Source organism: Ctenopharyngodon idella, chromosome 24 (genome assembly GCF_019924925.1).
Source record: "Ctenopharyngodon idella isolate HZGC_01 chromosome 24, HZGC01, whole genome shotgun sequence".
NCBI classification, from domain to species: domain Eukaryota; kingdom Metazoa; phylum Chordata; class Actinopteri; order Cypriniformes; family Xenocyprididae; genus Ctenopharyngodon; species Ctenopharyngodon idella.
The window spans coordinates 27,006,541-27,150,719 of NC_067243.1; the positions used below are offsets into that span (position 1 = coordinate 27,006,541).

At 38.0% G+C, this 144,179-nt stretch overlaps 5 protein-coding genes and 1 long non-coding RNA gene across 12 annotated transcripts in view; 3 read left to right on the plus strand and 3 right to left on the minus strand.

Annotated features, from left to right (window-relative positions):
• LOC127506966 (uncharacterized) overlaps positions 1-1,592 on the plus strand; it is a 3,168-nt gene extending 1,576 nt beyond the window's left edge. Inside the window, exon 2 of the long non-coding RNA XR_007928201.1 lies at positions 1-1,592. This exon is cut by the window's left edge and continues 303 nt beyond it. This is a non-coding gene — a long non-coding RNA (uncharacterized LOC127506966).
• On the minus strand, positions 1,485-25,743 carry nfat5a (nuclear factor of activated T cells 5a). 4 transcript variants are annotated; one of them, XM_051883527.1, is made up of 13 exons: positions 25,704-25,743; positions 18,273-18,398; positions 12,201-12,786; positions 11,892-12,075; positions 11,606-11,796; positions 11,336-11,508; positions 11,101-11,235; positions 10,793-10,845; positions 10,560-10,692; positions 9,459-9,533; positions 9,253-9,362; positions 6,837-9,108; positions 1,485-6,005 (listed from the first exon to the last, which is right to left on the minus strand). In XM_051883527.1, exons 2-13 carry the CDS (start codon positions 18,328-18,330, stop codon positions 5,785-5,787), a joined length of 4,191 nt encoding a protein of 1,396 aa, XP_051739487.1. In that variant the 5' UTR covers positions 18,331-18,398; positions 25,704-25,743; the 3' UTR covers positions 1,485-5,784. The 4 variants fall into 4 exon arrangements, with proteins under 4 accessions (XP_051739487.1, XP_051739486.1, XP_051739488.1 ...); XM_051883526.1 differs by having other exon boundaries at positions 25,420-25,731; XM_051883528.1 differs by lacking the exon at positions 25,704-25,743 and adding an exon at positions 13,352-13,414.
• A 7,787-nt stretch (positions 25,744-33,530) lies between these two features.
• dbndd1 (dysbindin domain containing 1) lies at positions 33,531-45,024 on the plus strand. Of its 2 annotated transcripts, none has more exons than XM_051883654.1 (4): positions 33,531-33,821; positions 37,932-38,078; positions 38,357-38,494; positions 42,851-45,024. In XM_051883654.1, the coding sequence occupies exons 1-4, from the start codon at positions 33,791-33,793 to the stop codon at positions 43,033-43,035; spliced, it is 501 nt and encodes a 166-aa protein (XP_051739614.1). In that variant the 5' UTR covers positions 33,531-33,790; the 3' UTR covers positions 43,036-45,024. The 2 variants fall into 2 exon arrangements, with proteins under 2 accessions (XP_051739614.1, XP_051739615.1); XM_051883655.1 differs by having other exon boundaries at positions 42,863-45,024.
• Positions 45,025-45,785: 761 nt separating this feature from the next.
• On the minus strand, positions 45,786-60,660 carry afg3l1 (AFG3-like AAA ATPase 1). Of its 2 annotated transcripts, none has more exons than XM_051883568.1 (16): positions 60,410-60,660; positions 59,874-59,964; positions 59,708-59,799; positions 55,083-55,235; positions 54,857-54,931; positions 54,656-54,780; positions 50,004-50,274; positions 49,788-49,925; positions 49,552-49,705; positions 49,280-49,387; positions 48,614-48,739; positions 48,282-48,392; positions 47,740-47,855; positions 47,422-47,622; positions 46,873-47,067; positions 45,786-46,469 (listed from the first exon to the last, which is right to left on the minus strand). In XM_051883568.1, exons 1-16 carry the CDS (start codon positions 60,518-60,520, stop codon positions 46,245-46,247), a joined length of 2,292 nt encoding a protein of 763 aa, XP_051739528.1. In that variant the 5' UTR covers positions 60,521-60,660; the 3' UTR covers positions 45,786-46,244. The 2 variants fall into 2 exon arrangements, with proteins under 2 accessions (XP_051739528.1, XP_051739529.1); XM_051883569.1 differs by having other exon boundaries at positions 55,083-55,232; positions 59,705-59,799.
• A 1,840-nt stretch (positions 60,661-62,500) lies between these two features.
• Positions 62,501-111,202, minus strand: tdrd12 (tudor domain containing 12). Of its 2 annotated transcripts, none has more exons than XM_051883530.1 (38): positions 110,787-111,202; positions 109,276-109,348; positions 109,074-109,158; positions 104,672-104,772; positions 104,155-104,201; positions 102,935-103,099; positions 97,799-97,935; positions 95,177-95,296; positions 95,035-95,090; positions 94,865-94,950; positions 94,540-94,771; positions 87,266-87,360; positions 87,068-87,153; positions 84,473-84,512; positions 84,326-84,387; positions 84,065-84,145; positions 83,877-83,937; positions 83,679-83,786; positions 83,366-83,551; positions 82,433-82,586; positions 82,209-82,336; positions 80,852-81,043; positions 78,670-78,798; positions 76,850-76,967; positions 76,224-76,363; positions 75,927-76,144; positions 75,760-75,841; positions 70,954-71,135; positions 70,341-70,548; positions 70,169-70,261; positions 69,922-70,097; positions 68,594-68,779; positions 68,232-68,281; positions 68,035-68,128; positions 67,843-67,968; positions 67,509-67,662; positions 67,338-67,398; positions 62,501-62,981 (listed from the first exon to the last, which is right to left on the minus strand). In XM_051883530.1, exons 5-38 carry the CDS (start codon positions 104,176-104,178, stop codon positions 62,908-62,910), a joined length of 4,104 nt encoding a protein of 1,367 aa, XP_051739490.1. In that variant the 5' UTR covers positions 104,179-104,201; positions 104,672-104,772; positions 109,074-109,158; positions 109,276-109,348; positions 110,787-111,202; the 3' UTR covers positions 62,501-62,907. The 2 variants fall into 2 exon arrangements, with proteins under 2 accessions (XP_051739490.1, XP_051739491.1); XM_051883531.1 differs by having other exon boundaries at positions 67,843-67,956; positions 110,787-111,199.
• A 6,092-nt stretch (positions 111,203-117,294) lies between these two features.
• On the plus strand, positions 117,295-132,161 carry LOC127507744 (uncharacterized). Its single transcript, XM_051885037.1, has 6 exons — positions 117,295-117,402; positions 117,748-117,948; positions 121,454-121,587; positions 122,764-122,863; positions 122,969-123,589; positions 132,082-132,161. The coding sequence occupies exons 2-6, from the start codon at positions 117,927-117,929 to the stop codon at positions 132,159-132,161; spliced, it is 957 nt and encodes a 318-aa protein (XP_051740997.1). The 5' UTR covers positions 117,295-117,402; positions 117,748-117,926.
• Positions 132,162-144,179: the final 12,018 nt, after the last annotated feature.

Sequence of the window (144,179 nt, forward strand, 5' to 3'; positions counted from 1 at the left end):
TTAGGATATTGCTCATGTGCTGGATGTGAATGGTCCCAATGTCCGCAGAATGACTTCAAAACACAGTGAGAGCACTGTCATGCAGAATGGAAAGTGTTGTGGCTGGTCAAGGAAGATTAGTGAGCAGTTTGACAGGAGGATGAAAATACCACCTCAAAACAGCTTCTAAAGACCTGGATGAGACCTCCAACTTTTGAATTGTAAGCCAACGACTATAAGAGTCTGGATTGAGAGGTTGTGTACCAGTAAAGAAACCATTTATCAGTTGTATCTACTGCAAAAAACACCTTGCATTTGCAAAGAACATAAGGATGATTGGAGCCACATTCTGCAGCCCAACAAGTCAAAATTTAACAATCAAGCAATTGATGGTATCAGGTATGTTCATAGGAGACAACTGGAGTGTTTTAATACCAAATGCATGTGTGGTGCCATTAAGTACTGCGAAGGAAGCAGTGGTATTGGGGACACATGTCTGCAGCAGGTGTTACAAAGTTGTTGGCACTGCGAAAATGGACCAATGCTTAGGAATCCTGCTGAATACAATGGGGCCAAGTTTGGAGGATCTGTTTGGAGATCAAATGTGTATTTTCCAACATGATAATGATCTCAAACACCACTCATGCAATGAAAGTGTTCATGCTCAGCATTTTGAAGGCTTCAAGCGGCCTCCTCAGTCCCCTGACCTTAAAGCCATTTAAAAACCTTTGGGAAATTATAAATCTGAATTGTGAGAAGTCATGCAGTTCTTCCAATGAAGCTCTAACATTGGGAAGAACTCGAGGAGGATTGGAAAGAAGTTAAGCATGACACATGCACAAAGTTTAGTGGGTCAATGCCCTGCTGTAATCAAAACCCAGCAAACAGTGGTCTGACGGCAACGTATTGTCCCTGGCCAAAAAATAGTCGCGGTAGGACGGCATAATTCGGTAAAAATGCGTCACAGAATAGTTCCTAAAAATGCATTCAGATACGTTTGTACATGTCTGCAGTTCTCTGGGGTTGCATGTATAACTGTTACTATGACTTTTATCTATGTGTAGTATATATTAATTAATTTAGTAAGATAACGTCAAAGATGTCCATTTAAATTTCATTTTGGAACTATTTTTTCAATCATGACAGGACGTGTCGGAGGGACATTAAACGTCCAAATGTTTGCTAGGGAGAACCAACAAATCATTAATAACTGTAGTCAAAGTGTGCTTTATTTCCAGTGAGCTTTTTGTTTTTCTATGCCTTTTTTGAATACTACAACAAAACTCATATTTAATTATATGCTGGAGTTTGCCTTTCTTGCCAAATAATTTTGTCATTTTAATACCTTAACCAAGTTTAGTGTATTTCTCTTCCCAATATAACATACTCCTCATATTTTAATTGTTTAATAGAACCTGAAGTGTCATTAAAAGCAAACAGTGTGCAAATATTCACTTTTGGCACACAAAATTATGTATAATTTACAACATACAAGACACAAGGGAAAGAACTTCATATTTATCTTTATTCATATAGCAGCACATCTTACAGAAATATAACTGCAGGAGTATACAAATGTACTGATTAAAGCAAAAAAAAAAAAAAAAAAAAAACGGCAAATGTCATTAGTTGACGTTTCTTCACGATACTGAACGCCATTCTTACACAGTCATGAGTGAGCTAGTGAATCTATATAACAGTGGTTCTGAACCAGGAGGCCAGTAGGGGGCATCAGCCAACTTACACAGAGGCAGAAAGATGGCTTATTTAAAATAAGTTATAATAAATGTCATTTCAATCTGAAAATAGGATGTGCAATGTGCTAATTGACAACCCTATTTGTCACTCTGGTGAAAGTGCACCATTTGAACACCAAACAACAATGTAGAAATTTGGTCCAAGCTTACCACTGTGCCGGTGACACTCTGGCAAACAGAACTCACCAATTGTTGTTAATATGTACAGTTCTTAAATTCTGAAATCACACAATTAAACAGAATTATTGATTTTAATCTACCAACACTCCTAGTGTAAGGGAGAGGGTTGAGAACCACTGTCCTATTACAACTTTAAAAGCAATGGACGTTAATCACATCAAAACAAAAGCAACCAAAGTTCAAAACTGTGTAAAAAGAGTGCATTTAAAATGCGCCCCTCTCTCACACACATACACACACACGCACAGCTGGTGATTGGGGTAAGCGCTCTTCAAACCTCTTTTAATTTAACATTTACTAACAGAAATTCTTCAAACACCTGCTGCCCAAGCAAACAGAACATCTGTAATCGTTGAGATCAATAACACTCTTTAACCTTGATCTTACAAATTTCAAGAGGCAATAACCACCAGTGGATGAGAATGTCAACATTTTAAATAAAATAAAAATAAAAGTGTGTTGAGGCTGCATAGCAGTTTCATGATATAAATGTTCAGATGTATTTGAGACTACACTTACAGACTGGTTAAAGACAATTTGACCAGACATAATTTAAAAACAAAACAAAAAAAACTGTAGTCTTTTACTTGTGGATTAAGAACTAGTAATCACTACATCTAAGTATTTAATTATATACAAAGGTCCTTTAGAAGTACGAGGAAAGGCTTGCAAAGGCACAAAGTACTTTCAATCAAAAAGCACAATATGATGGAAAATAAAGAAAAGAAATCAACCTCTTAAAATGTTAATGATGGATTTGTGCAGAAATATGATTTTGACATAAGCTGGAGCAGATGAATGGATTACTTTAATCAAAAGACGTTGATTTTGCTGCCTTGTTTTGAGAAAATATTCTTCTTAATTGGTCCTCAGGTTAGATGTAGAGTGAATCTATATGTCCTACACCATGAGGTAAAACACACACATTCTTCCAGTCCCAGTTTTCTTGTTTTATGGCTTTGCATGGAACCCAAGTTCCACAACATTAGCCTATATATCTAACAAAGAAATATCCACGTCATATTTCACCCCAAAATCAAAACTCTATTTTCATAACTAAATTTAAAAAATCCAATAACACTGTAACAGCCATGAAAATCAGCATAAATTTGATTCAGTACAACAAATAGTACCTATAATTGTCTATATATAATTGTACTTTACGATTAAAGATTTTTCAGATTCAGTATGCTAAAGAGAATTAAATGTGCTCAACTATCAACTGTCTTTCTAGGTGTTTTTTTTTATTTTCTTTTGATTTTGGGGTGGAATATGACAAAAGAATTACAGTCTGTGTGAGATTCACCCACAACCAAAACCAGTCTTTTTTAATTGTTTACAAATTGACAATATTTCAATTTCACTTACAAAACAAATAACAATCTCCATTTTGTAACACAGTGATGGGGACAAAAACCATCATTTCCACCGCTCTGAATATTGACATATGAAGTACAGTACTGCAGAAGGGACAATTCACTTTTAAATGTTTAAAATGTACATAGTACATTTGGAAATTGAATCTTACAAAAATACTGTATGTATGCCTCACCTGCAGGCGAGATATTATGTTTTACTACAAAGAGAGCACGCTTTTAACAAACTGCTACCTCACAAAGGAACAGCACACGTGAAACAGCCAAACTACTATTTACAATTCATTATGCAAGTCTTACATAAAGCATATTTAAAAAAAAAATAAAATAAAATAAAAAAAAAAAGAAAGAAAATTCAAGAATATAAAGACAAGGTATGATGTAAAAATCAAAATAAAAAGGTGTTTATGAAGATTTTAAATAGAACTGCCTCACATTATGTTTGCATGAGAATATTGTCAATGCAAAAGCTGCTTAGATAGAGTACATTGAAAATATGTAAGTCTTAAAAAGGCTTTTAAAAAGGCTGCATGTCTATGAACAAGTAAAATGTCAAATAAATGTGATTTCATAAAACATCTGAGCAATGTCCTACCACTAAAAGATCTCCTCAGTGAGAGTGTGACAAGGAAACTACAATGCTCCAAAATGTAATTAGAGCAACTCAAACCATTTAAAAGACTGATGTAAACAACCCATTAGTATTAGTCATGACAAAATGTAGCAGCATTCTGTCAATATTAAACCCTGTATGAGTTCATTAACTAGCGTACACTATGCCTTCCTCACTCTCATGACTGCATGTGTAGACAAATCTTCCAGTTAGCATGAAATAAATGATTTCAAAAGTTCATTTTTAAAACCTGTATGATGAGATTGTCGTGCAGTGATGGTATGAAGCAGTCTTCATCATAGCTTGTTTTAAAACTTGGGATTTTATCTGAGTTTCTCCTCTAAGATCTGGGCATCTATCTGATCATAGATGGGGTTTATTGTAACTTTGGGAGGTTGAATACAATCCAATCCCTTCTGAAACCCTCAAGGAAATATGGACCTAACTGCCATTTTAAGCTGCCCGAAAACTCTCATAGCTGTGATAATTCACATCAACAATAAATATCCCGTCATTATTTTCTCACACTCATGTCTTTCAAAATCGGTATGATCTTTCTTCTGTGGAACACAAAAGGAGGAGTTCTGAAAAAAATGCTCTTTCAGAACCGTCAAACTCAAAAGAGCATGAGCGAAAAAAACATCCAAGTCTTCAGAGACTGTGAGAAACAGACCAAAATTTCCATGGTAACTCTCAAATCTCATTCACGCATTCCTCATAAAGCAAAATACCTTCAATTTATGTTTTTTTTTTGTTGTTGCTGTTGTTTGTTTTTTTGAGTACCACAGATGAAAGAAGGTCATACGAGTTCGGAACGACATTATGCACCACCACAACAAATCCTCTTCCAAGCTTGTGCTTATTTGAATAATCTCCATGAACCACATATAATTCAAAATCAAGAACGTAGCTGCATCTTATAGAGTACAAACAGCAATGTGCTCCATGTCTTTCTGCTGAGCACACAAACAAACACACATTGTAGACCCTCTGCTGGATGATAATACAATCAGTTCACATATCTCAATGGCAATGTTGCACATTTTCACATCCCTGATAGGAATTCATGTCTACAAGTTGGACCTTTTGTTCATTTAAATAAAATAAAATTAAATAAAACTAAAACAGAGGAGAAGAGTAGGAGTGATTTACATAGAGCATCTTGACTTTAAATGTCATGTGAAAACGGAGAGATTAGATGGACATGTCAAACATTCAAACACAAAAAAAAAAACATTGGCTCATAAAATAGGCTATATTCAGAAAAGAGACACTGAAGAGTAATGAAACAAACACATTTTTTTTAGAAAAGCATTATGACTATCAAAACATGAAAAGCTTTGACAGCCAAGTAGACACGTATGGGTTACAAAGCTAAAAGGGAGAATCTCCAATAGAAACTCCCTAAAGTGCTAAATATATTTCAAATTCATTCACAATGTATTAGTATCTCAACGGCAACAGAGTTTTTGATTTTATATTGTACTAGGTTGATTTCTACTGGAAAACAGATTAATGATGGCAATTAATGGAGAAGATTCAACTGGAAGTCAAGAACACAATACAAAGTGGCAAAGTGCCAATATACTTAATGGCTTAATGGGTCACATGATATGTTGACATGCCAAACAGTGGCTTCAATAAAGTGGACCCTTATATGTCCATCAAGAAAAGGAGCTGTGACAAGATCCATAGCTAACATGTCCCGCCAAAACAACACATTACAAGCTTTCAGAAACATAGATATAAGTGAAGACCCCCAACTGAGACAACCCTTAGATAAGTTTAGATAACACTGACATAAAACACAAGATGTAAAGGAACACGACAAGCTGTGTGGACGGTGGTCTACTGAAGTGAGGCTTCAAACTACTTATCTTTAATGGTCCAAGAAATCCCTAGGAAGCGTCTTTCCCTGCTCCTGAAAACTTTCCAGAAGTTCGTCTATCTTGTCGTCAAGGTTGTTGGACTGGTCCAGTAAGGTCTGAATCTGCGCATTAGTCTGAAGCTGGGTCTGATTCTGATCCGAACCAGGATGACCCATGGTGACAAGCTGATCTGACAACGCCGGACCAGGAGAATTTATTAGCTGTCCACATTCTAATAAAAGAGAGAAAGATTAAGCTTTTTAAGGCCCTGAAAGGCACATTCTGCAATAAAGCCAATTTAGAAAGTTAATGCAAAATCTGAAGGCCTGCACATTGATTCATGAGAAATAAACGTAGGACAGATTCAGATCAGGAATTTACTGGATCATTATATGTGGGCATTTCACAGTGGAGGACTACTCCAATGCCAGAACCACCTTTTTGGTAGGGAATAGGTCAGGGGTGTCCACTTTTGCTCCTGGAGGGCCACTGTCCTGCAGAGTTTAGCTCCAACCCCAATTAAACACACCCAAACCAGCTAATCAAGGTCATACTTGAAACTACCAGGCAGGTATGTTGAGGCAAGTTGAGCTAAACTCCTATGGACAGTGGCCCAACAGGAGCAGATCTGGACTCCGCTGGACTGGGTCAAGGACAGAATCACCTTCCAGAACATCTCAACATGACCCAATGGCATTTTTATTCTGCAGTCATTTGCTAAGATTTCAACTCTGATTTAATGTTTACTTAATAGCATTGGCCATTGTGAATCTCAAAAAAAGAAAAACTTCTGAAGAGGGTTTTTGACCGCCAGAGTTGTGATCCCTCACAACTGCATATTTTGGATGTCTCCCTCATCTAACACACCTAATTCAACTCACTTAATAGAGACCGCAAGACTTAAATTAGGTGTGTCCGATGAGGGAGACATACAAAATGTGCAGTGGTGGGGGGTCCCCCAGGACAAGACAGGGAAGAACTGATCAAGAGCATGTCCCAATGGTATCCACTTTTTTCCCCATCAAATCTATTGTTATTTGCTATGACTGCAACTCCCACTTACCACTGGGAATCTCAAAGAGAAAAAGGCCTGCTTGCCCTGGCTGTCCGGGCTGGCTGAGAGTTCCCCCAATAGCTGTCTGAAAGAGTTGGCTGGGAGGTTGCTGAGGGGTGGTAGGTGTGGAGTTCTGTAGACCGCTCACTGTCACACCACTCTGTCCACTAAATATGGTGGCCGCTGTGGCAGTTGGAGGCAAGTCTTGAGTACTTACACCACCTTGCAGGGCTAAAATTGCTGACTGAGGCAAAAAATTGTTGACAGAAGGTTGGTCCGTAGGAGAGACAGGGGTTACGCTGGTGGCGCTGGGGACAACCTGCATAGGTTGCTGGTCCTGAAAAAGTTCTGTCCGTGTTGAAGGCATACTGGCAGACGAGTCACTCACAACGGTGCTCTGGTCTTGAAAAGACATGGGCTCTGCCGAGTCTTGTTGAGCAACACTCACGACAGTGGCTTGTGGAAAAATAATCGATGGATTTTGAGTTGGCTGGGCTGCTGGGACTGTGGGTTGGTTTGAAGGGTTGTTCACAGTAACATTTTCAGAGCTGGGAACAACTTGCATGGGTTGCTGCTCCTGAAAGATATTTTCTGGGAGGCGGTCACTTCCTAGTGAAGCTTGGTTCTGGCCACTGAATAACAGAGCCTGGGGCAGATCATGGGGATTAATGGTTGTGGTACAGAACAATATGCCGGTCTGTGTTTGCTGCTGATTTGGGGATATTGTGGCAATATTTGGGAAAAGAGGGGCTTGTTGGGGTGTTGCCATCTGTTGTTGTTGGGGAGACTGTTGTTCCATTGGGGTGGACAACTGTGTTTGTCCCTGAAAAAGTGAGACAGTCTGGGCATCTGTTCCAGAGGTCTGCATGGGTGTGAGAAAAGTTATCTGTTGCTGCTGCTGGTTCTGGTTATTATCTGATGGCAGTTGGCTAGGCAACACACTTTGAGTAATAAACAGACTAGCTGAAGGAGCCTGCTGTTCTGTGGGTAGATTGGTGCTTGTTAGCATTGTCATGGTACTAGGAAATAAGGCTGCTTGAACCTGTGGTGACTTTGTGGATCCAAAGAGTACTGCCTGCGAGTCTTGGGTTTCAGTCAAGGGGTTATGACTCTGAAAAAGCGGCTGAGGTGGTGAGGGTTGAGAGGATGGCTGCTGCAGGAAGCTAGATGTCTGAATGGTCATAAGACCTCCAGTCTGTTGGAAAAGTGCAGTCTGCTGCTGTAACTGCTGCTGGGGTGAGTTCTGGAGGAAGCCTTCAGAGGGCTGCGATAGATTATTAGTCTGTGTGGAGCTTTGCTGTTCGCTAGTGAAGCTAGGTGTGCACTGCATTGGAATCTGGGTCTGCAAGAGCTCTGACTGCAATTGTTGCTTTAGGCTCTCTAATACTTCCTGATGCTGAAGAGTTTCTAAATTTATCTGATGCTGTTGCTGCTGTTGAAGATTATCAATGACTTTTTGATGCTGCAGAGTCACTATAGAACTTTGTTGCTGAATGTTCTCAAGAACTTTCTGGTGCTGTTGTTGATGCTGGAGATTCTCCAAAACTTTGTGTGTTTGCTGCTGCTGCTGAATGTTGCCAAGAGCCTGTTGCTGGAGGTTTTCCAAGACCTTCTGATGTTGCTGTAAATTTTCAAGGACTGTTTGTTGATGTTGTAGATCCACAAGTGCCTTCTGTTGCTGTTGATGCAGATTCTCTAATATATTCTGCTCTTGCTGCTGCTGTTGCTGGTTGGTTAGAGTTGTCTCATTTCCACCCAACCTTAAACTGTTCATGTTTTCCTGGACGTGTTGCTGAAGGCTCTCTGCAGACGGAGCTGGGCTATAAAGTACAGAATTTAGCTGTTGTTGTGCTTGCAGCTCTCTTACTGCTCTCTCTAGCTGTGCAACCCCATCCTGGGGCAAAAGCGCCTGAACCTGTGGCTGCTGGGATGGAGGATTCCGAGAGTCTATGCCCACCAATACCATTCCACTTCCATCTGCACTGTTATCTTCTGGAGACAAAGTTTCTGGGGTTTCCCGCAAGAACTGCTGAGGGACCTGAGGGGGAACAGGCTGGAGAACTGTTGTGTCTTCTGACAAGGACACTTGGAACGATGCAGGTGAAGGAATGTCCTGCTTCTGAATCGTGGACAAGGTTTCTTGAGTCGTAAATATTTGCGCCGATGACTGTTGTGAGTCAACGGGTTGGAGAGCCACAGGGCTTGGAAAAGACTTGGTGGCAGAGGGAAGGACAGTACTTATCTCCAAGATTTGTTGGGTTGAACTAAGGGCCTCTACAGGCTGCATTGTGAAAATAAGAAAAAAAAGTGTGTTAATTTTCATGCCCCACTCATAAAAACAATACTTTGATTCTTAATCTAAAGGATTCCATGGTTAAAACTGGAACATTAACTCAAAATGGATGGGCTTTAAAAATTATAGTACCTTGAAAATGTCTGAAGGTGTTGCATTGCAGGAGACTTCCATAGGTTCTTCTCGTTTGACCATAGGTAACATTAAGACATTGTTTAGACAACTGGTCTCAGTTTGCATTGCTGTAAACAAAGTCATGAAACATTTGAGCTTAAAATTTAAAGCTGTTTGGCAGCAAAACATGATTTTTTTTTTTTTTTTTTTTGATAATGCCACACCTTTTATCTGCTCTTCAAAGGTACAAGTCTTGACTGTGGCTGGCAGTTCTGACTTCACTGGTATTTCAACTTTCTCTGTATGAAAAGGGTTAAAATAATTTATGATAACATCATTTACTAGTGCAGAAGTGCAATCTTATACTTAAAATTTTTTTGAAAATTGACAGTACTTTATAGCAATATTGACAAAAATAATAGCCTGTAATCTTTATCCAAATATACTTAGACATTCTTGATGTTTTTCTTTTCAACTAGCAGCTGCAGCACTATCCTACATTCCTGTTGCCTGCTCCGTCAGATAGCATTTAGATGCAAATGTACCAATACTATGCAACTGGACACTCCGGGAGAGTTACAAAGCACCATCAGCATGACCAAATTAATATTTGTGAGCTAAGTCTCAACTATACAAAGATTCACAATTCCATAAATGTTTTACCAAAGTAACTTGATTTACCCAAGTATACTTTACCCAATTTACCCAAGTAGGATATGCATGGCTCATGATCCTTTGTTGGTCCTGCAAAACATTCCTTTCAAAGACCAAACAGTATCCCTACCACCAAAACTGTAACTCCACCCACAAAATTACCTGTAGACACAAATGATTGGTTGTTTAAGTGCCTAATATTTGATATTCAACAATTCTATGCGAATTGAACTGAGCTTGACGATGACATGACTGTTTTCTCCAGAGCTGCTGTATAGATAAATTAGCTAAATTAATAACTAATGATTTTTACAATTGAATGAATCAATACTGAACTTACTTAAGCTCAACAATGACAATTTTCTTCTAGAGATGCTGTGCAGCCAAAATTATTTTCCTGTTATCACTGTAAAGCTGCTTTGACACAATCTGCATTGTAAAAAGCACTATATAAATAAAGGTGACTTGACTTGACCTAACTTCAGCCATTTTATCTAAAATATGACCGGTTCCAAATCTAAAATATAACAGGTTCCAACTGTATGTCTGGGACTTTCCAAAGAAGAAGATGACACCCCTTGCTTACAGTCAACACATCTTTACCATTTTTCCTCATGAACTTCTGAGCTGGATACCTGTTGTTATTATAAATGCATCCTCTCTTCACCAACCTGTTAGAGGAGTGTAGGTAAAAGGCTGTAGATCATGTGTTCTCCCTGCGTTTGTCACTACGGCAATCCCAACAGACACTGGGGAGGCCACTGTCTGGTCATGATATGGGGGAACCTTCACCACTAGATGATTCTGGATCGAATTATGTTGAGAAGATGCTTCAGACAAGATATTTTTGAATGATAAGCATTATCACTTGAAATTAAAACTGTAATGTATGTCTTGCACTTGCCTGATGAAAAAGTTCCATGTCAATTTCTGCTTCAGCTTGCCAGCCACTCTCATCTGAAAAGAAAAATAAAAACATGAAGGAATAAGATGTTTATTAAGTGCAAAACATTTCGACACACATTAGACAGAGTATGTTCATCATACTAGCTATGCAAGTTTTCATGTGTCATTGCATTCTGAAAGGTGACAGTGCAAGTATGCAATGCTATGCCATCATGGCCATGTGAGGCATCATGCTGATACCCAGTATAAAGTTATTGTTTTTTTTTGTTTTTGTTTTGTTTTGTTTTTTTATGGTATAAGATGTACCTGTAGAATTTTCCTGAAAAAGAACTTTAGTTCCTTTGAGAAAGTTCTTGCCAATGATAAAGACCTCCTCTCCTCCTGCGACTGTACAACTGTGAAGACTCTTCTTAAGGATTTCTGGCACTCCAGCAGGTTGAGCTGAAAATGTGACACAAAGAGTACAGTTAAAAACACTGACAGATGTGGAAAATAAAATCCTTTTATATCAAATCTATACCCTGCTACCCTTTACACTTACTACATAAGATAGGAGAGGAGAGAGCCTGGAGGGTAAGAACAGATCCATCAGGTCTTGGGATGTTGACTCTGAAGGCCAAACGAGCTCGAGTGCTCTTCTTTTTGGAGCCAGCAACCCCTATACGAGCTTCAACATCGGCATTCCTCAGCTTCAAGATTCCCACACAGTCCACGCTGTCAAGACACATCGCATTACACATTAACAATACATAGCACAGTAACTAAAGGAGATGTAATTTCCATCAGAAACAACAGATGGAATGATCCTTACGCTAGGGTCATAGAGTTGTTTGGCTCAAGGTTCACTTCAATAACCGTGGTCCCCTCGATATCCACTTCCTTACATGCCGTTGTGTTGCGCCCCGTCACTCTGCAGGCTTGATAAAACCCATGAGGCTTCACACGTCCAGCGTCATTAGCCACAAATACTTGGAGCACCACTGGTTCACTGACTCCCTCTAACTGATGTACCATATTTAGAAACATTACCATATAAACTGTATTACTTCCATAAATGCACATTTGTCCCGATAATATAATGTTTATTAAATTCTTACTTTGATTGTAGGGAATCCTTGCTGGGTACGGTCTTTGACGGATCCTCTACTTCCCTCTGTGAGGTATCGTGCTCTATGCTGTGTCTCTGGCTGAATCAAAATCTTCAGCTCCTTCCCTTCGCTCTTCTGCGGGTACTGAATGGAAAGAATCCCCCCTTTCTGATTGTTTGAAACTTCCAGGGAGCTAAAGGTAAAATAAAAGAAAGCAATTTAAAAAAAAAAATCCTTGATACATCTCTTCTATAAAGTTTTTAAAATTTATATTGAATTATTTTAAAGTGCAAAATGAGAAAACATAAGGACACCAACCTCACTTTGGGTGTGACTTTGGTGTCTGAACCCAGTTGTGAAAGAACAAAGTGCGGCGCTTTAGCGCTGTCCGCATCAAACACATCCATGCCGGCTTCCTCCCGGGCCGCAGGTTTCGGCCCCGGCCGCTGGCGAGGAGTTCTCTTTCGAGATTTTCTGGGCACTTCAGTATTGTCGTTGTACGAACTGCTGCTGCCCATGCTAAAGTTGGACACAGAGTCGTCCATCCACATGCTGCTGCTCTGCTCCGAGTCCGGGTTGGGAAGCAGATCATCTTGGCAGGACATACGGCTGTCATCCAGCAAATCCTCTGGAGGCGGAGAGATGCTCAGGACGGTCCGTCGCTTCGAGGGGGTCGCCTGGCTCTGTGTGGCTCCGACGGCATCGCCCACAGCTGCCGCACTGATAGCCACCACTGAACCAGGCTCCACGCCCATTCTCTCTGGTATCCCCTCTGTGGTGGGACCGCTGTGGAGCCTGGAAGCCTGCTCTTGGGCTGAGGTAGCAGAGAGCATGCTGGGACAGGAAGGAAGCGTACTGCTGAGTCCTCCAGGGGAGGAGGCAGCGGCGCAAGTGGCAGCAGCATCTGTAGTGTGCACAATGCAGAATGTTTAAAAAACTGGTCCCTTTAAATCTGGCTAGCAGTCCCGATCAAGCAGTGAAACTCGACATGGTATCTGGTCAATGCCCTTCATCTGTTTTGAATGTCTTGTTGATAATAAATTGCTAATTAAAGTAGGCCTAATTAAGCTGATACATTGTCCAATGCCTTTCTTTCATATTATTTTGTATAATCTCAATAATGGCCCAATAACTATCATAAAAAAGCAAAAAATAAACATGCATAAGGGGTATACAGAGCATTTGTTGACACTTCTGCATAACCCAGTGCTGATCTATTCAATCTATCTATTCAAGACTTTCACAGACAAATTGTATTGGCTAATGATAACTCTGAGACTAATGCATGCCAATTGGGCGAACTGGTTTGGTACTGGTTGATAACTCAGAGCTTATCTATTCAAAACAGCCTCTCATAGACACATAATATTGGACAATGAAAATTCTGAGGTGTTGACTAATGCATGCCAATTGGACAATTTGGTTGGGACTGAACGTAGCCATGGAGACAGAATAAACAAGCTTCTGACCTACGAAGCAGAGAACTGCAGACCATTTTATATGCAGACTCTCCCTGATTCAGAGGGAACTCCCTGGAATAAAAACGACAAATGACAGCGAATAAACAATAAGTGCTGGTCATCCAATGTAGATATCTGCAAATTTTGGTCAGAATCATTTGAGCAAAAATCATCATTTTCATAAAAACATGTTTTTGTTTTAAGTTACAAATTTATTGGGCCAGTTTTTGAACAAAATAAAAAATTGGTTTTCTCACTGTCCTAGTTTGGTGCTAGATTTGGTTTTGGTTGATTGTTTTACCTCAAATTTATTGCTGCAAAAACACTGATATTTGTCTGGGCTGCTTCACTTCAGCTTCCTGTCAAAACAGGAGGTAGTGTAACATTAACCTGGCTACTTGCAAACATATTTGCAGTCAGAGTATTGCCTTTTAATTAGGACTGGGCGATATATTTGGTATTATATTGATATTGATGAAGCCAAAGTTGTGAATATCAAAATGATTTTAAACATCTATCAATTAAAAAAAAAAGATGAGTACCAGACATTTGATTAATTTCTGCAAATGTATTAAATTAACCAAAAGTATTTGTTTACATCATCAGTCTAGAACAGGGGTGTCCAACCCTGGCCCTAGAGGGCTACCGCCCTGCAGATTTTAGCTCCAACCCGAATCAAACACACACTCAAAAAAATGATACATTAGATTTACTTAATTTTTTTATGTCAACAGGTTCCACGTAATTTGGTTATGTTGCATTTAATTAACATTATTTATTTCAGTTAACTTTATTACATTTATTACATAAGGTTAACTCAATGCCATTTAGTTGAATCAGGTTAACATTCTTAATTTTGTAAAAAACCATTAAGTTTAATTATCCTAAAATTAAAACAAGTAATCCAGTTTAATTGAATAGTTTATTTAGTGGATGCGTTCAAGAACAATTTTCACAATTTTTACAAAATCTTTACTCTGTAAAGACTCTTGTTAGGTGTTAGCCAGAAGATGGTTTTATTCCATCTATGGCATGCCCAAAATAGTTGTTTTTATTATTAAAACAATTTTAATTGTTGTTAGCAGGTCCTCAACCCAAGCACATGTTCTACACTTCACCACAATGGTAACCCCAAAACTATTAACATAACAGAAACTTTTAAATACCAACATAATAGAACAGTAAACATTAAAAAGTCCCTCCATTTTCTCATGTTGCTAAAAACTGCTTAAAATAACACTATTTCAACATTTACTCTCCCAGATCAGCCCCTTTGCAAAGCATGATGGGAAGTGAAAGTCCTGTTTGACAGAGTCCTGGTTGAGTTTACTTGATTGAAACATGTTATTTTAATATGAAAACATTAAGTCAAAAAGTAATCGTTTCAAGTCAATTTAACATGAAGCAATTAAATTTGAACCAGAAACCTAATACAATGGTGTCGAATCAAAATAAGTTGTTTAAATAAAGTGAACAGCATCAAAAAATCATTTTTTTGAGTGCACCTGAACCAGCTAATCATGGTGTTCAGGGCAAAGAATATGCACTAACAAGAAGCGACACTCAATAGAATGTTTCATTGAAACACCGGCGCCCAGCAGCGACCCTGCGTTTCCGCCATTTTGGGGTTTAAGCGACTTGGCAGTCCACTAGTTTCTATGGCAATATCAGCTGCTTTGTTTAAAAACTATCATAAAAATACTATCACTAGTGATCATCAAATCCTTTTTACAGTTTATTTTACACACTTTGTGTTTAAGTCTTCCACTTTTTTCACAAAACCTTTTTGCTCTCTAGAAACCCAGTCAGTCTGGGTTAAAATTCTTTAAAAGATCTAGTATTAGCATTATAAACACTGAATTAATACCAACATATGAACGTACAATATATATTTCAATTCAGACCTAGATACTATTACTATTACTCCACTAAATATATTGTTTACTGCAAACATGATGATCTTAAATGTATTAATTATTAATTTACTATTAATAAATGTGTAAATTTGCATAAAATGTAAATACTCAATAAAGTAGGCTAACTACGTTACCTCAGACAGTTGGATTCCACAACTAGTAAAATAAAACATATATAAGACAATACAACATTTACTGTAGGTGCCATAAAATTTACTGATAATTTCATTTGAAAAATGTTCTTTTGCGCTTCTGATTTGGCAGTGAAATTCGCCGATTTTGGGTGCGTAAGATGTGAAGGATTCTACGGTGCAGTTAGTATTTTCACCCCATAATGGCGACCACGCTACCGGAGTGCCATCTAGTGGCTGTTGCCCAAAAAGTATCAGAGTGTCGCCTCTTGGGTTCTATACTCTTTGTTCAGGGCTGCTTGATAATTACAGACAGGTGTGTTGGAGCAGGGTTGGAACAGGGTTGGAACAGAAATCTGCAGGACAGTAGCCCTACAGGAGCAGGGTTGGACACCCCTGGTCTAGAAGGTTCACAGACATCCTTGTGTGGCATTGGATTTTTCATGTGCCAAATTATTTAAAGGGGACCTTTAATGCCCCTTTTACAAGATGTAATATAAGTCTCTGGTGTCCCCAGAATGTGAAGTTTCAGCTCAAAATACCCCACAGATCTACTGCGTCAGCATCATACACGTGTCGTGCTGCTCACATAAACAGCGTCAGATAATACTGAGCCGACGTTCTGACGTAGAACCAGGAAGCTCTGCACTGTGTTTACAACGTGAACAGCGTAGGAGAATTACAGAGAAGAAATTGTTGAATAAAGTCATTATTTTTGTTTCGTTTTTACGCACAAAATGTATTCTCATCGCTTCATAAAATTAAGGTTGAACCACTGTAGTCACATGGACTATTTTAACGATGTCTTTAGTACCTTTCTGGACCTTGAAAGTGGTAATTAAATTGTTGTCTATGGAGGAGACAGAGAGCTCTCAGATTTCATCAAAAATATCTTAATTTGTGTTCTGAAGATGAACGAAGGTCTTACGAGTTTGGAGTGACATGAGGGTGAGTAATTAATGACAGAATTTTAATTTTTGGGTGAACTAACCCTTTAAATGCAAATGAGAAGGCGGAGCCTTTACAGCTCATGCCTAGGATACACAGGCAACAACAAAACAGAAGTAGTAGTATGAGCCAATCTCCACAGAACGTTTTTTGTATTCCACTGTACAGCTTTTCCATTATTTTTTTATGTAAACGCACTAGACAGACCTTGCGTTTTTATTCCCATTCGGGGCCATTCAGTGGAAAAGGCAGTGAAAAACGCAAGGTGCCGAAACGCATTTTTTTTTTTTACGTTCTTTTAACTTGAGCGCTGCGTTTTTAGAACACCATTTCCTGCATGCATTTACATTGAAAAGCAATGGAAAAGTAGCGCAGTGGAATGGAAAAACGTGCTCTGTGCTCATTGATACAGCCAACAACAGAATATTTAGATTGTCTCAGCTACGAGATAAACATTCTGGTGTTTCCACAAGCTGCTCTAGCAAGGAGATAAACATGGCAGACTCAGGGGAGGAGCTAAGCTAACAGGGCAGATTCCGTCACCAGTTGTGGGCGGGGCCTGTTACATTGTGACGTCATCACGTATAGAAAATGAACGACTCATTTTGAGACACTGTTAATGATTTACCATTATTTTTACCATTGTGTCCACACTACCGACACATTTATGTTCAAAAGTGAATTTTGAAAAATAGGTCCCCTTTAATACAAATGTGTATGTCCGAGTGAAATGGCTATTGAACAAGACAAAATATGTAGGACAAGACTTAATTTTATCCATTTGTATTTGACTGAAAAAAATCTGAATTTGACTGAATTTTAAAAAATAATTGGCTTAACTGCAGCACAGTATTCATTTGTCAGCAAAGAGAAGTGAGCATATCACAAGAAGAACAAGTGAGTGAATCAATAAGAAATAAAACAATCAATTTTGATTTCATCCAGGCTATTTAATATTGTATTAAACATTATGCTGTTAATAGGTATTGTTATATTGGTGCATTTTACTGTATTTTGTTTCTTGCATTAAAAAGATTTTAATTGACTTAAAAATGGCTTTTTCAGAGCAAATGCATGATTGTAAATATCAGAATATAGTCATCTTAAATATTGGGTTTCTTTTTTATGCTATATTGCCCAGCCATACTCTGATCACAATGCATTTTATCATTAGTTGAAAGAAGGCCTTTCAAAAAAGAAGTGAAAAGATAAGCCCCAAATTAGGCCTAATGCCAAAATATTTGTAGACAAAGATGAAAAATGACTTCTAATGAAGTATTTTAGGTGTCAGCTAATGCGCTAAGGACCACTGTCAGCCAGTAAGTGCTGTTTATATTCCATTGGCTGGCTTCAACCATAACATGCCCTCAACAGGCAGAGACTCCAGAACAGGGTCTAGGGAAAATAAAGAAATCACTCAACCTCACTGACAGCAATAACAGGAAGCTCTTTTTAACAGGTTTAATGGGACAGGTCAAGAAAAACACTCGAAATGAGTTGAAATGATCTAAACAGCCAAAAAGGAGAGAAAAAAAAAAAAAGTGAAATGAAAAGAAAAAAAAAAAAAAAAAAAGGTCAGGATGTGCAGATGGGTTGTAAAAAAGTGAAACAAGTGTGACATCGAGTGAACCAGGAAGCACAGGTCAGAAGCACTAGAAAGTAATGTGCACAAACCCATATGCTGAGACAAAAAATAAACAAATAAAAATAATAAAAAAAAGATAACATCACAACACCAAAGAGAAAAATATAGTAAAGATCCAAAGACACCAAAGAATCAGAGGATGTTTAGCTTCACAGGAAGTCACTTCAACATCACGCACACAGGCCGAGCAGAAGTGAGCCAAACCGATTAGGAGAGTCTTTCAGCTTGAACAAAAAGATGGCTAAAACACAACAGGGAGGGTAAAAGCAGCGATGTGAAAAGTGTGCTACCTGAGGCCAGGGCAGCAGCAGGAGGAGGTCCGGCCTCTCCACCGCTCTTCTGGCTCATGGTGGGGTTGTCCTGCTGTACGGCCGAGGGCAACTGCAGCTCTTTAGGGAGCAGGTCATACACTGACTCTGAAACAGAGAGAAAGTCAAGTACTGTGTGAGAGAGAGAGAGAGAGAGAGACAAAGAGTCAGAGTGAGGAGTAGATGTTACAACTAGCTGTCAAAGGAAAAGAACAATCAAATGTTGAGCAATAATGAATAATCTTGCATCATGCAGTGCTACACATTTTAAGCAGCACTGAAAATTTTATTTTTTATTAATTGGTCCCAATCTGTTTCACTAAGGGTGTGTCCACACCTGGGTTGGCAGGTTTGGTTCGATGTAAAACGAGCTGTGGTGTGATCGCTCTAGTAATGCGGTCCATTTGAATAAGTGTGTCATCCGTGTGTCATCCGCCTGGTTCTTCTCGTCATAACAGCTATGTTGGCCATTACAGTTCAGTACAGGCGTCAGAACAGCGTCTCCTCGCAGCAGATCTTCGTTTGTGTGTGATGGAGGAATTCCTGCCGCTGTCTTAACTCCTTTACACATTTTATGAGTCCTCAGCTGGTGAAAATACCATCATATGTACGCACATACAACGAGCTCATTTAGACACAGCAAATTTTTGGATGTTCGGTAAATTCTGTCGCAAAATATACGTCATTTTTTATCTTTAAGTTCAGTGTTAAAAATGACAGCGTAACCACTAAGTGAACCAGGACTACATGTATCATTTCCAGACCAAAAGTGAACCAAACTACAAGTGTGAACAGTGAGCACACCCTAAATTAAGGTATAATAAATATGCATGATAAGACAACTGCACCAAAAATATTGGTTTGTGTGCCTACTAAATTACAGCCTGTGAAACATGTAGGCGAGTTTATAAACCGTAAACAAGTTATGTTCCTTTACCACACGCATTGTTTATTAGCAGCCCGTAACGGACTTTGAACAACTACTGTCACAGACATTTACAAAGATCCCAAAAAGAGCAAATTATGGAAATATTTTACAATAAACAAAATGCAGAATATTATGTGCAATACATAACATGATCCAATAATGATACTGATGTACTGAATCATAACATATGCATGACGACATTTACTACAAGGCCATCTGTAACTGGTAAGCATTTGCTTTTGGTGACAACAGGTGTCAGTATAGAGTCCAAGAGCAATGCCATATTATCCAGCCAAATATTTTACATTTCACAAAAATTACAAAGAGAAATTTGCCTTATCTCATATGCTTCATAATAAGATAAATGGAACGCTCACTATACATAGTTGCATCATCACGTATTAATGCTGGGCACCGCTTCTTTGATGAGCAGCAGATATTTAATAAGCAGAGGAGGAGGTGTTTATGATTCCCAGAGCTCCATCTCAGGACACTATGTCCCATGGTGCCCTTGTGCTTCGTTCAGCATGTTGATGATTACAGCGCTGTTGATAGGGAAGCACTGAAGCAATATTACCATGAAAGCTTCTCTCACATTACCTGTAAACCCTTGCTAAACATAACAACAGAGTTACTTCCTATAACTAAACAATACTTGTTTTTTACTGCCAATGGCTTATTTCTGTTCGAGTACACTGTACTCTGACCATTTATGAATGTTTTTTTAAATAATAATTATCAAGCTTTGTTAAATTAAGAAGTTTTTCTTACACACTTCATAAAAGAAAATTAATGTGTATTTGCTTCATGGGGTACAAATTGGTGTCCCATTACATTACATCTCACTTTTTAAGTTAATGAATAATTATGAATCAAACTTTTGTCCCAAAGCAGATCCTAAAGTGTTAAAGGGGACCTATAATGCAAGGTCCCCCTTGATGTGATATAAGATGTGATATATGTCTCTGGTGTCCCCAGAATGTGTATGTGAAGTTTCAGCTCAAAATACTCCACAGATCATTTATTATAATTTGCTTGTTAAATCTGCTCCTATTTGGGTGTGAGCAAAAACACGCAGTTTTTGTGTGTGTCCCTTTAAATGCAAATGAGCTGCTGCTCCTGGCCCCCTTTCCAAAAGAGGGCGGAGCTTTAACAGCTCGCGCTTCGGTTGCTCAACAACAACAAAGCTGGAGAATCTCACGCAGCCAAAATGAGGATTGTTAGTAACGGTGTTCAGCCTTACATTGTTCAAACCGGAGTCGACACTGATGGAGAGACTCAGGAAGAAGTTACAACTTTTAGAATGAAACTGGACGTTTCTGAACGGTTAGTGGATAAATTTATGTAGTTGCTGTGGAGTTGATTCAACTCATCGACTAGCATGTGTCGTCATGTTAATCTTTTGTGCAAATCCAGTGTTGAATTGACCCTCGTTTGTGAAGCAGTCTGGCGTAAAATGACATCACATTAGTAGTATAAGCTGTTTTGTGGGCAAGTCATAAATAACACGATACATTTCTGTCAAACACAACCTCTGTTTGTGCTAGCATAAAGTAATAGAGCGTATGAAGGCTAAAAGAAAGCATGCGGAAAGTGGAGCTGCCTGAGCCGAAGAAACACATTGCATTACTTAAAATTCTTACATTTTCATCATCTGCAGCTTTGCCTCGCTTGCAAAAACAAAATGGCGGCGGCATGGGTGGAAATGTGCAGATTAAGGGGCGGTAATATTATAATAAGATCCCCTTCCTACATCACTAGAGGAGCGAAATCTGAGCGGCTCGTTTTTTCACATGCTTGCAGAGAAAGGCTTACCAAAACAAAGTTACTGGGTTGTCCTTTTTCAAGTTTTCTAGGTTTGTAGATGCACCAGGGACCCGATTATAGCACTTAAACATGGAAAGAGTCAGATTTTCAAGATATGTTCATGATTAAATCTGCAATCCTGTTACTTGTTCTGTCATTGTGATTTATTTAATGATTTATATGTTCCTATGTTTAGAAATGTTGCTAGAACACATCAACGTCAAGGTTTTAAAATGTGTTTACCGATTTTGTTGGGGTAAAAAAAAAAAAAAAAAAAAAACACTACCCGACAAATAAAACCAGCTCACATAAAGCCTAGGCTAGTTTATGGAAGCTATAACTGACCCGGCAGTGTCTGTTACAAAGCCTAAGTAAAAAAAAAAAAAGGAATTGTGAACTAAAGTTTTTAATAAAAATAGTCACATTGATAGATAAAGTGAAAAGTCAAACTGTGAGATATAAATTCACATTTGTGATGAAGCCAAAATCACATGTGCCTCGTTTTAGGTGGAAGAACAACATTTTTTGACTTTGTTGAAAATCGAAAGTTTGAACTTTTTAAGCGTTTCAAGCGCTATTTTGTAGCCTATTCATAAAAGGTGCCGTCGCACAATGGCAGCACAATTTGAGGATCAGCATAGCATTCTGGCACAGAGAAACAAAAAGGACAAGCACAGAGATGGAAATGGGACCCTGAATCAACACTCCCCTACAGAAATGCTTTGTAAATAAAAGCCCTGGTGCCTGTAGTGAAGCTGAAGCCACGGTCAGCAGGTCTGAATACCACATGTTCTGCATTCCTGCTATTTTAACACTATGCATCCCTGGACAACAAAGAGATAATGGGATCGTCCGATTCTCCTCGGCCAAGGCAACGTTTTATATTGTAGGGATTAAATCTGTTCAAAGGAATCCGAAAGGACAGAAAAACTGCTCTTGAAGCTAGAAAGGAGGCCAAAGTGTCACAATAATTACACAGTTCATCTTTGTGAACGCTGGCTTTGTAAAACCTCCACTGAACGCAGGTGGCACCCACATAATGAAAACAATCATCTGCAAAGCAATTCTTAGTAGGAACTGTTAAACATGTCTGTCACTACAAAGCTGGGTCAAGTGAATCGAACACAAAAAGCCAAGCATAACCCAGTGTGACCCAGATCAAACAGCTTGAGAGCCATAAATATACTAGATTTTGTCATTTTCTGAAGAAATGTGCGTGTGCTAAAGACGTTGTGGGTGGTTTCCAGGGTGCTGCTATGCAATTCGAGCGATAAATAATTTAACTGAAATTAACGGCTGTTAATAGGTCTGTTAAAACTCGACATGAACATTCATGTGCTGTCAATTTCATTTACGCAGAGGGGGTCTAAACTCTTTCCCATCAAACTGTGAAGAAATCTGACCGTGCAAAAAAAAAAAGATGAAGAAATGTGCGAGTTGAACTGAATGCTAGAATATAAAAGTGCACTAGGTAGTACGGTTGTCACAATACTATAAAAATGTATTATTCATAATTCAAATCTAGAAAATGAAACAAATATGTATGTTCTGAATAACTGGCAATAGTTACCCATCAAATTAAATCAGTGTAAACAAAATCCATCATAAAATCAATACTACGCATTCTACGGAGCCCCTAAAGGGACATGATGATGGGGAAAAAATATGAGATGGGAGGAATGCTTCCTCAGTGCTTTTAGTACAGTATAATTTTATTTAATACTATGTCAGCATCTGAGGCTATTTTCATGGCAAAAACTCAATTACAAAAATACAAATATCACATAAATACAATAAAAACCAAGCAAACAAACAAACACAGTAATATTAATAAGATTTTTTTCTAAATTAACATGATAAAAATTCTAAAACCTTTTTTCAATGATTTTATGTACTCTCACAATAATGTGCAGGCATCAGGGAGCCGCTATCAATATGCAGGGTATTGAAATCGCTTTTGAATGTGCGCTCGCATTTCACTTTTACTTCTGAATTCACGTTCACGTGTACTCTGTGTATAGGGAGCGGCGGTACTGATCAGATCCTCCGCCATCATCTTGTCAGTCATCTCTCCTTACTTCCTTCACGAGATAAGTGAAATCTGATGCACTGTAATGTAACCGACTGCTGCAGCAAGCCTAACCATGTCCCTTTAGGGGCTCCGTAGAATGTATTATTAATTTTACGTGCCTTTACGAATTCGGATTTAGGCTTCGAACACATCCCTACTCTGAATATATAAATATGAAATGTTGGAAAAAATAAATAGGCGTACTTTTAAATGGGAAACTAAATCCGCCAGTAGGTGGCAGCAAGTCTTAACGATTGAGTCTCTGAATCATTTATTCAATGATTCGTTCAAAACACCTGTTTTTATGAATAGCTCAGAGAATCAGTGATTTGAACATTTGAAATAACGTATCTGTCGCACGTACAACATTACTTACGGTACTACCATATTGACGATAGTACCGTTTAAAAAATACAGTGGCATTGCCAGTATTTTGAAGCTTTAGTATCACAATACTAAAGGTAGTACTGTTACACTGTGCAACTCTACTAGGTAGCGCACATGTGCCGAACGTATCCATCTGTATTTGTGGTCAATGGAGTATACTTGGAAAGGCTTGCACGTTTAACTGTGTGCGAGCCAGAACAGAAAGTGCAAAATGATGTATACTCATGCCTATTACTGCTTTAAACGCCACCTACTGTCAGACACTGAATTTGAATTTTCCTTTTCATTCAGCCCGTGTGGCTTCTGCCATTTTTTCCACATTAATCTGGACAGACAAATTGCATGGGTATGTCGAATTTTTGTGATGAACATTCGTCTTGGTGTGAACGGGCCTGTACCAAGAACGATAACGATAAAGTTTTAATAATCATTATAAGTCTATGAGAACAATAAAATCCACACCACAACTACAATGCTAAAGACACAGAGGAAAGATATTGGTCTTTTCCAGCTGATGAACGATAAAAATAAAAACATTGACAGCTAATCAGAATCCACAACTTTAAAGAGCTTAAGCATTTAATATGACAGACAGAATAAGCAGGACATTATCATCCGTTGGTGTGGATGCTAATATAGTTATTGTTAAAATTATCATTCTTGGTGTGAACAGGTCTTAAAGCTGTTTTAGCATGTTGCTTTGCCGCTGCAAAGGTGTTCTGCTAAGAGTCAATGCGACTTATTCATCTGCTTTGTCACCCACAGGCCAAAAATCCAGTCGCATGATTTAAAGTCGGCACGAAAGGGAAGTTGAGATAGTCTTTTCTGAAACGACTTCTGGAACAAGAACAAATGTAGGGCGGGGCTTGATTTTGCCCACGGGGAATTGATTGGATCGTTGTGGTTTGCTATTCATCGTTCTTAGTCATGTGACTGGTGCAGAGACTTGACGGGCAAAACATCCGTAGAACTGCAGCACAGACCTGTCAATTTTCCATCTCCAAAGAAAGACTAAAAAACAAATTCAAGTATTGGGCACTTGTGATACATATGAATTTCATTCATGTCGGTAGCACAAGCTGTGGTGGACGAGAAACAATAGTGATGCTTTACAAAGTCATTGTAATGTGCTGAGTTAATTGGTGAATCTATATAAAGAAAAACATTCAGTTTACATTTAAATCAGCATCATTACCGGCACATAAACCCTAAAAAGGGATGTTTTTCACTTCCCATTGGCTTACCACAGAATAAGTATGTATCGCTCTTCAACCACATTACAAATGACTGAAAGTTAGAGGCTCATGTACAATAAGCCAGTGTATTCTCATCATATGAACATCATATGTTTAAGTCAGGTATGTTATGTGCTTACATTCTAACATGACAAACACTGCCAGCTATATTCAGCAACATGTTAGCTGTCAAGCTGAATGTGTTGCTATTGGCAGATGAAATATTAATTATGATGAGAGAGGATCATCTACCATGCTGGCACTAGTCCAACTTTTATAGTACTTCAAAGTCAATGTACATAAAACACCACAACAACAGTGTGTGTCTAAAAATTCTTGGTTGTTTCGACAACAAACCATGGTTGTCTCGGAGCCACGAGTCATTTAAAATGTGTGTAAAGGTAAACAAACACACACCCACTCTATCTCACACTCACACACACACACACACACACACACACACACATACATACGCACACGCATTTATATATAGACTCTCACACACACGAATACATATAGACTCACATTCACTCATACATATACACACATTTATAAATACACACAGCTAGCGCGTGCTCTCCTCTCGTGCTAAGTAACGTTAGCGATTCTTCATATTTATGCACAGCTAAACGTCTCCGTTAAGACGAATGCAAAACTAAATGAATGAAGAAAGGACCTAGTATCATAAAAACGCGTTCTTACCTTTGGAATAGAGTGATTTAGGAGAACTGGGGTCGATATCGGCGCTCAGGAGAGATATAAAATCAGAGGGCATGCTAGCATGCTAAAGCCTCATGAGATCAGAGGAAACGACTCTATCACTCTCGGCTTAAAGAGCAATGTGTACAGAAAGAGAGATGCTTTCAATCATAAAATCCTTATAAAGGGTTTACAGCACATGTACAGTAGTGAAATTCACACTCAGGAACATTTTAATGTGCTTTTTTCTCCATCTGATTAGCTAGCCAGCCATAAGAGCCATTCACCTTTTTTTCAGCGACTCCTCCCCCCTTTCTGCGCATGCGCACGGTTTCCGACTATAACTGACAGATTATTATTGTTCGACTGTAACTATGTGATAAGCATTAGACTGGGTCTATCATATCACTGAGTGTATCTGCCTTACTATTTGGTGGTTAGTTACAGTGATTACTTCTTCTATAACATCTGTATTTACTTTTTTACCAATTCACTACAGTTTAATACAATACACTTTAATTAATGCAAAGAAATGTTCAAGTGTGTATCTCATAAAATGTATAAAACATTTCCTTTGAGAAATTAAGTGAAGTGACTAATGTCAGTTTTATGAATCCTGTTTTGGGCTCTTTATTGCTGATGATGTCACGCGGTCAGTAATGAGGTCAGCTGTCGTCCGTCATTCCTGCCTGCAGCTGTAATCGAGCGAAATACCAAACAGATGAAACACAAATATTCTCTTGAATGTCTCAGAAAAAGCTCACACAAGGAGACACAGTTAGAGAAAGTCGTGGGAGGTCTTTCAGAAAACTTTAAAGCAGTGGCTGCGACAGCTGAATAACGAGCTGCTCTGGGAATAGTCATTTCAACGGTGAAGACAAGAAAGTAGGAGTATGAAAGTGTCTACAGGAAATGTAGGGTTTAGGTCAAAGATTAAATTGTTTTAATTCCCCTATAGCAGTGGTATGTTGATTTTAAACAGCTGTTTTTAAAATTTATCATACATTTTTGAATAAATTATTTTTATGAATAATTATTTATCTATAAGTCCTCCAAAAACAAATGGTATTATCCTTGTGTTTTTAGTAAAACCACAGTGATGTTCTGACCAGATTTAACTGTCCTCTCCACCTTATTTTGCGATGCGGAAATAAGCTACTTTCTGTGAATTGAGCGAGACTTCCGATTCATTAGCCGCTAAATACCTAGAAGAATAACAAAGTGCAGTAAACGGTAAATCTGTTTGCACTTCAAAGTGTAGCAGTTTTGTACAGCTAAAAATAGCTGGAATCGAATGGAGCCTTGCACATTCAAGAAAATGGCTGCACCCGCTCTTACGTTAAAAATGTGTTGATTTAGGAAATGTATGATTTGCACTGAATTGCATTTTCTTTTCTTTTTTTCTTTTTTTTTGGCATGGCTTTAAAGTCATCGTGAAATTAAAATATAATATTGCAGTATTTGTTATAAATGATTTATACATGCACATTATTTTGTTAAATTCAAGTCCTGTAATCTTGAATAAAAATAACTTCCCCTCCCTCTTGCAGCGACATCTCTTCTCTTCTCTGATGATGAGGGCAGGGCAACCTGTCACTCACATGAGATCCACCAATAGCAAACCACAACCATCCAATCAATTCTCCATGAACAAAATCAAGCCCCGCCCTACATTTGTTCAAAAGCTGTTTCACTCGCTATATGTAACAATAGCGAAGGAAAGACAATCACACATTCTGTTTCATGCCGACTTTAGCTTAACCAGCGTTGGCACTGGAGCTACTTGAGGCACTTAAATTAACCATCAACCAGTCGTTTGATATTCCTGGAATTCTTCTTTTAATGATGGAAGATGATGATATGCAGGATTTTCTTGTTGTCATAGCTTAAAGGCACAATATGTCATTTTCGTCGCTAAAGGTCAATTATTCGAAACAAATTCGTAGGTTGATGATGCCGTGAACGAGTGAGGAATCATGGGAGTTGTCGTATTCACCTCTACAGCCGATGGAAAGGAATGCAACGGACTTGGGCAGAAATCATGTTCATGGATGAGCTAATGTAATAAAGTTTTATTAACGTTACGCTATGAAGCAGGATGGGTCGGAATGTGGCCGCTGGAGCAAATGCTAATGAAAGACATCTGCAATACACACCGATCTCGAGTCCAGCAGAGCTTTGATTATTATAGTGCAGTCGGCCGTTTCCGCTCTTTACGTTGTGTATGTGGGGTAACGCAGCACTGTTTTACATGGTTAAATCATACTAAATACATCTGAGTGTGTTGAAAGTGTTATAATGTTACTCTGTGTGTTCGCTCGGTGGCTGCTATGAGAGACTTGTCGCACTTCGCAGTAAACTAGATCAATATTAGTAAAACTGGAAATCGAGGGTAGATTTCCCTCGATTTTAAAACAGACTTTTAAAAAAGGTGAAATAAAATGCTGCGTGAACTCAACCAAAGCGCCCAAGTCCCACCCCCGAAAGTTCCTGAACTTTAAAAAAGTACTACCTCGCGGGCAGGGACTTTTGCAGGGACGTGGGAAATTTTTACTCAGAACTTTGTTTAGATTCTGGTCCCTGCGGTTGAAACACACAGAGTACCACCTCAAAGTCCATAGTTCCTGCGGAAAGTTCCTGTGGTGGAAACGCAGCTATTGACATGCAATGCAATGACACGGTCCGTGTCCTGGTTAAAATTGCTGATTTCTCTGGATTTAACCATTGTTGGAAATGTTTGGGATAATGTAAGTAAACAAGTCAACAAAATATATAACACTGTTCCAGTGGTTTTCGGATATTTTACTCTAAAAATCTTACATATTGTGCCTTTAAGCACACAACAACAATGTGAGAGAACATCATAAAACCTCCTTTTAAGTCCAGAAGAATACAGATTTTTAATTCCTGGCAATATTATGCAATAACAGCAAACTTTTTGGAAGGACATGGAAGGGAAGTGTCTCAAGCACAGTCATGGTCTTGGACTCTTATTTTGATATTCTGTTGTGTTTTTATTAGTTCCCGTTTCCCGGCTCTGTTTAATTTGGTTTCCTTGGTTTCTGATTATGTCCCTGTTTATTTCTATGGTTAATTATTATCAGCTGTTTCGTATTTAGTTCCTGTTTAGTTCTTATTTAGTATCCCCTGCATATACATACTGCATATACATACTGTACATACTGCATATGTACAGTTTGCAGTTTGCGGCATATGCTCTGCCTCTGCCGCCAACTCCGTGCGACTCTTCGGTTCCGTCTCGGGCTTCCTGACCATCAGTTTGGCATGAAGTTGAGTCCCCGGCTTCACTTCGGGCCTCCAGGCCCATGTCTCCACCTCGACCTGTTAGCTCTTTGGCTCCACCCTGGCTCTGCATTCCCTTGTCTCCACATGCACCCTCAGCCCTGGGACTAATCTGGGCTCCCTCATCCCTCCGGCTCAACCTCTGTCAGTCGTTGCTCTGCCTCGACCATGAACTTCCAGGTCTCTGGCTGCACCTCAACTCTCTGCCCCTTCAGCTCCAGTGGGCTTCTCCTTCCCTCCGGCTTCCCCGTCGTCCTTACTCCCGCCGTCGTCGCCCCGGTCTGCTGAAACCCTGTCTCCACCTCGGTCCCACGAGCCAGCAGCTCCAGGCTTCTGGCCCGTGGATGTCACCCTGGTCCGTCGGCCTCTCTGCTCCCCCGGTTTCTCTATGCATCGTGGTTCCGCCTCTGTCAGTCAGTCCCCGGGTTCCACCTGGCTCCACCGTGGTGTCTCTCTCCACCGACTCCTCCTCATCCCTGTCCATCACCAGCTCCGCACCCTCCTCCAAAGCCCCCTCCCTCCCTCCACAGTTGGATGTTCAGTTATGGCATGAGGACATGCCTTCCGGGAGGGGGGACTACTCATGGTCTTGGACTCTTATTTTTATATTCTTTTGTGTTTTCCTTAGTTCTTGTTTCCCTGCTCTGTTTAGTTTTTGTTTCCTTGGTTTATGATTATGTCCCTGTTTGTTTGTTTGTTTCTATGGTTAATTATTATTATCTGTTTCTTATTTAGTTCCTTGTTATCCCCTGTCTATATACTCTGTGTTCAGTTTAGTCCTTTGTCAGTTATTGTCTTTGCGTATTGTGTTGTTTATTCCTGTGTTGTTCTAAAGATCTCCTGCGATTATAAAGACTGTAGTATTCCTCATTTGTGCGTGTTGCTTACTAACTCGTTACAGTTATTATTTAAAACCTGTAATTTAAATGCAAGTAGCCTACAAATCAGTTAGTTTTAACCTTTAATATTATAGTGATGTACCAAGTGGGGTCCCCTGTATAGTTTATTGCATTATATTAGCCTTTGGGCTAACTTGGGTATATTTACATCTATCTGAATGTTGATTAATGTACACTGTCACTTTTGAAATAATTAATAAATAAATAAAAATACATTTTCCTTGAGAAAATCTGCCATGTACTGTAACTGGCCCCAATTAATCAATATCGAATCGAATTGCAAGCTTGTGAAATTCATCAATGCCCAGCCCTAATTTTCAAACACAATAAAAGTATTGCAAACAAACTTAAAACATTTTTGTTTTTAGTTTCCCTGTCATGTAAAGATCTAATCAATTTCTGATTTACATAATCAAGTTCTGCCCTAATTTTTTTTTTCTCATTGAATATCCTGTCCCACTATATAATGTCATATTACATTAGTAAAATGGTTTTTAAATTCGGTTTTATGTTGACTTGAAAAGATTTGAATGAACTTGAGTGGGCAGATTTTTTTTTTTACTGGTATAAGTGATTTTACAGGTCCTATGCACAAATTAGAGCCCTGTGTAAAACTAACATGTTGTATTCTGTACAGGGAGTCTTTGGTCAGCAAAGCTTTACAGCCTAACCAATGGTTTTTGGTTCAGGCATAGTGAAAACAACTGAAACTAGGATGTTCAGAGAGCTATGACACGTCATGAAGGTGCCCATGAGGCTCTTAATGCAGTCTGTAAGACACCAGCAGGGGTTTTATAGCAGAACAAGGTTTTCTAACACTCACTTAAAGTTTAAGTTTTTTCAATATTAACAGGACTGCACAGATTTTACTCTGATGTGACATTCTCACACATTTTTCTCACACATTTGGCAATGTGAGAAAATAAGGGGTAACATTATGTAGAGTACTTGGCTTTAATGACAGTGTATGCTATTAATGGTAACATGTTTTTTGAGGCAAACATGGTGACCATTCTGGATTGCCCATCAACAGATGGAAGAGTTTCCCTGCTCAGATGTGGAATCTGCTGATGTTAATCCAATTTGGCACCACATACCTGTGAGAATCAGCCTTGGCGTACCTTAAAAACAAGTACAGTATCTGACCTGATGTCCCAAAACTTAGCTCAGAATAGATCTGTCTCAATCAACTAACATTAATTCCTGTTTAAATTGGATATCTTTAATTGAATTATAGCCACAGTAAGTCCAACACTGACCTTCACATTCATTAGACGGCATCCATTTATTTGTGTATGAACGTGTTCAATCATTAAACACTAGTCATCCAACATTGAAACATAAGCCCATACCATACACTATATTGCCAAAAGCCAAAACTGCCTTTGCGTGCACATGAACTTTAATGACATCCCATTCTTAATCCGTAGGGTTTAATATGGAGTTGGCCCACCCTTTGCAGCTATAACAGCTTCAACTCTTCTGGGAAGGCTTTCCACAAGGTTTAGGAGTGTGTTTATCGGAATATTTGACCATTCTTCTAGAAGCGCATTTGTGAGGTCAGGCAGTGATGATGGCGAGAAGGCCTGGCTCACAGTCTCCGCTCTAATTCATCCCAAAGGTGTTCTATCGGATTGAGGTCAGGACTCTGTGCAGGACAGTCAAGTTCCTCCACACCAAACTCGCTCATCCATGTGTTTATGGACCTTGCTTTGTGCACTGGTGCACAGTCATGTTGGAACAGGAAGGGGCCATCCCCAAACTGTTCCCACAAAGTTGGGAGCATGAAATTGTCCAAAATGTCTTGGTATGCAGAAGCATTAAGAGTTCCTTTCACTGGAACTAAGGGGCCAAGCCCAACCCCTGAAAAACAACCCCACACCATAATCCCCCCCTCCACCAAACTTTACACTTGGCACAATGCAGTCAGGCAAGTACCGTTCTCCTGGCAACCGCCAAACCCAGACTCGTCCATCAGATAGATGCCAGACAGAGAAGCGTGATTCATCACTCCAGAGAACACGTCTCCACTGCTCTAGAGTCCAGTGGCGGCGTGCTTTACACCACTGTATCCGACGATTTGCATTGCACTTGGTGATGTAAGGCTTGGATGCAGCTGCTCGGCCATGGAAACCCATTCCATGAAGCTCTCTATGCACTGTTCTTGAGCTAATCTGAAGGCCACAGGAAGTTTGGAGGTCTGTAGCTATTGACTCTGCAAAAAGTTGGCGACTTCTGCGCACTGTGAGCCTTAGCACGCGCTGACTCCGCTCTGTGATTTTACGTGGCCTACCACTTCATGGCTGAGTTGCTGTTGTTCCCAATTACTTCCACTTTGTTATGATACCACTAACAGTTGACCATGGAATATTTAGTAGTGAGGAAATTTCAGGAATGGACTTATTGCACAGGTGGCAACCTATCACGATACCACGCTTGAATTCACTGAGCTCCTGAGAGCGACCCATGTTTGTAGAATCAGCCTGCATTCCTATGTGCTTGATTTTAAACACTTGTGGCCATGGAAGTGATTGGAACGTCTCAATTCAATGATTTGGAGGGGTGTCCCAATACTTTTGGCAATATATTGTATCTACAAAAATATGCATATGATAACATGTATATCTAGACTAGCTCAATGTTTTTGCATTGTTCCATTCCGAAATGTGTCAGAGCACATTTCACAATGCGACACAAGTACACGTTGCATTCTCAGCATTGCCACAAGGGGGCAATTGTTGTCGTAAACCGTCCTTAATGGTCAGATTTCTCTTTTAGGCCAACTACCATCATGGTGGAGTGACCATTTAAAAAGAAGGCGAGTCAGTTAATTTGGTGGCCATCTTGGGAGTGCACTCGATTGCTTCAATCAGGTAAGTCCAACAGCAGCTGCATGATGCTGTCATCAAACAAATCAAATTTTACTGAAGCCGCCATATTGGGCATTGCAATTTCTCCTGTTGAAAACCAATGGTCTGCTGACCTTCTCAGATACAGTCTCTGATCTTGCCAAGAAAATTAAGCAGGAAGTATACATCCCTTGTCCACATTCCTCTCTAGCTTGCATAGTGTGACATGTAATTTTCATCATCAACAGTGTGCAGTTGATAAGGTCACATGATTAAAGTAAACGAGGCTTCGTTACATCGTAACTGTTTTAAGATTTTTTTTCGAAATTTCAATGCTTCACCGCTAGGGGGCGATGATGCCCTACAAATTTATTAAAATGACATTACAAAAACACTTTATATTTAATGGTATTAGATGGTTTGTTAATTGCATTCAATAGACTACACCTTCAATAAAACATTTGCAACTGGTTTGTAAAAAGTGTTTTTTTTTTTTTTTTGCATGTTTTAGCTGAGTTTTCACCGCATTCACACAGGCATTACCAGTGTATGGCGTATCGAGTGCTTCGAAACAGTGAATTATTTTGTGAAGAAACTGGTTCAATTGATTCAAAGCTTCAAAAAGCTTAGTTTCTCCCATCTCTAAGGAACGGGACGTGGAAAATTTTAGATGAAGTCGATGTTTATAGGACTAGCTTCCTGAATTGTGGCACAGACATTTGAAAGTAACATTATCGCCCTCTTTAGTACTGGGGTTGTTACTACCTGACCGAACTTTAATAGGACCATGTGCTAACAATGTGTTGGCTAAGCATCTGTACTCCGCCTATTTTTCTGGCCTTCAACTACTACGACTATTAGCCAGTGACTGTTTAATGCATAAAATCTTTCTAAATTATTTTGTTTTTATTAAATGAACAAAAATGAACATAGATTTTTCCTCACTTCATCTTATTTCCAAACCTGTGCTGGATCAGTAGACCTCTGCCTCTCTATCTAAATCCTTTTTATTGTCTATGGGCACCACCCTCCCTCGCTCTCTTCCCCGTTTTGGTGTGTCATGCAGTGTGGCAGTTGTGTAGTGGCTGACTGCGTTTCTCTCTAGTGGGACTCTTTCTGTGTCACTGTTATGTGCGCTGCAGTGACAATAGGAGTGAATGTGTGACTGTGCATGAAGGGGTGGGGAAGAGAGAGGGAGAAAGAGAGAGAGAGAGAAAGCGAGGAGCTAGAAAGAGATAGAGAGCGTACACGAGACAAGAGGCGCTCCCTCTAATCCTGGCTGCGACGCCTAACAGCATTGCACCGGCTGCTACAATAGACTTAATGGAGGCTCAGGCAGACTCTAGTGCTGCAGGTAAGAGCAAACATTTCTTCAGCCGGCTAGCTGCGACGCATTTAAACACGCACACCCATTGCATTCAATAGCCCACTGTAAGAGCTGCCACCATGTCTTTTTTTTCTTGAGTGCACAGACAAAGCAGGCAGTCAAAGAAGCCGGTAGTGCTTGGCGCGGGCAGCTTGCATTTATGCACATGGGAAAAGGCACAGCAACTTGGATGCATTTAGGGTGGTGGCTTATGAATTATAGCAGAATTGTCAAACGATTACTACAGATGAAATCTGAATGAACGGCAAAGGTGATGAGCGAGAGGGATTTTTGGATGCGACCCTTTTTGAAAATTTGACATTGAGTTGCATCTTTGCAGCGGATACTTAGAGACAATGGGACTTGGGTACCACTGGGTGATGCTAAAAATATAGTTCATTTCGGCATGTATGGTTTAGAGTGATAGCCTTTTGGAATACACCAATGTATAGCAATCCCTGCACCAATATTTGCATGACTGGCACACACAAAAAGAGAACAAGCCAGTGGAATCTGCTGTGTGTGGGCTAATGAGAGGTGTGCGGTAGGGAGGGATGACCCGCAGACTGCGGAGAACAGCCGCAGCTGGAAAAGTCTGTATCATCACATAATAGATTCTTGAGATGTGGGATAAAACATGCTATGGAACTGATAAAAAAAGTTTACGTACTGAGAAATTGGATGAATCTGTTAAATATGTTCTGAGATATCCACCTATGGTTGGATGTAATCTTCTGCCGCTTCTGTCTTCTCACAAAGAGGAGAGTTTTTTAGGTCTGTCAATTTAATGTTAATTTAGTGTGATTCATTATTTTAAAAAATAATGTGAAATAATTAATACAATTAGTCATGCATTCTGACCTGTATGCAAATTTTTTAATGTCATTTCCTTTTTTCACCCTTGTGTTTTTGTGAGTCCACAGTCAGCACAGCCCCAGCTGCTACTACAGGAAAAGAGCCTCGCCAAACCACACAAAATACCACGTTCTTGTAGCACAGACAGAATACAAGAAGAACACATGCTTTGTGATAGCCTTTAAGGTTTATCTTTTATTAAATGATAAATATTTATATTTCTGTTCTCCCTAAAGTGCCCTCATTATGCCATTTTAAAGGTTCATGTTTTGGAATCTTCTACTATAGGCTTACATGCATTCAAGGTTTAAAAAACACTACACATTGCAGCATCCTCTTTTCTCACAGTGTCTGAAATGGTTCGATCAAAGATTCAGTCTCCCTAAACCAGTGGTTGCCACTCGCCAACCCGTCGATTGCGATCGAATGGTAGATCTTTATCACTGTCCCAGTAGCTAGCAGAAATGAGTACAAAAATACATTACATTTCTCCAGTCTTTGTACTGTATTTTTGTATTTATTTTTCTATTTTCAGGAGCTACTGGGACAGTGATAAAAGTAAATAGCCCACATCATACCTGAGTCTGTAAATGGCTGTTAACAGAGGCCAGAGACGGATGTGAAGAGGAGAAAATTCTGTAGCAGGCAGAGCAGCTCACTGTTCATGATGCTCGAAATATAAGAAGAAAATATAAATATTGAATTGGGGGTGAGGGGTTATATGAATGAATCTCTGAAGGAAACTTACTGTCTTCAGAAAAGTTTTGATGGCAGTGACATTTTATTTTCCTCTTACCTCCGAATAAAGTAGCTATTTATAAGCGCGGTGCTGCTTTGTTTACAGCGGTAACTAAGGAAACGCTGTATCACTGCTGCTCCATAAGCGCCACCTGCTGTCAGAGAGTGAATTTGCCTCTCATTCAGCCTGTCTGTTGTTTTTGTTTCATGCTTTTTTGTGTGTAGCATATCATTTCAAAAAAATAAAGTGTTTTTGCTTTAACTCTTGAAATTAAACAACTGCTCATGCAATGTGTGTAGCATCTTTGTTTGGAACGTGATTAAAATGTAGTGATTACCTCTAAATTGAAAAGGCTAGATATTTTTGTTTAAGGCCAGTTTGCTTGTTATATAGCAAATAAACAATATAAAATAATAATAATAATAAAAATATCTGCAACCAGTACCGGAATCTGCCAATTTGCTTGTAAAAAATAAATCTGACTCTGAATATATCAGAAACTGAACTGGCCAAAAAATATTGAATACAATCTGGGCTGTCTTTTTCTATCAAATCTTCAATAGGTAGATCTTGTCTTTCATAAAGGTCGAGGTCAGGGATCTTGGGCTTAAAAAGGTTGGTGACCACTGCTCTAAACCCTCCTTTCCGAGATCCTACCAAAGTCCCTTTAAGACAAGTCATTTCACTCGACGGCCATCTTTGAAACGCCTCTCGGGCATCCAAGTGCAACTCCTATCTCTTTGAATGGGGAAACATCAAATTCTCTAAAGCTGTTTGCCAAGCTTTCAATTAAATTTCATGTTTGAAATCACCAATGAAATCTGACAACAACTGTCTCATAAATGTTGTTTCTAAACGCTCGAATCATGACAAAAAAACGGTATTTTTCAGGCTGGATCAACCTAATGCGCATGCGCAGTCCTAAATGCGCGTCTCTTGTGCCTCATTTCGGAGGCGCGTGTCTGACTGCTTCTATAGAAACCGGAGCTTCTAACGGCCGCTGCAGTGACACGATGACTTTACCAATCGGCGATTGGCTATTATTTAGAAGGCGGGACTTATTCCGCAATATTGTGCATAGCAGTTTCTCCCATTCATAATAATACGAGTGACGCGTCTACTCTGCTCTGATTGGTCAGATGATTCAACCTGTTGTGATTGGTGTTTGGCTTACAGCGTTCGTCAGAAACCAAATGCCATTTAACCAAATTACCATATCTGAATTTCAGCACTGGATCTTCCTCAGCACTTGATAAACAGTGATACGAACGATGGTGTCATTTTATTCAATTCTAGTGTGAGTCCTCATCCTTTTGAAGTGCGTTCAAATTGGATTCGCAGCACAGGAAACAGCATCTTCTCGACATGAACAACACGAACCAAACTCTTCCAGTCTCAGATACAACTACAGTGTTTGAGGGCGGGGCAAACGAGACTTTGTTTACAAGCAGCCAATTAAGACCATATGCTGGCATTATGCAAATTTGTTACAAACCTATGTAGGTTTGAGCAGGAAGTGAGACTGGGATTACTGGCAACTCATTTCAGCAGTTCAGAATCGCTTCCCTTTTTTTTTTTTTTTTTTTTTTTACAGACAGTAACTCCATTTATCTGCACTTTGATCTTTAAAACTTTGCAGACCTTTTACTTTCACAGCTATATTATACTGCATGAAAGGTAATATTCAAAAAAGCATAATCTAGAGGAACTTTAAATATTTATCTACATTACGCATTGAGATATAGACAATTTTGGAGTAATGAGTTCTATAATTTTTTTTATAAAAATACACAATCAAATAAAATGTTATTAAGAGCAAAAATAATTCATGCAAATTTAATAAATAATTAATTCAAAAATAAAAATATTTAACCAAAAATAATTTGCTTAATTTTTTTTTTTCATTAAAAAATAATGGAGGGTAAAATGTTTGTGTTCCAAAAATACAGAGGTAGATCATGTTGTCCACTTGTTTTCATGTCCCATGTGTGTAATTGAACTGCCTTCAACCATAAAATGCTTGTCTGCTTTGACTACTGCGGCAAGAAATCAATAGATGGCTGCAAGCTCTTTAAACAGTCAGTGAAACACAAGCATCTTCTGTTTCACTTCTTTGGCAACCACTGGCAAACCCCATTAGAGAACGAGACTTGGAGAACACCCTAACAACCGCATAGCAATGCTCAGACTACCACAAAGCAGAACACCCTAGCAAATATTGTGTTCACAAGTACCCAGAACCCCCTGCAACTCCATAGCAGTGCACTAACAACCACTCAGAACACCCTAGCAGCTGCATAGCAACGACCTGGTTACCGCCTAGAATACACTAATATTGTGGCAATGGGCAAACAAACACTACTACATTTTTTTCTCAGCAAAAAAGATACATTATAAATTTCTTTTTCTTTTATATATTTCTCTGTGTATATTTACTGTACATTGGATATTCATTGTACACAGGTTATAAAACCTTTCTGTTCTATATTTTTTATTTTTTTCAGAGCCACTTCGAGACCGAGAGTTCCAGAAGCTTCTGAAATCCTCCAGCTCTGCCAGTCTCACCAGTGAGGCATCCCACAATGCCTCAGGAGAGCATGTTGGTACCCCGGCCCATCATGGCAGCCAGGTGCTGATCACAGAGAAACGACGTGAGTAAAATGGTGACCTCTCATATTCTACTCCTTATCAAAAGAATTAGATTTTGTGCAACAGAAATATAAGACCATTATGATTTTTTTTTTGTAAGTCACAGCATTTTTACTACAATTGACCTTAACATTAACATTGACCTAGATATATAAGCCAGACATTTTTGCATAAGATTCACCCAATAGTACACCCTTTAGTACACGTCGATTTATAATGGTAAAAGTCTCATTGCTCTTAGTGATGTAGTTACATTCTGATGTCCTCTGCCTGATCTCAGAGCCTCTCAGCAGTGTGTCCTCTCTGGAGGTACACTTTGACCTCCTGGATCTGACGGAGCTCACAGACATGTCTGACCAGGAGCTGGGGGAGGTGTTTGCTGACTCAGATGAGGAGAATCATACAGAATCCCCAGCGAGTGAGTCAGCTCACAGATTTTTTACCATATCAGGAGGTTTAAAATTAAATAATTATTTAGTAATTCGATGCTAAATCATTCCAGTCCTCAAAAGAGAAATAGAGTGCTGCAGGGATAACACCAACCTGGATGTTAACATCACCCTAGTCTCGCATAGCCATAACTTCAGACTGACGGCAGAAGGTCTGGACTCTGTTGCAGCTTTCGTTGCCCAGACGACTTGATCGACATGTAAAACAACCAATCATAGTCCATTTTGTTCAGCGTCATGTTTAGGGGCATGAAAATGTAAAGTCGATGTCCCTGCTAGTGTTTCGCCACCAAGTCGGTACTGAAATTTTAAAAATGTGACACTTTGAGCGCTGTTGAGTGGATTTGTAAACAACTCTGATTGGCCATTGTGTTGACGCGCTCATCGGATATGTCTGTGATTGGCTACAATGATCAACGCATGGGAGCGTTTGAAAGCACACTGAAGTGTTTGAATTTGAAAGTGTTTTGAAAGCGGGAGCGTTTGAAAACAGGCGTCTATCAGCTGACAGTCTGCTGATAGATGCGTGCTTTCAAACGCTCCCATGTGTATCTGTATAAGCGCTCGGTGAAGACCGTCATTGATGTGTATTTACAACATGTTTTTAAAGCGTTGATCATTGTAGCCAATCAGAGACATATCAGATGAGCGTGTCAACACAGTGGCCAATCAGAGGTGTTAAGAATCCATTCAACAGCACTCAAAGCCTAACATTTTTAAAATTTCAGTACTGTCGATTCTTTTCACAACACTAGTCCCTGCAATAACAGACCGCCGTGTAAAACTCTTGGACGCATTTTAAAAAGTCTATGCCACTGGTGCAAAACTCAGTTCCTGGAGGGCCACAGCCTTGCAGAGTTTAGCTTGAACCCTAATTGAAAATGCCAGGGCTGTGTCCGAAATCGCCCCATACCCTAAATAGGGCACTATTTGAGGGGACAGCCATTTGTAGTGGTGTCCGAAACTTAGTGGACGTTATCGATTACACTCTTTCAATCCCATAATTCACTGCAACAATGAGTATACAGCTGATGTACACTCAATGGCTAAAGAATACCCATAATGCCCTGTGAGAGTCGCATGCCGAATGAATTCCAGCATCTGACCAGAAGATGGCGCCCGCAGCTGAATCATCCATCCATCCATTTTCCAAACCGCTGGTCCAATGTGGGTACAGCGTAATATCATGCAGGTATACATTCCTTTTTAATTGATTTCTAAATTGTTTAAATATGGTTTATACAAAGTTTCCATGACAGGGTTCAAGATAAATCTTTTAATTTCTACTGGAGCTGCCAGTTTGTTCAGATTCAAATGTTTATTAAACAGAAAACACAAACTATACAAAAGTGGCTGCCCTTCCAGCACACTCAGTGTCTGAATTCACTCACTGGTATATTAATGGAATAATGTAGGGAATAGTGAATAGGAATAGGCCCATGTATGTGTGTTGAAGCAGGGTTAAAACTCTGCAGGGCTATGGCCCTCCAGTTTTGCACCCTTGATCTATGCTGTGAACTTCACGTACTTTTGAAAACAAAGCATTTAGTTGATCCTGATAAGCGCTTATTGTCACAGTTGTAAACACAACGGCTTCCATGAGGGGGTTTGGTGTCATGACGACTTTGTTTCCAGGGGGATCATTAAAGATCGCAACACACACGTCTCCCAGAAATCCTGAAGGATTCAACCAAAGGCTGATTTATACTTCTGTGTTGAACCTACGCCGTAGTTATATCGCAGGCTGTATGTAGCACGTGTAGCCTATGGTGTAGTCTGACGTGCACCTCTCCAAAAAGGTACAACGCGTCAATTCTACACGGATCGCAAGCGCTGTGATTGGTCTGCTAGAACCCCTCCCTCAGGATAAAAAGAAATTGACAATGATGCAGAAGTATAAATGAAAACCAATGCGTATGGTGTAGAGGCTACAGCGTAGGTCCAATGCAGAAGTATAAATCAGCCTTTATACATAAGATGTTCAGCCAACTGTCCATGGGCAACTCCAATAGGAGTTTTTGATTTGCTATTATTATTATTTATTATCATTTCATTTTTGTTCTTTAAGATAATCTTCACATATAAACAGAACGTTTATGATTTTTGAAGCCTAAATACAATCGGCAGAAGTAAAAAGCTAAAGTTACACCATGGGTGCATTATTTAAACGCTATGAAATACAAGTCAGAAATTACCCAATCTTTATTTAAAATCTACAAGTTGGAACAGTTTGCAAGAGAGCAAGTATAAACATAATGAGGCTGTAAAATCACACTGGTGAGCAGATGAGTTTTCCTGTTCAGCGTGACGACGTTTAATGTCCCAATAGTCAATAATAGTCAACAATAGTCCCATTTAGCCACTTGTTAACAACTTTTTCTAGAGCGGGGTATTACTGAGGTGTTTTATTTCATAGAACAAAACGTGAAAATATCTTGAGCTTGTATTAACCACAGACCTCATCTCAGGCATGTAACCAAAAAACCCATTTGAAAAAATCCATTGGGACAAGGGAACCGGATGTGCAAAAATGCTAGCTAATTTCTGTGTTTTAGGACTCATTCCGGCAGCACTCTATTGTCTATGACAGAATGTTCACTGGATGTTCACAAGACAAAAAACAGATGGATAATATTTTCAGTAGAGCATGTTGGATACTTGGCTACTTGTACAGTCGGTTCCATGGAATTCTACAGTGAGCACATTATTATTTGATTAAGTTCTGAGCTGAAGTGCGCAAATGTGTACATTTTAAATATTTAAACTATGAGGCAATGTCAGTGCCACTCTCCTCTCTGAGCAATTCATATTAGCATTACCTAGAACCCTTAAATTTTATGCTGTCTGGTCTCCAAGTTAACATTTGTCTTGGCCCAATTCAGTGCTTAAAATGGACGCTGAGAGTTGTTCACAATGACAGCGAATAAACCAAAGGTCACCTAATATTTTTTCATTTGGTTGTTAGTTGGCATTCCGAATTAACTGTTGTATCCAACTATATTAGTAGTCGCCTCATCGTATCATTATGCATTTGCATGGAACTGAACTTTAAATGAACACCAACAGAATCTGTTGCTCATGTTGCCTCAGATTGACAGCTCTCATTGAAAATGGTTGCTTTGTTACTGCAAATCCCTTTTGGTGAGAAGTCAAACAGACATGAATCATATGAACTCTATTCCAAAACCTAGTGAGCTGCTTTGCTGTCTACTGCCTAAAGCAGCAGCCTAACCATCATGTAACCTCATAAGTGACTGGTTTACAGATCTCTTCATAGGCAGCAACTCTGTGACTAATCACTGATCCTGCTACTCCTGACACCACTGTCAACAGGTCAAACAGTTTAAATGTTGCCATTAACCTTTCAAGTTGTACACAACAAAACAAAGACATTTGATGAAATTAAAACGGAAATGTTATGTATGCCCTTTCCCTAAAATCAGGGGTGTTCAATCCTGCTACTGTAAGGTCAACGTCTTGCAAAGTTCAGCTTCGACCTGCCCTGAACATACTTCCTTGGGAGTTTCTAGTGATCCTGATTAGCTGGTTCAGGTGTGTAATTGGGTCTGGAATTAAACTGGACTGTGGCGTTCCAAGAAAGGGTGCCTTAAACCACCATTTTATGAGGTTACCCACTAATGCAGGGGTAGCCAACCCTGCTTCTGGAGGACTACCTTCTTGCAGACTTCAGTTCCAAACCTGCTCGACACGCCTGCCTGTAATTCTCAAGTAATCCTGAAAACCATGATTAGCTTGTTCAGATGTGTTTGCTTAAGGTTGGAGCTAAACTTTGCAGGATGGTAGACCTACAGAAGCAGGGTTGCTAGCCCCGTACTAATGCTTTTCATATGGAGGTAAAATCAGTGCAAGACACTTGTGTCAAAGGGTGGGTTGAAATGCTTATGTGAATGTGTAAAGTACCTTAGTATTAGGCCAAAACAAGGCAACTTAGAAGACAACTTCTAAACCAGTGGTGCCCAATCCTTTTGCTGGAGATCAAACTTACTGCAAAGTTCAGCACCAACCCTTATCAAACACAACTGAACCAGCTAATTAAGATCTTCAGAAGCACTTGATAATTACAGACAGGTGTGTTGGATCAGGGTTAAGCCCTGCAGTTAGGCAGATCTACAGGAACAGGATTGGTCACCCCTGTTATAAACCTTGCTGCCTACCAGTTGGAACAGCCTCCATGTCATGAGTGGACATATGGTGCATTAAAATGCCACCTAGGTAAGCAGCATACTAGGTTTTGGAGCAGAATTATAGCCACATCATTATTGTGAGTGGTTATGAAGTTGTTTTTCATTGGTTGGTTTTGTAAGTTCACCCCACAGATCGCCAGCAGCCACCGTTACCTAGATTTCCACACACCGGTTATGTCCGTTCGCCCTCCTGGACCCGCGGTGGAAAAGGGGAACAGCAGCCGAGAGATCGAAAGCACCACAGCGACTCCGAAAACACAGAGCCAATGCTGAAGATAGAACGTTCTCAATCCCAGCAGCCTTGAGCCAGGGGCAGCTACAGGGGCTTAGGGAGAGAACAAAGCCCTTGTCTGGAGAGTGGAGGTTCCTTCTCAAGCAAGGAGACGGGGAACCTTTGGGATCAAAGGACATGGTGATCCCAATTAAAGATAATGCAATCCCCTTGTCCATTATGGGCAAGAAGACAGCTCCAATAAGCTGGGATAAGTGTAGGCTCTTCCTCAAGATGGAACAGACTTCATAAAACCAGGATTTTGGGATGCCTCTTTGGGACCTAGTCACTTTCAATCTTCTCCATGTGACTACTGCATATGGAGAACTTGAAGCAAGATGTAGCATTTATGGACCACACCAGCTCCAGCAATGTGAATCTAAGGAGCAACTGAGTGATTTGAATCATCAAGGAACTGTTTAAGGAACAAAGCAATGTGTTGAGGAAGCAACTGTGATGAGACACATTCAGAGAACCTACAGCGTAGTTCAGGACATGTCTGTGTGAAGGAACAGAGAGCAGTTACAAGAATTTCCAACAAAAGTGTCCTTTGAGGAGATTCTGCATGAAAGTAGGAGACCCAGAAACAAAGGCCTAAAACATACTCTACGCAAGTACATGAACACAGACACTCCAAGCTTCGTCAACTCAATTTCATGCATCATTCAGTTTTAAAATTTGTCAGAATGCAAATTATATTGCAGTACAATTATGTGTTGCATTCTCAACATTGACGCAAGGTGGTGTGGGATGGGTATTAACATAAACCAAAAGTGTCCAGTCCTGCTTCTGGAGGGACACCTTCTAGCGGAGTTTAGCTCCAACCTGCTCCACACCTAAACAATTGTAGGTGGATCCTATCGCATAGAAGAGATCAAGTCCCACATCCAGGCACTCACATTGATTTTTTTCCTCTTAAAAAGCCTATATTAAAAATATCCACACCTACCTGGAGTTTTCTAGTAATCCTGAAGACTTCAGTTAGGGCAGTGGTTCTCAATTCCGGTCCTGGCACTCATAAATGTCTGTTGTTCAATGTGAAAACAAACACTATAATTTGGTTATATTAGATGTGTACTTTACCAGGAAAAAATACACATCTAATATAACCACATTACTTTCATTTACGTATGTTATCCTATGCTCACGCTCCCAATAGGAAGCATTAAAGACAGCTTATGGAGCCTGTGAATTGGATCACAGCTCAGTTCGTGGAGCTCTCTTCCAACGAGATGATGAGAGGCATACAAAATGTACACCAGGACTAAGAAAACCTACAACTCTTCAGATCATTAGTACACTCCAAGACATCAAATGAATAGGTCAGATAAGGGAGATGTGAATGTGAATAGGGTTGAAAATCATTAACTACATCATGGTGCAGCGGTTTAAGAGAATACTGCTGAACATGTTATTTTAATTTTGACCAACTTTCTGAAAGTAACCTTCACCCCATTGAGTACTGAGGTTTGTCACAGCCACAGTAACAAGAACACACATTATGCACAGAACCACACAAGTTTGCATACTTGCGTAGAATGTTTCTGGCCTAACTTATCGAGTATAGCAATTGCAAAAGTTACATTTGAATGAATGTAAGGGATAATAATCTTTTAGCAATATGTTTTTAACAGCTCTGTATCGTTAAATGTCATTAATTTAACAATTTTACATCAATACATCATCAAAGGCCTCATTTGTGATCACCGGTGCACAGCAAGAAATTGTGTCTTAAAATATACCTGATTCACATATAATCCTAAAAGAGAAGAAAGCCATTGGGTGGGCAGTTCAAATGAAAATCATCAAGAGTAAAAGTTTGTTGGAAACGGCTGGACTCATGCACCTATCAAAAAGCTGTACTGTATATGTTACCAGGGTTATTACAGGGTTCAATGATGTCAAGCATGATCTATACACAGGGTCACATTGGAGAAGAAATGTACAAACTACCAGAATCATTAACAGTTCGACAATTTGAAGACAAAAATCTAACAGGAATAAATGTGAAAAATGTCAAAGATCAGGCTGTTTTTCTTCCCTTTCTTTCCCCGATCTACTTTACTGTATCTATTACTGTAAAAAGCAGGTCTTGTGACACAACAACCTGCCAATTAGCTCTAAATGGAGGCACCGTGGTACAATTTACTTTAACGGACATTATATGGACAGCACTGGTCATGCAGACACCAAAGCAGGATACAGAAGGCTGCACGTGGTCTGCAGCTTAAGAGGTTCGCCTTTCGGTCTAAAGAATGGTGCAACAAATAGTGCTTTTGTCTGAGCAGAAGCCTGTCATAAAGAATATCCACAAACTAAAAATGGGCTTTTATTCTCTTTCATACTTTAACAACCTCAAATAGTGATAAGATTTGTAGCTCAAAAATATTTTAGATAGCACTGATTCTGGGCTAAGAATCTTGGCTAAATCTCAACCATCTAAAATGGGAGTGTCCCTGATGAACAGAATGCTTGGAAGGGGAAGTGTGATAAATCATCCAGCTATGCCCTACTTCTGCTGATGTCAGTATAGGGCCTAGAAATACAATATAACAAAACACTTTTAAGTGCTGAAACCTTTCTGTAGATTAGATGCTGTAAATATAGACATGATGATGTGGTGAATTCATAAATATGTATACAAGGATGCACCAAGATACTAGCTGCATAAATTACCTAAATAATTCTAAGGGTCAGAAAAAAGGTGGAAATTGGTCATGAGAAAAATAAGGACTGTTGTTGGTGAGAAACCTTGACTAACATGGACCCCAAGGGAAAAACAAATGTATGAAAGGAATCCTTTAATTTAATTAAATAATTTCTTTTTCAAAACATTTTTTTCTTAGACCACACAAATGAAAATTGTACAAATATACAGTTTCTTCCACTTCTATTAAGAGGAAGAGTACATAAAAGGATAGAATTTAGTTTATGATATAATGGCAGAAATCGAAGGATAAAAGAAATAACTAATACAATTCTGAGTTGCAGATGTGCCATAAAGAGTTCATGGTGTTGCGTGTTAAAGTTTACCCGGCATAGTTTATGCCAACATAACGCAAAGATTAAGGAATTTCAAATAAAATAATATCCCCCCTGCTTTGAATTAACAAGGGAAGTGAAAATACCAACAAAATTCACAAATCTTTTATAAAGCCAAGAAGACTCTCCTTTCCCACCAATTTTCTATAGTAAGGCAAGTATCAGAGGCAGGTGGAAAGTATTTTGAGGCCTGTGTTCATTTTAAGCAGCCTGTTTTTCCTGTGAAGCTGGAGGCTCCTCCTGGTTTTCTTCTCTCTCTTGGTTCCAGTCCTTCAACCCTTCCGGAAGACTTGTATCTTCCTCAAAGCTGCCAGTGCCTTCCACAAACTCCTCATATGTGGACTTCTCCTCAAATGGCCTGGGTCCCAGCAACTCTATCATATCAGCTTTGTCTAGAACTTCTTTTTCCAGCAAACGCTTACCAACCTATTCACATAAACAAACGCATATTTGTATTCAATTAATACAATTTTAAACAGAATGTCACTTAGAAAGCTTAGCTTCACTCAAATGACCGCTATAAATCTCTTCGTATGAACTAAAAACTCTGCTTTGTGGTACAGCTAAGTGACCTCAACTTAACTGTTGAAGATTATACTGCCAGGTTGCATTATTTGAAGGAAGAAAGCAAGCAAATGAGAAAAATAGTAGGACCAAGGACTGAACCCTGAGGCACTCCGCAGGTCAGTAGTTGTGATATCTCTGATATTACTTTAAAAGCTTTTGTAATGGCCACTAGATATGCTTTCCCTCCATTTAAATTCAAGCGTGGGTTGAAGCACAACTGTTTTCCAGGATAAAATAACATCAGGCGGCAAGTTGTTCTCACCATATCCACCTGCTCTCGTTTCTCAGTGACGAGTTCCAGTGTTCTGTTAAAGGCCCGGTCGACCAGATCTCTGACCTCCTTATCAATGAGTTCTGCCGTAGCCTCGCTGTAAGGCTTCTCCAGAACCATCTCACCCTGCCGGGGCAGGTCAAATGACACCTGCCCTACTTTCTCACTCATGCCAAACTGCACAATCTATGAGAAAAGTAGTGGAAAAAATTGTCAAATAAAGGTAGTGTGATCTGGCTAGTAACCAAAAAGTTATAGGTTGAAACCAGCAAGAAGCAATCAATGAGCTATCACCACTGTGTTGTTTAATCATTAACAATTAATTTGTTAATCTGGTAACAATTTTAATGATTGTTAAAGTGATTCATCGACTATTCTGGCAGTTACTTTCAGCTCTACTCAAAATTGACTGTTCCTGTAAGTGTTTTGTAAATTGCTTTGGATGAAAGCTTCTGCTAAATGGAAAACATATTAGAAAATCTGTGCATAATGACTCTATAGCAAATTCTGTAGCACACAAAGCAAGCACAATCTCTCTACCTGAGCATACGCTGACTGCGTGATCTTCTTAAGGTCATCTTGAGCCCCAGTCGTGATCTTGCCAAAAAACACCTGCTCGGCCACGCGCCCACCCAGCATCATACACATCCTGTCGAATAGCTGCTCCCGTGTATATAAAAACTGCTCTTTTGGAAGGTATTGTGCATAGCCCAGGCCTTTACCTCTTGGAATTATGGAAACCTGGAACACACATTTAGGGGATAACAAGTGAATGAATCCAATACATTTCGATAAAACAATTTACAGACGAATGACTCAATTTAAACTGAACTATAAAACTACATTTAGGGTCCTCACCTTGAGCAATGGGTCAGCATGTTGGAGAAACCAGCCCACTACAGCATGTCCTGCTTCATGATAGGCTACTGTCTTTTTCTCAGTGGGTTGTAATACCTGAGTCTTCTTCTCCAGCCCTGAAAGATGAGAGCACAAAATATCAATGACTAAAAATGTATTTGATTTGAAACTCAGGATAGTTCATTCCGACTCAAGAAATCACATACGCAAAGCTTCAGCTACAGCTCCACTAAAGAGGAGAGTATTATTTAAGTAAGTTCATATCCCTACTTTGCGTTGTCTGATGGAAGGAAGCATGTAGATTAGAAAATGAATGGGACCCAGGACTGAACCCTGAGGTACACCACTGCTGACGTCACTAATCTGTCTAAGGAATTATATGACTGCAGTTAGAAGACAAGAAGAGAAGGTCCTACCAATAAACTTGTGTCTCACAATTATTCTTTTTTTTACTTCCTGCGTTATTTTGGCAACAAATCTGAACATGTAGATCACAAGTATCAGTTAGTAGGATGTATGTAGGATATTCTGCATTTCTTTACCTCCGATGACTCTGTCGATGGCCTGCTCAAAATGCTTAACATTGATGAATTCATTCAGATGTCTAGCAGCAATGAGAGCTGCTTCATTACAGACATTTGCAATATCAGCACCTGGAGGAGAGAAAATTTGGGGTCTTTATATAGCAATAACACAGCAATATTATGGCAACACTTAGGATTACTTAATTATCATATCAACTACATCAGCCTACTCCTAAACATGAATTTCAAATATATAATTATCATACAACATATAATTTTCCTGCTTTGGCATGCACAGTTATTCTTTTCAATAGGAAAATTAGCATCTAATTAAATCGTCACTCACTCACCAGTGAACCCAGGAGTGGCAGCTGCCATCTTCCTTGCAATTGCATCACGGTCCAGATTGGGGTCCAGCTTGAGGGGCCGCAGGTGCACTCTGAATATGGATGCTCTGCCCTTAATATCAGGAGGTCCTGAAGGATTGAGAGAACACAAGCCTTAGACACTCTTCAGTGGAACTTATTTGTTCTAAGCCCACTGCACAAGAATTTTATTAGCAGTCATTTCAAAGGATCCAACAGCTGGATTTGCTAAAGTTTGTGAGGTTCACAGAAGTAAATATTTATTAGAAACTCAAAGACTTGTTTAAAATGGTATAAATACGTTTGCTGAATGCAGACAGTTTGAACGCTAATGGTTAGAGCAATTTATAAAATACTTTTTTTAATGTACTGTTTACTTTCTTTGTTTAACAGCTCTAATGATGTATTAGACAGAACTATTAAACAAACACTGTAATATAATGGAGAATGAGAGGTCAGACGCCAGCTTTCTCTGCGCTGTCAAAATAAAGGTTTTAAGTGCTGTGAAAATAAAAGACCAACACTTAAACAGAAAAACATAATAAAAAATGCAGAAAAACAGCCGAGGCGATATACAAGTTGACCGCCAATTGTTATATTAAACTTTTTATTCTGTGGCACTGAACAAAATGTAAATGGAAAAGTTCTTACCCAAGTAAATCTGTCTGTCAAACCTCCCTGGCCGCATTAATGCAGGGTCAAGCACATCAGGTCTGTTCGTACCAGCCAGAACTACAACATTTGTACTTGTATTGAAACCTGTAAAAACAAATAAGTTACACTGCTGATTTGGCATCTTTAAAGGATTTTTCAGGTTAAAGACAAGTCAAGATCTCAAAAGAATTTATACAAACCAAACTATGAGATATATCCAATATTTCAAAATGAGCTCTTATTACAGTTCTTAACGTTGGACCGCTTACCATCCATTTCCACCAAAAGCTGATTGAGTGTGTTCTCCTGTTCACTCTGCCCGCCGAAATTCCCACCTCCTCTCTTCCTCCCCACCGCATCAATCTCATCGATGAAGAGGATGCATGGGGCGTTCTTCCTTGCCATCGCAAACATGTCTCTCACCTAGAGAAAAACAAAAATGAAAGTAAGTACTGTACCGGAATTTACAATAATTTGAAATCAATAGTTCACTGCTCAGACTTACTCTGGCTGGACCGACGCCAACGAACATCTCGAGAAACTCTGAGCCATTGACTGTAATGAAGGGAACGTTTGCTTCTCCAGCAGTAGCTTTAGCCAGCAGCGTTTTACCTGTTCCTGGAGGACCGGACAACACAGCACCCTGAAGAAACACAGAGGAGGATCAATAATGAAGGTCTGCCAAAAACAATCGGCTTGTTTTCCTCCGGTCAGGTCATACCTTAGGGATCTTAGCACCCAAATCCAAGTATTGTTTTGGGTTCTTTAGGAAATTGACAAACTCCATGATCTCCACCTTGGCTTCTTCACATCCAGCCACATCCTTAAATTTGATGTCTATACTGTCCTTCATCATCTTGGCGGTGGATTCACTCATGCTGAAGGGCCCGCCCCTTCCTCCACCCATCCCTCCTCCCATTGGCCCACGTCGCAGAGTGAAAAGCAAGAAGCCAATTAAAAGCAAGGTGGGAATGAAACTCATTAGAAAAGACCTGGAGAAAGAGGAAGGCATATTACCATTAATATAACTATATTAGCCAAGTTTAATATTATTGATTTATTACTGCTCTAGACTGCTGAAAGCCTTCACCATCTTGGAATGATCAACATTTTCAGACTCCGCTCATTACTCACAATAACAAATAAAATTTCCAAAACGCCACAACATTGTAAAAACTGCGTGAGAGGGGCCACGCTTTAAATGCAGCAAACATGTCAGCAGTGTGGAAGCGTTTAAAAGTGTCAGAGAAAGACACGCGTTTAGCACTGCATCTCGTGTCATTGATGAGAAAAGGAAGGAGTGGTTGTTGCTGGTTACTGTATGATGACTGAAATCACGAAATGGCCTTAAACAATTGCTAAATAAATGGCAGAATGTTATATTTCCTAATACACGCGCTGCATGAGCTTGCGGTGGCATCTGCTGGACACCCTTAGCAAGGGTACAAAGTTTGAAGTGCGAGGAAAATTAATCGATGAAATGGTGTTACTTGTCAGTTGCCCGGTACCCTTTTCATGAAATTTTACAAGGCATGGATGTGAGAATGTGATCAAATCGCAACAGTTGTGATGTAATTATAGAAATATAGGCCTATTATCTGATGTGCTGCACGTTTTGGACAGCTTTCCATTTCTATTCACAGTAAATTCTTCTCTGCAGGTGCTTTATAATTTTTACCAAAAATTATTCAGACATTTTTGATATATTTTTACTAGTGGGTGCAGGACACTATAGTTCATTTATGTAAATGAGGATAGCAAAATAAACTAACATATTATACCCAAAAATCATTCAGACACTTTGACCTGACCATGTTTGCTTAAGTGTTATCTGACATAATTAAGATACATTTTTTCTGACAGTTTAACTCTGAAATCTATAAGTTTATCTTAAGTTTAACTTAAACTATAGTGAATAAACTGTATTAAAGGGTTAGTTCACCCAAAAATGAAAATTCTGTCATTTATTACTCACCCTCATGCCGTTCCACACCCGTAAGACCTTCGTTCATCTTCAGAACACAAATTAAGATATTCTTAATAAAATTCGATGGTTCAGTGAGGCCTGCATCACCAGCAATGACATTTCCTCTCTCAAGATCCAGAAAGGTACTAAAAACATATTTAAATCAGTTCATGTGAGTAAAGTAGTTCAATATTAATATTATAAAGCGACAAGAATACTTTTTGTGCGCCAAAAAAAAATAAAAATAACGACTTTTCAACAATATAGTGATGGCCGATTTCAAAACACTGCTTCGGAGCTTTGCGAATCGAATCAGTGACTTGGAGCGCCAAAGTCAAAGTGATTTCAGCAGTTTAGCCGTTTGATAGGAGATCCGACTCACTGATTCGAAACAAAAGATTCGTAAAGCTTCGAAGCTTCATGAAGCAGTGTTTTGAAATCGGCCATCACTATATTGTTGAAAAGTCGTTATTTTGTTTTTTTGGCGCACAAAAAAATATTCTCGGCGCTTTATAATATTAAGGTTGAACCACTGTACTCACATGAACTGATTTAAATATGTTTTTAGTACATTAATGGATCTTGAGAGAGGAAGTGTCATTGCTGGCGATGCAGGCCTCACTGAGCCACTGGATTTCAACAAAAATATCTTAATTTGTGTTCTGAAGATGAACGAAGGTCTTACGGGTGTGGAACGGCATGAGGGTGAGTAATTAATGACATTATTTTCATTTTTGGGTGAACTAGCCCTTTAATGAATGAAATGTTCAAGGTGCCTGAATAAATTTTGGTTTGACTGTATATGCAATGAAAAAAAACTGGCACAATAAATGGGAAAAAATGGGAAAAATGCATTCAATATTCAGCATTTGGCCAAGTGTATCATATTCAGCTTCGGCTAAGAATATTCATTTCAGTGCATCACTATTTTCTTAATTATAATAAAAACATAAAAAAGAAAAGAAAAGGCAATTAAAAAAGTATTACTTTTTATAAACGTATGACTATATACTGCTGTTCAAAAGTTTGAGCTGCTTTACAGCAGAGCTTGAATTTGTCTCATATGATGACGTTTGCATCATTGATTCTGTTATTTTCCTGTTTATCACTGTGAAGCTGCTTTAAAACAATCTGTATTGTATAAAGAGCTATGAGAATAAAGCTGACTTGACTTTCAAAGACATTACAAAATCTTACAGTCGCCAAACCTTTGAACGGTAGTTGTGTGTGTGTATATATAAAGTGATCACAATTCTCCCACGATACTAAACAGACAACTAAACAAAACAATATGTAATTTACTAGAGGTTCTGACAAAATGTTAATTGCTGCAGCCGATTTAAAAATGTTTAATTAATTTGAATTATTTAGGGGAAAAAAAAAAAAAATCCACTCACTCATAAAGACTTCACTTGTTTCATTACTGGATGAATCAGCGTTTTTATATGAATCTCCTGAATGAATGAACAGTCATTTGTCGCCACCTACAAATGACTGTGTCAGTAAAATATTTTTTTAAAGAAATTAAAGAAATTATTACTTTTATTCAGCAAGGATGCATTAAATTGATCAAGAGAGACTGTGTAACGATGTACTTGATACAATCTTTATTTAAAAGGCTCAAGTTTCTTTCACAAGGTGATTTACTCTATTTTGATCACTACTGTAGACATCAGTGTTTATATCCGAACTATAAACTTTTATTCCAGTACTTCAGTGATAATATGAATTAATGTAACAGGAATAATGATACTGTGTGGTTGAAAAGACTGTTCAGGGCTCCAGACTGCGCCTAAAACGGTTGCATTTGTGACTAAAAATATTAATTTGCGAGTGATATTTTTGCTGAGGTCGCTACTGGCGACCATACAGATTCACACGTTATGACTGTAAAATTTGCATGTTATTTGCGTGTTCTGTGACCAGTAGCCTATCACATCATTTGCTGTGTTGACGTAATTAAATGAGATTGTGTGAAAGTTTCTCTGAGTTACAGCGCCGAAATATGAACAGGTATGGAAAAATATCACACACCAAACAGACGCCAAAGAACTAGAGCTGATGAAAGCCGACTGTGTTGTCGCCGACTTCTACTGTAAAGGAGACTGCCTATTTCTTCATGTAAATTCGTCTAATAGGCTATTTGTCATTCAAAAGCGGAAACCGGCTCTACAGACTGCAGATACACACACAATGCATTGCGTGTTTACCGTTTTGAATATCAATCATGCTGATCACTTTCATTATTCCACTCCGCTCTCATCAGATAAATTTAAGGTCATTAAAAGTCTTCAGTGCCTTAAACAGTATAACAAGAGTATAAACGATCATTTTAAGGCGTCTTATATTTTGTGGATGGAAAAACAAATCGTGATACCCTAATGTGATTATTAACATTAATTTCATTAAATGAATGTGAGCGCTGCATGTTTTAAAGTCAAAAGTTGGCGCTGCTGCGCATGATTCAGGCTCTCGCAACAGTGCTTCAGAGCAGCTCGCAATCAATGATTAGCGCACATTTGTCAACAGATTGCTTATGAACTAATGCTAATCAATTATGACAAAGTTCACTTTATATTATTAATATTATAATGTGTAAAAACATTTTTTTCCTCATCTTCCTCATCTGAACTTGAATTAGCAGCAAAAGTAAAGCACATACATTTCAAAGTAAGAGTCCCGCTGTATTTCGGCCTGTTTATTTAATCAAAGTCAAGTGGTATGTATAGCAATTCCCCCTGTTATTTGGTTACACCAAATTTAATATTTATTTATACATTTATTTCCATATATTTATATTTATTTTCATTTGATTCAAAGTAAACTATTGTAGCTTCAGGAAGGAAAGACTAAGAACATTATTTGACACATATTATTCAATATAATGAAAGCAGAAAATATAAAAATCTAATCGGATTCAAAATATTAACAAAAACTATAATAGTATTAAGTGAAAATAGTGACATTCATTTCCCAGAAATGTCACAAGATGAAAATGCCGAAAATGTAAAGGGGAGATATATAAACAACAGGATGACTAAAAGTAAGTGATTTAAAATTTTAAGTTCATTGTTGTGTGGCTCTTAAAAAAATTATTTGGCACCTGTTTTTTCCCCTGTAGGAGCCAATGGCTCCTTAATGAATTTTTTTTTGTATGGAGCCCTGCAGTTTGTGAAGCTGTTTCATATCTATACATGACAACGGCTCTCTCTGGATCAGAAAACAGATCTGAACGTTCACTGTGATCGTACTTGTCAAAGGTTTAATAGTCAGAGCCGAATTGCTGTCATTTAGGAATAAGATCACGTGAGAGTTTGAATCGAGATCGCCATCTTTTAACAATCGAGCATCCCTGACAGACACACACACAGAGAGATAACCGTAGGCAGGAGCGGTCGGTGACTCACCCGTCACTCTCAGAGGTGTAGATGACCGCTGCTCTGTGCGACGGCTCCAGGCCCAACTCATAGTGAGCGGCTTCCAGATTCCTCTCAAACGTGTCCACGCTGCCAATGTTAAACCACACGTAGCTCTGAAGGCAAACAAGTGCATATCAGTGCCAGACCACAAATACACAGGCTACTGTACAGCAAATCATCATCACTTACTGCTTCAGAGGAGTCGGCCCCGGGGACCAGGATGACCCTGACAAACTGCTTGTTCACGACCTCTAAACGCTCAACCTGTGCAGAGCAAAGAGTTTCAGAGCAGACAATGCCACTTCACTGTGTGTGCTGTCAAATGTGTTTATTATCGAGAAAAACACACAATATCCTGCCAACGTTCTTCACAAATCTATCAGTTATTGAGAACGGACTCTTAAATCATTCTCACCAGTCCTCTGTCCAGGTACCGATGGACAAAATCCTTCCAGGTAATCTCTCTGCCCGGATCTCTGAGGTAGAGGTACAGCAGGATGGACGCAACGCCTCCCATCGTGATCAAAATATAGCGGAAGTCCTTGTCGTCCCATGGCACATCTCCCTGAATGATGGAGCAGAAACATGTTCAACTCATACGCTTCCAGTCAGCTCATGTGTCTTCTGTGCAATTCTACTGTTTTCACGTGATAGATTTTGTCAATATATTCACCCCCTCAAAAACAAATACATAAGAATACTTTGTATATAGAAACCAAATACTATTTCAAGAGGTTGATAAATTTAATTCTCATTACTGTAATGACAAAACATCAATATTACTTCACATAATACAATGCATAATGATACACACAAGTTTATTTATATATATATATATATATATATATATATATATAAAAATCAGTAAAATATTTTTTTTTAAAGAAATTAAAGAAATTATTACTTTTATTCAGCAAGGATGCATTAAATTGATCAAGAGAAACAGTAAAGAATTTTGTATTTTTACAAAAGATTCCAAAAATCAGCTTTGTATATTCAAATAGAAGTTATTTTAATTTACTAATAATATTTCACATTCTTACTTTTTTTTATAAAATAAATGCAGCTTTGATGAGCAGAAGAGACTTCTTTCAAAAACATTAAAAATCTTACTGATCCAAACTTTTGAACAGCTGTGTGCATTAACGCATGTGATTCATTCTTTCAGTTTAAAGGCCCGTTCACACCAATAACGATAACTATAACAAAAACTGTATTTGCGTCCACACCAACGAACGATAGCGGTCTGTTTATTCGAAGTTCAAATGCTGCGGTTTCAAAGTGTGTACAACATGTTTTTGCTGTTCTTGTTGCATTTACACGGCTTTAACCAGCAGATGTCCTCAGCATGCTATGTTTTGAGTGAATAGCTAGTGTAATCGATCTAATCTAACAGTGAATTTGGGTGACGAAGTCAATGTAGTGGAATAAAAACAACACCTAGACTTTTTCACTGCAACTTCAAATGAAGCAAGACAATGCTGTCGAAACTAGCGCTGGATACCTATGGTAATTTTATGTTACACTGTTTTCTTGCCTAGCATAATGATATCATCGTTAATACTTCCACCATTTATTCCAAGGGTATGACCGATTGTTTTCCATATATACATTTTCTTTAAAGTATCCTTAAAAAGGGGGTTTGACTTGTCAAACAGTGGTGGCTTTTTCTCAGGGTTCCCACTCTTTCATGAACACCAGATTCAAGGACTTTCAAGGACTTTTTAAAGCACCGTTTATTTTTATATCAAGCACCTATCAAATTCACATCCCAGCATATGAAGCGTCATGAAAGACCTCTTACAGTACTTAGTATTTTAATCCTCCTATTGCATTTGCATCCATTTTAACCCAGAAGAGGTACAGAATCATTTGCACATTAATTTTGGAAATATATTAAAACCGTTTGCAGCTTTCTTATCCCTAATGTTAACAATTATTCCATACTAGTTTTCGTTTGCATTTTTTTATGAATCATTACTTGAGTGAAAACATTATAATATAGAGAAAATATTATAAAAATACATTTTGCAATTGAGTGAAAAAAAAAAAAGGATTATATGGATCGTAATTGTGGCTTAAAGTCAGAATATATACAATATATTATAGATATAACCATGCACTTCTGAGAAAAGAAAGTCAGAATTCAGAGATATAAATAGGCACTTCTGAGAAAAAAAAAAAAAAAATTGCAATTTATATATCACAATTCTGACTTTATCAGACACAATTGTGGCTTTATAATCACGCAATTCTGACTTTTTAACTCACAATTGTGAATTTAGGGTAGAGTGGGGGAAAACAGCCCCTTGGGGGAAAACTAAATCTACATAGTATGCATAATATTCTAATTAATAAGTAGGGGTGGGCGATATGGCAAAAATATCATGATTCATGATTTGATCACAAATCTTTTTCATGTTGGTTTTACTATTTTGCCAGTGACTGAGTAGTACAGTCAAACTAATTTCCCTATATATTAAAAAAGTAGCCTTACAAGGTAACAAATTATAAAAGAAAAAAGAATGACAGACTTTCAGATAAAGTGGATGAAGATAAAAATACTAATTTATGAGTTTCTTGTTAAAGCTACTGTATTAAAGAAATTGAAGAAAAAAAAAAAAAAAAAAGGAAATTCTGTCATTATTTTCTCACCCTAGGAGTTGGTTTAAACCCGAATAAATTTCTTCTGTTGAACATACAAGTTTTTTTTGAAGAATGTGGGTAACCAAACAGTTGCTGGTCCCCAGTGAATTCATAGGAAAGAAAATACTATGGATGTCAATGGGTACCAGCAAATGTTTGGTTACCCACGTTCTTCAAAATATGTTCTTTTGTGTTCAGCACAAGACAGAAATTAATACAGGTTTGGAACAACTTTAGAGTGAGTAAATAAAGACAGAATTTTAATTTTTGGTTGATCTATCCCTTCAAGGACAAGTCGCAGCATGTGTTGTCTGTCCCTTTAAGGCTCTTGCGCGCATCTAATATATTGACACGCATTCGATTTTCTCTCAGCTGTTTACTTTAACTTTACACTTAACCGATGGTGTAAACCTTGTGTGTATTGACAGTATTAGCAGAATAAGATGCGAATGATAACTTTGTCCAGCAAATGCAGCGTTTGACAGGATTTTTGGGTGTGCGCGCTTCGGGTGTATTGCTCAGAAAAGCAGGTGTCAGACCAGCACGCTGATAAAATGTTTAACCGGCAAAGCTTTAAAAGGCATGTAAATAATACACTTTTGTGATTGTGAATAACTGCAGTGTTCCGTGAGTCTACCGCTGTGTTAACATGTGATGTGAATGTATGTTGCTCTGTACTACACTGTATGTTGAGACAGAGGCGGAGAAAGCACTATAGCACGATATTTCTTCAAAAGCAGATCGTGGAGACCTTTTAATCGTCCATGATCAAAATCGCACATCCCTACAAGAATGTTCATTTCAGACACAGCATGTGTCACAGCTCAAATGTCCAATCCCCGCCTAATAATAAGCAAGGGGAAGTACCGCAATGGAAAACACTTGGAAACTGACTGTAAAATAATATCACAAAGACTAAGAGGGGCATGTTATAATTTTCACAAAATTGATTTCAAATTTAATTCAAGCACTTTCAAGGACCGATATTTGTTTTCAAGTACTTTCCAGGCCTTGAATTCATGCGTCTGAAATCCAAGTACTTTCAAGGCGCGTGGGAACCCTGTTTTCTAGACTTTGGCGATTAACTTCTCCGCAATGACGTCTGCCATTTTAAATGTGCGAGCCCTTAAATTAGAATGGATTCTGATTGGCTGGCAGTGTTTTATCATTCAACAGTTGGAAAAAAATCATTCTGGAAGTGATCATAATGATATTGTTTCTCTATATCGTTATCGATATAGATGTGGTGTGGACAGTGCTATTTTTGATAGATAAAATATATATATATATATATATAACATTTTTTTTTATGATTTTTAGAACTGTATCTTTATCGTTATCTTTATAGTTATCATTCTTGGTGTGTACGGGCCTTAACGCGTTAAAAATATTTAATGCAATAAAAGCAGCATCCATTTTTTCCATCATAATCTAGCGTTGCATTATATAATCACACTTTTATTAATGCAAATGCTTTTACACCATTCAAGTGCCACAAGACAAACGAGAATGTGCTGTCTGTGAATGTTGTGTCATGTGACACACATGACTCGTGACAGAAAGACATGCGCCAGTATCGAGTTCAGTTTTGCGCTTGAACAAACAATAACACACAGAATTATGCCAAAATGCCTGTTTTGTCGAGTATCCTCATAAGAGCAGTCTTAAATGAGTTAAATAACGTCTTAAATTAACTTAGAGAGTTGTGAGAAAATGAGATGCGCGTCATGTTCGGCAGTGACAGCAGCCTAATAAACCAGTTGCTGTGATGTCTGTCATTAATGTTCATCGAAGAACAAAGATAACTGAATGCTGTAGCTTTAATAAGGATTAATCTACATTTCATTTATAACTTATGCAGTGAAGACTGTAAAGTGTTTGATAACTTTATTCAATTTCTGTATATTTCCACAGGTAATTATAACATTATTATGGGTTTATGTGAGGACTGTTTTAAGTTCACTTAAATTAAAAGTTTTTTTTTTTTTTTAAAGCCTAATAAATGTTGAAATTAATAACTTTCAGTTATACTGTAATGTTGAATGTCTATAATTAATGTTTTTTAAAATATCAATTTCACTGAGACATCAGTACAGCATTAGTATCAGTGATACTGGCCTTCTTTTATAAAAATATGCCAAACAAATATTTAAAATATACTGTCTTTAAGTTGTTTCTACATTAATTTGGAGAGTAACTGTGAAATTATTATAATATAAAAATATTAAAAACTCCAATGTTTTTAATTACAGAAAAAATGTGCAGTTTTTTTAACCGATTGACAACACTAATTTACACACACGCATCTATAGATTAAGTGTATAAGTTTAATATACACATTTAAAATAAAGAAAGTTTTGGTGAGCTTCAGAAGGAGGTTTGAGGGTTTACCCTTAGCAATCGACTCTTCCAGTCTTTCCTCCCTCCTTTCCTTCCTCCTCCTCCTCCTCCTCCCGGCCGCGGCTCTGGTCCGCTCGCTTTACCATCTGAGGAAGAAGATACTCTGTGAATGATGATTCTGGAGAAAATGATTCTGTCCAGCCATCTGGTCTCATCTTACCTTTAGGAGCGTCAGTGGAGTAAGGTAAGATCGGGAATGTGTAGTGATTCCCTATGGATGTGACTGGTCTAAGGCGGTTCAGGGCTAAAAACTGAGAAAAGAAGGAATTATGAGCAGAATTATGAGTCATAAATGAATGAAACATACCTAGCAGTTACCTCACCTTGACACAGTTATTTGTTACATCATACTCGCACAGACACACATATATACATCATATATACATAATTATTATATATATATATATATATATATATATATATATATATATATATATACATATATATACATATATTATATACACACACACACACACACACACAATATTACATATTACACAAAATAATATATATTACACACACACACACACACACACACACAATTACATATATATACACACAAATTATATAAACACACACACACAGACAAATGTTTTATATATATATATAGGTCAGATAATGCATAAGACAAAACAAACAGCACATGTGATATAAGAGATCAGTCTGATGAAACACAAACGAGTGTGTGTGTCTCACCCGCGGATGAGCAGCACTGATTCTCCCCGCAGCTCGAGCGCTGGAGCGCAGTAAAGTTCTGGATCCGCAGCGCACGGAAGCAGCAGCAGCCGCGGAGAGCAGCCCTGCCATGAGAGCCTCACTTCAGCCGATCACAACAGTCACTCTCAACTCAACTGATGTTCATTCTCCACGACATGAGTTGAGTAACTACGGCACTGAATGACATTTCCACCAGCAGGACCCCAAAAGCCGCCTCTGCATGATGCCTGAGAAAGATTTCCAATGTCTTACTTAAATTAAAATAATACTTTTTTTAAGAGAAATAAGTTATGTTAATTTATTAAATATGTTTTGAATGTTATAATTATTTTTAGTAATATATATACACATGGATAAAATTAATATACTCTTGAACAGGCAGTAAAAGGCGACTTGGGGTCCTTATATGCAGTACATACCGTGAGGGCGTGACCGGTCAAGAGCAAGCACCGCCCCGTAGCCGATTCTAAAGATTTGATTGGTCATGTCAATCACGTGGAAATCTTCTCTTCCTCCACCAGAAGGCGCACAGACAGCGGCCCAGAAAGCTAAACCCTCCGTTGAGTCCCATTTAAAATTCAGGACAGCATTTCGTCTTGTTGCAGACACTTGTAATTATCACAGTGTGATAATTTAAGATTATTAATTCCAAGAATTTGGTACGCGACATACTAGAAATTCGTCACACAAATGTAAAAAATTAATAAACAATGAACTTTTCACCTCAAACGACTGTGATTGGTTCATCCTCAACCACGCTGAAAAAAGTAACATGCAGTTTCCGTGGAGGCAGCAGGTAGTACAAGAAGAGAAATGACAGAAATTTACGGTTTGAAAAAGATACACTGTCGTCAAACAGTCTGAATTGAAATGAGAAGAAATATTTTATAACGTAATTACACAGTTTGTTAGACGAGGAGGAGAGGCGTGCACCTCACTTTCCCTTCACAGTGAAGAGTTAAAATAGAACTGCTTCCTAACTGACCAATCAGAGCCAACTTGAGCATGTTACGCCACGCCCAATCAGGAACTCTTAAAACAGCTTTTCTACCGGTCGATTTTAATTCTCTCACATTAAATTAAATCGCATCCTCTTATGAAACAAGGAATTACCTTAAAAATGCGGAAAAAAATGTACAAAAGAGTTAAAAATGTCTAAATTACTCAAGTAAATGACAATGTTTAATTCATTTTATAATTTCCTTTTACATATCTTAGTATTTGTTTTTATTTATTTTTGTATTATTTATTCCCCTTTCAATATATGATTAAAGATAGTGCCTGTTCCTTATTTGAAGAGGTTTAATAGAGGTTAAAAAACAAACAAGGAATTAGCAATTATAATTAACAATTAACTTATGTTCAAGAGCTTTTAGAGTGCAGAATCAATATTTTAAATTAACCATTAATCTATTTATTTTCTAAGCACATTTTATTGATCTTACACTCTAAAAAACGTTGGGTTAAATGTTAGGGTATTGTTTAAAAATTACTGTACTGCTTGCTTAAAATAAACCCAAATTATGCTGAAATTAACATTTAATGTTTAATGAATAATAAACAATAAGCATTTATTAAATTGCTTATTAAATGTTCACCTTTTGATTATTATTGTGTCTGATTTTTAAATTTCCAACCTATTTTGGGTTCATTTTAAGCCAGACATTTTTAAACAATAGTTGAGTTAAATAAAACTGCCCAGCAGGTTAGACAAACATTTAACCCAATCGCTGGGTTTGTCCATTTTCAACCCAACTTGGGTTGTTTTTAACCCAGCATTTTTAGAGTGTACTGTGATTCATCTGTGCATTTATATTTGTACCTTAATTTCTAATCAAAACTTCAACTCAATCTGGTGAAGCCAATGATTTAGTCCGCTTAAATCCCACCCCTTTCTTACCTCGCCAATCAGATCTGCCTCTATCAAATCAACAACCGATTAATAGAACTAAGCCCCGCTCTACATTTTTACTTATTTTTTTGATAAACAGTTCTACTCAGAAGTACATCACAAAAAGAAAAAGATTTCTGGCTACTTCCATTTCATTGTAAAGTTCACAAACCATGAAAGAAACAGAATGCTTGGTGTCACTTTATTGCATCAAAGAACATGTTAAATTGCATATTAGACAGTGTAGTAATTTATGAAAATCTACAACAAATTTAAATATTCATATGAAAGAACACAAACAAAAACGCTTTACACTATATGCACTGCAAGCAAAGCAGCGCTTCACAACAAGGTTGATGTTGAAGTAGATATATTAACAAAACTAGTGTAACTCAAAGAAGCCCTTCAAAAGACAGCCGTGAGACTCATAACATCTTAACACAAATGCTAAAAAAAAAAAACTATTATTATTATTATTATCATCATTATTATTAGTCAACAGACAGGGAAATAGATGTAGTTTTACTCTAAACTGATGTGGAGGCAGATGTGCCCAGTTAATGTATAGAATTTGATGCCCGTCATGTCAGTCGCTGTCGCTGTTGCTCTCGGAGCTGACGAAACAGCCGTCTTCTCCCACCTCAGCCAGGAACGAGTGCCCTGAGTGAAAACAAACACCGTTTACATGACTGAACAGGTCATCACGAGTCAGAGGTGTTCACTGAACTACTTCACAGCAACCCTCCGGTCTCATCTGCACTTCTGCATATTCAAACGTTCAGGATTGGTCACGTGATACGTGTGAAGTGAGGAGGGGAAGATTAACTTATCCAATGGCTCTAGAAAACACTTTTAGGTCACGTGTCTGTGTTTTTAGCCAGCTGAAAACGCTAGGCGCTTGAAAGCGTTTCGGCAGTGCAGCGTCTTTTCAGTTGAGCATTTGAGACGCTTTGCTTGCTATGATACGGTATCAAGCGGCAATCTCCCCGTTTCTCTTGAAGCCAATATGGAAGTGACTTAAACTGAAATTCATTGACTGGCCACTAGGGACAGGCTCCAAAAGAGAACAGAATCTCATTGAGTCCCATGTTAAAATGGCCAGCTTTACAGAAGAAAAAAAAAACATGTTTACAGCCTGGATCAAATTGTGGTTTTGGTCTATACAGCTAATTTTGCCCTTCATGACAACTCTGAGGGGGGTGAATTTTTTTTATAACTCATCCGTTTAAATTATATTAAGCCTTAAAGTTCTGCATAATTAAGGGTGTGGTCACTTGAGTGACAGGTCAATTGCGCTGCTATCTGCGAGCCGTCACCTCAGCTAATTCCAGCTGCTGAATTTGCCATCTCTGCCCTGTTTGTGCTTTTTTTTTTTTGGGATTATTTTATACAATTATCAAATAATATGGCTTGCTGTGCGGTTATATGGTCAAGACAATGGTACTATGACAATGGCTGGAGAATATTCCTCTCAAGACTCCACAAACTCCAACAGCACTGCTTGGATATTATAACTAAAACTGCTGCACTATTTTGAGCAGATCATTCAGAAGAAATATGATGCAAACAATGGATAATATATCAACAGGGTATCCGCAGGGCATTAAAAAGCATTAAAAGTCATTAAATTAAAAGTCATTAAGTTCACCCAAAAATGAAAATTCTGTCATTGATTACTCATGAAGCTTCGGAGCATTATGAATCTTTTGTGTCGAATCATGATTCGGATCGCGTGTCAAACCGCCAAACTGCTGAAATCACGTGACTTTGGCGCTCCGAACTGATTCGACACGTTGATTCATAACGCTCCGAAGCTTCATGAAGCAGTGTTTTGAAATCGGCCACCACTATATAAGTCGATTTTTTTTTTTTTTGGCGCACAAAAAAATATTCTCGTCGCTTTATAATATTAATATTGAACTACTGTACTCACATGAACTGATTTAAATATGTTTTTAGTACATTAATGGATCTTGAGAGAGGAAATGTCATTGCTCCCTATGCAGGCCTCACTGAGCCATGGGATTTCAATAAAAACCATCTCAATTTGCGTTCCGAAGATTAACGAAGGTCTTACGGGTGTGGAACGGCATGAGGGTGAGTAATAGGTGACATTTTCATTTTTGGGTGAACTAACTCTTTAAATGGCATTAAAAAGCATTAAATTTTATTTCTACAGGCATTCAGTTTTTTAGATAATGTTGAAGAAAAATAATACTACCAGTTTATTTTGAATAAAGCCTAAATAATTAATAACTTTGATTTGCTGTCACAACATATGTACATTGGTGTGATACACACACGGAACCAGTTTGGTAATTGCCTCCGGCCGGTGCAAAATTGCCATAATGCTATTTTGGACAGCGGCGCACTGGGACCTGTAGACAGAAGGCTGCATTAGTGTTGCCAACTTAGCGCCTTTTCAGACCCCTTTTGTGACTTTTTTCTAAGAAAGCACGTTGTGACGAATATAGTGACTTGTTAACCTGATCCAGCTTCCGAGACCCCCTGGTACTACCGCACGAGCGTGAGGTCTTGCTTTCCTGCCGCAGGCGCACCTCTGTGGTTCAGCAGCGCATTCAGTTGAGGATGTGCGCTCTGTCAGAGAACAAATAAAATAGATACTATTGCTTCTAACCTGAGTGATCATTTTACGTGTACATATTGCCAAAATCACAGCAAATGTCTATCTTATGTGTATGGTGATTTTGTCAGACAACGTCTCGATTATAAATCGGGATTTTAGTGCTGGTGTAACATGTCAGGGCTCGAACTTTACTTTCCCAACCGGACAAGGACCTGATCAAAAAAAAAAAAAAAAAAAAAAAAAAAAAAAAAAACAGCAACTTGGGAATCACCAAAACGCGAGTATGACTGATTTTTATTACATTTAGTGTAAGTGGCGATCGATAGTGGATAATAATAGTCTGTATAATGTAGGCTACTGACGACAACAAGGTTGCGCTGTTGAGGCTCGTGCACCATCTTGAGGAGAAATGGAAACATGAGCGATGCATACACACACACACACAAAAAAAAAAGTTGGTTAAACATACTGCGGTAAAAATTCAAAATGTGGAGTTTTTATAACTTGATACTGGTAGGCAAAACCACACAACCAAGAATGCCGTTTTCCTAAATAGGCTACCATCACCATTAAAAACGTGACACTGATTTCATACAACAGTTCAATTAACAAGTCGTTAATATTAAGCCACTTACATTTTAGAAGGAACATTGACTGTTTTTGTTCTATTTTTTTTCAGCGAAAATAGTTTCAAACAAAACTCACAGCAGTACCAAAGCGCAACACACCTTGTTTTCATTACTGAATGATTCAGCGTTTTGAACGAATCTGTCGAGTCAAAGATTCAATGACCCATTCATAAACAACTGCCTCATTCTTGAATGAATCAGCCATTTGAATGAATCGTTTGAATGAATGAATTAATGACCCACTCATTAAGACGGTTACTTGCCGCCACCTACTGGTGGTCTAGTTTCATTTTTAAAAGTATCATTTCCCCTCCAACATTTCATATTTGTATTTTTTTTTAAATATTTAAAAACAATCCCATAACATTATTTAATGCAGTTGTAATCAATCAAAAATATGCAGATTTACATATGTCAAAGCTGCAATATTCTGAAAGGATATTGCTTCAGAACAAATTCATATTTCCACCACCACCACAAAAAAAAAAAAAAAAAAAAAAAAAAAAAAAAAAAAAAATAATTATATATATATATATATATATATATATATATATATATATATATATATATATATATATATATATATATATATATATATATATATAATAATAATTTTCCAGACAAGCAACTGTTTTACTCGTACAAGTGAATGACTGATTTATGCGTATCCACATGAGAAGGCTTAATGTCAAGTCCTGTATGTAATCTTAATGGGCTGTGTTTCAGTCACCATTTCATATTGTCTGACAACAAAAACAGAAAAATATATAGATGAAACAATTGTATTGGGAATTTGGCTGTATTAAAATATTATGTGAGCAAAAGGTTAGCAGCAGAGAAGCAAACAAATGTAAAGGGCTGACACTTGGCAGAATGCGAATGCAACAATGACGTGATGAATATTCTAATTGCTGTATGTCATCTATCGACATTTAGCGGCACACATATATACAAACCCGATTCCAAAAAAGTTAGGACACTGTACAAATTGTGAATAAAAAAAGGAATGCAATAATTTACAAATCTCATAAACTTAGGTAACATATCAAATGTTGAAAGTGAGACATTTTGAAATGTCATGCCAAATATTGGCTCATTTTGGATTTCATGAGAGCTACACATTCCAAAAAAGTTGGGACAGGTAGCAATAAGAGGCCAGAAAAGTTAAATGTACATATAAGGAACAGCTGAAGGACCAATTTGCAACTTATTAGGTCAATTGGCAACATGATCGGGTATAAAAAGAGCCTCTCAGAGTGGCAGTGTCTCTCAGAAGTCAAGATGGGCAGAGGATCACCAATTCCCCCAATGCTGTGGCGAAAAATAGTGGAGCAATATCAGAAAGGAGTTTCTAAGAGAAAAATTGTGGTAAACATGGCCTTGTCCCAACTTTGAGATGTGTTGATGCCATGAAATTTAAAATCAACTTATTTTTCTTATTAAGGAGGAGAATGTGAGCTCAAATGCTAGCAATCTCATCACTTTCAAAATAAAAGCCCGGTTTTTGTAATGCTTTTCTCAATCTGAGTGGTTTAAAACTTGGTGACTTTTTTTTTTTTTACAATCTGAACCAAACAAAAGAAACATAGGAAATGAATGAGAAAGACCCTAACACAGAGCAGGGGGAAATAAGATCTAAATAACCTAAATTCCCTTCTTAAAATGTGTCATTTTATCATCGCTACTTCAGGGAAATCAGTGATATTTCATTAAAGCAAGAAAAAAGTGACACTCTTAATACTCTTGGGCAAAACTGAGCTATTGAGGGTTAAACCAATCAGACACATATTTATTCCTCACCGTTTACTGGAGAAACACGAGCCTCATCAATGTAGTCAAACTCATAGCTGACAAAGGCACTCTGTGGAGAAGGTTTAAAAATCATTCATCGTAAGTCATCGGCATCAGTTTGAGTCCACATAATACAGCATGATTAATGTACTGAAAACGCTCTGAATGAGATATAGATGCCTTGTGTTTGAGGAGTGTCCTCCAGTCCTGCTTTTCCTTTTTCATCAGCTTCATCACGGGCTCATTGCACCTGATTTCCCATGAGCACCTCTCTGCGATGATGTCACCGAACAGCTCAAGCTTTGCGTAGTAATGGCGGTCATTCACGTACCCACTGAGATCAAAATGCATCAAAATGCATCAAAAAAAAAAAAAAAAAAAAAAATCCCCATAAAACACCAAACATCAATGTCAGAAAAACATTTCTTCATTACGAACAGTAAAACGAAATGTCAACCATCCATACGCTTCTTCTAACAGTAAAATGACTGAACAGACAGTATAATCATGTGACCTGTAAATGACGGTGTCAGAGTTGAATTCACACTTCTGCATCACTGGATTGATGAGCTTCACGCAGACGGTCACAAACTCGCCCCTCTGAAACCACTTGATCTGCGGGTGAAAACTGCAGGAAACACTGATATGAGAAATAAACAGATGCTGTGGCTGAATGTTCACACACATTTCAGGACATGTGACTTACCTGGAAGGCTGGAATGAGAAAATGGCTGGATTATGGAAACTCCGCGGTTTATTAACAGTCTGTAATTTGTTGATGCTCAGGGCTTCATCTTTTTCTGCATAATCAATGTGGACAAAAACCAAGTGTTACTACAAGTGCTAATGAACGGACTAGTTCACTTTAAACCACTGCTTACAGCCGACTGAAAATAACCATGCCTGTTTCAGAGCTGGTCCCGTTCAGAGTTGAGAATCCGTTCAGATTAGGTCTGAAAGAAAAACAACAAAAAATAAGGAGAAAGCGAGTCATTACAAAATAAAAATTGGGAGTCAGTTCATATTCAGAACTGGTTCCATAAAAATCCATAAAAAAAAAAATACTGGAACAATTCAATTTTTGTGACCAGTTTTTAATGAATCAGCATCAGAAAGACACATTCCTGATATATATACACTTTTTTTTTTAATAAAAATTATACTATATTATATTATATTATAAACACACATACACTGTATATAAACTTTAAGAAAAGAAGCTAACAGAAGAAGTCAATCTCAATCTTGGGCTAATAGAGACTAGCCTGATGACGCTGCTGCTGTCTTCTGAAGGCTCCTGATCTCCGTTGCTCAGGACAGCACTGCTGATCTGAGGGCTCTGGATGAAGCGCATGGCATTATGAGCGCTGACTACATCCTTCATCCTGCTGGTCATCAGGTCATCTGTGACCGCAAGACTCTTCTCTGAGGACAACGAATGGCTCTCACACCTGCCAGAGCAAAACAACAGCAGTTTAAAGTGGGTACTTTTTTTTTTTTATTAAATATGACGACAATATGTGTGTGTGTATAAGAAACTGAAAGTATAGATGTATAAATTTAAACATAATAGTAGTAATTGTGATTGACAGATAAAATAAAGTGTGTTATATCAATGTAAAAAAAAGCCTTAAAGGGTTAGTTCACCCCAAAATGAAATTGTCATTAATTACTCACCATCATGTCGTTCCAAACCTGTACAACCTTTGTTCATCTTCAGAACACAAATTAAGACATTTTTGATGACAGAATGCGGTCAAATTTCTTTCCATTAACTGCCTTTGCAACTACCACTTTGATGCTTCAAAAACTTCATAAAGAGGCTGTTAAACTAATCCATATAAATCGAGCGGTTTAGTCCAGATTTTCTGAAGAGAATCAATCGCTTGTTATGATGAACAGATTTAATTTAGGCTTTTACTTGCATGTAAACATCAATCAGTTAACCTAAGCAGAAGCTCAACCGTACCTGAATAATGCACAAGAACAAACCTCTTCGTGCTGCGTAACCAATGAGGTTCATTCTCATGTGTTACGCAGCACGTTTGAGCTTCCGGAATCTTATGTTCGCTGATCAATGTTTACATGAGAGTAAAGCCTAACTCATATGGATTAGTTTTCTGATCTCTTTATGGAGTTTTTGAAGCGTCAAAGTGTTACAGTGGTAGTTTACTACTAAAGAAAGGTTTTGAACTAAAAAGTGGCATGTCTAACAATGTTGTGTTCCAAATTTAAAGTTATCACAAAAATTGAGGTTTCTGTGAAATTTTGTTTAGGCGCTGTACCAAAAATAGCCACCGGGTGAAACCCACACTACATTTGACACGTTCTCCTGTCACAAATCAATATATTTCTATATATATATATATATATATATATGTCTCAATATCATTTCTAATCACAAAACAGAATCTTGAGTCTCACACCTGTGTTTTGTCAAGATTAGAACAAGATTTGATTATAAAATAGTGCAGTAAATTGTCAAATGAGAAACATGACACACCCACTAGGGGGAGGGGCCTACTGAAAAGATTTAAAGTACCGTTTTCATGGGTTGAATTTAGTGTTTAAAACATAGGGAAATTCTGTACACCTGTCGTCTGTCAAGTGCTGATACAGCATGTTGCAATCCTGGTCTCCTTGGAAAACCCTCTTCAGCAGGTCCACGTGCTGAGGATTATTGACGCCAAACCCAGAGGCCAGGATCTCAGTGTGGACGTTATACTCGTTGATGTAGGTCTTCAGACCCGGCACTCGTGTCATACGCACCTGTGTGAAGAGAACAAGCGCTAGAAAGCTCTTCAGACCGGGGCGGACCAGCAAACATGATGAACACCTACCATCGGATCAACCCAGACAGTGTTTCCCACACTCATCACGACCCTGGCCTGATGCAGATTCCCTCTGATCTTCTGACTCACGGCTCTGTTCACCTGAACACAGACATTGTTCTGTTTTAAACAGCCGTTCATGTACAACCTGAAGAGATTGTGTCAGTGGGACTGTCGAGACCTTGGGGTTCCAGTCCACCTCCCCATCGACAGGCTGAGCCCTGCACAGGATGATCTCTACAGCCTGGTCTGGCAGATCCTGGAACTGAGCAGGAAGCTGGAGCAGCTGGTGTGACTTCACTTCCTGTGTGCGGCCCTCATCGATGAAGCAGGCGGTGACGCTGCTGAACAGCTGCTCTCCTTTATCTGGCACCTCCATCACACGTACACTGTGACCGGATGTACAAACAAACAATCATTTCCCATAAACATTCATGGAATTTATTCATTTACATACACCACCGTTCAGAAGTTAAGATGATCAACTATTATAGTTGCTCAGTTATTAAAAACAGTTTGTTTAATCCTCGATGTTAAAGTTTTTGCTGATTCATATTTTTGTGGAAACCGTGATATAAATATATAATATAAATATATATATAAAAAAACGCATTATATTTTTCAGGATTCTTAGAATCTTTTGTAACATTATAAACGTCTTTACTTTCACTTTTGACCAATCTAATGCATCCTTGCTGAATGACAGTATTAGTATATGATGAAGTATGGAGTAAATGTTTCCAGAATGGTGAGTGCGTGTCAAGTGTCCCAGCAGAGGGCGTCGGTGTCAGTACCGGTTATAGACGCTCTCCTCCTGAATGGCGTACAGTTCTCCCTTCAGCACTTCCACAGCACAGCGTCTCTCGCCAGCGTAGTGTGCATTCATTTGAGCAGCGAGAGCCTCATAACTGTCGTCTTTCTGGCTCACGATACGGCCAGAGTACACGTTCGCAGTCTTTATGAGCAGCGGCAAAACCTTTTGAGATTTGGAAGAAACATTTTGCTTTCAACCACTGGCAGAAGTGAAACTGTAACACATTGAAATTGATCAAAAAAAAAGTCCAGAATTAATAATTACTCCTACTGAAAAACATGACATGAGCTGAAAATTGAAGACTGAAAATTGAAGACTGTGGAAACGCTTGCAAGTGCTCTTCTATCTGATGCTAATGTGTTTTCAGTGATCTGAGGCACTTAAACTCATTTAAAGGCAGCTGTAAACACACCCAAGATGCATTATAATTGCTCACTTAAAGCACATTTGGAGATGTAAACGCAAACACACTGCAGCTGCGCTGATCCTCAGAATAAAAGCATGACTTTTAGCGTAAAAATAAATTAATAAAATAAATTGTTTTGCCAACAGACATATTTCCAAACAAAGCCAAAGCAGGATAAACCACCCATCTGAAACATGGACAAGCGGAGAAATAAACAGTGCAAATAATTCCAGTGCTGGTAAAAGACTTGAATTTTGACAGTTTTTAGATTTTTTTTTTTTTTGTTTTTGTTTTTAAATGATGTTTTCCATTTTATTTTATTTTTTTGTTTTAAAAGGCACAATATGTAATTTTCACCACTAGAGGTCACGTATTCAAAACAAAGATGTAGCTTGATGATGCATGAATGAGCGTGGAATCATGGGAGTTGTCATCTTCACCTCGACAGCTGATGGAAAGGAATGCAACGGACTCGGGCAGAAATCATGTTCATTAATGAGATAATGTATTAAAGTTTTATTAATGTTACTGTGGTATGAAGCAGGGCAGACCGATAGCTTGGGACATTTTACCTTGCTGTTTTTATTATGCTTGTATGCTGCCGCTTTTGCTAGTGTTTTATGATTAAAAGTACGCTTAAATTCACATTATTTTATTTAATTCTGATGAAACAGCTGCGAGCGCTGAATTACTACCTCATACAGGTCACTTTATCTGACCAATTAAAATTGTGGGTAATGCAGTGCTGTTTTATAATTATACTAAAATTTGTTTGACTGTGTTGAAAGTTGTTATAACGTTACTCTGCATTGACTCGTTGGCTGCCATGAGACACTTGTTGCACACTGCAGTAAGCTAGATCGATATTAGCATTTCGTATTAATAAAAGCTGGATGACTTGTTGCTAAATGGCATGCAATTCATTTTAAAATATATGATGGAGAAAATGCTGTATTACTGTTACTGTGGTTATGTTAGCCGCTTGACAAAACAGCATTGTTACTGAGGCATGTACAAACATGATATACTCGTGGTAAATCAAGAAAACAAGAGATTCAAACAATAAGTCTAGCTATATAACAATTAGTTTTTTTGTAGATTAATGTATTCAAACAGTTGGTTACCTGTCAAAAAAAACAACACATAATATACTAAAGTGTCTTTGGTGTTTCCATGGTTTCTACAAAAGTGAAACCAGAAATTGAGGGTAACGCAGATATGACGTCACTGATAGGCAACAGAATGACATGATCCATGTCCTGGTTAAAATAGATGATTTCTCTGGATTTAAGCATTCTTAGAAACATTTGGGATAATGTAAGTACACAAGTCAACAAAATATATAACATTGTTCTAGTGGTTTTTATATATTTTAATTCAAAAGTCTTACATATTGTGCCTTTAAATGTTTTTTATTAAAAATTATTCATCAAAAAGCATGTATAATCAACTGAATTAATAAAACTATTAAATGTATTAATTTTAACCCTTTCGCACGTAAGTTTAAAATATTCTGGCTGACCCCCAGCGTGAGTTTAAGGCGACCGTTATTTAGAACGTATCGCTTTGTTTCCATGGTGACGCGTCATTGCATGTCACATAACACACCACAGCGCTGTATGACTGATGACCTGCTTTTATTTAATTTTTCCTTTATTCAAAATATTCACAGATATTCAAATTTGTTAGCTATAGCATGAAATATCTAATATTCCGATTGTCAAATATGTGCAAGTGGATGTGTTTTGCTGTTTAAACACCTTTATAACGATCGCGTTAGTTGAGCTGCATGCGCGATGGGCGCCGCCATGTTAGTTTGCGCCGCACAGAGAATCGGATCTGTTGGATTTACAACATGTGAATTCATCCACTTCTCCCGAAATACATGAAAGTAAGTGAGTCGGTGAACTAGGGAAGAATGGAGTAAACTTTAAAGTTACTCTCACAATCTGTATCTGATATGAATAAAACGTGTCATCTAATTATAATGGAAAGGGTTGTTATTTCTGCTTCTATAGACATCGTGTATTATACAAACTCTAAATATATTGTTCTGTTAGTACTCATGTGTATTTAAATAAAATACACATGAGTGTCTGAAACCTAAAATAAACATTATTTGGTTGAAAACACTGCATATATGTGATATATGAAAAGCGCTGCGCATCTCTGGTTTAGCGCCAGCCAAAGCGCACACGCACATTTGAATTTGGCAGCTGATCACGTGAGGCGCTGAACGTTCTAATCACACTGGTGTGATCGTACGCTCCTGGGGCCAGCCAAGACTGATCACACCGGTGTGATTGTATGCGTCAAAGGGTTAACAATAACTGAGCCCTATGAAATAGTTTTTTTTTTTTTTTTTAATTCTATTCAATCTTTTGTGTTTAACTTTTCTAGATTACGCTTTTCTTTTTTACAATTTAATACAAATGTTTCAAAACCTGTGGTAGTCAAATTATTTCATAAAACCTAATAAAACAATTTAATCTTAACATGTAATTAAGTGAAAATATAGCAATTCCAATTCACTAATTTGTCAATTAGTGCTGTACAAGAGAAGTTTACGGCATAAATTAAATTAAAACAAGAACATGAAAACAAATTCCTTTGAAATAAATGCTTTAATAAATTGTATTTATTATTGTGATTATGACTTTGAGAAGGATACTTTAATATACAACTAATTTATTAGTCAATTCCTTCAAGTAGGCATGTGACAGTATCAAATTTTCATGTTGCGATTAATTGCTGAACTGCTGAATTGCTATCACGGTATATGGTATTATCACGATATTGAAATAAGTTGCAAAAAAAGTGTTGTCATAGTATAACAGATTTAAAAACTTTTTGTAATAATCATTGTTAGTTTTATCTCAGGTCCAGGTAGTTTTATCTCAGGTCCATTAAATAAGAATAATTAATGCTTTATAAGTATTTTTCATTGTCAGTTTGGTAATAATGAATTAACATGTGAACTAATGAAGCCGTATGTCTCAAAGTTTTACTGAACAATAACAAATAATCAGAACATTTCTAATCATTAGGGCATGTTGTAGTCCAGATTAAAATATAAAAATGTTTAAGTTTGAAAAATAGCCTATTAATTCTTTAAGTATTAAGTATTTGGTGCTGTGATGAACAACATTGAGATTACAAAAAAAAAAAAAAAAAAAAAAAAAAAATTACATTTTAAAAACTTCACCAGCACAGTTGCTTTGTTTGCGGGGTTTCCGGGGTAACCGCTGCACTTCTGCTTTTCCATCAGCGCCCTCTGCTGTCAGAGAGTGAACGTGAACTTTCATTCAGCGCGTCTCCTTCACTCGTTCCGCCATGTGCTTCTCGTGCACTTTGGGCTTGTTTATATCTGAGCGCGTGTCCCTTTGACGCAGAATACAGCGGTGTTGTGCATTTTATATGGTTGATGGGGAAAGTCTTCTTAAATGCATTATAAAATATTTAATAATTGGTAATAAATTATTATTTACAGTATTTTGAAGTGCCCACAATAACAATATCGTGATATATCGCACTGCCGAATATCGGCACGTCTACCTTCAAGTTAAATTGAACTTTTGTTTTGCCAGTTTATAATGAAGACGTTTGAGTTTGTTTGTATTGGATGCTTCTTTGTGGTTTAATAAATCAGACAATAACACACATCGCAGTTTGAATCTGATGAGCTCTACAGCCCTACTTCTGATACATTAAGGCCCTGTTTACACTAGTGCGTTTTTGTTTTAAAACAGTGTTTTAAAATGAAAACTATCCTTGTCTACACTGGTGTTTCCACAGTGTTTCAGAAACGTTCTCTGTCTACATTACACGACTGAAAACCCATGTCACATGACCGTTCACACACAGCATGTATGTACAAGTGTAAACAGTTGCCTCTTGCGCGTGTAGGCAGCTGCAGTATTAAAAATATGCAGAGCTTAACTGCACAATGGCTGCTAAAAATGACAACAAAGCCAGCAAAGACTGCAGTTCAGTCTCCATGTTATTGTTTACATGGTCATCAAGGATATGCAGAGCGAACATAGGCAGCTACGCCATTGTTTTCAAAAGACTCCATTTTGGTCCGTTTATACTGAAACAACGCCGGCGTTTTCAAACTAAAACAGGGTCAGCAGTGTTTTTGAAAGTCTCCGTCTTTGAGGTTCGAAAACTCTGGTATAATGTAAACGACAGGCGTAACCGTAGCAAAGCAAATGCGTTTTAAAACGAAAACACACTAGTGTAAACGTGGCCTAAGCCAAAATTTGCCAAATTCCATGACATTCCACATAAAACTCAAAATGACAGGATTTCATCTGTGTATTGTTTCAAACCGTATGGCCCAAAACCAGATATATTTGTGATTTTCTGTTTTGAACTGACCATCACAGTGCCAGTGTCCGGGTGCTTTGGATGATCCAGGGATTTGTTGATCATGTGTCTATCTGGACAAACTGTGCTGTCTCTGCAAAGAGGAAGAATACATTTGTAAATCAGCAGCAGACGTTCACACTCACAGATGATGTAAACATGGTGTTTGATGCAGAGACCTGCAGAAGCCAAAGCTCTTAAGCGAGCCGCAGAGGGGTCTGTCCGTCTTCTGCTCCTCTTTGGCCTGCTGGACGCCCAGAGCGAACTGCAGCAGCTCGGGGGGCAGGAGAGCCCCGGCTCTCCTCAGGTAGCGCAGCACACCGCACACGTGACGGGCGTTCTGCTCCGACAGCAGCAGCACGGACTGAGCTGCAGGAGACCAGCTCTCGCCGGGATCCTGCACGTGACATCACAGCCACGGTTACTTCATCCTATCACTCAATTAAATACAGGAATGATAAAACCAAAGCAAGCACCACATCTGGAAGGCTTCTGAAATTCTCCGACATGCAGAAGAGGCGGCTGCCGAACAGCTTAGGGGAGCTGGGAAACCCATAATGGACGACGCATGTGGCATCCCGGATACCAAGAGCCTTGAGGCAGTCGTTGGTGGTAACTGGAGGAGGAATGAAGCAAAGTCAGACAAGAAGCAAACACTGAATGTTTCCTACTATCAGCACATGGTCCTGTTTGGAACCAAATCCCATTCTAACATTTTCTATAGGTTCTATTTTTTGTAACCATAAGCGAACCTTCCCAGAACACTGCAGGCAGGTTTTTGTAGCAACCTAATGTATTTTCCTAACAATTTTTTATATTTTTAAATAAATTATTTTAATCTATTTTTTTTCTGAGATTCATGGCTTATGTTTACCAAACAATAAACAAAGGATAGGACTTATAAATAGTCTAATATATATATATATATATATATATATATATAGACTATTTATAGCAGGTAAAGGATGCCAGAGGGAATGCTTTATTTACATCATGAAAACCTTCTTGGCTACAGAGAATGCAAGATTGAGAAATGGATGAAAACCAGTGGCATCTTAAGACATTTAGTTTGACAGCTAAATGTCAAATGACAGATACTTACCCAGAATGACTTGCGTTCCATGGCCGATGTCTTTCCTCCACTGATCAATGACAAAGTCAAACTGGTCCGTCACATCTTCATGAGCTTTCAGAGTGAATACAGCAGTGTTGACCACAGCCTGAACGACAGATGGTGCATGATGGGAAAATACATCAGATGCAGGAGCCAATCAGCATTACATTAGTGATTCAATATATTGCCATGTCAACTAGCAAACATTTAAACTGCCAGAAGATGGACAACCTCTCAAGAAATCATTCTGTCATGTTGAGGATAAAAGCTAAATGTATATTTTTGTCACCACAAAGGGATGATTAAATATCTGTGAACTGATTGGTTGACTGCATGGGTTAAAGCCCCAAAAAAAAAAATCCTGAGCCTGAACTTCTTTGGTTGGTGTGGGTGGGGACACGTACGCAGGGTTATTTAGCAAAAAAAAAAAAAAAAAACATTATTTGAAAGTGATTTTCCTTGACACTAACTAGTAACGTATCTGCCATTGCTATTAACCCTTGACAGACTCCAGATTATGGTGGGCTATTTGAAACAGCAATACCAAGAAGGGTTACTCACTACAATATGGTGCAAACGTGTAAAATTTAGGATGCTTTTTATATCAAGTTTTGCTGGTTAGCTTTGTCCTTGACACTGTACTAGCTAATTTTTTACACAAATTTACAAGCGGTTGAGAGATCGTGAATGATAAATTGTGTTCTGCAATGAACGTGCACGTTTTTTTTTTTTAAAGTCACAAACACCATACCTGCAAACTCAAAATAGGTGAAAAAGACGACATGTTTACGAGCTAAATTGTTGTGGGGGGGGGTCTGGGAGCATCCTCCCTCAGGAGAAAATTGTGATTTTAACATGAAAAACAAAGCATTCTGGTGCACTCTGACAAGAAAATAAATGGAAAAAACACCATTTGCTTCAAGTAAAAAAAAAATAAAAAAAATAAAATTCATCGTTTTTTGTTTCATAGGTCTAAACATTTAAATGGTGGCTGTCATAAAACAGATTTATACATTCAATATCGAAGCACATGTTAAGTACAAATACAATGAATATATGAATATGCAATAGCCTATAGTGCAAAATGCTCCTCTCCAAGTTAATTTTTGTAGCTGACTAATGAGTTTTTGGACACTGAATGGCTTTTCGGAGGTAAATGTGATGGTAAATGTGACATTTTTACAAGCTGTTTTATTGACGCGATTCTGCGGTTGAAACGCAGATTAATCAATTACATGTGACATGATATGATTTCGATACTGTATTCTTTCAATGTTCATTCATGTTTATTTTGTGTTGTAACTAGTAAAGCGAAGAGATGATCGGTTCATGTGCACTCTGCGTGAACTGAAGCGCTACAACGATCTTTCACACCACAGAGTGCCAAGAAAGAGACACAGCTTGAGAGACGTCTATGGTCCCACTCCAAATAGGGAAAAGTAGCCCAATTTCGATTCTTGTGAGGCTTATTGTGCTTTTCACCCTAATCTCCTCCCGAGTTATTAGGACTCTGTTGCAGCTGGATCTCTCAACCACGCATTTTCCAAGACCCACCCCATTCTACTTCTGATTGGCTAGTAATGTTAGTTTGGTTGAGAGCGAGAACTGTGTTCCTTTCATTGGTAGGCGAACTCATGAACTTAAACATGATATCAACATTTTATTTATTTTATTTTGTGTTTAAATGTAGGACTATCTTTTTTTTTCTGCAGCCAAACACCACACACCAGAGATCCGTCACGGTGTTGGAAAACTTTAAGCCCTATTATTGTTACACATCCTTCACTGTGATTAGTGGAATTCTTTACCTTATACACATGCTCTGTCTCCTCGGCAGAGTTGGTAATGATGAGGGTTTTCTGTGGTTTGGGCGGGTGGAAGTCCAGAGATCCGAGCAGAACGGAGATCTTATCGCAGTCCAGACAGAGCTGGACCCTCTGAAAGTGAAACACAGAGCAGACGTCAGAGTTCACAGAGGACAGGACAGAAACACCTCTGTTTGTGAGGACTAGGCATGTGACTATCAAATTTTCATGTTGCTATTAATTGCTGAAGCTTTTATCATGGTATACGGTATTATCACGAAATTAAAGCTGCAAAAAAAAAAAAAAAAAAAAAAAAAAGTGTTGTCATACTATAACAGGTTTAATACTTTTTTCTTGTAACAAAAACTCTGAACATAAATACAATAAAGCAATGCACTAATCTGTTTGAAACGTTTGCTTTATACATTTTTTTTTTTTTTTTTTTTTTTTTTTTTTTAAGTCTAAAAGAATTACGAAGAACAATAGTTAACACTTGTTGTATTATATCAAGAAAATGCAATTACCCTGCCTCCTTGTTTAGATTTTGGAAGTCTGTTGCTACACATTTGGCCAATGTATTAAAAATTAGGCATTGCTTACAATATTATTATTATTTATTTTTGTTTGTTTCTAAGAAATGTATTATACTTTATGGCCAGAGATGTACAGTTATTGTTGGATATGTGTGTGTAGTTCTATGTGTGTGTGCTCAAGGACACAGAACTGTGGTTCTACTCCTAGAACCTTATAAGGACATCAGCCATCTTGGATGAGTTTACTGGAGTTCAAGGACACAAAAGCCAGACAGCTCGCACCTGCGAGGCCTTGAGAAGGATCTGGAAACTTTGGGAAAGTTACAACGCATGTCAATCAAGAAGATAACCCAACGTCTGCTATAAACAGCAGGAGTATAAAAGACTGATGAGTTGATTGCCTCTTCGGATACCGATACGTCAGTACCCCCGACGCCTAGAAGCCCAGAGCTGAGGACAAGAAACCCCAAGCTGAAGATGGGAAGCCCAGAGCTGACTACACCTTTGACTCAAAAGAGTGATTACTGTATTTTATACCTTAATGATGAAGTTTTATTTGCCTTTACATTTTTGTTTATTATAAAAAGTAACCAATTAAAAGAAAATTTAATTGATTACAAAAGCTGCTACCTTGGCTTGATTTATAGTGTTATAAGACTTTGAACAAGAACGTACCACAGAGGAGTCTTCTGACCAAATTGTAAGTAGTTTTAAATGCTTATAATTTAGGCCAGACTCGACTTACTTTACCTAACCTGAGAATAATAAATAATAAGGTTAAAGGTGTTAAGATCAAAATACACACCGAAAAACACTTTACAATAAGGTCTCATTAGTTAACGTTAGTTAATGCATTAACTAACAATGAGCAATAGCTACATTTGTTACAGAAGTTATTATTCTTTGTTAAAGTTAGTTAAAAAAAACTGTTAGTTCATGTTAGCTCAGGTCCAGTAAATAACAGTTACAACTTTTGATTTTAATGAAGTGTTATTAAATGTTAAAATTAAGACTAATAAATTCTTTAGAAGTATTTTTATTGTCAGTTTATGTTAACTAATGAATTAACTAAAGTTAAATAATGGAGCTTTATTGTAAAGTGTGGCTGAACAATAAAGAATCAGAACATATTAAAACAGTATCTAGTGCATGTTGTAGTCCAGATTAAAGAATGTTTAAGTTTAAAAAAAAAAATCACCTTAAGTCTTCAAGTATTTGGAGCTGTGATGAACACAATAGCGAATACAAAAATCTGAATGGCTTTTAAAACACTTAAATACTGTAGTAGCTGTAGCACAGTTGCTTTGTTTACGGGGGTTTCCGGGGTAACCGCTGCATTTTTTGCTGTTCCATCAGCGCCCTCTGCTGTCAGAGTGAAAGTGCATTTTCATTCAGCGCGTCTCCTTCACTTATTCCACCATGCTGCTCATGCACATTGGGTTTGTTTACATCAGTGCATGTGCCTTATTGACACAGCAGTGTTGTGCATTTTAAACGGTTGATGGGTAAAGTATTCTTAAAATGCATTCTAAAAATCTGAATAATTTGTAAAACTATTCACAGTATTTTGAAGTGCCCACGATAACATCACGCATATTCATTATCGTGATATATCGTATTACCGTATACCGGCACGTCTAGTGAGGACTGACCTGATGTACCCTGCCATACAGCGCGGCCTCCTCCATCACGGTGATGATGATGGAGGGGCAAATCATGTGCTCTCGGACCAGAGCCTCTATCCCAGTGCTCCAGCGGCTGCCCACTGCGACGATCTGCCTGGGGCACGAGGACCTCTCCTCCCCAGACACTACCTTCTGGAAGTGCTTCAGGATCACGGACATCTTCACAAGAGATGAAGAGACAAAAACATTGTAAAAGGGCACAGAAGGTCCTCTTTAATATAAAGTGGGACCCTCAGTTTTGTTTTGAACAAAGTCTATTTTTTGGGCTCTACTAGAACAGGTTTCCATGCTTGAATGTTCATTATTTTCCTCATATTTTCCATTGTTGCAGCTCCTCTCTTCCCAGTCTATCAGTAACGCTCTTTAGTTCCTGTCTCTATGAAGCCCCTCCTTCTGAAAAAGCTCAATGTGCTCTGACTGGTCAGCTGGACCAGCATGTTGTGATTGGTCAAACGCTTCGAGCGCGTTTGGGAAATGTCCCGCCCCTTACCATAACCGCCAGTTTCAACACATTACTGACTAACTTAACCCCATTATTCTGCGTATGAATTACTTAAATGATGAATATTGTGAAGAAAACAAGACTACAATGAAGGTTTTTCAGGGAGTTTAGAAACAGTGACACTGATATACACTGATAGAATAAAACCTGCTGGAGGGACTTTGTCATGCTCAAACAGCAACATTACACACTACAGAAAGATGAACATGGAAAAAAGCACAATAAATCTTCTTTGTGTCTTCAACTACAATGTACTAAAACATTTAAATTAATAATTTGTTACAATGCACTTATTGTGTACATCTATGTTTTTACATTGTACTGCATTTTAAAATGCCTTCATGTAATTACACTGTTGACCTTCCTTTACCATTTAATCCACCCTTAAACCTACCCATACTACCAAACCTGTCGTAACCTTACCTGTATCCACCTCAACAGCAGCACAAGCTATTTGGGTTACACTTCATTTTACAGTATGTGTACTTACAGCACACTTACCTAAGAGTGTACCGGGTAATATAATGTAACTACATGGGTTACGGTTAGGTTTAGTGGTATGTTCAGGGTTAGTATCAATACAATCATAACATTCATATAGCAAGTACATAGTATGTATATGCAGAACAGGACTGTAAAATAAATGGCTACCCACTTTATTTCACAGCGTACTTATTACACATACCATGTACTTCCTGTAGTAATAACTAGTAATAAATTATGCTCAATTACATTAAGCCAAAACCAAACCCTAACCTGGGTTAATCTAATCTGTAAGTATGTAAATAATGGCAAAAAACGTGCACTGCTCTTTCGCGTCACCTGCTCAGGTGCTTGTGAATAAAGGACATCAGCCTCGTCCAGCACCAGGTGACACAGTCTCAGGAACAGGAAGCACTGAGCATCCAGCAGTCTCATCATGGTAAACGGTGTCGTCACCAGCAGCTGACCTTTAATAGCATCACAAAAGGCAGACACAACAGCCTCAAAGCTTTTGGTTTTGATCCAGATGCCCCACACTCAACACCTCTCAGACACACACTCACAGTTCCTCTGGATCTTGAACTTCTTGGGCTCATCCTGGTCCATGCCCAGCAGCACACTGGTGGGATGGAGATTTTGAGTCGCTCTACTGTCTTCCAGGAACTCCAGCACCGTCTGAACTTTCTCCCAGCCTGGACACAGAATCACGGCTACAGGCTGTAGACAAACACAGAAAATGAAGATGTAGCAGCAAAACTGGGATCAGATCATGACAAGTGTGTTTTTGGTCATTTGGTTTTTATAATACCATAAACACACTGCTAGGACATATTTGAAAAAAACTTGGAGATCACTGAGCCCAGAGGTGGAGCTGCACCACAGGCTCCAATGAGCCCAGAGGTGGAGCTGCACCACAGGCTCCAATGAGCCCAGAGGTGGAGCTGCACCACAGGCTCCATTGAGCCCAGAGGTGGAGCTGCACCACAGGCTCCATTGAGCCCAGGGAAGGGAATTTTTATATATTTTATATATATATATTTATATATTATATGTATTTATTTTATTTATTTATTTTATCCTACAAATTTGATGCAACTTGAGATGGTGGATCACAGGGCCCATTTAGCCCATACATGGAGCTGCACCACAGGCTCCAGTGAAATGTACTACACTCTGATCTTATCGTCTTCAAGCCAAAGACTGCAAAATATAACACCCTTGTTTTGGCATTATTCCATGTTGTTTACTCTACAATGACGCTTATTACCACCTCTGAAAGTGGTTTGAGTGACAAAATCACAAGCAGCATTGGCCACCTTTTACATGTGTATTTACTGCAGTATCCACCTTTGATTGGATCAGCCAAGATTGACGGTGGAGGTGGAGCTACACCACAGAGCCCACTGAGCCCAGACACAGAGCTGCTCCATAGGGACCAATGAACCTGTAAGTAAACGTTTTTCTTCTCTGAGCAGTAATAGAGCAGTGAATCTCACCCCAGTGCGAGCAGCGAGACTGGAGGTGACAGAAACCATCTGTAACAGCATCAGCAGAGGAGGAATATAGGACAGAGGATTGTCACCGCTGTGCGACACCAGTACCGTGTCAAACCCCCGCGCCACAGCGGGCCAACAGTAGCTCTCTGCTACATTCGGACCATTATACTTCCTCCACAGCAGGAACTAAAAAAAAACAAACAAACAAACAAACAATCAGATACAACCGGTAAGTGTCAAATTATGCAAAATGATAATAATGTCTTCTACATTTGTATTGGATTATCCATTGCATTAAGGCACGTTGACTGACCTTTCTGAATTGTTCAGTGATGGGTGCGCATGTCAGGTTACTGCAGGGTGTAATACGAAGGGAGGAGTGCACTAAAACTCCAGAGTGACCCGGATCACAGCGCACAACCTGTGAAAAAGCACAGGCCAGATTATATAACAATACATATGATCATGATAAAATACAGCCAAAAAAAAAAAAAAAAAATGAGGCTCTTACTTTGGCATCAAGAGATTCTTGGTCTGGATTGAGTGGATCAGGGTTCAGAAACTGCATGAGTCTGTTCAAAATAGGATATACACAAATGAGGGAAACATTTCTTCATGAAAAAGGAGAGAAATTAGATTAAGAGAAAATGACTGACAAGTTGTTTGTTTGTTTAGTAAGGTCAGTAATGTAAAGCCTACCTTGCAGAGGCCAGCTGATCATCAAGACTTGGCTCTTGTGAGAGAGCTGCCACTTTCTGCTCCTCTGAGGAGCCACTGGCACTATGAAGATACAGACACGTGTGCAAAACTACATTTTTAAAATCAACTATGTGGGCTGCAGAATGACTAATTGGTCTCCAGAAAGCCCTGCATAATCCGGCTGATTTCAGATTCACTTGACGCCAATCAGACGTGCTCTTCTGTTCAAAAACCTGAAGAGAAAAGCATGTTTGGTCTTACCATGATGCTGGACTCGCTGCTGGCGTCGAAGCAATGTTTTCTTCAGTCTGATCAGGACTGTGCTGAAAGTATAAAAAGCATTTCCTTTTACAACCACTAATTTATTCGCTCAAAATGCAAAATATTGAAATACACATCAGTGCTTACTTCAGGAATCTGCTTTGAATGTAATTTAAACTTCATGTATCTGTGAAAGGAAAACATTTTATGATATTACTTGACATTATATTATTAACTACACTACTTCATTGGCTAGTTAACTAAATTACTGTATTAGAGCTGCACAATTATGGATAAATTGACACATTTTTTCTTTTTTTTTTTTTTTCAAACAGAGATTGCTAATCTCCCACAATTCTGAACAGACAACTAAACAAAATAACATGTAATTTACTAGAGTTTCTGACAAAATGTTAATTGCTGCAGCCAATTTTTTGCAGCCAAGTTTTTATTTAAATTATTTAAAAAAAAAAAAATTTTAAAAAATGGTTTAAATAAATGATTCAATGACTCACTAAACACTTGTTTCATTACTGGATGAATCAGCATTTTTGAACAAATTTCTTAAATGAATTATTATTATTTTTTTTTAATAAATACATTTTTAACTAACTTGTCACCACCTACTGGTGTAACAATGTACCTGATACTATCATTATTTAAAGCAGTGGTCTCAAACCAGAGATCGTATTATTATAGGGAGATAAGAGGGTCTGTATCTCTTACCATTGGAGAAAGCATAACGGCTAACTTAATCATGTGCGGCACCTCTCAGCCTATCGTGTCACCGTTCAAAACTCCTCCCTGCGTACCACCCGTACCGCCAGTTAGCATTAGCCATTACGCTTTTTTGGCTAAAGGTTGCAGGCTTGCCTTCCAGTGGCTTTGCTCAAACTGCCAGCCCACGAGCCATTTACGGCCCCCTTCCCCCTCTACCCGGCCCGCAACTGATCTCAAAAATAAAACAATCTGGCCCGCTAAATTATTATAATAATATTTATTATTAATAATAATTATTATTATTATTATTATTATTATTATTATTATTATTATTATTATTATTATTATTCTCTAGTTGTCTCGTACCATATTCCATATTTAAAAGACAAGATTGTAAAAAAAAAAAAAAAAAAAAAAAAAAAAAATCATGCAGGCAGATTTGATGAGAGCTGGTTCAGGGCTTTCGTAGTTTATTTGTTGTTTGGCTGCAAAGTGCGAATGAAATGTGTTTTTTTCCAAACCAAAAAGGAAAGTGGATGAGGAACACACACACTTTCAAGAAAGATGGACACTGCAGTATTTTTTTGTGGAGTTTAATGGAAACACTACTGGTCTGATATGCAAAGAAAGTCACCGTTCTAAGGGTCCATTCACATATCGCGTCACATAAGCGGTCGCGTCGCTTTCTCCTTCTTGAGAATGCGCTTTCGCTCCCGTGGTGTCTGTCGTTGCTATGCAACCATGAACTGCTCTCTCCACGATGACGAGGAAGTTTCAGCAAAAGAAAAATTGATTTCTGGTCCTTGCCTACTAGATATATTTATGGAGATGAGAGATAAAAACCGCCCTGTACAGCTATGATCAGCTGTTTGGCTGAGCTTTCAATGTTGTTAAAGAAAGGCCGAAGCTCAACGGTTGGTCCTCGTCACATGATGTTTTAATCCCACTGCGGCATAGGCTCGCCTGGAAAAACGATCGAGCCACACCGCATGCGTGTCGCGACCACGTCGCTTCTATTATGAGTAAAAGCACAGTAAAAGCACTCGCGCAAGTCACGAGCGTCGATTTAAACCACAGAAATGCGTCCGATGCTACCAATAAATGTTACCGATGCTCAAACGGCATCTTGGGCAAATGTGGCTCAGCTGTGTGAGCAGAAGCGCTGCCAGGTGTCTGGCAAGTCATAGTGTACAAATGTATTCAGGGATTGCATTTGTTCAGTACAGTGTTGTTCAGTGCAAGATTTTGATGTTATTTAAGCTAAAATAAAGTAAGGGAAAATATTTGCACTAACTGTTAAAAACTAATACTGTATGTAACAATGATAGAGACACTGCTGTTTACATTTTTTGTTAAGTATGGCAAAAATATTTTAGTAATGAAATTTGAAGTAAAAAAGAAATAATGCAAAGGAAAGTAATTTTTCAGAAATTTTGCGCTTTGTGCTTGAATGTTAAAATGGCCCTCCTATGAGGTGTCAATCACAGCAATGGCCCCCAGCCAATTTGAGTTTGAGTCCCCTGATTTAAAGGGTCAAGTTTCTTTCTAAAGGTGATTTCCTTATCTCGGTCACTACCGTAGACATCAGCGTTTATATCTGAACTATAATCTTTTATTAGTACTTCTGTGATAATATGAATGATTCTAAGACGATATTAAATAACAATACTGTGTGGTTGAAAAGACTTTGTGAAGCTGTTTCATACCTATAAAGGACAACAGCTCTCTCTGGCTCAGCGGCCCGCTGACGCAGATCTGAATGTTCCAGTGTGATTTTGTCAAAGGTTTAACACAGGAGAATCGTTTTCATTTAGGAACAAGATTGCGTAGGTGTTTGAATCGAGATCGTGATCTTTTAATGGTTAATCGTGCAGCTCTACTTTGTATTTTCATCTTCATTGAATCAGATCTATTTAGAGGTAAGTCAGGTGTCAATCCAAACTCAGATATACAATCCAAAACTCTATATTCGAGTTATCAGCTATTAAGTCAGAAAGAACCAAATTCAGATGACAATCTCACTGAGACTTGTTCATGTTGGCCGGCGCAGAGGTTTCATCTGTGATAATGTCAGTGGCCTCGACTCTGATCCGCCATCCTCTGCCAATCTGAATCAAACCACAGAAGTCAAAGTTAAACAGGGCTCCAGGCATTTTGAGACCACTGGTGCCACTATAAAACTGAATCTGATTGGTTACAGTGTTATAAATGGACACTTACAGTATCAGATCCAACATTGCGGGTCAGTTTATGGACTCGAGGTTTAACCTGAGACAACACTTCATCCGACACCGGTGGTTTCTGCTGCTCTGTTTCTAAAAGAAAACAAAGTAATATGAGTACCTTTCAAGACATTTACTAACCAATTTAACATGATTCTAGTGTGATTAATTACAAAGAAAAACAATGCTTATGCAATTAATCAATATTTTATTAATAAAATTTATTCAAATATACACTTATATTTATTCAAATATGCATAACACTAGAGAGAGATAATTGACGACAGGTCATGTTGAATTATTAGAAAATAATGCGTCGCAAAGCGGAGTGGCCATTACACCTCAGGTGTGCATGATTTTCTAATTTAACGGACCGGAATCAATTATTCCGCTTATACTACGGTTACCACACCTCAAACATTGTTCAGATGTTGTATTTCAAGAGAGTTTTGTCCTTAAAACGCTTGTGTGGAACTAAATTTCTTACGCATCTCATCCCAAGCCTCCATTTCTAATTCCAAAACGTCATTTTAGAGCTTGAGTCATTGATAGCAGTTATTACTGCAGTTATTAGAACGAGAGAGAGAGAGAGGTTAAGCATGTGTGAATTACCCGAATCTGTGCCTCCCCTCTTAGTTACTGTTGCTCTCATGCCACACATCATGTTCTCACACAGTGAAAAATACATTGCAAAGCAAAGAGGACACTGACAACATGACAACAGACAAGACAGAGCAGGTTACTTTTGATATGAAATAGTCTTTTAAATTAAAATTTAAATTTAAGAAATTCAAACAATGAATATCATTCTGTGGCAGTTTAATGCGTAGCACCTCCGTTCAAGCAGTCATCTCTTCTAGTTATAGCACAAATTTAACATGAATGAACATCAGAACTCCAAAAACTGACGTTAATCTACTAACTGGTTTGGTTTGTTTGTCAGAAAAAAAATGAAGGATATCTGCATTATGATTGGTCAGTTCGCCTGTCAATCAAACTCCGGTGAAAGGTCAATTGTAAACTCAACACTGAGCTCTTAAATTAATATTTTAACCAAAACGATAGTAATGTACAGTTGCAGTCATATGTTTACCTACTGTACACCTTGCAGAATCTGCACGGTAATGCTCAAGAAGGGTTAGTTCATCCAGAAATGAAATTTCAGTCATTAAGTACTCACCCTCATGTCGTTCCACACACATAAGACCTTTGTTCATCTTCTGAACGAAATGAAATCTAAGATCCAATGCAACTACCACTTTCAATCCCCAGAAAGGTATTAAAGTCATCATTAAAGTAATCCATGTGACTCCAGTGGTTGAAACTAAATTTTATGACGCGACGTTAGTGTTGTTTGTGCAAAAAAAAAAAAACTTAATTTACCACTTTATTTACAAAATAATATTATCCAAAGCGTGTTCATGCAACAATGTCAGCTCTTGTGTGAACACAAAGCATGCGTCATGATGTTCTTGTGAATACACATTGCAGATCAATATTTTTGTAAATAAAGTGGTAAATTATTATTATTATTTTTTTTTTTTTTGCACAAACAAAGCACTTGTATCACTTCATAAAATAACAGGTTAAACCTCTGTAGTCACATGGATTCATTTAACCATGTCTTTCCTACCTTTTCTCTTACTAACCTTTCAGAGCCAGGCGTAAACTTCTGAACAAGATGGTGATGTGTACATTTTTCTTTTCTTTTTTATAAAAAAAAATAAATAAATAAATAAATAAATAAAATAAAAATGTTGATATCTTATTTAGTCTCTGAAGGGCAGTACTAAATGAATGAATGAATGAATGAATGGTGAAACAAAATAAGAACAATTTACCCCGATCATCCAGTTCAAAAGTTTGCACCCTAAAATAGGCAGGCTATATATAAAAGTAGGGCAGAACAATGACCCAAAAAAAAAAAAAAAAAAAATTTCACAATTGACGATTATTTCCCTTGATATTATCATTGTGATTAATAATAGGATTTACATTATGTAGATTACACATCCAAACTGTTGTCTTCATGTTTTTTGTTAACAGACTTGAGACGCCAAAATGTTGCTATGGTCACCATGTGAATCGTCACAATTTCATGATTCACAGATAAAAATGTAGCCGATTCACTCCCACATTTAAATGCAGTTATCACTCCTAAAACCTTGCAGTGAACATGACCACTGGTCCTCTAGCAACATGAAAAACAAAACTATTATTCTGATTGTCAATAGCGTTCCCTTTAACACTCTGTAGTCGGGAAACGCGCCGGCGCGTTTTGCTGGATTTTTTTCACATAGCAGCAAAATCAACTTAAAATACTCTGTCATTTTTTGTCAGAGAGACAGAAGTAATATATCAATTGAAAATATAGAATGTCTTTTTTTTGTGTACACTCAGAGTAAAAACAAAATGTTGTGCTTTTTGCAAAATAAAGAAAACTAACATGATGCGTGATCTGTCGTCTCCCTCTGAACGAAGTCCAATCTGATGCTCCCTCAGAAAATGAACTGTAACTAAGTGAATACTAATGACACAAAAATGAGACGTATGTTTAAAGAAACGTTGAAATGTCAGGTTATAATTCGTGTAAGTCAAATCAAAAAAAAAATTCTGTTTATATAATCTGTATGGAAAGAAAGACATGTCAGACGGTGGCGACTCAGCTCATTATCCACTAAGGGGCCATTCACATATCTAAAAACGCATGTAAAGCGCGGCCGCACCGCTTTCTCCTTCTTTCCCAAGCGCTTGCACTCCCGTGGCGTCTGTCGTTGCTATGCAACCATGAACTGCGCTCTCCACAACGACGAGGAAGTTTCAGCCAAGGATAAATTGATTTCTAGCCCTTGCTTTAGCTTTACTACTAGATATATTTATGGAGATGAGATATAAAAACCACCCTGTACAGCTATGATCAGCTGTTTGGCTGAGTTTTCGATGTTTTGTTACGGAAAGGCCGAAGCTGATCGGTTGGTTCGTCACATGACCTGCGGTGCGCTTGCGGCATTCTGAAAAGTTGAGATGTTTTCATCTCGATGTGCCTGGAAAACGCACCGCACGCACACTGCATCGGTTCCATTATGAGCACGCCTGCCGCGCGGCTACATTTGAAATAACGAATTTGAGCACGCAAAAGACGCGATATGTGAACGGCCCCTAATTCGGCCACGCCCACGGAGCAGGCGCGCTATTCAGACAAAAATTCTGAGGTGATACATTCAACACGTCAGCTCGGAAAAATGCCTCAAGCTTGGTCAGTTTCATGTAGGCTACTTTTCATCGTTTTGAGATGCGGTAAAGAATAATTCTAAAAGGATTTACCTCAGTGGAAGAGCTGGTTTCACTTTCATTTCGAGGATCAAATATATAAAGCCAATTATTGTGAATGGTACGTTTTTTTATTTTTTATTCTTTAGTTCTTTATTCTAATTGCGATATAGTGTCTGTGAACATTAAACCGCAAAAAGACTGTTTAAATATAAATCCTGCAAGTTTTGTGTGTCTCAGTGTGAATTAATCGGGCAGATCGACGCGCGGTTTCGTTTACTACACAACTTACATTAGTAAATTGCCATGGCTGTTCCCAACTATATTGCTAACTAATATTGATAACTATATTGCTACTGAGATGAGTGAAATCGACTGAAATACGTAATAAATACTGAAATAAAATGTGTTAGCAATTTATTAAACTGCACATTAACATTTAGGCACTATAGTATAACAAATATAATATATAAAATGCCATGGAGGTAATATGAATGTTTAGACTATTCTTAAGCGGCTGTTCATTCAGAAATGCGTTACTGCGTTATAAAAATGAGACGCAGCCAGTGGAATGAGGAAAAAAAGGCAAAGTTACTAAACGTGAGTTGACCTTTTTTTTTTTTTTTACTTGACCGCCGTGTTTTTAGAATGCCCTTTCATGAATGAGACGCTGCAAAAGACGCGAGACACGAGTGCAACACCTAAACATGCCCGCCAAACATAAAAACAATAGGACAAATAGTGCAATGGAATGCAAACAACTGTAAACCTGTTTAATATTTCATGTTTGCATGATGGTGACAGGCTGAAAGCTGCTGTTGTCTTCTGTTTTTACAAAGCATTTGCTGTTAATAATAGCCTATTACTGGTGTTATTTATTGCTATTACTTTTTGGCTAAGAAATATTTAGCATTTTCTTATTTTATATTATTTCTGAGTATATATAATGTGTTTAAGGTAAGTTTGTACAACATTTGCCTTCATATTTCAGGCATATTTCTACAAAGATATTTAACAAATTGTTTTACATTTACACCATGTTGATCACTTCATGTGTGGTGCCCTTGGAATGGAATTTTTTTAACCAGATTGAGAATGTTACTTAACTCATATTGTAGTTAAGTTTTTAAGTTGACTAGTTAAACAGTAAATATCGCCCAGCCCTATCCACAGTATTGCTGTTTTTTTATCTGTATTTTTGATCAAATAAATACAGGCTTGATGAGCTTGAGACTTTTCAAAAACATTATAAATAGTAATGCTTCCAATCTTTTGACTGCTGTAATTTAAAATATAATAGGCCTACATAAAATTTTTCACGTGATGTGCAATAATACGTGCATGCATGAGATCACAGAGGGTTTATCATCTCAAAGATTTGAGAATTATATTGGCCCACACTGGACTGATATATATGTCTTTTGTCATTGCATTCTTTCTTAGTTGACTCAGTGACATTCCTGACCTAATGGCTCATTATGCGGCTCATTAGGGGCAGGGTCTTAATCTCCTCAGGTGTGAATCACAGCATTCTTCATGAAGATTCACACCTCTCCACATACTTTTTGTTTAGGGAGCCCGTGTCTTAGAAATTTAAAATCAATACAATAAATCAATTTTTGTGTCCAAGTAGGCAGGATAATTTCCACATCATTTTGAAGCAAAAACTCTAGACTAAAATATACAATTCCCAAAAGTCTTCCAAAAAAACATTTAGTATGCATTTTGAGGCCTTATTTCAGTGACTTTTTTTTCCCCTCCAAAACCACGCATATACGCAATTCTCTCAAAAATACAAACATGTACATACATGTTGCTCACATATTATTGTAGCCTAGTTTCTGCTGAACACAGTGTAATGAGACTTTTGTCATTAATGTTTTTAGTTGTTTATAAAAAGCACAAATGTCAGGGCATGTCAAAACTACACCAGGACCCCAAATCAGCCTCAGACTCCAGAGGGTTAAGCAGTCATTTACCACGTTCAGCACTCTCATGAAAAGATGCGTCATAAACAATGAAGTAGTCCACACTACACAGTGAATTTCGTTTACATCGCGTTGAGAGTACACTTTGCTGGTTATGAGGGGATTTGCCGAAGTATAAAGCTTGTGCTGATTCTGAACACATACATTTTGAGCGAATTCTCCGCATGTTGACTCTAAACGCCTCTGATCTGATTGGCAATTGCATTCACGCGCTCAACATACATGTCTGTGATTGGCTACAATGCTCAACGCTGCAACAATACAATGTAAGTAGTTTCGTTTCGTTTCTGAATACTATATTGTGTCCTTCAGTGCCCAGACTCGACTGTACTCAGGAAATTTTCCGAGTCCAAAATGTCCAAGTCAAGTCCGAGTACAAATTTACCTGAGTGCGTGACAAGTCCGAGTTAATTGAAAATTGGACTCGAGTCTGAGTCTGAGTTCGAGTACCCCAACTCTAGAACACGCTGTTTGATTTTTCCCCCTACTCCTATGTAAGAGTAGGGAAACCCCGCCCATGACTGGTGACAATCTGCCCTGTTAGCATAGACACACCCCTGAGTGAGAAGCACAGAGTCCGCCATTTCTGTGTACTCGCTGTATCAGCTAGAGGTACACAATGTCTGTGCCAAAAGACATTAAAAATGTTCTGTTGTTGGATGTACCAATGAACATACGAGGCTCCATAGACTCCCGCCATCTGAGTCACTGAGGACACCGTGATTGAAGTTATTACTCAAGGATGGATCAGTACAAACTGTACGTGATCCTCTCCGGAGCGATACTGGTCACGGCAGAGAGAGAGTGCGCGCACTTTATTACAGTCCATCGGAGTTATTTTACAGATATAAAGTTTACCAGTTTATAAAGCACCCCCGATAAGGTAGGTTTGTATATATTTGTTTACCGTTAGCTGTAACGAGTGTTTGTGTAATTCGCTGTGTATGTTGATGATAATGCAAGCGAGAGTGTACAGATAAAAGACTTTAATGCGCACTTCTTGTACTGTTTTATTCAGCTCTTGTGGTGACTTTCTGGAGCGATAACGTACACGTCACCTTTTTTTGTGTGATGTACAATGAACTTCATAAACTCATCAGTATAGATTTGGCCATCATTCGGACGGGTTCGCTACAACAGGCTCTTACTAATAGTGGATAAAAGCAAGATGACAGCATAAGATATAAACGCAATTAAACTAAACTATACCTGTTCTGTCTCCATGCAGCATATATTCTCTGGCTCTGTAGGCATCATTTTCAGACTCCGATTCAAACTAAACACAGCTACAGAGAGTTTCTGACATTATTAGTGCGTGCGATTGTTCTGTCACCGGAGCTCGGAGCATCAGCTCTTGAAGCTACGCCCTCTTAGGCCATGAGCAGCAGCTCATTTGCATTTAAAGGGAGCACACTAAAACGGCGCGTTTTTGCTCAACCCCAAAAAGTTTAACAATTTTTTTTTTTATAACATCTGTGGGGTATTTTGAGCTAAAACTTCACATACACACTCTGGGGACATCAGAGACTTATTTTACATCTTGTAAAATGGGGCATAATGACTTTTTTATTTTATTTTTTTTATAAATTTTGTATTGCATGTTTTTTCTTACGTGTATTTATGTGGTGATGTACTGTGAAGCCAAATAACAAAACTAAGGATGCATTAAGTTGATCAATAGAGAGTAAAAATTTTTTATATTGTTATAAAAGATTTTTCAAATTGACGCTGTTCTGTTAACTTTTTATTCAAAGGATCCTGAACAAAAATGATTAGAATGATTTCTGAAGGACCATGTGACACTGAAGACTGGAGTAATGATGTTGAAAATTCAGCTTTGATCACAGGAATAAATTACAGTTTTCTATATATTCACATAGAAAACAGCTATTTTAGATTGTATATTTCACAATATTACTGTTTTTACTGTATTATTAATCAAATAAATGCAGCCTTGGTGAGCAGCAGAGACTTTTCAAAAACAGTAAAAAAAAAAAATATCCCCAAACTTGACCTGTCAGTGGGTGTAGATCATCTTTCCGCTCTTTTCTGTGGAGAATATCCAGCGGCGGTGCTTTGACTGGGCAGCAGCCTTTCATCTCTAAGAGCTGATGAGGGCTGGAGTAAATGTCCCACGCCAGGCTGACAGGAGCTCGATCTCCATTTCTGGTCCCTTCTGGCACACTGGACTTCTCACTTATGAAACAGGCAAACTTCTTGGCCACGAGCTCATGGTTCACACAGATCTGTTCAATGACAGTAGATTGGCACTTAGCAGCTGCAGTCCACCTCATTAATCCGACTCTGTGTTTTGAGGATGTTTTGACTTTGTATTTTACCTTTGTATCATTGATAGTCAAGTAGAGTTCAATGGCAGAACAGCCTGCATGCGTTTCACACAGAACGGCTTCGACAAGAGTCGACACTAGAAACAGACAGAGCATCTAAAAACCACACAATACTCCCATCAAACAGGAGTAAAAGCTGAATAATCACAGCACACTCTTACCTTGTAATAGATTGTGCAAGTATTTTGTGGCAGAGCTGTCCCATGTTGAGGATGGACTGAGATCAGACACAAAAACAGAGCATCAGAATGTACGCGAGTGCAAAAAGAGATGCCAAAGCTTTCTTTAGGACAGCTGACTTACACGAGCTCGGCCATGTCTTCAGAGATCGGCACCTGTAGAGTCATGGGACGAATTCCTGCCAGTTTAAAGCATCTGACTCTGAAGGGAAGCTGCAGAAACTTCTCAAGAGGAGTTCTTACACTGAGCAAATTCATTCAGGGATATTATGAAGAGTACAGATTTAAACCATTCATGGATGAAGCTCTGTCAGCAGTGCTTTATGGAGAAGTTTGGCTCTATTTATTAATTTCATAATTTCAATTTGAAATTAAATGAAAGCATGCAAAAGATTGGTGTGCAAACGGTAGCTCATGTAGGTCAAAAACGCAACAAAGCGTTAGTATAATACAAAATTGGCAAACACAGACATTTGCATTAGGACAGGATTAGATTTCTCAGAGGACTGTTGAGTTTGCCAAAAAACCCTATTTGCCCTTGAATTGGGGATTGAGGTTGAGAAAGAAAAACACAGACATGGCAGATTCGGATGGGATTAAAATCTCAAAGTGTGCCTGTGAAACAGGAAATATCTCTAACATCCTTCAAGAAAACTAGTCCTGTCCAAATAGGGCTTTAGTCTTTCCTTCCTGTGATGGGACGGCTCAGAAAAAAGCAACAAGAGAGTTTACATTGAATTAAAATGTTAGATGCATTTACTGTGTAACCAAAATACCAATAATAACCAAAAAAAAAAAAACCTTAACACATTATTTCAATAATCCACTTTAGACATTCTACTGACTAGAAGTAACTTTGCAACTACATGTGAACTTGGGGGGCTTTCACACTGGGAACGTTTGCAGCGAATCCGATTGTTCCCGGCGCCTCCCTGCAGTGTTGGTCTGGTTTCACACTCAACTCGATTCTATCCAACCCTGGTGCGTTTGCGTTCATCTTGCATCATCAAAAACGTGCATGATAGAAGACAGAACGCAGGTGTTTTTTATTAATTTGGTGCTATTATGTGCAGCAGAGTGAACGTGTACTATACTGTACGTGTGTCTCATGAAGGCAGCTTTCTGCTGCTTACAAACAGGCTCTTTTGAGGAGACAGCGGATTGCGACACATTAATTTGCCGTTCTGATTGCACAACGACGCTGCACACTCACTCTCGCTTGTGTCCAATGTAAGACATCACCATGTCATTCATTACATTAGTTAAATAAAACATATGTTGTCATCGGCTAAAACACATGAGCAGGTTAATTCCCTTCCTGAACAAGTGTGCATACACCGGGACTCTTATTTTGAAGCATCTATGGATTACTATTTCTGGCTGCTCATTCAAAAGGATAAGGGACATTAAATATGCACTTACAACATCATTCAATAATTACTGTCATAGTTCATCAAGTGTAGTTCATAAGCTACCATTTGACACAAATGCATGGTATTTGTATTGCCATGATGAAGTGTGAGGGTGAAATTAGGATAGAATATGTCACCGCTACACTTACATTACACCACTATCGTTTTGCTTTTTAAAATATAAAATAAAAACAATTTAATTCAGTTGGTTAACGGTCACTTCAAGTCCATCCAGCTCATCCAACACGAAACTGCAGAGTCGTACGCAGTGCAGCAGGAATCAGACTTCACGGATCACTTGACGAGAGTAAGTGACGAGATGACTGACAAGACCATGGTGGAGGATTCATTGCGCAACAGAACCTAAGCGTCTGACAAACGTCTTATCTTGTAGAATGTGCACTCAGCACCGCCACTCCATATTCACAGAGTACACACGAGTGCGAAATCGAATGCGAAAAGTAAAACGTGAGTGCACATTTAAACGCGATTTCAATACTCCGCATTTTGAGAGCATCTCCCTGATTCATGCAAATATCCCCCAATACGAAAGCTATCTTAGGCTGGTCTGTGTAGTTATAATCATCTCTCAGCTCTGTATCATAATTGAAGAATCATTTGGTCTCTATTGAATATTGAGAAAGTACATTGATTATGGTTGCACTTATTGTTTGCACTTAAGACTAAGAGAAAACTGTTATTCATTTATATTTATACTGTTATTTCTATGATCAAAAGTTATAGAAGCTCATAAATCATGTACAGTAAGGTCTGAAGATATGAAATCATACAGGAGAGAAGTCAGTCGGTTAAGTTTGTGTCAAAACTTTTTACAGTGCTTGAGTATTGTTGTCTTTTACTGCATATGATAATTCATGCTCAGAAAATAGAACTGAAGTGAGATTACAAGATGATTCGTTAAAACATTTCAGATGCACCTGCAGACTATTTTTCCAGTCATGAATTTCATCATTGCAGATTTCTTAAATACTGTGTAAAAATCTTATCTCGTGTCTCATCTCGCGAGCTAACTGTCTCGTCACACCACTAGTATTTGCTGATTGTGAACTGCTCTAAAATTGCGAGCCTGTAGAACGAGCAACAGCACTGTGTTTTGACTTTGAACCTGTAGTGCTCACATTTATTTAATTAAATCATTGTCTTATTTAATAATCATATTGGGCCATCTCACAACTCCTGTTTTTCTGTCCCCAAATTTAATACTTCTTAAAATGATAAGACTACCATAAGATATTTATGACCTTAAACTAGATAAAACTAAATTTAAGACATTTCAAGTGCCCGCAGGGACCCTGTATAAAATGCTTCATTACTCATCCGCTCTGACGATGATGCGATCTCCATGGTCTACTAACAAACACCAGGCCTGAGCGTCCAGCGTCCCCTCCATGACAGACTCGACCACGGCACGACACCAGCTCTTCAGAGCCTGACTGAACACCACACACACCTGAGGAGACACAGAGAGAGTCATGCATCTGAAACAGATTAACGTCAGAGGATCAAACACTCTCAAAACACTTCTCTTTCAAATAGAGTTGAATATTCATATAAGAAAATGGTCTTATGAGGTGATGTAATGTGTCACTTTTAATCCCCGTTTTTCTTCACTGCTTCATTTAAATAGTCTTGTGGTGTGACAAATGAATTTTGAAAGTACAAACATTAAAATTTTCAAATAGTTCATGTGTTCTCTCACTTAAAATGAAGTAAAAGTTGCATTCAGAATTATAAAAGAATTGGCTAAATTGTGTAGACACCACTAGTCAAAAGACACTTGACTTTATCTTTCTCATGATCTTAAGTCTTCTGCTTAAATTTATATTTATATACATATATATATATATATATACACACACACACACACACACACACAGGTGCTGGTCATATAATTAGAATATCGTGAAAAAGTTCATTTTTTTATTGTAAATTATTTTTAAAAAAATGAAACTTTCATATATTCTAGATTCCCTACATGTAAAGTAAAACATTTCAAAAGTTTTTTTTTTTTTTAATTTGTTGATTAGAGCGTACAGCTCATGAAAGTCCAAAATCCAGTATCTCAAAATATTAGAATATTTACATTTGAGTTTCATTAAATGACCATCCCTACAGTATAAATTCCGGGTATCTTTTGTTCTTTGAAACCACACTAATGGGGAAGACTGCTGACTTGGCAATGGTCCAGGAGACAATCATTGACACCCTCCACAAAGAGAGTAAGTCACAGAAGGTCATTACTGAATGGGGTGGCTGTTTACAGAGTGATGTATCAAAGCATATTAAATGCAAAGTTGACTGGAAGGAAGAAATTGGGTAGGCAAAGGTGCACAAGCAACAGGGATGACCGCAAGCTTGAGAATACTGTCAAGTAAAGCCAATTCAAACACTTGGGAGAGCTTCACAATGAGTAGAATGAAGCCGGAGTCAGCGCATCAAGAGTCACCATACTCAGACATCTTCAGGAAAAGGACTACCAAGCCACTTCTGAACCAGAGACAACGTCAGAAGCATCTTACCTGGGCTAAGGAGAAAAAGAACTGGACAGTGAACAGTGGTCGAAAGTCCTTTTTTCAGATAAAAGTAAATTTTGCATTTCATGTTGAAATCATGGTCCCAGAGTCTGAAGGAAGACTGGAGAGGCACAGAATCCAAGCTGCTTGAAGTCTAGTGTGAAGTTTCTGAAGTCAATAATGATTTGGGGGGGCCGTGACGTCTGCTGGTGTTGGTCCATTGTGTTTTATCAAGTGCAAAGTCAATGCAGCCATCTTCCAGGAGATTTTGGAGCACTTTATGCTTCCATCTGCTGACAAGCTTTATGGAGATGCTGATTTCCTTTTCCAGCAGGACTTTAGCACCTGCCCACAGTGCAAAAACCACTTCCAAGTGGTTTGCTGAGCATGATATTACTGTGCTTTATTGGCCAGCCAATATGCCTGACCTGAACCTATGGGATATTTTCAAGAGAAAGATGAGAAACAGTCGATCCAACAATATACAGATGATCTGAAGGCTCAATAGTGCCTCAGCAGTGCCACAGGCTGATCACTTCCATGCCACACTTCAGTGATGCTGTAATTTGTGCTAGGAGCAAGTCATTTGCTGTAATATGTCCTGCCGATCAAGTATTGAGTGCACAAAAGAACATACTTTAAAGAACTTGAACTTTTCTGTTTTGCAAATCCATTTTTTGATTGATCTTAGGAAATATTCTAATATTTTGAAATACTGGATTTTGGACTTTCATGAGCTGTACGCTCTAATCATCAAAATTAAAAAAAAAAACTTTTGAAATGTTTTACTTTACATGTAGGGAATCTAGAATATATGAAAGTTTCATTTTTAAAAATAATTTATAATAAAAAAAAATGAACTTTTTGATGATATTCTAATTATATGACCAGCACCTGTATATTTTATATATATATATATATATATATATATATATATATATAAAAAAAAGATAGAACGTTTGTTTCTCATATGTAGGCACATTTGCATATGTAAGTGAATTTTTTTTTTTGGAGAGGAAAAGTAAGTGTCCAAGCCAACAGGTCCAGCATGTAGAACTTGAGTCTAGAGAAAGCAGCAGCTCAAATAGAAGATTAGTTTAATGTTTTGTCACTACAACTCTCTTAAAGGATTAGTTCACTTCAGAATGAAAATTTCCTGATAATTTACTCTCCCCCATGTCATCCAAGATGTCCATGTTTTTCTTTCTTCAGTGGAAAAGAAATGAAGGTTTTTGAGGAAAACATTCCAGAATTTTTCTCCATATAGTGGACTTCACTGGGGTTCAACAGGTTGAAGGTCCAAATGTCAGTTTCAGTGCAGCTTCAAAGAGCTCTACACAATCCCAGACGAGGAATAAGGGTCTTATCTAGCGAAACGATCAGTCATTTTAAAATGTATATACTTTTTAAACCACAAATGCTCATCTTTCACTGCTCTGTGAAAAACTTTTCTCATTCAACTTCAAAATAATAAGACATCGTTGTTTTACCTTTTTTCGTAAAAGCCGTTTGACTTAGTCTTTGCACGTTCACTTTGTAAACACTGGATCGGTACTTCCGCCTACGTCACACATGACCTTTCCAACGTGATTATATAATGCGTGGCACATCGCAGAGCAGTGCAAGACGAGCATTTGTGCTTAAAGTATATCAATTTTTATTTAGAAAATGACCAATGGTTTCTCTAGATAAGACCCTTATTCCTCGTCTGGGATCATGTAGAGCTCTTTGAAGCAGCACTGAAACTGACATTTGGACCTTCAACCCGTTGAACCCCAGTGAAGTCCACTATATGGAGAAAAATCCTGGAATGTTTTCCTCAAAAACCTTCATTTCTTTTCCACTGAAGAAAGAAAGACATGAAGATCTTGGATGACATGGTGGTGAGTAAATTATCAGGAAATTTTAATTCTGAAGTGAACTAATCCTTTAAATACTCACTTTTGTCTTATACCATAGTTTTGATGAAATATTTAGTATTTTGAAATGTGGAAAACAACCAAAATACAAGGTTCCCACTCTTTCATGAACACCAGATTCAAGGACTTTTTAAAAGCACCTTTTATTTTATATCAAGCACAATAAAGACAATAAAGCTGGGTTTGTTACTGTGGCAGTTTCAAAGTATCTATCATTACTGCAGTAATAAAATCCAATGAGGAGAGAGGGCTGGTACAGTGTGTGTGAGTTGAACAGTGTGCAGGTTTGAACCAGAGAGGCAGTTTGTAGCCTTCTTATTCCTGCTTTGAACATTTAGATCACACTGGTTTTAGTTCTTTAGTTCTAGACTCTTTTTAACACCTGAACAAAGATTAGTGTTTATGGTAACATCCTAAACCATAAAATGACTGTAAAAACAAAGATTTCAACAACAGTTTAAATACAAGTTGACAAAAACAAGTTTAAAAATAAAAAATAAAATAAATAATACAAAATAAATAATAATAATAATAATAATAATATTTTATATATATAAAAAAAATTGATAACCATATTTCAACATTTAAGAAAATGGATGAGTAAAAGTTATAAACGTTAATTTAAAATAGGATTTATATATATATATAAATAAATTCTAGATACCTTATTATTCACAAATTTTTTAGAAAGCACATTAGCTTCTTATCAATCCACCGGAATTTTCACTTCCCTGGCACTGAGCTAGTTAAACAGCTCCACGCTTCTCATGCATTCATCATGAAGGGCTGCCTGCGTGTGATCACAACCAATCCACTCCGCCGCTTTTTTTTTAAGTTTTTCCTGCTTTCCCCCCAGTTAGTAGTGCGGTTTCTTTCTGGCTTTGGCAGTGTATAAAGGCCGATTTTTGTAATAGCACCATTCTGTAACAAAATTTAGTTCAAGTTTAATTCAAGCTCTTTCAAAAGACCTATGTTTGTTTTCACAGACTTTCCAAGCCTTGTGTCTGAAATTCAAGTACTTTCAAGAAGCATGGGAACCCTGATAATAAAGAATGAGTAGTCGTGTCCCAACTTTTGACTGGTAGAGCAGCATTTTACCCCGCAGGATGTCAACCTCCCATATATGAATCATAGAAAGATCATAGAAAGATAATATTAAACGAGTTGGACATACGACGAGTTGGACATACGACAGACTATTTCTGTGCCAAATACACTCCTTCAGATTTCCTACATGTTTCGGAGAGTTTTTTTTTCCTCGAGTATGGCCCTGTATTACATAATTAAGGGTAGAATTCCTTGTGCAGGCACTACTCCCAGAAGAGCGCACACACATCAGCCAGAGCGAGAAAGCAAGAGCATGCCCGTCAACGTGCTTCGTTCAGGAAAGTTGTCGGCAGCCCTGCACAGGACTTGCTCGAGAAATAATTTAGCACTTTGTTTTTAGACCACAAAATCAACAATGTCACCAAAGAAGTGTGTTTTTGGTTGTGAGGAAAGATTACCTTGCTTCCCAAAGTGGAGCTGAGAGATTTGTGCTTACGCATTACACTGATGCGCTCTCGACATTTGTCATTAAAATAACCATAGAAACTGACTTAAATTAACTATCAAAATAAGGATAAAGTCGCGTCTGATAGTTGCAATCACTTTTTTATTGGTTAAAATGAATGGAGAATATCTTGTGTTTTTCCATGGCTGCTCGAGCGCTCAGGATTGGTGCTTATAGTTTTATAAAAAAGGCCCAGTTCAACACTGGATTTACTATGCAAAAGCTGTGCGTGCTTGTGTGACTCTTTAGCTTCGCCCATGGCACGCCTCGGCTGTTTTCGGAAAGGCTCGGTACAGCATAGCTTTCTTTTATAAATCTGATAAAACTAAAGACTTTTCAGAGATATGAAGGATGCTATACTACTCTATAGGTACTCAAGATTAACATGAGATTGGCCGAAACCGTGTGTGTGTGTGTGTGTGTTATGTACCCTTTAATACATATTCATGATCTGACATGACATACCAGCCCCTCCTTCAGTTCAGCAGGCTTTAGTTTTTGGACGTCCAGGTCGACCTCATGGTAGAAGAGGTTCATTTTCAGCCTCAGCTGCTCATATTCCTCTGGATTGTCCGGCTGAATGCCTGGACCTTTCAGGACTCGAGCCCACAGGCATCCTGGGTCTTCAATCTGACACCAAACAAAGAGAGCTTTCATATTCATCAATAGCTACATTTATACACGGCAAAAATCTTATTGAATTGATGGCTCAATCAGACTGAAATGCCTTCATGTAAACACATTAATCAATCCGAACGAGCTCGATCTTAAATTTTGATCAGAGTGGAAGGTGTGCTGTAGACCTGAAGTAATCTGACACCGCGACTGACGCACTGCACATTCGCTGAAGTTTTGTTCAGAATACATGTGTTTCAACGTTTAGGGTTGATATAACTTTCAGAATCTGAAATCAGACTAAATTTATTATTGGATTGATGGAAATTAGTTCATGTGAACATCCCTAATGTTAGCAAGTGTGATATTAGTTGCAATTACAGATAATCCATTTGTTTATTAAAATCATTGCAATAAGTCAAATTGGGTCTTTTGGACCAGAGGTTTTCAAACACCTTTTCGGCGATGCCAAGGACCCCAAATTTGATGATCGCTTTGAAAGAGACTGTCCTTACAAAAATATAAAGACTATATTATCATATATTTAGACATTAAGAGTGATTAAAAAAAAAAAATAATAATAATAATAATAATAATAATAAATTAAATTATAAACAGGCCAATAAAAAGCAATACTACTGACATTATTTTTTCTACCTAAAAAAATGCAATAGTGTGCTTCAGTGCAATACATAATAGAAATGAATGTCAAAACACTTTTTGAAGGTGTCACCCAGTCCTTTAAGAATTATTACATTCACATATTTATCACAGTGTTACATATTTTACATCACAGCAAGAGTAACTATCAGAAAAAACTAAAACCATTAAAAAAAAAATTAAACTTTAAATGAAATAAAACACTACAAAAAATCCTTAATTTCAGCTAGTTGCCCACAATATTTTTCATTTAATTTAATGTACTAAAATAAATCTAGCTAAAATTAAAATGAACAAGAAGATATATAAAAATAAAAACAAAATCAAAACATGAATAAAAACTATAATAGTATCTCAAAGATAGTAAATATATGTATGACAGAAACATCGGCTGTCATGTAGTGCTCTACCTTGATTATTTGAATTTCTAACATTTCTCCGATTTCCACTGCAAAATCTGCAACAGAGAGAAAAAATAAGACAATTCATTTTAAATATTTCACAAGACATCAACATGACAGAAAATGTAATGCCAGCGTATGAAGCACAGCTGGTGTTCAGTGCTGTGAAACATTAAGTACATCCCATGAAAAGTGCAGGGGTTTTTCACACAGAACATGAAATTCTGCACTTTCTCCTAGTCGATGAAAAAGACTGAAACAATAAGAAACTCCTACAAAAAAAAAAAAAAAAATACTTCTGCAAAAGAGGGCAATACAATTGAATGTAGGGGTGCACTTATTTTTATTTTATTTTTTTTTTACACAAGACAATTTTTGTAGATTATCTTTTCAATAAAAATTAATTATTAAATTAGATGACGTTCACCCATCAATATGGTTCGAATAGTTTCTGTGGATTGTTTTGAAGGACAACACTTTTCATGGGGTGCAGTAACTTTTTCACTGCACTTTTTCACGCACTCACTGCTTGTTTGTAGTCAACTTCTGATTCAACCAACGCCGTGAGTTTGGGATGGGATTATCTATTTGCTGAATAACGGCAGTTTAGAGAAGTGTCTTGGAAACCTGTTTGCAAAAAAAATTTTTGTTGAAGTTGTGATCGTCTTTTCTTCCCTGTTGTGACTTCGGCTTCTGAAGCAAGAACAAATGTAGGGCGGGACTTGATTTTGTCCATGGGGAATTGATTGTAGGTCTGGGCGCAAAAAAATAAACCGATTTTTCGATTAATCTTTCCTTAAATTGTGGTCGATTTGATATCAATTCTCAAAAGCAACAAATCAATCTTTTTCCCGTATTTATTTCTGCAAACATTGAACATAATATCATCCTTTCCAGACTTGTTTACCTTGCATGATGTTACAGCGCAGGTTAAAGGTCTGTTTTGCTTTTCTTAGTTTGTATTTTAATATAAAACATAGGTTCATTCTGCATGACCAAAAATGGAAAGGTTATTTTTTTCCTCATGTTTTTAGAGCTCCGAGGTGTCCTTATATAGGCCTCTTAACGAAATAAAAAAAAAAATGCTGCATTATTTATTTGGAAAAAGGAGTAATTACAAATATTATTTGTGTATTTTATTTTTCATTTTTTTTTGATAATGAACAGGCTGCGATGTCGAGCAGTGCTAGAAGTGACGTTGTGTGCGTGTGAGGCGCCGGCATGATCACTTGAACGGCTTCCTTACACCAGTGAAAACAACTTTAAATACATTTACAGTCATACATAAACTTAGAGAGTCTAATTTTATCTGTATACACTCACAATAAAAACAAAACATTGTGTTTTTGTAAAATAAAGAAAACAGGTACCACTTTCTGCCGTTTCACTTTCCTTTTCATTGAACGTGTTTATGTGGAGTGCGTCGCAAAAATAAATCAAAACTCAGCATATAGGCTACTACTTGTCACACCATTTTTTCTTTCATTTTGTTAATCTGTTAATTATTTGAGTGAATATATATCACGTATTTATACCTTTTATAGTAGTCAACATTTGAAGTGGATCAAAAAAAAAGTTCAAAGTTGTCCTCAGAACTAAGTTGTCCTAAGAAGATGATGATTTGGTTGATGATGAGGTTGATACACTTCAAATGTTGACTACTGTATATAGGCTATGTGAGTTAATTCTGCGCTGCAGGCGCGTGACGTGATGTGAATCCTCCTGTTCTGTTGTTTATGCTGGTAAATTTGCGCATGTGAAACAAAACCCCAGGAAAACAAATTGTTATCTTTAATGATTCATAGACACTTATCCATTCTAATCTAATTTAATTTAATTCTTATTTAACAATATTGTCGGTTAAAACCGAAATGAACATCCTTTGGGTATGGATTGATGTCAATCCACGAATCCAATTAGAGCTGAACGATTAATCGCATTTGCGATAATATCGCGATATGACAAAACGCAATTTTTAAACCGCAAAGGCTGCGATTACCCGCTCGTCACGTGACACGCGAGAGTAATCATCAACTTGGCACGCTATGCAAATGCCTGGCCTACGGAAAAGCACAGTTTATGTTTAATCATTCTAATATTGTGTTGTTCATGCTATACAATAGAGATGGGAGAAAAGATTCTATCTATAACGATTCTGAGTGTAGTTTTTAACCACAGATGAGTGATGGCGCTGCGTGTGCTTTAGAAACTTATTCTGCTTGCTTCCAATTGTTCGCGCGCGCTCTCACTCTCAGACAGACAGACAGACAGACAGACAGAGACAGACCATCCACAAAATAATCTTTAATAAAGTTCGGAAAGGTTGAGGCGAATTACAATTTTGCACGCTTCATTCCACAGGATGTGCTGTGAGAAACGTGTGCTTTGCTTACGCTTGCAGTCTGTCGTCTCGCCCCGGCCGCCGGTATATTCCTCACAAATGCACTACGAATGAATGCTGCTTCAGTTATGTTATGTCAAATTCAAATGCTGACGCACACTTTGTGAAGAGTGCTCGGTTCCTTTTAAGTGGTTAAATATACTTCAAAATGCTTTAATGACGCGAAATTAATGTAAACACAGTCACTTATGTCTTAGGTGATCAAACAGACAGGACAAACCACATCTTATATTTTAAAAGATCTGTGCATTAGTGTGAATGCAGCTAATTAAATCTCTTATTAAAGCTAATCCCAGACTACAATAAATGTATGAGCTGTCTTAACTAAAAGCAACTTGCACTGACATGTCTTAAAATATGTCAGTGCCATTGTTTTGTCTTAAGATGCGCACAAGTAATGTTTATTTTTCTAAGGCACATTTATAAAAGCTACTTAGATGTCCTAATTATTTTAATTAAATTTTGAATGTGTAATTATTACTTATAATTACATATGTAATTAAATAAAAAAAGTTATTAATAAGACTAATCAATAAGGAAAAAAAGAGAATCGTTTTGGAATCGGACTGTGACTCCAAGAATCGAATCGAAATGTGAGGTGCCTTAAAAAAAAAAAAAAAAAAAAAAAAAAAAAAATCCCACCCCTACAAAGATTTATTGCTTGTCTTTGTTAAATAATACAAAAGATAGAGAGCTTAAAAAAAATTATAATAATCGCATATTAAATCGCAATATTGGTAAAAATAATCTCAATTAGATTATTTTCTAAAATCGTTCAGCCCTAAATCCAATATAGGCTGTCACACACACATTTTCTTTCTCAACTGTTTACGTGGTTATTTTGACAATTTTGTGTGTATTTGTCTACAAACTAGCCTATGAAATGTTGCCTGTTTCATCTCGCACATGAAGAATGATTTAAAAATAAAATCACATTATTAGTAAGCAAAATTGAAATGTTAATTTTATAATGAGTAGGCCTATTCGATTCCTGGCCTTAAGTAAATTAAGTGATTCTAGAATTTATTTTTTATTCCTAAACCTAGAAATTACTATAGACTACAAAATATCTCAATCATGCTATCGCATTAGAATAAACATGGTAACTATGGGACTGTTAAATATATTTGTAATTTTTTTCTCGATATTGGCGATTATCGTCTGGTAACTGACTTTTATCATCAACATCACGATACTTGCAAGATATCGTCGATATACGATAATATCGCGAAAATGTCATTGCTAGTTTTTGCGTGGCAACTTGTGTCATTCCTGAGATGGCAATGGGAGTAACAAAGAGGTGGCAAAATGTGTGAGATTGCTTTTATACAGCAGTTTAAAGCAAATAAATTGAGTTAATATTTACTTACATGAGTTAATAACTTACATTTTAAAGAAAATATTGCCACTTTATCTGCTTTACAAACAAAAACACAGCAAAACCACAGCAACGCCAATTCTTTTGATTTTAAACAAAACAGATGAATTTTGGTGGGTTTAAAGTCCCCCTGTGGTGAAATTCAAGTTTTTAATGTTGTTTATATGTTTATGTGGTGTTTTTAATATGCTTTAAAACAATATATGTAACATTAGCAACACGTTATTAGCTGTTTGATAACATAGTCAAGCAAAAGGCTAATCATATTATTAATGTTATTAGGGCTGCTCAATTATGGTAAAAATCATAATCACGATTTTTTTGTTCAATATTGAAATCACGATTATTTAACAGGATTATTGGTGGGTGATATGATCAAAGTCTTGATATGATAATGTAATTTTAAATGTCAGTGAAATTTCACAATTATCAATACTTCAGCAAAAACTAATAGATTAATGCAGGTAAAAAGTCATCAAAACAGCTACAGAAGACAAGCAAACTGTCAACAAAATAAGAACAAAAACTAATTACAAACAAAACCGACAAAGAATACATCAGAACAATAATACAAATGAAATAAACAGTGCTTTAGCTTTTTCAGGAACATGTACTAACAGTGTATTCAGATTAGTAATACCCAACAGGAACTGAATAAAGTAATCAAATGTAAAATAACTGCTGTACATTAAATACAGACTAATCCTTATTTAAAACTACAAAAGTTATTCATTCAAGAGCATTGAGTGATTTTATCTTTGTCTTATCTTGTTAAAAATGACTTCAACAGTCATTAATGTTGGCTGCTGTCCCTTTAAGAGCTGCACAGATCCAACATGGGCCTACTGTTACACACGTGCACTTTCTCAGTGTTCACTTAAGACATAACCGACTGCATTTACGAGGATATTTACCAAAACAGCATTTCGTTATATTTGTGCGTAGTCTATTTGACGGTTTAACCGCAAAGTATACTAGAAAGTTGCGCTGGATGGAAGGTGGCAGCGGTACAGTAATTGTTTTACCTCAATTATCTTGTTTTCATAATCGTTGGAAGCCAAAATCGAAATCTAAAATATGATTAATTGCACAGCCCTAACCGTTACATGTCCGACATTATAAAGAGCGATACCATTGTGCAGCGTTTACCTCAGTAAGTTGACAGACTGGATCTCTGAGCTGGTGTGAGTGAGTGGAGGTAGGACTATTTAGCATATTCATAGATCCACGTATACTAAATGAAGCAAGGGTGTAGAGTTACAGTCAAGCTATTTTAAGGCATGAAGAGATATTATTTCACAGGAAAAATTAAAATGATTGACTACAAGGGGACTTTAATAGGTACACTTACCCTAGTAGTTACAGTCTCTTATTGGCCAGTTTAGCGGAGTCATCCATAGAACAAACAAAACAAGCCCTGAAAACTGATAAAATAACACATATTATACATACACTTGCTATTAAATCTTATTAGATGATTAATTGCATTTGGTAGATTTTACTTTCAATAAAACATTTGCAATGGGTTTGTAAAAGCTGTTTTTATGCATATTTGGCCTGAGTTTGTTGTATTTACACTGTTCTGACCAGCAGGGGTCACCAGCGTGTGGCGTTTCGAACGCTTCGAAACAGTGAATCATTTTGCGAAGCAATTGGTTCAATTGATTCGAAGCTTTGAAAAGCTTCGTTTCTCCCATCACCAATCAGTTGAATCACTTTCAGATTATTTTATTTTTTTTCCCAGTTGATGAACGATAAGAACATTGACAGCCAATCAGAATCGATCTTGCTTTAAAGAGACAAAACTCAACGTGCACCTATCTACCTTATTCCTGACTAGCCTGCTGCGTTTCAAATTATGGGTTGCACTTCCGGTTTGGGGAACTTCCATTTAAAAAGACTGAAACGAATCGTTTTAAATCTTAAGATTGCCCTACAAATAAAGCTTATCTGTCACTTTGACTGAATGAGCTGTCAATTTTTCTTTCATGTTTTATTTTCAGACATCATGAGAATAACGTAACATGTTATAATGAATATCTATGGCAAGAGCTTTTTTCAGTCGCTGCTTTCTATCCTCGTGATTATTTTCTTTTGTCCCTTTGCATACCGCTGTAATAGTATGAGAAAGGACAACATATACTGCACATTTGTGGTCTGTTCTCCCGATATAATGTACGATATATCCCATTAATAATTCACTGGAATGAACGAAGAATCTCTTATTTTTCTCCTCAAAGCCTCACGTCTCTTTCCAGGTTTGTTTTCACAGTTAAATACAATTTATTATCTGTAAAAATGATGGAAATCACTTTGAAATAGTATCACGCAATGCTGAAGTTCATAGACATTTTTTATTAAGGCAACGTATATTACATAATACAGATATATATCACTAAAGTTATATTTAACCCGTCCGTTATTTCTGTGGAAAGAATCTCGCTTTTTCATGGCCTGTTGAAAGTACCTTGTTGATGCTTAAATGTCCTTTTAATGTTCGTTGTTTGAAGGGTGAGTAGAATAATGTCATCTCATTGTACCCAGTTTAAAAATAAAACGTATTATTGCGTTCATAGAGCAAGTCTTTCACTGTCTGTTTACAGCTTAACGGAAGTTACACCCATAATTCGCACAAAGCGTCATGAGGCGTCGGAATAAGGTGGATAATTAAAAGAACGATATGGTTATCGTTCTTGGTGTGAACGGGCCTTAACGATGTTTTTTTTTTTTTTTTTTTGTCTGCTGTTCCGTTTTATAACGACATGTATGCATGTATGGCTTTATGTAGGCTAACATCGTGTTAATAACTGTTGTGTAAAAAAACATGCCCATTTATGCATAAAATACGAAAACGATTCTTACCTCTCGACGGCTTGTTGTGAAATGCTCGAGCCGTTGACGCGTCGTGTAATCAGTGACGCATCAATCACGAACAGAGATTCAGGTGCAGCAAATATTATAATTATCTTCTTTAAGAATATGGGTGCGTTCACGCTACGTTGAAATTACTTAATTTCGAGGTTTCAACTTGTAAAAAGCGTTCACGTCCTCGTAAAGCTCGTAATTACAGCTTGTAAGATGGGTCTTTTCTGAGAGCTCCTACTGATTCAAGGCGTTTACGGCCGGAAATGACGCCAAATCTCGCCATAAAATAACAATCAATTAAATTAAATACTTATCAGATTGCTTTATTAACGTCTACACCTAAACCAACCATAAACCTACCTTATAATAATGCAATTAATTACAGTAATTAACTCTTGTTCAGCGTGACAAAAATGACGCAATATTGATGTGTGCGTACGATTGACAGGCGATCTAACCAATCATAACGCCTAATCCGCCGTTTCGTCAGACAAAGCAGTCAGGGGAGTTAGTGGATTAATGTCGGTGGACTTGAACTTAAAATGGTGTGTACTGACATCTTTCCACGGTTGAAACAACATTTCTTCTCATATTCATTCATGCGTATTTGATGCTATAAATGAACCAGTAGGAAGAGACGATCGGTTCACGAGCCGCTTAAACTGAGGCGCTACAGCGATCTGTCACGACACATTAAAGAGCCACAAAACGGTATTTATTGTTTAAATTTCTTTAAAAATGACAAAATGTGAGACTTTGCTTCGTATCAAAAGTAACCTGCTCTGTCTTGTCTGTCGACGCGTTGTCAGTGTCCTCTTTGCTCCGATCTGTACATGCGTGGTCGGTCGTAGCAGCAGTAAGGGGGCGGGTCAATTACTACATGACGTGAAGCAGCAGATTTGCGTTAAAACAATAAATATCTGTAAAAGTGCTTTGCCCAGTCAATTGACGCGGCTAGTTTTAGGAGAATGTGTAATATTCGGATATTATTTTAATTAAACGAATCAAAATGTCCTTGTACATTCTGATGGGAGGATGTCATATTTACTCATATAATGATACAAAATACTGATATTTTTGTATTTAAAAAATCCAGTGGCTTTTATTGTGACTTATGTTTTTTTAGCTTTAAAGCTAATCTAATGGTAATGCTAGTACTGTACTCCATGTTTCCAATGCTAGTACTCCAAATATCCAAATATTTAAAATGTACAATCTTTCCCTGTTTTTATTGCAGAAAAAAAGGACATGAAACAGCATTGCATTGAAATTCAATAACAAAAGAAAAAAAAGAACAGTATGAAAAATATCAAGTTTTAAGAAACTTGATATTCTTATTATTATCAATGAGTTAAAGAGATTTAACAACAAGCAAAATCTGAGCAAGAAAGACATCAAATCTAGGCAAAATCTTGGGAAATTTATTTTTGTGAATACAAATTTTTCAATGCAGCACAAAAAATTGACAAGATTGACAGCATGGTCACTACCAGAAAAATATAGAAATATATCTTTCAGCAAAAATTTTAAATCATATTTAATAAAGGAAGACAAATAACAACTTAAGTCCTCCCAAAGAGATTTAACATGATTGCAATGGTAAAATAAATGAAGTAAAGTTTCTTCCTCAACTTTGCGGAATACACATATATTAGAGAGATCAAAGAAGGAAGCAATTTGGGAGTTTGTTGGGTAGACATTATGTCAAATCTTAAAGTGTACCTCTCTTATTTTATTGGAAATGCTAAATTTTTCAGGGAGTAACCATGCTCTCTTCCAGTGAATACTGTCAAAAAAACTGTTCCAGAAACATTTACATCTAGGAGATGTATACACTGAATAATGTAACACTCACTTTATATATCTACTGTTACATTTTTTTATCAAGAAGACAAACACCATCCAATAAAAGTTTGGGCATAATTGTTATTTTCTTGTTAAAAGGTATGTTTTAAATAAATGCAACTTGGAGACAAAGCTTTGAAAACAGAATTGAAAGTTCTAGCTGGCAAAGGAAGATTATACAAAGTCATACATTTTTCATATTCCAGTATAGTACCATAATTTTTAAATAAATCCAAAACAAAATCAATGCCTCTGTCATACCACTTGTCAATAAAAAGGGTTTTTCCACGAATTAAAATATTCAAATTTTTCCAAAGAATTTCTTTGTGGGGAGAAAAGTTGTGCTGTAACGGTTTCCAAGCAAGCGAACCTTGTTGATGAAATTTAGAGAGAGAGAGAGAAATCTGTATCACCACCTTAACATTAAGAGAGGCTAAACTAAAAGAAGAAAACTCAAAAAGATGCATAACAACAAATAAATGCAGTGCGACAAAAACCAGCTAAACAGCTGGTGAACGCAAACAAAAACTTGCTCTGGCTAAAGAAGTTGACTTCTCTTCCTGAACAGGGTAGAAAGTGAACAACCAGTAATGTCTTCTACATTGACACCAAAGGAACATTAAAGTGCATGCACCTTTAAACACCAACGCCAATTGTACTGCTCAATCTGCGGTCTGACATCCTTGTCTGAAGATTTAAGCTCCGTAATGTCTCTTGCAATTCTGCACATCTTTTCTGAAATTTGTTGCCCGTTCTCAATGGGAAAGTACCCAAGCAACAAACTTAATTTTTAGAACTAAGTACCCCTTAATTCTAAAATACTTACAGTATAAATAATTTGTTAATTTTCCTGGTTGTTACCCCTTTATTCCCTGAACTTTACATATTGTTCCCTTAAACCTACACGTACGTACTTTATAGGTACACTATAATTACCAAAAATTACTCTGTGAATTTGTTTTACTTACGCAGTATTTTCCGGGCTGTAACCTAAAGCGTTACCAAAATTTGGGATGGGAGGAAAAAATATTTGTAAAAGCTTTTGCGCTCTCTCGCAAAGATATTTGCGTTCTCTCATAAAACTTGTTGTGAGATCTGACAAACACTTCCTGTTTAATTTCCCACTGACAGTGGCTCAGAAAGCTCCGTATGTTCACAATAGAGCTGTTCATATTTTGAACTTGGATTCATATATAAAGAAATGCTTTTTTTTAAATAGAGATCACTGTTCTCCCACAATTCTGATAACAAAACATTAGACAACTAAACAAAATAACATGTAATTTACTTGAGGTTGTTATATGTTATAAATGAGTCTTTTATAAATATCTAAAATGTTATAAATGTGTATAGGACTACATTAAAAAAAAAAAAAAAGTATTCATTTAAATGAATTAGAGCGAGGTTAGTTGCTGTTACTCAATTATCAACTTATGTTGTCATTTATTAGAGCCTGAGCACCGATGGTGTGAGGACCCTATTGGAATTGCTCTGTTTATTATTATTCTTCCGCTTCTTCTTCTTCTTCTTCTCCCAAATGAATCACATTTTTGAGGGCCTAAACATGCTCGAAAACTCATGAAACTTTGCACACGCGTCAGAAGTGGTGAAAATTTACGTCTGTTATGGGTCTCAAAATTAGGCGTGGCAAAATGACTCGATAGCGCCACCTGCAATATTTAAACGAAGTGCCCCTTGTACTTCACATACAGGTATGAAATTCGGTACACAGATGTAGCAGCCCAATCCCTACAAAAAAGTCTCCTGGTGCAAAATCTGAAAACCAACAGGAAGTGAGATATTTTGAATTTTCTCTGCAAAATTTGTGCACTTTTTGCCGTTTCCAGACGTTGTACTTTAACGAACTCCTCCTAGAGCTTTTATCAGATCAACATCATATTCAGTCAGTCTAATCTTAAGGCCTTTGCGATGTTAAATTGCGAAGATCTAGAGTTTTTGCTGCAGGGCGTGTCTGTGGCGGCCTGACAAATTTCGATGTTTCGCCATGAAAAAGTAAGTTTATGTAACTCGGGTATACAAAGTCGGATCAGCCCCAAACTTCACATGTGTGATAAGAGTCCTGGCCTAAAGACATCTACATGCCAATATTCAGTTACGTTCATGGCGCCACCTGCGGGCAACAGGAAATGACATGTTTTATGTTGTGATTAACTCCTCATAGAGATTTAACCAGATAAACACCATATGTTGTCAGTCTAATCTTAAGGCCTTAGTGATGTTAAATTGCGAAGATCTTGAGTTTTCGCTGAAGGGCATGTCTGTGGCGGCCTGACAAAGTCTGATGTTTCGCCATGAAAGAGGAAGCTGTTGTAACTCAGTTAAACAATGTCCGATCTGCCCCAAACTTCACATGTGTGATAAGAGTCCTGGCCTAAAGACATCTATATGCCAATATTCAGTTAGTCGTAGTGCCACCTGCTGGCAAGAGGAAATGGTATGCTTTACACTGTAATTCACTCCCAGAAACACATTTCAATATGCCACGAAGTACCAAACATACTAGAAACACGTTAAATCATGCAACACTTGGCTAAGTGCTAATGTACGCGATTAACACCACGAAACAGGAAGTTGTTGTAACTCAGGCATACAAAGTCCGATCTGCTCCAAACTTCACGTTTGATAATAGTCCTGCCCTGAAGTCATCTACATGGCAATATTCAGTAACAGTCAAAGTGCCACCTGTTGGCAGCAGGAAGTCTGGCACTTTGAAATGACTTGGCCATAATTCTCCTGAATTTACTTGCTTACATGCATGTCGCCCACTGTTCACTGTTTTCCTGATGCCAGTGGGTGGTGGTGAGCCCAGGTTGCGAGGGCCCTTTCATCGCTGCTTGCAGCTTTAATTGTATTTTGTTCTTATGTTGAATGAGTAATTGAACACTAATTTTTCCCTTTTTCTCTAGTTTGAGCCAAGGCTGGGTACGCTGAGGGGGAGGCTAGTCACCTGGGTGGAGCACACGGCTGTGAGTTTGGAGCACCAGGGTTTGAGCACCTCTTCCTGTTGTTTGCTATGCACACATGTGTGGTTGAGAGCATGATTTCTTTCAGTTAGTTTGCCAACCCTACGGTAAGCTTTAGCATTGCAGCTTTTTTTTGTAATTACATTTTTGTGTATGTTATACATATCTTTTGATGGGGAAGGTTCAGCATTTCTTTAGTTTTGCAAAGTTGGTTTTGACTTGATTTGGCCTTCGCATATGATGTCTGGAGAAATGCTCTTATAATATTGTGAGTTTTAATATTATTGTTATAATAAACTTGTTAGTGGGTATATGATGATTATGATGATTCTGGGTTGATTTTTTGTTGTTGTTGTTGTTGTTGTTAAATTGGACAACATGTCTCTGTCTTTTCATTGTACCACAAAACCTGTGTTCCTTTTCTTGTATTTCCTTAGGTGCAAATCCCAGGGTCATCTGCATCTAACCATACAGAAAATACTGCTCTGGTCACACCTACAAATCATCCAAGCGCCCCAGTCTGAGCCAATTCTGAGATACATTTATTAACATTATTGAATGTTATTAAATTGTAAAGGAATTCCAGGTGCAATTCACTCTCAGTCATATTCCGTGTAGCATTTTAATTGGTCAGTTGTCTATTCTGATTGATTGATAACTTTTGATGTTTTATCCAGAAGCAATGGATTAAACGGTTTCTTGTGAAAGAGCACGGAGAGATTCGTGAGTGCACAGGACAGTTTGAGCGCACACATCTGAGTGAGAGAGGAGGTCAGTTCATAAGAGCACCGTAGGCCTACTGTATATTGGAGAAAGCACATCCAGTTTTGTGTGAGAATGAAGGAAATCCACGGATGGGAGATTCATGGATGTTCTCGTGCATTACAATAATGTGCTCTCGACATGTCATTTCAGCAAATGTTTTGCAAGAGAACGCAAATATATTGGCAAGAGAACGCAAAAGTTCTGCTAGGGAATGCAAAATATTTGCGAGAGAACACAAAAGTCTGCGAGAGAACGCAAATATATTTACGAGAGAGTGCAAAAGTTTTGCAAAGGAACGCAAAGTTTCTCGGTGGAACGCAAAAGAAAAATATTTTTTCTTCCATCCCAAATTTTTTCCACCACCATGTCCCTTTAGGGGCTCCATAAAAATGTTCATGTAGGCCTATAAGATCAAATAAAAAAGTGTCCTAGCAAATGCAATACTCTGCAAACCCATGACCTCGCATCATGCTCGTGATGACCCTGAGTATAATAATGACTGTATCTTTGATACATAAAACATGTGCACAATTGCACAAATGGAATAAAAACAATGCATTACAGTGTTCCATTTTTAGTGGCTATATTTTAACATGTTCATACTTAAGCAGTGACTATTTCAACTGGACACATTTGCCACTTAATTTTATCATTGAAATCTCTATAATAAATATAATTACACTTCAAATGTTCAGGTCCAAAATATTATTTTTAATGCCATATTTATTATCTGATAGGTATACTGAATGGCTGACCTACAAAAAGAAAGAAAAGAAGAAAGGATGGAAAATAGTCTTCTGTATATTTATTTTAATCTTAAATTTAGCTCTAATGAAAAATATTCCGCTTAATGATCAACAACCACACCTCAATACTCACCATAATTCTATAATGCCTGTGAAGAAGAACTTTAACCCTGAGTTAAACATTAATCACAGAAACATGATTCTGATCTGACTTTTACACACAGATGTCTTTTTGTTTTCTTGAACTAAGCAATGGGAGAAATCTTCATAAAGGTTGTATCATATTTCTTATAAGCCTTTTTATGGTTTGTTATTTGAAATGGAAGTACAAATGAACATAATTGATGAGTTTATTATGTATGTAATGGCTTTGTATTTAAGGTTGTTTATCATATTAAATATTTGCAATTCAGATTCTGTATGTTTGTAGCTAGTATAAGAAATCAGAAATGTTGTGATGCCTAAATAGTGCATTCAGAATTTAGACAGACCTCTAGGTAACAAATATTAACAATTTGTGTTGATCAAATTTGTGTTTAATGTTTCAGATTTTGTTTAAACAGTTATCTAGTACAATCTTAATACAATCAGCAATAAACACTTCTCTTGGTTTAACAGAACATGAAAATAGGACACCGCAATCTCTTTGGGATGCAGTTTTCTTGTGAAAACGGAACTGAAGTCTCACTTTTGTCACTATAAAAATCACTTTAATCCTCCTTAGTTAAATTATTGGAGAGATCCGCAGAATCAGAGAAGGTGATCAGAAGACTGAAATCTGATGAGAAAACATCAACATGTCTTCCACCGACAACACAGGTGAGATACAAAGCAACAATCTCAAGATAAATGCATTTAATTAAATATTAAAGATGAATTATTTTTTAAATATTCAATTCTATATTTTTAAATTTTTCTAATCCATTATAGTGTATTTAGTATAAAAACACATCAGTACACTATAACAGTTATTTGCATGTTATACATTAAGAAGTATAAATTGGATATGTTATCTGGATGGGTTAACTAAGTTTTAAATGTCTTTGAAATACATAAAATCATGATACAGAGCTCAGACATGCAGTTCAAGTGATTCCTATGATAATATGAACAAAGTTCATTAAGGAAATAGGAACGAAACAGGGCAAAATTTAGTGGGGTAATAAAATATCCTGTAGTGTTGTTGCTTTCAAAGGTGGACTCAGTATTGTTTCAAATCCACTGTTTGGAAGTTAGTCGGGCCGATACCAACAACAAATGTCTAACCAATCAGCATTAGGGGGCGTATGACAGTCGAGGAGACAGAACGAGCAAGAGGGAGATTTGAAAATAAAAAAAGAAACTGCAGAATGAGAGATGAGACACAATACAAAACAGCTCATAATAATATCACTGCAATGAAGGTTTATGACTGGGCAAGCGCTTTAGGACCTGTGTTAAAGGGTTAGTTCACCCAAAAATGAAAATTCTGTCATTTATTACTTACCCTCATGCCGTTCCACACCTGTAAGACCTTCTGTAATCTTCGGAACGCAAATTAAGATATTTTTGTTTAAATCCGATGGCTCCGTGAGGCCTACATAGGGAGCAATGACATTTCCTCTCTCAAGATCCATAAAGGTACTAAAAACAAATTTAAATCAGTTCATGTGAGTACAGTGGCTCAATATTAATATTATAAAGCGACGAGAATATTTTTGGAGGGCCAAAAAAAACAAAATAACGAGTTATTTAGTGATGGCCGATTTCAAAACACTGCTTCAGGAAGCTTCGGAGCGTTATGAATCAGTGTATCGAATCTGCTGTTCGGAGCACCAAAGTCACGTGATTTCAGCCGTTGGCAGTTTGACACGCGATCCGAATCATGATTCGACACGCTGATTCATTATGCTCCGATGCTTCCTGAAGCAGTGTTTTGAAATCGGCCATCACTAAATAAGTCGTTATTTTGGGGGTTTTTGGCGCACCAAAAATATTGTCGTCGCTTTATAATATTAATATTGAACCACTGTACTCACATGAACTGATTTAAATATGTTTTTAGTACCTTTACGGAACTTGAGAGAGGAAATGTCATTGCTCCCTATGTAGGCCACACGGAGCCATCGGATTTAAACAAAAATATCTTAATTTGTGTTCCGAAGATTAACGAATGTCTTACGGGTGTGGAACGGCATGAGGGTAAGTAATAAATGACAGAATTTTCATTTTTGAGTGAACTAACCCTTTAATATTAGAAAAGCTTTCCAGCGCTGGAGAGAGCTAAGCGGGAAGGCCTGAAAACAGACATGGAGGCTGCTTTGATCCCGCTCATGTAAGTACACTGGGTTTTGATTGTCTGGAGCTGCTGTTCTGTTGGTGATTAACAACAAACTCTTGTTATTATTTACTCTTGTGTACTGCACAAGAGTGCGTTTGTCGTGCATTGATCATTATTAGTTCATGTTAGATCATACATTCACTAATGATAACAAATTGTAAAGTGTTAACTTTTTATTTTTCTTGCTATAACTACGGTGGCCATCTTTGTGTCATGGAATGCAACAAAATTTAGTTATACAGATGTTTTTAGGGAACTTCAATATGGAGCCCCAAACATGACATGCAGGAAAAAAATAGTAGGCTATTAGTAGTGCGCACGATTTACTATTTTGTTCCCTCGATTTACTAAAACGTGCACACAATTTACTATTTCATTCTCTCGATTTATAAATCATGCGCATGATTTATAGATCGAGGGAACGAAATAGTAAATAGTGCGCATGATTTAGTAAATCGAAGGAATGATTTATTAAAACGAGGGAATGAATTAGTAAATTGTGCGCACATTTTAGTAAATCGAGGGAACGAATTATTAAGTCCTGCGCACGATTTATTAAAACGAGGGAATGAATTAGTAAATTGTGTGCACGATTTATTTATTTTTCTTGCATGTCATGTGCGGGGCTCCATATGGTCCTAATGCTCCTTGGAACAAAAACTGATGTCTAGAAATACATGGACATACAGAAACATTTGCACATTCTTGTTCCCTAGACTGAGAGCCTAATCCAAAAGTTATTCTCAGTTTTTGACAGGAAGGGTTTAAGTCTAAAATTTTTTAGAGGGTACCTAGTATAATTGCAGCGTGCATGCAGAACATTTCAGGTTTAAGACTTTCTCTTATTGTAATGTGGTCAGAAAGTGCAGTTTTTTTGTATAATTTCCTCCACTTTCAGGTTGATTATCTCCAGTGGGTGACTAGATAGTAACCTGAAGATTTCACAGATGTAAGTCCTCTAATATTATAAGTAACCCGTTGCATGAAAACCCCTAAAGGGGTCATGACATGAGAAATCAAAGAGGCCATTGAACCATTAAAACATCCTCCAAGTTTTAGAGCTTAAAACACCCTCCTCTTTATAAACAAAGCATTTAATTAATTAAGCTTAAAAAATGGCTCGTTTTTTATTGCGGGATCTGTGATGTCATACGGGCAAATATATTTGCATATGCCTGCCCCCAGAGCAAGACATCGACGAATAGTTAAACATCATCGCACCATAGGTCCCACCCACAGTTGCTTAACAGCTGACATTTACCTACGCTGGATGTGAGTGTGATGTCAAAAGCAAATAGAAGCCATTACAATCACTGACGCTGCCTACACTGATACAGTATACACTGTACATATACACTTGTTTTATAAATCTGCAGCAAGCTACACAACTCTGTAAATACAGTAACATCGATTCAAAGTTGCAACCTTGATCGGAGTGAATACTGCGTGGAACCCCAAATCTACACACTCAATCCTGCACAAAAACCTTAGCTATTAATAACAGCGCCAAATTTTAACAAAAACAGCTCCAACTCCGCCTCAAGAAATTCTAACCACGCTGTCATGATGAACTGACCCATGTCAGTTAATGTCTTCGCAGCTCTCCTAGCCAGAAGTTGTACCCCTAACTATCTGAAATATGTACCCTCCACTAACTGACTATCTTCACCGCTGGAGAAACTAATTGTCCCGAGCAGCCGTTTAACGTTCCCCACAAGTGAGAGCTCCCACACACAAAAACTCCCCCAGCACGTCCCTGAGCAGTACTCAAACATTCCTTAAATAGTCAGCTCCACATGCATCACCTGTACACATTAATTTCATTAGGGAGCACCCACTCACCCACAGGGGGCATATATGCTAAACATACCCACATTCAAATAATTTCATTCTATTCATCACAATACAGTGTTCTCGTGTACCCTTAACCTTATAACTTTGGGTTTTCTTCATTTAAGGGCTTTGTAGCAACTGGCTCCTGATCTGTTTTATTATTTACTCTAGTCTCCAGTGATATAACAGATCCAAATCTAGACGCTGCCCTGGACACTTCTCCAGAAATGGACAGCTTTCCTGCTGTAGAAGGACAGAACACCAAAGACGACATCAACCAAACTCAACACAAGTCAAATCAAGAGGTAGATGACCTTACTGAATCTAAGGGTGTGTTCACACTTGGCAGGTTTGGTTTGATTAAAATGAAGCCTGGTGCGATTTCTCTGTTAGTGTGGTTCATTTGAATAAGTGTGAACGCTGCCATCTGAACCCTGGTGCGCACCAAACAAGAGGACCTAGGCCACTGAAAAGAAGGGTCTCGGTCCACTTCCAAGCAAACTCTAGTGCAGTCCAGACCAAAAGAACCAAGAGAACCAAACTACAAGTGTGTTAATACGCTTCAAAATAACTCTGGTGCAGTTTAACTGAAATATGAACACAGCAGGGATCAAAGTTTTGTGTGTGACCAAGGAATTTCTGCTGCTGTTTTACACACTTTGTAAACTCTTCATGACACAAGTTCTCAGCTGGTAAAATACCATAATTTGTACACGCATACAATGAGTGCATTTAGCCTGGGACACAGCATTGTTTTGGATGTTTGGTAAGTTCTGTCTCAAAATATACATCATAAAAGCTGTTGTTTTGTGTCTTTAGGTTCGGTGTTAAAAATGACATCGTGAACGCGAAACGAACCAGGACTAAATGTATAATTTTCTTTTATGGTCCAGATGAAAGGAACCAAGAGAACCAAACTACAAGTGACAACACACTAGTGTTGTTAAAAGTATCAACCGTGATACCAAGTCATTACTGAAATTTTAAAAATATGATTGGCTACAATGATCAACGCTTCAAAAACATGTTGTAAATAGACATCAATGACGCTCTTCACCAAGCGCTTACATAGATACACACGGGAGCGTTTGAAAGCAGGTGTCCATCAATGGACCGGTCCGCTGATAGACACCTGCTTTTAAATGTTCCCGCTTTCAAATTCAAACACTTCCATGTACTTTCAAACGCTCCCGTGCATTGATCATTGTAGCCAATCACAGACATATCTGATAAGCACGTGAACACAAAGGCAATTCGGTGGTGTTTAGGAATCCACTCAACAGCTTCATAATTTTTAAATTTTAGCACCGACTTGGTATCGCAGTCTGTACTTTTGACAACACTACAACACACCCTAAATAAACATGATATGCAGTATCAGAAACAAATGACAAATGACTGCAAAGAGCACTCTACTCTATACAGGTATATTGGCTAAATTAAAAGATCATATAAGATAATGATAAGTAATTTTTCTTTAGGATAATGAACAGCTTGGAGAAGAAGGGAATACTGCTGGTCAAGCAGACATGAGTGAAACACATGAACTATGTGACTCTGATTCATCAGTAAACAGCATAGGTAAGAAAACAACAATATCTGATTTTTCAAACTGATGAATAACTATTCTTCTTATGATATGGCAAATTGATGTCTTTAACAATAGTTCTTTGTTGTTTATTTTAGATAACATATTTCCCAATTTAACTATTGTATTAACTGGAAACACTTCAGCAATCCACTGTGGTCAAGACAACATTCTACTGAAAGAAAACCTGAATATTGAAAATGTAGAAATATCCAGGATTGTTCCTTTAAAGATAAAGATATCAAACCATTACGTTTCACTGATCAACATGACTGGCTTACATGAGGATGAACTTTACCCAAACTGTGTGGATCACATTGGTCAACTAGTGAATGAAAATGAAATCAGTGCCTTCATCTTTGTTGTACGACTGGACCAGTTAACAGATGCTGATAAGATGGGCCTTGAATGGTTACAGAAAGTATTTGGTGACAGAGTTCTTCGTTTTGTGATGATTCTCTTCACCTATGAGACGAAAGAAGAGCGTGACACTATAAAAGATGATCTGAAGGAAACCCCTGCTCTGGAGATACTGGAGAAATGTGGAGGAAGATATCACACCTGCAGCAAGCTGATGAACAAGTTATCTGAGATTAAAAAACTGATGAAAAAGATTGACTGTCTATTTAATGAGAATCAACAGCAGTGCTACACTGGAGATATATACAAAACTGCATTAAGACAGACAGAAGACTTGAACGACGGTACATTTCAAAGTGGTAAGAAGACTTTTTTCTGATGTTCTGATATTTCCTCTGATATATTTTCTGATATTTCCTCCTGATGCTATTCTAACATTTTGATTCAATATTCAATAACCATACATTTATAGATTCAAATATTCTGACACACTTGTCCCTGCTTTTCATAAATAAACTAGGCTAAAAAGTAATCAAGTCAGGCAACCCTTAACCCTCAACCCTTAACAATTTCCTATGCCTGTTTTACATAACTACATTTACATTACTTAACTGATCTTATTGCATATGCATTAGGAGTTTCCTTTTCAGATGCAAAATTTATGGGAGGAGAGTATTTAAATGAATCACGCAAGGTGATTTACTAAGGTTTGCGCTAGTCAATTTACTGGTATTTGCGAAACTATTTAACAGCCCAAAAAAATAAAAGCATTTCTTAAACCACACGCTAATTTGCGCTGCTCTTGGTAGATTGAGTTGGTCATTATGGAAAAGATCTGGCTGCATATGTGTCCTTTAAAGGATTAGTTCACTTCTGAATGAAAATTCTTTCTTCAGTCGAAAAGAAATGAAGGTTTTTGATGAAAACATTCCAGGATTATTCTCCTTATAGTGGACTTCAATGGCCTCCAAACGGTTGAAGGTCAAAATGACAGTTTCAGTGCAGCTTCAAAGGGCTTTAAACGATACCAGACGAGGAATAAGGGTCTTATCTAGCAAAACGATCGGTCGTTTTCGAAAAAAATACAACTATATATGCTTTATATAAACAAATGTTCGCCTTCTAAGTGCCTCCGCCAAAACCGCATTTCTGTATTCTTCAAAAAGCTTACGCTGTATGCCCTACGCCTTCCCTATTCAACTTACGGAACGAACGCAGCGCCAGTTAAATTTTTTCCGTAAGTAGTATAGGGAAGGTGTAGGACATACAGCGTAAGCATTTTGGAGAATGCGGAAATGCGGTTTTGGCGGAGGCACTTAGAAGGCGAACGTTTGTTTATATGAAACATATACAGTTGTATTTTTTTTTTTCGAAAATGACAGATCGTTTCGCTAGATAAGACCCTTATTCCTCGTCTGGTATCGTTTAAAGCCCTTTGAAGCTGCACTGAAACTGTCATTTTGACCTTCAACCATTTGGAGGCCATTGAAGTCCACTATAAGAATAATCCTGGAATGTTTTCATCAAAAACCTTAATTTCTTTTCGACTGAAGAAAGAAAGACATGAACATCTTGGATGACATGGGGGTGAGTAAATTATCAGGAAAAGTTTATTTGAAAGTGGACTAATCCTTTAATTTGCACGTCTTCAGCAGATCTTAACTTTCCACTCCCATCGGCACTTTTTTGGAATTGTGCTCTGATGCCAATTTGCCCTGTTTAATAAATCTTAAACTCTTACATTTCAAAAAGAAACTGATATTTATATAACACTTGACCGATGAAAATTGAGACTGACTGATGTATCATTTACCAATATTTTTCTACATTATCAGTTATCATTTGAGCAGGAACCCGCTCCTGATGTTGAGGTACATTTCAAGAAGTGAAAGTAGACTTCTGCATCATCTTTATACTACCTATTCACTGAACCTATAAGAAATCACATTAACATATTATAGATTCCAGGTGTGATTCATTTAAACTCTGCTTGAATCATACAGAATTTATCAATAGAATAGCTACACTGTTGTTACACTTAACACCAAAGCTTGTGTCAAAAACACAATGAAGAATTCCCTTACAAAATATAGGTTTATTCAGCTGTGCCATTAGTATACTTCTTTTCTAAACCTGGTCTTGTTTGTACACAGTGCTATTAACGCACACAGCACAACAGTAAACATTTGGCTGATTTTGTTGGTTCTTCAAACAGTCACTAGGGGTCCCTATACTAAATGCCACAGCTTTTCCCTGAACTGTGATGCCGCAGATGCTGGCAAGCAAAGCATGCCAATGACAAATAGATTCAACCCACTCGCAACCTTCCAATGCCCAGGGTGTGGTCCCAGGCAGGTAAACTACACATAGTAGCGTTACGTCAAAATTTGTTCCTTAAATCTGTGGGAACATGTTTGCAACTGGCTCCAGTTCGTCTGGACGAGAACAGGCTTTGGCTCCAGAACATGTACCATTCTGGTGGAAAAGGGGTAATAGTAGCCTGTTGACACCCCTAGTGGAGTGAGCTCTCACTCCCAGGGGACATGGTTAGCCTTGCGCCTGGTAAGCTGTGAGAATAGAATCCACAATCCAGTGGCCCATTATTTGTTTGGAGACAGCTTTTCCCTTCCACACAAACAAGACAAAGAACTGATCTGATCTTCTAGATAAGGCTGGGTCTCCCTCATTAGGAGGGATCACTTGCAAGGTTACCACTTGATCACCAAAAGGGGTAGTGGGAACCTTAGGCACTTAGCCGGGCTGGGTTCTCAGGACCACGTGAGAGTCTGCCGGCCCAAACTCTAGGCAAATGTCATCAACAGAGAGGGCTTGAAGGTCTCCCACCCTTTTAACAGAAATGAGCACAGTCAGAAGGGCTGCCTTCATAGAGAAGGCACTAAGCTCTGCTGACTTTAAGGGTTCAAATGGATCCTTCTGTAAGGCCTGTAAGACCACCGAGAGATCCCAAAAGGGGACGAGGTGTGTCTTTGGAGGATTCAGCCTCCGTGCACCTCTTGGGAACCTAATAATTAGGTTGTGCTTCCCCACTGATCTGCCATTCACTGTGTTCTGATTGGCTGCTATTGCAGCCACATACGCCTTCAAGATGGAGTCAGATAGGTGTCTCTCCAGACCCTCTTGGAAGAAGGACAGTACCGACCTAATACCACATCTCTGTGGGTCTTCTCCTTGAGAAGAACACCAAGCGACAAATAAGAGTCACTTCAAAGCATACAGCTTCATTGTTGAGGGGGCTATGGCTTTAGTAATAGTGTCTATCACCGCTGATGATAGCCCTCAGAATTCCTCCTCGTTCTGTCTAGGGACAAGACATGGAAGTTCCAGATGTCTGCACTGAACGAGATTGGTCTTCTGAAAGAACCTCTGTCATTGTGACCAAGTCAAACTCTACACTGAGAAAAGAGATGCTCTGCACAGAGGAGAACTTGCTCTTCTCCCAGTTGACCTGAAGTCCTAGTCGGGGAAGGTGCTCCAGGTACTGAAGTAGAAAGAACGCCACCAAATTTAATCACATAGCCGAGCCGAATTTTCCTGGGAAGCTAGCGTGAAGGGTTGGCGAGTGTTAACCACGCATCTAAACTCCATAACAGCAGCACTAAAAGAACTATGTTCGACGCTCCCAAGGTGGGGCAGCATTGTGACCACACCGGGAGACTTTGTGTCCCTTAGTGTTCATGGTGTAAGGTGTGTTAAAGTGCTTACCTTGTTCTGGGTGTCTACTGTGGAAGAGGCCGGTAACGGTTGAGGAAGCTGGGCCTCCTTGTGGTTTGTCACGGCTACCTGATCTGTAGAGGGGAGCTGGTGCAGCAAAACTTGAGGAGGCAATATGTTTGTGTCCATCCAGGATCTGTTGCCATTGTTCAATGCCTGACACAGTGAAAGAGGAAATTGCTCTTTTGCTGACCGTGTGGTAGCTGTCTGCTTGGGGGTGTCTGGAAATAAATGTGAGCTAGCGGTTCACTACAATCACACCAGCAAAACAGAAGTGCCACATTGCCTGCACAAGCACTGGGATGTGCAATGTTTTTTTTGTTTTTTTTTTGACTGGTTATAGGCAGGTAAACAACACATAGTAACATTACATCACCGTTTGTTCCTCAAGTCTGTGGAAACGTGGCCAGTTCACGACAGGCTCCAGTTTGTCTGGCTGAGAACAGGCTTTGGCTCCGGAACATGAACCATTCTGGTGGAAAAGGAGTATTAGTAGCTTGTTGACGAGCTGGCGGTACCACCTTCCTGTGAGTGGACCGTTGTTGAGGTCTGGCTGCTGGTCCAGGCTTACTGCTTCGGGGATCAGGAGATAGAAGCTGACCTGCGCCAAGGCAAGATGTGTTTTATAGCCTCCATCTGCTTTTTAACTGTTGAGACTTCATGTGCAAAATCATCAACAGTGTCGCTGAACAGGCCACCTTGGTAGATGCGGAGCGTAAAGGAAGTGACGTAATATGTAGCGTGTTCTGTATTTATCCCATCCAAGTGCACACACAGAGCAGTGACCAGTGAACAAACACACACACCGTGAACACAGCCATTTTTGCTGCGGCGCCTGGGGGAGCAGTTGGGGGTTCGGTGCCTTGCTCAAGGGTCTCACCTCAGTCGTGGTATTGAGGGTGGAATACCACGACTGGTATTGTACAATTAAACCAATAACAGGTGTTAAATAAGTCAACAATGTACATTTTCTTGTGAATTATGTTTTCTTATGTGTTGCTCAATGTGTTTTTGACAGCCAAATATGTCTAATATTTTCACATAGAAGAAATGAATTCTGTTCAATCCTTTTTGCATTATCACTTTGATAAGTGACAAATGAAACATCAAAATGTACCATTATATATTATATTCCCTTTCATCCCTTTCGAATGAGAACTCACACTGCATCCTCTAGAGGACACTTTGGGGAACGCCTCCAACGTGACTAGTGTCTGAAGCACGTGTTTAAATGCGACAATGTTACTGGCCGGCAACAGTCTGTGATGTCACTACTGGTGCAACCGTGAGTATAAAAGGGCACCTGTATTAGATGACAAAAGAAATTGATGACTTCAGCATTCGTTTTTTGTGTATGTGTGAACGTGAATATCATTAAGAAACACTCTGCCAAGCAACAGTCTGGCCTCCTCTCATTATAGAGAGTCATTCTTCTGAGGCCTCTGCTTACCTGAGCTCAGTCTGGACAGTGACATCAAGTGTGTCCACTCTCTGTGGGCCACTGTGATAAATGTGACACTCCACCTTAAGAACTAAGTTTCAAGATCGCAGCTGCCTCCCTGTGATTTGGGGTTATATAAGCAGGTGACTCCCTTGTGGTAGTGAAGTTGTAGCTGCCTCCCCAATCCTCCTTCATTTATCTAGAGAAACTGCCTTCCCTGTTATTTCATGTTCTTTTAATTGGCAGCTTCCCTAGAATGCAAACTTTAGCATATCCGCAAGATCATAGCTGTCTCTCCTAGAGTGGGTTTTAATCAGGTGGCTCCCTTGTGTTAGCAGTGAAGTAGAAACCCCTAAACAGGCCCCTAAGCAGTTTCTTCATGTGCTCTGGAGATCTATAGCTTGGTTGAGCTTGGGCCTCCCCTTTGGGGTTCTGTAAGAAGGTCCTCTGCTCCCACAAGACAGCTTGAGATGATTCCCAGACTGCAGTGGTTATTGTGTTATTGTGCATCCCCCCGTTACTGGGATGTCTTCTCTTCTCCACACATTGTTCCGGCTCAGGCAGACTTCGGAGACTATAACACGCCTAACACTTTGCAGCTGTTTCCTGTAGTAGGCGAGTTCACCTTTCCCTTAGGGTTTCTATATTTTTTCTATCGTCCCTGGACCACAGTCTTGTATGAGCATTGGACTCCCCTTCACTCAGAGGGTCTTTCTGCTGAGTCATCAGCTCCCCAGAGAACCCATCTCTGGGCTCTGGTGAGAAGTGGTTTTGCCTGAGCTTTGCATCCCTTTCTCACTGGTTGAGCACCCTTAATTCAGGAGTGCTAGCCTTGTGCCAAAATGCTCCCATATGGTGTTTAGGGTTTAAAGCAGATCCCTATATATATATATATATAAGGTTCATGCCTCCCCGTTACCCCCCAATGGCGGGTTTTTATCCATTGTTTTTTGAAAAGTACCGGAACCATGCAAAATTCCTAAGTTTCGGCTTCGAAAACAGTTCTGGTGTGATGGGTGGGCGAAGTGCGAGGAGCAGAGTCCTGTACGCAGGCGGGTACCCGACTGGTGACCCGCCAAATTTAATGTAACGGGTGGAATAATATTTACGTGTCGGGTGCGGGTGCGGATGCGGATGCGGGTCGGACGTGCAGTAGGCATGGGTGGACTGCGGGTCCAATAGCCAAGACTAGTCCAACTCAATTCGGTGCATTTGACAGCTGCTTTCAAATGGTCCAGTGCTTATTTGTGTTCACGCTCTGTCTGAAGACCATTAAAGGCTTACAGCACGATTTGCAGCGCTAAGCATTGTAGCCAATCGTGTGGCACCTGACTGAAGGCTGTAGTGATTTATATTAAAGCGAGTGCGCTTTGCTCACTTTGTGTATTTAATATAGGCTATTCACAATTTGAATAAAAGTTTTAAAATATTTTTTGCGCTGCTACAAAGAGGACCAGAGGACAGGTAAACAATGCTCAGTTTCAGAAGAGACAACCGCGTTTAAATGCAGAGTGAATCTGATCAAATATAAAAAATAGGCCAACTACAACATTTTGTTCTATTATATTTACTTGTGTTGTTTAACACAATGTTTAATTAAATGCAGTGACACAGAATGTTGGTTTTATTGCTTGTGTTAGGCTACATGAGAAAATGATTTTTGTCTACCTCATGATGAGATTTAATGCGGGTGCGGGTCGGGTTGCGGTTTTTACGTCAAACGGGTGCGGGCTAAAATTATTGTTTTTGTCGGATATCGGGTCGGGTGTGCTGTTAATAACTGCGGGTGCGGGGCAGGTGCGGGTTTATCAAACAGGGCCCGTGCAGGACTCTGGCGAGGAGCGTATCCTTTAATAGAGGCGTCTCACCTCATGAATATTATATCAATGAATTCCCTGAAAATCGCGATACTCATAAATGTCAGCTATCAATGCAGAGAAAGAGATGCACAAAAGCTGCACGATTAATCTTTAAAAGATTGCGTTCTTGATTTTATCACCCACATGATCTAATTCTTAAATGATGATTCGCTCGTGTATATTAAACCTTTGACAAAAATAAAATCACAACATTCAAATCTGCATTCGCACTGCCGCTGATCTAGAGAGAGCAGTTGTCATGTTTAGATATAAACAGCTTCACAAACAATCTTTTCAAACACACAGTATCATTTCTGTGTAACAAATATTCCAATTATCACAGAAGTATACATAAGTTAATTTTTTTCAGAAATAAACGCTGATGTCTACGTTAATAGAATGTCACCTTTTGAAAGTAACTGGGTGCTTCAAATAATGACTGTATCGATTGCATTGTTACGCCACTTGGTGGCAACAAATTACTGTTAAAAATGTATCTATCACTGAATCATTCTTTCAGAAACAAGTGAAGTCTTTATGAATCCAGCTTACAAAAATATTCTGTTTCACCTGTCTGGATCTTACATGTGTGTTCAAGCATCTTATTTGTGTTGGATTTGTGGTAACACTTTACAATAAGGTTCATTTGTTAACATTAATTTATGTATTAACTAACATGAACTAACCATGAGCAATACATTTGTTACTCTATTTGTTAATCTTTGTTAACCTTAGTTTAAAAATACAGCTGTTCATAGTATGTTCATGTTACTTCACAGTGCTTTAACTAATGTTAACAAATACTCTTGATTTTAATAATGTATTAATAAATGTTGAAATTAACATTAACAAAGATTAATAAATGCTGTAGAAATGCAGTTCATTATTAGTTCATGTTAATGTAGTTAACTAATGTTACCTAATGAACCTTACTGTAAAGTGTTAAGGAATTTGCAATCTGTTAAACTCATTTTACAAGTATAATAAACACAAAAAGGACTGTTTGAGTTGAGTATTGTGCATTTTTTCCCCTTACTACTATTTTTTATTGTTTATTTAATCATTTTAATGGAACCGCAATCGGAACTGCAATCGTTAGGCAGAACCGGAACTGGAACATTTCTTACGATTCCCAACCCTACACTTAAGTAGACAGCTCCCTTAGGTCATGAGTGGCAGGCGAGGGAACCATTGTTTTTCTTTGCCAGTATTCCCTTAAAGATAATGTCTGGCATAGAGGCTGGCATTACTAGACCTTTGGTCTTTAGTTTCTTTGGGAGACACTGTGTCTCTCTACCATGCATCGGGCCTGTCTGTCTACGTCTCCTTCAGACAAAGAAGTTGATGACGTCTAATACAGGTGCCCTTTTATACTAACAGTTGCACCAGTAGTGACGTCGTCAGTTGTCGGCCAATGACATTGACGCGTTTAAACACATGCTTCAGATACTGGTCACGCTGGAGGCATTCCCTAAAGTGTCCTCTAGACAGAGACTTCTCCCTTCTCAGGAAACCATGGTTACATGTGTAACCTGAGAGTTTTTTTTTTCTATTGTGTCTTTAAAATGCTTAATTTTTTTAAGATTATCTGGAAATCAATTTGTGATAGATGTACTTGCAGGGTTGACTGATGTATGGAATAGCAATCATAAATCATCCATGTATTTATAGGTTAAACCTACTTGGGAAAAGGTTTATTTTCCAACCAAGTAAAAATTCTGACCATCTCACAACCACATCACAAGTAGAATTAAATTATTAATAATTTTTCAAATCTATTAAAATATATTATCATTTATTTCCTCTTTCTTAAAAAAAGAAGAAACCACAGATGATAAAGGAACAATGGAGGACACCACAACATCAGAGACTGGAGAAAAGCACATGGTGAGTGTGTGAAGTATGCATATTAGGTATTGGCTGCATAATAAATGGGGATATATCAGTGGGGAGATTAAGATTACCAAGAAGAAGATTGGTAATGTTTCCATCTCTGAGGAGGCTAGTCATTTTATCTAGTTTATTTACAAAAAATGCTCAGTTAGACATAGAGGACCACAGATAATGATAATTTAAAGTTGTTTATTAATGATATTCAAATAAGGCAATAAGGTTAGGAAATCTGTTTGGCACGTGTAGTTAGTTATTTAACTAACTCAAAACCTGATACATTTATATTAGCATTCACCCTTATTTATGGGTGTTTATTCTTGACAGAGACTATGAATTGATTTAAAAAATGACTCAAAAATGACTTTTATAGACTCAACTAATGTATTTGAAGAATATACTGTACATTTAACACTAGGGGGAGAATTCAATGAACAGTTGTGCCACTTTTGTGATATTTCAGCACTAAATTCTGCATTTTATTCAGTAGCCATCTGCAAACTAGCGCAGTCAATGTTGAAATAGAACTGTCTTGAGTACTTAAATTCAGTGACTGCCAATCAATGTTGAACAAACGCGTGTAAATTAGTATCACTACAGAATGCGTTTTAAGACCTTTTAAATCATTGATAATGTGAAATCATTGATATTTATTCACTTTTGCTGAAAATAATGGTTCTACTAAGCTATCTGAAACTAAATATGTTAAAATAAATTTAATGTTGTGTATTTATTCAACAGGGAAAAACCGAGGCCATTGGAACAGCAGGAGTCAGTTCAGATCAACACCTACAGGAAAAGACTCAAAAAGTACAGCATCTACTTCACAGACTTCATCTTGAAGGCAGACAACAGAATACACTGAGAGCTGCAGATGTTCTTCAGTTAACTAAACATTCATTACAGTCCCATGAGTCTTGTGCTGAAGAGGAGCTGATTCAGACTTTCCTACAAAAACTACTGATGATGAACTACAGAGCAAGATACATTGATGTTAATGAGAACAATGAGCATACACAACCAAACATCAATAGTTCATATGAAGAAAAGACGCTGATAGATGCTGATATTTTTATGGAAATGTGTGAGTCTGTTGATGGAAGCAAAACATTTTACCCTTTTCATCCGATGGATGTTCAGATGGCTGTGTTTTATTGTGCTGATGCTTTCCTGAAGCAGATGATTGTGACTAAATTGTCAAAGTGTCAGTATGCTGTACCTCTGCTTGTTCCTGATCCATTCACGCAACAGATCAAGTTTCCTCTCTGGACAGTTAGACAAATCAACAAGAGCTGGAAGATTAAAAACAGCAACAATGAGATCATCAGTCAAATCCAGCCAGTGTACAAGGCACAAACTCCAATGGTGTCTTTTGTCAGGTTTGGCTCTGTGTCCTCATCCAAGTCTCAGCTGATGAACAGTCTGATCAATGAGAAACACGACACGTTCTTCCACAGGAACTGCCCAGGCAGCAGCGAAACCAGAGTACTGATGGATGGAGTGGTGGAGATCGCCTGGTTCTGCCCATCTGGAAAAACCACAGATAAATTCAATGACTGTGTTGCATTCTGTAATCTACATGGTGATGCAGGAGTCCATGACAAACAGCTGCAGATCCTCACTGAAATGGCCTCAGTCAATGTTGTTCTTCTACCACAACTTGACAGGAATGACAAAAGCACAACAATAATCCAAAACCTGTACAGGAACAGAAAGCCACTCATTTGTCTTTTTACTGAGGAAGTTTCAGCTCTCATTGAGACACGGCAAGGAAAATATAAAATTGGTTTGAAAGACAGAAATCAGTCAGCTGTATCTGAAGAACTCAGAAGAGCAATAAAGTATTGTCTCTTATCTTCTGGATCATCTTTCACTTTCAAACTTGAACATGTGTCCAAACACTCAGACATCAGAGTAGATGAGGAAGATGATGATGATTGCAGAAAAGGAAAAGAAGCAGCACACCAGATGATGAGTTTACTGAGCAATAAAGATCTGTCAGAAATCAAAGAATCATTTCTACCCTGTCAGGGGAATCTGTGGCATCAATGGTGTCAGAAAAACAAAGACCTACATCGACCTCGAGCTGAAAGTGTAGAAAACGAAGTAAATGAAAAAAAAACACGTATGAAGGAAATCCGTGAACTGCAGTATGAATCTGTCATCAGTGAGTTTATGAAGCTCTTTCTTAAACAAATGAACTCACAGTCTACAAACAAGAAGTATTTTCTTAAATGGCTTGGAATCCTCCTGGATGAATATACATCAAAGGAAATTTCTTCTCTACATCACAAATATGATGAGAAGTGGTCAGCAGTTTTAAAACTGAAAAACAATCATGATAAATCTGAACAACTGAAAGATGAACAAACAGAACTTGAGAGAATATCTGAGGAACTTCAAGCAGCAGCATTTGGTCTGGAGCACATCATGAGGGAGATTGGTCAGATCTATGAATCATGTGAATGTGTTGAGAAGAACAAGAAAGACCTGCAGTTTGACTTCTCTTACCTCCCGAGTCTTGCAGCAGAAATGATGATCTCTGGATTTCCACTGGAGCTGATGGATGGAGATGCTGCTCATGTTCCTGTGATCTGGATCTCTGCTGTCCTAGATGAACTCATCCAGAAACTGGGAGACCTGAGAGTCTTTGTGTTGTCAGTTTTAGGGATTCAGAGCTCTGGGAAATCCACCATGCTGAATGCCATGTTTGGACTCCAGTTTGCTGTCAGTGCTGGCAGGTGCACCAGAGGAGCTTTCATGCAGCTGGTCAAAGTGTCAGACGAGATGAAAACACAGATGAACTTTGACTATATTCTGGTTGTTGATACCGAGGGTCTTCGTGCTCTAGAACTGGCTGGAAGATCAACAAGACACCATGACAATGAATTGGCCACATTTGTTGTTGGTCTTGCAAATCTGACATTGATCAACATCTTTGGAGAAAATCCAGCTGAGATGCAGGACATTCTTCAAATTGTTGTTCAGGCCTTCTTGAGGATGAAGAAGGTCAGACTGAATCCCAGCTGCATGTTTGTGCATCAGAATGTTTCAGATCTCACAGCTGAAGAAAAAAACATGGACGGAAGGAGACGACTGCAGGAGAAACTGGATGAGATGACAAAACTCACTGCTGAAGAGGAAGACTGCGATGTGAAATTTTTCAGTGAAGTCATTAAATTTGATGTTCAGAATAATGTGAAGTATTTTGCTCAGCTCTGGGAGGGCAGCCCACCCATGGCTCCACCAAACCCAAACTATTGTGAGAATATTCAAGAACTAAAGGATTCTATTATTTCTCATGCCTCAAAATCACATGGAATAATGCTGATAGACTTAAAAGATTGTATTAAAGATCTCTGGGATGCTCTACTGAAGGAACAATTCATCTTCAGCTTCAGAAATTCTCGGGAGATTTCAGCATACAGGAAACTGGAGAGAGAATACAGCAAGTGGTCCTGGAGACTTCGTAGTGCCATGATGGAAACTGAGAACAAACTACACAACAAAATAGAAAATGAAGCAGTTCATGAGGTTGAGGAAAATGATCTTCAAGGGGAACTGAAGGACACAAGTGAAGAAGTGAAAAAGTCAATGTCAGAATTCTTTGAAAAAGACAAGGATGCTACTTTACTAATTCACTGGAAAACATCATTTGAAATCAAAATCAAAGAGCTTCAGGAAACAATGGTGAGAGAAACAAAGAGGAAATTAAATGAGATTCTTCAGCAGCGAGACCTAAAGAAAAAGATTGATGCTCAGAGGACACATCATGAAAATACTCTATATGAAAAGAGCAAAGAACTTGCATTAAAATTCAAGGAGAAAACAAACGATGGAGAAACTCTTAGGAAGGAGTTTTATTTGTTTTGGGAAAAGAGGGAGATTCAGGAAATTATTTCTAAGATGATCACTGACCAACAAAGAATGTTTAAGGAAGCCAATGATCCTGTTCTCTATTTGGAGAAGAAGAGAGATGAGTACTATAGTATTTTCCAGAAATACTGTCATGGAGCGGCATCAGCTGCTATTTTTGGTGAGATCATCTGTCAGAAACTGAAAGAGCCCATTGAGCAGAGTGTCTACAAGAAGACTGCCAGAGATCTGACAGATGAAATGAGAACAAACTGTGAATCACTGAATGGAAACAGATCAAATCTGGAGAAACACATCCTGAAGACACTGGCAGAAGAGGAGGATTTTGTCAGTTACACTGACTACATTAATTATCCCAGAGATCACTTCAAGAGTTTCATTACAAATGCAGTCAGTCAGTACATCACTGATAAGTTCAGTGTCAGTGTTTTACCCAAGATGAAGGAGAACATTAAACTCCTGCAGCAGAAAATCATGGAAGCAGCACTTGAATCTACTGAACATGTCCAAGTGACCGGTGGAGATGTTGGTTTGTGGTTGAAGAATTTCACACAGCAGCTCTCAGATGTGCTGATCTTCTCTGAAAAAGACCTCAGTGGAGTGAAACTTGAAGATGTTGATGATTTCAAACTCCTAGAAGACGTTATAAGGAAAGAGCTAGTTGCTATAATGTCTGACATCAGCAGTAGATTCAACACAAAGACTTTTCCTGTAAATTTGGACTATAAGGACAGACCAGATGAGATTCTGATTGATCACTTCAGTCAGTGCTGTTGGGTCAAGTGTCCATTCTGTGGTGCCACCTGCACCAACACCATAGAAAACCATGATGGATATCACAGTGTTCCTTTCCATCGTAGTATTGGACTGAGTGGCATTCATTATAGCAATACATCTAACTTGTCTACTCATATCTGTACATCAGCAGTAGCAAACAGCAATATATATTTTTATCCTGTTGGATCAGATGATAAAGTCCCCTGGAGAGAATATAGAAAAGCAGGAGGAGATTATGCAAAGTGGAGCATCATCCCTGACCTTTCTGAACTGCCCTACTGGAAGTGGTTTGTGTGTAGATTCCAGAAAGATCTTGAAAAGTACTACAATAAAACCTTTGGGGGACAGGGTGAGATTCCAGATGAATGGAGAAAATACACAAAACAGGAAGCTTTTGAGAGTTTGGATAAATACATTTAACTGAACAAATGAAATAAGTTTCTGTCGTCGATTCACAATACAGTTTAATGTAAGTTTCTGTTTCACACTTAATGTTCTGAAATCATCTAAACATCAGTTCATAGAACACTAGAATCTGTTTCTAAAAAGATTGCGAGTTCTATTTTAAGAGTGATGTGTCATACAGGAGATACAAATTTAGTGGGTAAGGCCAAGGAAGTTTGGAATTTTTTTGCAAGTGCAAACTAATTGTTATAATTAAGTAACAGTTATCTAAATGAAGACAGCCAATTTATAAGACATTAGCAGTGCTGTTGTTAATACATCAGATGAATATAAATAAAGACCATTTATGTGTTTCTTTTGTGCAATAACTGTCATTCTGGAGTGTCAGTTGTGTCTTTTTTATTATATTTTATTGATACGGCTGCAGCAGCAATATAAATTTGAAACAAGTCTTTTTAATTTTTATTTTTTAATCACAAAAATGTATAACAGAAAAAAAAAAAATCCCTGAAAGAATGAGTATACAGAAAAATCACATATCCTCACACATTAGACAGTCTGCTTGTCTCCAACAAACTGCTCACTTTTCTTTAGCACAAATTGTGGACCACTGACTAATCAAATCAAAACTAATAAAAAAACATGTGCAATTACTAGTGTCAGGATTGTTTTGTTCATTGTGTTGTTCTGCCATGTGCTCCCAGACCTAGTTTTCTAGTGTGTGCCAGTTTGTTTCATTTGAATACTGATTTCGTTCAACTGTTGTTCTATTAGTTAATGCATCAGTTCCTTTGTCCAGTATTGTTTGTGTGTGTGAATGCCTAACGTGGTTATCCAAGTTTATCTCCCCCTAGTTTTCCTTTGTGAATTATAATAAAGACTTTTTTAGTTTCGATCTCCTTCATTGTGTGCTTCTCTACAGCCACCAACGGTTACAGAATACTGGACCCTCATAATGAGTAAAAATGGACTTACCAGCAGTCCAGATGCTTTGTTTGCAACAGAAGGAGCAGTGCCTCGAGGATCACACCCATGGATTTCTCCATCTGGCAAGCCAAACTAACTTCCCCGATCTCTCCTTAAGCCCATTTTTTTTTTTACCCTAGTTTGAACAAGCGCACAAGCCCTCATGGAGTGGGTGCTGGTGAACTGCGAATCACCATTCACCATCTGCCTCGCCAAGGAAGATGTCACCAGCCCCACTCCACATCCAGAGCCCAGTCAGCCATCACCCTGCTGTATAGGGGCATGATCCCAGAGCCCACTACAGACAGAGGACTTGATCCTGTAAAGTACAAAGGCATGGAAGGAAGCCCCAGCCCATACCCCCACAGCTGAAGATATTTTGCCTGGTCTCTGGGAATTATTTTGAGGTGGAGGAGGTAATTTCCCTTCTTCTCCCATCCCCACTAGTTCCACCCAGCTCAAAGTCTCCTGGGTCCCCGCTGGTTCCGCCAAGTTCAAAGTTACGGAGTGAATTTTGTGCCATAATTAAACAAACAAATCCAGCATTTTGCAAACAAACTCAATCTGCTTTGCAAAGGGAAAACTTGACTCGCAAACAAACAGAAATCAATGTGCAAATACAAAGGCCAGTTTGAGTGAGAACGCAGAGGAGTAACAAATGTATTGTGTTTTACAAATATAAATAAATATTTCACAAATAAATACAAACCATCCTACAAAATGCATATAACCTGTGAACAAACACCAAACCTATAGCATATAAATGCATACCTGTCTGTTACAATTGTGAGATCTCTTGGCATACCTGTCTGTTACAATCCTTTTTATGAGATCTCTCGGCTCGACTTTCTTACAAATGTGTCCAGGCAGATTTTCTCACAAATGCAGTTGAGCGACTTCCTCTTCCAAAACAGCAGATGGTGCTATGCTAGGGGATCAATTTAGCGCTAGAGAGCAAGCACAAATCCTGCACCACTTCCAGTGGCATCTGGTGGAGTATTTTTTTTTTTTTTTTTAAATAAAAAAAGTTGTTGATGCATATATACATATATATATACCAGCAAGCAGATGCGACCAGAATATGAACCCAATAAGCTAAATTGCATAAGCATTCTCCCATAAAAGAACATGCACAAAAGGAGTGCCCAGCGGCCGATAGGCACTGTATATACCCACACACGCACGCAAACACACAAACATTATTCATTTATTTATTTATTTGCTTATTTATTTATTTATTTATTTAATGTGATCTCAGATTTGCCCATTTTCATTTTTGTAGCTATTCCAAAATTTTCATTGAACTGCCAAATTTCTATTCATCACTTTATTCATTCACGTACATTAAATGCATGTAAAATAACCTGCCAAAACTTGCATAACCTCAAAGCCGCAAGGATCATAAATTAAGATTAATGAATTTCTGATGTTTGTGTGTTGTACAGCTTCCGCCATCATGCATTTTGTTATTATTTTGGAATAAATGTAAAAATACATAAAAACAATTATTTATTGGTTTTAGTAAAGAGAATATTACATAGTGTAAAAATAAAATATAATTGTATTTAGCCTTTTTTATGTAATGTATATTTTACCAGGAAAATGTGACAACATTAAGCATTGATACATAAAAAATGTCTAATAATAATAATAATAATACACACTTTCCTTATTATTTTAAAACACCACCGCACGCCACTGAGAACAGTGTAGTTTTTACCGAGCAAATTTGGGGATTCTGGATTTGTTTGTTTAATTATGGCACAAAATTCACTCGATACAAAGTCACCTGTGCCCCCGCTAATTCTGTCCAGCTGGAATTCTCCTGTGTCTCCAGAGTTCGCGCCCAGCCTCGCTCTACCGTTTCCTCTTCCAAAAACAGCCAGTTCCTCATCCCCACCTGCTGGTTCCCTGCAGTCCCTTCGGCTCCTCCTCTGACATTTGACCAAGGGCTCTGGCATTTGATGTTTTGTATTGATCATCTTTGAATTTATTATGTAATTGGCATGAATCAGCGGGTAAGAATCAGTGTGTCGAATCATGATTCGGATCGCGTGTCAAACCGCCAAACTGCTGAAATCACGTGACTTTGGCGCTCCGAACTGCGGATTCGACATGCTGATTCATTATGCTCCGAAGCTTCCTGAAGCAGTGTTTTGAAATCGGCCAACACTAAATAATTCGTTATTTTGGTTTTTTTGGCGCACCAAAAATATTCTCGTCGCTTTATAATATTAATATTGAACCACTGTACTCACATGAACTGATTTAAATATGTTTTTAGTACATTAATGGATCTTGAGAGAGGAAATGTCATTGCTGGCGATGCAGGCCTTATGGAGCCATCGGATTTCAACAAAAATATCTCAATTTGCATTCCGAAGATTAATGAAGGTTTTACGGGTGTGGAACGGCATGAGCGTGAATAATAAATGACAGAATTTTCATTTTTGGGTGAACTAACCCTTTAAATTCAATATACTTGGGCTTGACTCCCGCTCACGGCTTGATAGAACTCTGCCGACAGAACTCCATCTAACTATCAGAACCTGCCCAAAGAATCCCCTAAAAGAAAATTAACCAGATCAGCACGACTTAAGTAAAATAAATACTCAAAATACACAGAAGACTGAGCAACCTCGTCATACAAAGCCCTTGCAGAAGGATAAATACATTTTACTTGATAATACTTTACTAGTTTATTTCTTCAGGCTACTACTATATTATAAATGCATACATACATTTTGTACAATTTCTATTTGGGGGGGCTTAAAGCATTACTTCACTCAAATATACAAAATCAGTCATTATTTACTCGCCTTCTCAATCCCTGTTTTTTTTTTTTTTTTTTTTTTTCTGAACACAAAAGGTGATTTTGGTTCCTGCTGGTTTCTGTTCATACAATATCAGTCAATGGAGCCTGACTTCCAGAAGCTTCATGACATTATTTGATGATGCTTTGAAGCTTCTGAAAGTCGGCTCCATTGTATGAACAGTAACCAGCAGAACAAACTTGACCAAAAATAACATCCTCAATGTCTTTTGGTCTTTTTCTAGATGCTCGCGCTGGCTCAGTGCTCACACCAGTCTGCGGAAATTTCAGATCCTACAAAAATGCACATGCATGATACAAAAGCAGTCATTTTAACAGCACAATAATTTGATTTCTGTATTAGAAGTAACAAAATGATCTTAGATTATATTTTTGTTTCAGGTTTTCCATTTCTTTTCCCCCACAAATGCCGCCGTTACCTTTCCTTGCAGGTCCTGCTCAACCACAAAAGCTCTGCAGCAAATGCACAGAAATCAAGAATTAGAAAAGTGCTGTAATAACTCTGTTTGAAATTGCTATAATTAAAACTGCAGTCTGTAGGTTTTGCCTCTTTATCGCCATCTCTGTTTGAAACCTGCAATTTTCATCTTTACGTGGGTTGTGCATCAGCACGGCTCCTAATCTAATGTTTTGAGGTGCAGCTGCAGCTACAGTGCTCAGCATAAATGAGTACACCCCCTTTGAAAAGTAACATTTTAAACAATATCTCAGTGAACACAAAAACAATTTCCAAAATGTTGACAAGACTAAGTTTTATATAACATCTGTTTAACTTATAACATGAAAGTAAGGTTAATAATATAACATAGGGAACAAAATTTTCAGTTTTACTCAAATTAGGGTGATGCAAAAATGAGATTTGTTTATTTACATTACTTGTTACATTCATGTAATGTAAAGTGTTGACAACAGTAAATTCTACATAATAGCACACATACATCATTCTGATAAGAGGCTGTATTCACAAAAAGTTTTATCTTGCCACTAAGAATTCTCCGAAACTGACGAGTTTCCGTGCAACGTCATCACAGAGATGCGCGCACAGAAAGTGTCACGATCACCAGTGAGAGTGCCCGTCATTGCCACCAGAGGGCACTCCACCCTGGACTACACACATCATTTGGACTCCATTTCCCATCTACCCTCATACCTCGGACTGATCACCCTGCACCTGCTACACATTATACAATCACTCACTCACACATAAAAGACACTTGCATCCACACCTCCATGTGAAGTCTTGTTTAACACAGTCTGACGTTTCCTCTGGATTCTGTATTTTTGTGTTTGACCTTGGACTATTACTTGTTTCTGATTCTCTGCTGCCTGCCTTGACCCTTGCCTGTTCCTGGATTGTGTATGTTTGCTGCCTGCCCTGATCTCTTCCTGCCTTGGGACTCTGATTGTTTGCTGCCTACCCTGATCACTGCCTGTCACTGTTTCTGCCACTGGCTCATCCTTGCTATTGTTGTGTCTGTGAACTACACTTCAATAAAAGCTGCAGAAGGATCCTCACTCTGTTGACCCAATCCTTACAGAAAGCAATTGTTTCACCATTACTGAGAGTTCATTTCTTAATATAATCGGCGGAGTCCGCGCTACCTAGGCTTTCACAGTAATTGATGCTAGCCATTTCCTCACTGTCACACACCTGGCTAGCTGTCACACCTCTCATGTCTTGTACAGTATGTTTACAGTAATTTAGTTTTAGGATAGAAAGGCTCAACAACCAACAAAACCAAGTAAGTTCATAAATTCATAGTTAGGTTTTTATGATTAGCAAACTTAGTTGAGACCTGATGACTAACATTATAACTTAGCCTACTAATCATGTTATATTAATGTGCAAATTAAACAAACAATCCAACTCTGAAATGGCAGTTTATTATTGAGTCAACAAGAATTTACAAACAATGCGAAATCTACGTTAATTACAATGGTTGAATAACGTTACAATCTTCTACAGGTGTGATGTCGAGTTCTGCATGACGTTACATGCCAAGAATTGCATGCACCTCCAACTACTGTTTAAAAACTATATAATATTCTTTGTGGGGTTCATGGTGATAAATAATTCGGCATAACAGATGTTGTAGGCTACCTGCAGAGATTTGCATCCACCTCTTTTCTCAGCATAAATAACTGTTACCTCCCGTGAGGTGCATGTAGAACTCGCCATAACGGGACGTTCTAAAACGCTTAACGTGAAAAAGCTTAACATGGCTTAATTTACTAAGACAGTGTTATTAACAAACAAAACTTAGTAAATCCCATATTTATAAAGCATACTATGTACAGTAAAGCAGATGAGCCCAGAATATGAACGCAACATGTTTAATTAAGCATTTTCCTCCCATAAAGAAAACGCTTAACGTGGCTTAATGTACCAAGACAGTGACATTAAAAGACCAAACTTAGTAAACACTATACTAATAAAGCATTCTATATAGAAAAATTGGTTTGTGCAGAATTTAATCTTTTAATATCACTATCTTTTAATATTAGTAGGCTACATTAAGTGACGTTAAGCTTTTTCTTTATAACGGTTTTCTATGGGAGGAAAACACTTAACGTGTAATACAATGAATTTCGTTCATATTCTGGGCTCAACTGCTTTTCTGTACATAGTATGGTTTATTAGTATGATGTTTACTGAGTTTGGTCTGTTAATATCACTGTCTTAGTACATTTAGCCACGTTAAGTGTTTTTCCGGCATAAGACTCGATAGCGGTTTTGCCCCCTGAATGCGTGCACATCCAGTATTGTTTGTATACAGGAAACCCATCTATAGCAGTAAAAGTTCTTAGCTAAGAGTTCTCTCTTAAAACCTATTCACAAAGCTGCTGAGACAAACTTTTACTAAGGAATAGACAGAAGTCTTAAGCTAAGAGTAAGAGCGGGATTGACATTGCTATGGATGATGCCAACTCCCTTACCAGAGCCACTGAAAAACAGAGTTGTGACACTCCCATAGACTTCCATAGGAACTACGGAATGCGTAAGTAACGCATGTCGTGGGGCAGCCGATTGATAGTTTTCATGTGACGTCACGCCCTGAGGGGAACGCCCCCCTGGCAGGCAAAAGGGCAAAACAAGGCTTTCCTCCATACCAATCATTTTTACCAGGTTTGTAGCGGGTGTGCCTCATACGTCCTGAAAAGTGAAGCTG

Bases quoted from the DNA above. Each gene is read 5' to 3' on its own strand.
- tdrd12 (XM_051883530.1), bottom strand. From the start codon at position 104,178: ATGTTAGAAATTCAAATAATCAAG. The intron at 94,772-94,864 runs GTAAAATACAAA...GTCATTGAACAG, and splicing joins TGACTATCAATGATACAAAG to ATCTGTGTGAACCATGAGCT. The intron at 83,787-83,876 runs GTAAGAGCCTCA...GCTTTTTCACAG, and splicing joins AAGAATCTCTTGATGCCAAA to GTTGTGCGCTGTGATCCGGG.
- nfat5a (XM_051883526.1), bottom strand. From the start codon at position 25,492: ATGCCCTCTGATTTTATATCTCTCCTGAGCGCCGATATCGACCCCAGT. The intron at 12,787-18,272 runs GTAGCACACTTT...TGCACACTACAG, and splicing joins TGCTGCTGCCCTGGCCTCAG to ATGCTGCTGCCACTTGCGCC. The intron at 6,006-6,836 runs GTAAGTGGGAGT...CTCTTTTATTAG, and splicing joins TCTCTTTGAGATTCCCAGTG to AATGTGGACAGCTAATAAAT.
- dbndd1 (XM_051883654.1), top strand. From the start codon at position 33,791: ATGGAGGCTCAGGCAGACTCTAGTGCTGCAG. The intron at 33,822-37,931 runs GTAAGAGCAAAC...TATTTTTTTCAG, and splicing joins GGCAGACTCTAGTGCTGCAG to AGCCACTTCGAGACCGAGAG. The intron at 38,079-38,356 runs GTGAGTAAAATG...GCCTGATCTCAG, and splicing joins GCTGATCACAGAGAAACGAC to AGCCTCTCAGCAGTGTGTCC.
- afg3l1 (XM_051883568.1), bottom strand. From the start codon at position 60,520: ATGGCAGGGCTGCTCTCCGCGGCTGCTGCTGCTTCCGTGCGCTGCGGA. The intron at 48,740-49,279 runs GTAAGAACTTTT...TCAATCCTTCAG, and splicing joins TGACAGACAGATTTACTTGG to GACCTCCTGATATTAAGGGC. The intron at 48,393-48,613 runs GTGAGTGAGTGA...TCTCTCCTCCAG, and splicing joins TGCCACTCCTGGGTTCACTG to GTGCTGATATTGCAAATGTC.
- LOC127507744 (XM_051885037.1), top strand. From the start codon at position 117,927: ATGTCTTCCACCGACAACACAG. The intron at 117,949-121,453 runs GTGAGATACAAA...TATTTACTCTAG, and splicing joins GTCTTCCACCGACAACACAG to TCTCCAGTGATATAACAGAT. The intron at 122,864-122,968 runs GTAAGAAAACAA...TGTTTATTTTAG, and splicing joins TTCATCAGTAAACAGCATAG to ATAACATATTTCCCAATTTA.